General features: G+C 32.9%; 2 protein-coding genes and 1 long non-coding RNA gene across 3 annotated transcripts; all 3 read right to left on the bottom strand.

Annotated features, from left to right (window-relative positions):
* Positions 1–1097: 1097 nt before the first annotated feature.
* On the bottom strand, positions 1098–34140 carry LOC124540432 (apolipophorins). Its single transcript, XM_047117987.1, has 59 exons — positions 33950–34140; positions 26861–26887; positions 26219–26415; positions 25575–25739; positions 25008–25157; positions 24483–24672; positions 24047–24210; positions 23615–23685; positions 23245–23410; positions 22951–23133; positions 22711–22863; positions 22133–22280; positions 21384–21504; positions 21132–21294; positions 20725–20919; positions 20342–20521; positions 19373–19910; positions 19088–19261; positions 18310–18653; positions 18006–18221; positions 17677–17809; positions 17193–17568; positions 16821–17046; positions 16360–16514; positions 15818–15977; positions 15282–15506; positions 14667–14842; positions 14229–14337; positions 13687–13843; positions 13096–13265; positions 12859–13004; positions 12489–12743; positions 12211–12352; positions 11763–11907; positions 11263–11454; positions 10814–11052; positions 10437–10535; positions 10217–10270; positions 9971–10136; positions 9615–9796; positions 9036–9235; positions 8743–8872; positions 8266–8437; positions 7980–8098; positions 7686–7814; positions 7115–7255; positions 6510–6675; positions 5982–6187; positions 5595–5726; positions 5332–5436; positions 5054–5238; positions 4542–4773; positions 4115–4262; positions 3542–3682; positions 3064–3179; positions 2479–2602; positions 2234–2349; positions 1747–1941; positions 1098–1407 (listed from the first exon to the last, which is right to left on the bottom strand). The coding sequence occupies exons 1-59, from the start codon at positions 34029–34031 to the stop codon at positions 1390–1392; spliced, it is 9909 nt and encodes a 3302-aa protein (XP_046973943.1). The 5' UTR covers positions 34032–34140; the 3' UTR covers positions 1098–1389.
* Positions 34141–52152: 18012 nt separating this feature from the next.
* Positions 52153–68194, bottom strand: LOC124540438. The gene is made up of 3 exons (XR_006967142.1): positions 68079–68194; positions 65963–66011; positions 52153–52383 (listed from the first exon to the last, which is right to left on the bottom strand). It is a non-coding gene; the product is annotated as an uncharacterized LOC124540438 (long non-coding RNA).
* A 2830-nt stretch (positions 68195–71024) lies between these two features.
* LOC124540388 lies at positions 71025–73410 on the bottom strand. Its single transcript, XM_047117890.1, has 2 exons — positions 73212–73410; positions 71025–71189 (listed from the first exon to the last, which is right to left on the bottom strand). The coding sequence occupies exons 1-2, from the start codon at positions 73353–73355 to the stop codon at positions 71025–71027; spliced, it is 309 nt and encodes a 102-aa protein (XP_046973846.1). The 5' UTR covers positions 73356–73410.
* Positions 73411–139776: the final 66366 nt, after the last annotated feature.

Below are 139776 nucleotides of genomic sequence, written 5' to 3' on the forward strand. Positions count from 1 at the left end.
TCAGAGGTATTATAATAAAAATCCAAAAAAGTTTGTTTTTTAAAAAAACCTATTTTATTAAGTCATTGATTAAGTTTATTTAATGTGTTCGTTGATTATTAAAAAAAACAGATATACATAGTAAAGTAACAGCCTGTAAATTTCCCACTGCTGAGACAAGGCCTCCTCTTCCATTAAGAAGATTTCTGGAACATATTCCACCATCCTGTTCCAATGCGGGTTTGTGGAATGCACATGTGGCAGAATTTCCATGAAATTATACACATGCAGGTTTCCTCATGATTTTTCCTTCACCGCTGAGCACGAGATGAATTATAAACACAAAATAAGCACATATATATATATAGCGGTGCTTGACTGGGTTTGAAGCCGAAATCATCGATTAAGATGCACGCGTTCTAGCCACTGGGCCATCTCAGCTTTTTGACAAGCAATCTCCACTGTGTTAATTTTCATAATCATAAATTTGTTTCATGATTAAACAGTCTATATTAATATCATAAATGCGAAAGTAAGTCTGTCTGTCTATTGCTCTTTCACAGCCAAACCGCTGAACCAAATTTGATGAATTTTTAGTACGAAGCTAACTTGAACTCCAATAAACCATATTTCTGACTAACACATGACAACCAAGAAACGCGAACGAAGCCGAAGGCGACTACTAATTTAAATATAAATAATAAACAAACATATACATATGTATATAGTCGAGATGGCCCAGTGGTTAGAACGCGTGCATCTTAATCGATGATTTCGGCTTCAAACCCAGTCAAGCACCGCTATATATATATGTGCTTAATTTGTGTTTATAATTCATCTCGTGCTCTGCGGTGAAGGAAAACAACGTGAGGAAACCTGCATGTGTCTAATTTCATCGAAATTCTGCCAAATGTGCATTCCACCAACCCGCATTGGAACAGCGTGGTGGCGCGTCTTCCTTGATGGAAGAGGAGGCCTTAGGCCAGCAGTAGGTAATTTACAGGCTGTTTTGTTGTATAATGATGTTTTAATATTTATTCTATAAGATGCTGATGATTTTTTAATAATAAAAATGAATCATATGCTGTTGAAAATAGTATTACAATAAAACCAATTAGTAAATAATATATCTTTATTAGTGTTAACGTTTTAATACAGCGATTGATTAAAACCTTTATGGTCGGCGTCTCATAAATAAACTATTAATAAAACAGAAAGTCTAAAATTGACAACAGGCTCATTCCACTAGGCTGCAAACTTGGACACAATTGTTATCTTAAATATCCCAGTTTGTTCGCCTAAAATTATCTTTAAATTATTTAATCATTTTACTGAGTCTGTTAATGTAAAACTAAGAGTATTTGGTTGATGTGGCACGAAGGATCACAGATGGGTGGTGGATTCGATGGCTTACTTTCGTCTGCGAGCCTGGAATTAACAAAATATGGTATCATCAGTAAAATCTCTTGAAATTTTGATTTAGCTATTTGTAACCAATTTTCCCTCTGAATAGAATTTATGGATATGTTTCGAAGATAGTGACGTCAAATCTAAGAAACTTTCACTGAGTTTTTAAATTATCCAAAGTGAAGAGACTTTATAGGTTTTGAAAGTGTCAAGTTTCAACGTTCAAGACAAGAAAAGGCTTTCTAGCTATATGACATTAGTAAAGTAGCAATAGCAGGAGTAGCTAGATGTAATTTTGATCTGGATTTTAAGAATGCATCAGAAATTTTGATTCTGATGAATATTCGCTGATAAACTTACAGTTTCCTTCCTGTCCTTTGTGACGCACACGGAGCGGACCCTGAAGGGATCGACGTAAGTGCACGTGCATTCCTGGACGATGCTCTCGTGTAAGAGTCTGCCAGTGATGGAAGCGGCAGCAGTCTGGATGAACTGCTTCTGCTGAGCTGGATTCATTTCATGGAAGTTGCTGGCTGACATTGTGTAACCATCCATCTGGAAATGAAAAATTGGTTTAATTACACAAAATTTGTAAGATTTATGTACTTTTGAGTTGTTGGGTGTTTAGGAAAATATTGATCCTCAATCAACATAGGCCAGTGTACAATAATAATATTGTACCTTTTTTTTGTATTTCATCAAATTTAAAAATTTGAGAGTAAATTGGAAAGTCAGTTAAAAACACATATTGCTATTGAAAGTAATAAATATTTGTTAGAATTTATCTTTGGCATAAGTATAGGTCACTGAAATTAATGATCTGATAATTGACTATAGTTTTTCTTACTTCTTGAGAGAATTCAATGCATCCGTCATCATGTCCGACCACCAGTGACGCTCTCAGAGATTCAGTGTCCTTCGGTTTCTTGTCTCCCAGCATCAGCACTCCGTTGCTTGAGAAGCCTGGTGAAATAAAATTATCGTCAATAAAATTAAAGATCATTTCAAGATTTAATTTAAATTTTAGTCAATTTTAGCTGAGTCTAATATTCTCTTTTTCTAGTATGGTTATTATTTTTTCCGTAAACTTACCAACAACTTGGTTGACTTGTTTGCCTCCGCCAATCTTGAGATCAGGTGTGTTGGCGATGAGAGTGTGAGTTAGTCCGATGTTCTTGAACATTTCGCTGTACACTACTGAACGCAGTGTGCTTATCTGTAATACAATATATTTCGTCAGGTTTACTGTTGATTGTATTAATAGTGTTCGTAATTTCCGGATTCAAAAATTCAAAAATCGAAAAGTAATAATGTTTTTATTACCCATAAAATACTTAAATCAACAGTTAAATGGAAAATGTGATGTGATCGAATTTCTTTACTGAAGAAAATGTTCTCAAAGAGTACCCATATACGGTGTACCAAGTAGGTTCACCATTGCTTTCGGTTTTCATTAGGCATCATATAAATATATTTATAACTTTCCTACAATTTATCAAATAGATGTTACGGCCCCTGCAAGACAGAGAAATGTATGTCTTTTTAGCCACACCGCAAGGAGACAAATGAGGCACATTAGACCTCGTTCTGCATTGAATTTGTTAAGAGATGTCGGTCTATTATTTGGTGAATAAAATGTTGAAGTATTGAACAAGTTCGATTATCCTTAATACTTACGAAGAAGGCTTGAGGTTCGCATCTGCTGCCGATGGAGCTGATGTAGTGCTTGACTGCACCTGGTCTCAGGGGCAGGTCGAAGATGGACTGGTATGTGACCATCACATTGTGGAGACCTATTGTTTCGAGTAAAATAGTTACAATTTAGTTTGGATATTTCAAAATTAATTATAATAGATATACAAGATCAAGTAAGAGATTATATTAAATCAAAAAAGGAGAAAATTAATTCAAAACTAATGTTGACTTTTGGAGTGATTTTGGTCACGATGGCGATTCTCAAGCTATCTACTTAAAACATATCAAAAAAGTAATAAGTATGTCTATAAACGCACGCATTCAAACTTGTAGGATGGTTAATCTGACACCATTGGAAAGTGCTCAGGGGCAGATCTAACGGCTTCATATACTTGGTGTTGGTTTTGATAGTCTTAGGTGATTTTTACATATAATAAATGATTTGTAGAGAGTAACTTACCGAGCTGGGTCTTGATGGTGTTCAAGACTTCCACGATACGTTGTTCATAGGTATTGGCTTGGGGATTGCGTAAGTCGATTGGGCTGATTTTGTTGTATCGGCTAGCGTCATCAAATTGTACTTTAGCGCTCTTAAGCCTCACTGTAGGATAAAGAAAATCGGTGTTAATTCTGAATAAATGTTATTTTTATTGATATTCCTAATACTAATATGGTGTAATAAACTAAAAATTGCAATTATAGTTCAACTCGATGATACTGATAACAGGATGATAGTTTGTATTTTTGTACTTCAGGTTTGCCACGATTTCATTCAATTCGTCATTATTAATAAAGATCACAATTTTAGTAAGCCATTTGTACATACTATTATCATAATTTAATAATTTTAATATTTTATTAACAAGGGGTTATTATAACAAATATATTTACTATAAATTATAATAAAACGACTTCTGGGGAGACTTTTTACCGATGCAAAGTTGAACGAATTAGTTATTTACCAGCGAGATAATAATAAAGAAGGCATATAACCCTTATTTTGCCAGTGGAAACAATTTGCCTGTGTACTTACAGTCAGTGTCGTAGAGGATGGGGTACGGGAATTTGGAGGTGACTCCAACGAGGAACACTTTGACGTCGGTGATGCGCTTGGCCTTCAATGAGTCGATCAGCTGAGATACCAATGGTACAACTATGTCCTTGTAGTTCTTCTCGTTATCCTGGGTTAAAATAGGTATTTTTTTATGTTAATTACCATGATTATTTTTATGGTATGTGGGGGTATTATAAGAAAATTACACCCTAAGTTTTTTAAAGTACAAATCAGTTACTGATACAATTTTAAAGGCTTTCACTATATGTTTCTTGTTCAATGCAAATATAAGGAACACTGTTAGGAAATCAACAATCATCGGAAAAAGTAGCAAATTTCACCTAGTTCGTGTTGGGTGAAATAAATCTTAGAGATTGATGATGAGACAGTTATCAAAAACACTCACAGCGGTGACTTCAACGGAGATGACGATGTCGGCCTGTTTGCCGGGCAGCTTGACCTCGTAGATGTCGCCAACCTCGCGTGGAGCGTCGGTGTCGCTGCAGCGCACGCACTGCGGCGGCAGCGCGGCCGGCAGCGCGCCCGACAGCGCCAGCGCCGCGTAACCGCGGGCCAGGTCGCACGCCTGTTGCAGCGCCGCCGCGTCTGAGCCTGAGCACGCGTGCACGCACGCTTGTCTGAGGGGGGGGGGGGGTACATCGTTAATAACTATACGCTGAATTATATGAACTTACTGAATACATAATCCTCTGTCCACACTTTGTTACGAGTACGGTATCAAGGGACATCGTTAATAACTATACGCTGAATTATATTAACTCACTGAATACACAATCCTCTGTCCACAGTTCTGTTACGAGTTCAGTATCAAAATCAAAATATTCTTCATCGAAGTAGATGTATAAAAGCACAAGAATTTTCAAAATACAGTGTTGAATGAGATGTAACGCTAAATACCTGAATGGCATCATATCCAGGAAGAGCGCCAGTGGCCTAAGCGGTGACATGCCTCCGAAGACTGTCTCGCATGCTGGTGGCAGCGCCTGGTGCATCTGGTGGTGAGAGTGTTCTGGGGCCTTGACTTGAGGGCAGCTGCTGGCTAGCCTGTATGCATTTCCGAAGTCGCTCTCTGATGTTGTAATCTGTGGGAATTGATATATTTATCGTGAGTTATAAGTGCCGTTAAAAACCATCAATCAAGTTACTTTGACAAGATATTATTATTATTATTATACCTTTCCGTTGGGCATTCTGAAATCGTCGAAAGGTTCGTTGTTGCCGTCTCCGAGAAGACCGCGGAGTTTGCCGAGGTAGAAACCAGATACTTCAATGTAGCACACCTATTAATCAAATTAAATATGTTACAAATCAGAATTATATTGTAAAAATTTTGCACGTCATCAATAAAATACATCTGCTCTTTTAGTCACTGAACTGTATAGTATCAAATAGTCTTGGTAAAATCTTATATTCATGTTATGTTCATGTTGGCACTCACCTCAAGTTTAGATGTACAGTAGGCCATGAGTCCGTACAGCGAGCCAAGTCCAACACGACCGTTGGCCTGACGGAACGCAAACACGTCCTTTTCCATAACTGGGTAACCGTGAGCACCGCCATTGAGAGCAACCTGCCAAGAAAATTTAGTCTTAATAAAAATGCTTCAAATAATTCCATACTTAAATGTTTATTAAGTAAAATTAAAATTTTCCAATCAGAAAGAATATCTTTAGATAACTCGTTTATTAAGAAAACTTATATTGGATTCGATTTCATAAATCATGTGATCTGATAAAGGTTTTGCATCAACATTGTGATTAGATTTGAAACCATGAGATTTAGTAGCATTTCACTAAGTACATTTAGTTATATAAATGTGACAAACCTGTCCGTTTTCTTTCAGCTCGATTGTGACACCACTCTTGTCTTCCAGGATGAGAGACTTGGGGCTGCCGTTGGCGAGTTGCATCATGAGCGTGAAGTTACGGTCGACGTGATCGTGGACGAGCACGTAGCGGCAGGTGCCCGGGAACGTGAGGTGGCGGCCGTCGAATGTGAAGATGTGCTGACCGTTGACGATCACGGCTCTCACTGCAAGAAATTACATACAGTTATGGAAGATCTGTGACGTTGAAACCAAATCGTCTTTGTAAATTTGACTGTTTTGGGTACATGAAACAGTGAAATGTCTGTCAGAGTTGTTACTCTTTAAAATGAATCTTAAAAATTATAAGATGTCATAATAACTTAATGTAGACCTTTATTTAGACAAAAACTACTATTTTGATATTCTAATAGCTGTTTGTCCCTTTTGACAATTGAATAATTTTTCAAGTCTAGTAAACATTCTCGGGAAATTATATTTTTAAAATCCAAAAATAAAACTTTTTTGGTTTTTGGTTAGTTTACTTACGTTTAGCGGGTATTTCATCAAGTGGGTTCAAGCTACGTGGTCTGTAGGTCTTGAAAACGGTCAATGGATCTGGGAAGTCGCCGTGGATCAGCTGAGTGATGAAGCTCCATGCTGCTGAACCTCTGAATGATGGGATTGAAATTGGCGACAGTCCTGGTAATCTAGCCTGTTGAATAGAAAAAAATTATCAATATGAATTCTAAGAAAACTAAAGATGTTAGAAATACTTTATTTAGTTACGTAAATAAATTTAATGTCAATAACCTTTTGGGAATCATATGATCTCTTGGTTTGATCTTTTACCATGAATCTATAAAGTTAAGTGAACCTAAATATCCAATAACTATCATACTAAAAAATATGGCATTAAATTCTTCAAAATTTTAATATAAGTATGTTTTAATAACTGTATTCTACGATCCTGTATTCTATGACCCATTTCTAGGTGAAGGCCTGTTTTTGTCTGTATTGCAGATTATTTCAATATACTTAAAAAAAGTCCTCCATAGTTCCAAGATGACTTAAATATACACAATTTCCAATCAAGATCCACGTGTTCTAGCTATTTTATGGCTGGAAATATTTATGTTTGTTTGATTACTTACGTCAGTGATGACTGGGTAAGTCACGCCAAACTGTCCGAGGTGTGTGCGCACGAACTGTACCATTGACGAAACAGCCGATATCAGCTTCTCGTAAACAACCTTCAACTCTGCCTTGTCATCGCATTTCTCTTGTCTTATTTTCTGTAAAAAAAAATTGGTCTTATAATATTTGATTCAAATTGAAGAATTACTAATATTAAATTTATGGTACCGTCGTTATATTAATATTAATTTAAATAATTGTATTCAATTAACATGACTTTGTATTTTTTAAATGTTAAAAAAGAGTAACTACTGAGTTTCTTGCCGGTTCTTCTCGGTAGAATCTACTTTCCGAACCGGTGGTAGCTTCACTTAATTGTAAAATGACGATTCAAAAGTGCTTGTAAAGCCTACTTGAATAAAGTTTATTTTGATTTGATTTGATTTGTTACTTCTGATTTCCATAACACAAGTGCTTCAGCTACTTACATTGGGATCAGAGTAATGTATGTGATATTGTCTCATATTTATTTATTTATTTTATATTTATTTCAAAAATGTATGCACAATTTTTATAAAGGTATATTACCTTGTTCATGTAGTTGGTAAGTGCATCCAAGAACTGCTTGGCCTCTTCAGTCGGGAGTACGGAGCGGAGTGCACGTGTAGCTTCCTGAATAAGTCCTAAGAACTGCTCAGGAACTGCTAGCTCTTGCCACTGTAGAGAGATGTGGAAATATGACGATGCTAATTATTTAATACACAAATTAAAATTTTATCAGACTGGAGATGAATTATTGCTATCTCATTCCAACATATTGGTTGGCAATATTTTCGTCTCAAACTGAAATGTATGAATTTTAAGGCTTATAAGAAAATTTACCTTCTCTTTGATAAGTGTAATGATTGGCATTTCCTTGATCTGTGTCGTTAAGTCAGTGAAGAATTGCGCAGATTTCGCGCGCCATTCCTTGAGCTGAGCAACGATGATGCGAGTCAAGTCTGAAATAATAAGAGTATTATTAACAAGGATACTTAATAATTGAATAATAAAATGTGAATGACTACACCAATACATTTTCTTTGTGTAAGGTAACTAGTTTATAACTGCTAAAAAGAATTTTGGTAAACACATTTTGTTTTTATTATCTTTCTATTGATTATGTTACCTTTGAAGATCGAGGTGAATATTTCAGCAAGCTCTTGTAATTCAGGCTTATGGCGTTCGAAGAAGTCGAGGATGATGGCGGAGAAGTGAGCAGCCGCGTCAATGAGGCCGTCGGTGTATTCGCGCACTACAGCACCAAGGTTCGACCAGATCTGCTTGAATTGAGGCTCCAACTACGAATACAAGAATCGAATTTAGTTTAAAGAGAATAGTATTTTAACTGATATGACTCACACATAGATAAAATAATGTAAAAAATCACTGAAGCTAAAACACATAGAAGAGAAGAGCATATTATATCCACTAATAAAAAAGCTTTATCAATGTCTTCTGAAATTAGTTTTGTGTGACGTTTATGTATGTTTTTTATTTAGTATAATGATGATACTAAGTTACGACGTTTTAATAATTAGTTCCTACTAGTAGTTTGCTATGTTTTTAAAGGTGATACTTATGAATCAAAATGTTCGATACAGACCTCTTTCTCGTACATTTCAACGATCTTCTTGGAAAGGTCAGTGATGGTTTCAACGATCTTATCAGCGAAGGGTTTGAACACATGGATAACATCATCGATCATCTTGGCAACGATTTTAACGAGAGTGTGCCTGAAAATGGAAAATCATAAATCAATCTATTTAACTAAAGAATATTTACTCTAGTCTAATCTATATTGTTTAGACTGATCTATTATACGTTATGGTATTAAGAATTGTATAAAGTATATCTTTGTGTTTAGGAAATGCAATGCAAATATAACTGTTGACTTACAGAGTTTCAGAAATTTCCTTCAGAGACTTGTCGTTTGCAATTTCATTCATGAGTTTCTCGAGGTCCTCTTTGTATGCTTGTTCAATCTTCTTGTAGGTAGGCTCGACGCGCTTCATGATCTGTTTGAAGTCGGCGCTTGTTTTCTCACCGAGCTCGTTGATACGGGTTTGTAGTGTACTGATGTCCTTTCTAAGTGCGTTCTGTAAAATAATAGTGATTACTTTTACTGGTAATATTAACGATCTATATGTGAATTTTAATTTTATTGAACTGCTTCTAATGAAATGGGCACATAAATAATGCGCTGAAGATATTATAATCCTTATCCTCATGATCATTTCAATTGTGCAACAGAGTAAAAATCGAAGAGTTATCAAAGGTAGGAACAATGGTTTTACTTGTGCACCAAAATGTAGCACTTACTATTTCCTATTTCTTGTACTTGTAGTCTTGTTAAGATTTTGACATGAAAACATACATATTTATATGGTCTGACTTAGGATTTATACCTGAGACCACAAGAATCAAAACATTAATTGGCTAGGAGAGGCTATCATAAATTCTAACAAGGATTCTTACCACGAAGTAATTGAAGTTATCCTTGGATACACCATAATCGGTCTTAACGACGTTATTTTCAAGGAAGATAGCTCCATGTCCGATGTTCTTCTTTTGTCCCGCTAGAGAAATGTCCACTGAGATGTCAACACGCTTCTCCGGGTTGAGGTGACCGATGACGGATAATTTACGTTCAGATTCATCTGAAGAAAACAAATGCAGATGGCCGTTAGTTATTTGTGAAGAACAGTTGCGATAAATAATCTGTTATAAAATATTTATATTGGGCTTTGTCATCAGACTCTTATCACTAAGGTCCAAAGAGTAATTCAGTATGTTTTTTTCTCAATCTGGTGAAGTGTGTAAATAATTCTTACCACTGTAGCCAGTTGTGAATTCGTAGTATTGGAAGTCCTTGACAACTGCGTATACTTGGACAGGTTTGCCCTGGAGTAAGCTGAATTTCAAGTCTCCTTGTTGGAGGTTATCTTTCATGGTCGCTGAACCTTCCAAGTCGATGACCTTTACAACTGGGGTGTCGATCTGTATGGAATAAATACTATTATAATGTTGTTTAGGCAGAATTATGTATCAAAAATTATTAAGTACTGAAGTTTACTAACCATTAATTTGATGTGCACAGGGTTGACTTCCAAGAGGAATTTTGATTCACGGTCCTAAAAGGAATACAAATCAGTATTAAGAAAAAGGCAAACAACAAGAAGATATATTTTAAAGTGTATTTAAATTTATCTCATAAAAGAAAATTGGAATCGTTCTTAGTCTAATCCAAGCTCGTATGGGAATTTCATTGATAGGATATGTCGAATAAGTGGTAAGTACCTTTCCAAGACAGGAGTGTGAGATGACGCTGGAGGTTTCAATCTTGATGGTGTTGCTGTTGGGCCTCTTCATGGATCCTTGGAATTTAACGAGCGCTTCCTGTTAAAACAACACAGTTTGAAATACAATGTTTTATAATAAACATATAACGCTTTGGTATTTATTAAGAATCTTATTGCTTCATTATTATGAAAATATATTATTATTATTTTCAACAATCTTTATTTTTTCTGCAAGTAGTATTATAAAAAGCTTGAACAAATTATAGTTATCAATCAAACTATTCACTACATCTTGCATCAATTGCAGGAGGTATTGATCGCTCTAATTTTGCATTAGTTGCATAATAAATATTTTCAAAGTGATTTGGAACTAACCTTGCCAATCTTAGGGTGGCTGAAGCCGATCAAACCGGAGGCTTCTCCTTGCTGCTCATTTCCAGAAGCATCGAAGTTGAATCTGAAGCCAGTCTTGGTCTGGGGGCGGTTCTTGTCAGGGTACATGTTGATTTCACCACGAACGGGGAATGGTAGAGTTTTGTCAGTGGGGTACTGAACAAGGGATTCCACGGCGATAACTCTTTGTGGGAACGAGAGCACGATACCCGCTGGGAATTCTGGGGAAACATGGGAGAATTTACCTTTCATAGTCCTAGGCATAACAGGTATAAAATTTTATTAAAATTAGTATGGTAATAACCATTATGAAAAAATATTATAATAGTTAAACAAATTTCAATTGAGACAGTTGGAATGCATACTAAATAAGGTCGAAATTAGCGTATCAAATTTTAAGCTGGAAATAAAAAAATCACTGTAATACTTACTGCCATGCTCTGGCTGACTGTACACGTGGAAGTGGATCTTCTCGCTCTCCCGGTTGACGTGTAAGTTCATGTCGTATTGAGGGAAGTTCTTGTCAGAGAATTCGTTGGCGATTTGCAGACCGAATTCTGTAGCGAGGCCGAGTTTGCGGAGATCCAGACCCATGTTAAACTGGTGTTGCAATACTCCGGGTTCTAGAAACAAAGGTTTATTATTAGTTTACGTTTAGAAAACATATTTGTAGGAGATTCAGTGTGTGGCAATGTTATCGTTTCGTTGCTTCCTAACATTGTCGAATAAGGTATAAGACTAGAGACTGAAATTTACTACCAAAACTATATGTCAGATGACCTTCAAAATCACGAGCGTCAAAATCAAAATATATATAATTTTATGCTGTAACACATTGAGTTACAATTACACGAAATTACGAAGATCGAGTGTTTCTATTCTGACATTTGTAATTTTGAAATGATATATGGATATAGTAGACTCTACTCACTGTTGGTAACAAACTTCGCGTTGAGTTCAGCGTGCGCGCATTGCTTTTTCTCTTCACAGTACACGTATGATGTCTTGTATTCGAGGTTGGTGATGCGTGACTCAGCCACGTGGTTGCGTTCTCCGAATGCCACGTTGATGAAAGTCTAAGGATTTCAAAAAGTCTTTAGATCTGTTATGTTATAGGTTGTAATAATTACATTGGCAGTTCGGTGACTATTGCACTGCTGGTCAAAATTTTGGTCATTTCAGGAGAATGTTCGAAGTATATCCTTATGGATACACACACACCTGGTATACGACACAAGCAGCTATTTTAATAAAGTTTTATTTCAAACACAAGCTATTCAAATTAAATTCACAATTTTGAGGTGTTTATTATTGGATTTGAGGCCAAATATTTGGATCCAAGTGTAAAATTAAGAGTAGAGAGTTGGTTGCGGACTTACCTCTACACCTTGTTCGTTGCCTTCAGTGAGCACAGTGCGGATATACTTGAAGTTAGCGGGTTTCTGCTCTTCCTTGATCTTCAATGTTCCAGAACCTTCGATGATGGTTTTTGGTCCTTCTTGTTTGCTGATAAACGATGTGCTGTAGAACAAAGGTTATTGTAGACATTGTGACGTAATTGAAATGGATATATACTAGACAATATATATTTAAATTAACAAAATGTTTGTTAAATCTAATATATTTTTTACAAGTTATATAAGAGTCCTATGCGCACCTGCCACTAAGTACGTTCTTGCCATCGTTAACGGCATGGAATTCAAGTCGCTTGCCGCTTCCGGCGTCCTTGCTCGAGATGTCAATCTGGTAGTTCTTCAAGCCGAGGCTCTCAGCGTTGGCCTGGTACTTGACAATCAAGTCCTTATCAAAGTTGGCCTCAAATGTCGAGTCAAGGTCGAAGTTCCTGAAGTTCTCCACCTTCATTTCCATACGGCCTTGGGTCGTGCGGAGTGATGTACCCTTGAAGAATAGCCTGAAATCAAAGGTACATTATATAAATGTTAACATTGTAACAATGTAACCAAAATAATACAAATCTTCAAATAGAAGGATACAATGTACATACATATCTGATTGCTTTATCATACCTGGTGGGTTTGGGCGTGGAAGGACTGGTGTACTTCAAGTCCAGTAATGGTTGAGAGGCAGACTGTACCACGAGTGCGTCAGCACGGTATGTGCGTGAGTCCGCAGCAATGGTCAGGACTGCGTTGTATGTGTCGGGTGATGGGTTCTGGAAAATCATAGATATTGGCATGATTAAAACGTTGACACAGAAACAGGCTTAGAATAGCAATTATATGTTACTTTCTTCTTAATATTACCTTAGCGTTAAGGTCGAGTTCAAATTTCTTAATGTTTTCAATATGCGGGCAGTTCGCAAGTATCTTGAATTCAACCTCCTTCTCCGACGAAACTCCTTGGACTGAGACGGTTGTCACTTTTCCTTTGCCATACTGAGTCTTTACATCGAAGACACCAGACGATTTCTCTTCTATTAAAAATATATATTTGTAAGTAAACAATTTTCTTTACTTTGGTTGCATTAATTCTCAATGTACATTCGGGGTAAGAAAAGGTTCGTCACCTTAAGGTCTATTTTCGCGTGCTCAGTATGAGGGATAATCTGCTTTACCGATCGAAAATGACATATTGCGTCGCAATGATTTGATGTTTAGATCCAAAAGGTACTAAGAGTTTAAGACTTGATAAAGGAATGAATTTGAAACCAGACGAAGGTTTTCTTACTCTGACTGTACAATATCGAATTTGATCGAGGGATTATTAATTTTGTATCAATATTTAGATGTTATTGTTTATTATTCAAAATGAAATAGATTATTCGATAACATGTAGAACTCATGCTTGTGAGAATTAAAACCAGAAAGGGTGTAATAGGAATTTATTTTACTTACTTGACAGATCAACCTTGTAACTGGAGTCAATGATGATGGGGTCGACGTGGGGAACAATGACCTTCAGTTTGGTGTTACCGTTCTTCTCATCGTACTTGCCGTTTGATTCGAATTTGTAAAGGTCGGCGTTGATTTGAACAGATTCGATTACTGTGATCTATGAAATGAATAAGAATATATTAGAATACTTTCGTATTAACGAAGCATCTTTACTTGATCTATTTTTGCTGACAATATTCCAAATAAGGTTAATAATATTGTTTTTATTTTAAAATATTGGATAACATCGCATACATTACTCTAATCCCAATGTAAGTAGCTAAAGCACTCGTGTTATGGAAAATCAGAAGTAATGACGGTAGCACAAATACCTAGGTTTTTATGTTGTCTTGGCAAAATAGAAAACTAATGAACTTCTTCTGTATCGACTCGGCCGGGAATGGAACCTCGGACTGTATACCTATGAAACCCGGTGCACACAATTCGACCACGGAGGTCGACAATAGGTTTATATTAAAAGATGAAAGAAAAAATAATATTACCTCAGCTGCCTTATTCTCAGGCTGGAGGAACAATAATTTCGATATCCATTTGATATCGTGGGCTTTTTCGAAGGGCAGACGTACTGATAGTGTGTAATCGTCCATAATTCTGGAAACAAATGAAATTTCACATTAGATGTCGTTGGTAGGAATAATTATTGACTTAAAAATAATTATGAGTTTCAATAATTTTATGTTGCTGTTATGTAGAAATGATTATTGACTTTAAAATGATTATGAGTTTCAAACGATTCATATTGCTGTTATTCAGGTAACTTTGTATTAAACTCTTAAAATGATTTGTTACTTTTATGCTTGTATCCTTTAATATATCAAAATCAAAGCTTGATTTATCAGTTTTCTTCTCACAGAATAAGCATTTCAAACAAATTTCTAAATCTCTGTACTATCCATATTTTTGTTCAATATAAAACTTACTTCTTTTCTCCCTTCTCAGGCCATTGCATTTGGTAGCCGCCTACGAGTTCCATTGCAAGGTCATCTCCGTAGCTGGCTTTGACTCTGTACTTATCGTCTAATTGCTTCACATCAGTGTAAGATGAAGTTGCTTCCACAATGGCTTTCTTTGGCAACATGTTACCACTGATTTCACCCTGAAATATGCATATAAGATTAGATAAAGCTAAATTAAAAAGAAAAAAATAAACTTAAATGAAATAGATGAAGAACACTGATCGTTGTCTTCAATAGTAATAAGATTGTGATGATTTTTATTTATGTTATTCTGATTAGATGGTGATGTCTATGGCATCGTGGTTGGCTGGTTGAGAAAGCCTACTTAGCTCAGCTGACCAGTTGGATGACTGAATACATTATGACGTGACAGGATGACAAAAAGAAGAAAACAGAAGAGCTGTCGGTGGTCAAAATCCAAGTTTCGTTGGTTATCTTAAAAATTAAGGGTGATTGATTGTACAACTTGTAATTGTGCCGATTGAACCTATTATGTTAAAATAAAAGTATTTATATCTAGTCGAACTGAGTTTGGATTTATATAAAGATGTTATTTGATTTTCTAAAAAAAGTATTTACCTTGAAGGCCATGTCTGACTTGTCTCCTTTAGGAGTGTTCTTGAAAGAGATGGTGTTGAGCAGGTTCTTGCCATCCTTGAGACGCATCTCGATTTGAGCATCGAAATCGATGATCTCGTCGTTTATGTTGGTCTTCGTTACTTTGGCCTTGTAAGAGATGGTCGAGGCAGGTCCTCCGCGTTTCGGCGCATCAGAGAACACAGCTTCGGCGTGGCCGTTGTAAATCTAAAATTATGCCAAGTTATTAAATTTTATACATACCATACAAAACGATGGACATATTTTATTAAATTATGATATCCAAGAAGAAAATATTTTGGGAATTAAACAATTTATCACATATTTTTTGAGACGCTGATGATGACCTTTGCTCAGATACTGGATGTTGGTTACGTCATCATTAATGTACTTCTTGAGATATTAGCTGTTTAATTTCTTGTATCTTTAATAGGCCCACAAGGGTTGTCTTCAAATAGAGAAATAACCAAACATGGATCATCATCAATTGGTATTATTTAGCTGTTTTTTAAACTTACGTTATCCTTAACAGACAGTTCTCTATCAACGTTGAAGCTGAGGCAGCGCTCGTCAGGTAGAACAAGCTCCGCGCTGTACTGACCACGTCCTGTGTCTACTGCGTTACCTTCCTTGTGCATGTTGAATTCAACGTTTTTACCGGCATATTGCATCTTGTTTCTGAAAATATAACGACATAAATTGTAGAAACGAGTTGTCTTTTTTATGCTATTGGGTGGTGGATCATATAGGCCACCTGATGGTAAGTGGTCACCACCGCCCAAGACAATGGCGCTGTAGAAACATTCCTTTCATCGCCAATGCGCCCCTAACCTTGGGAACTAAGATGTTATGTCCCTTGTGCCTGTTATTACACTGGCTCATTCACACTTCAAACCGAAATACAACTATACCAAGAAATGTTGTTTGGCGGTAGAATATCTATACCACCCAGGAAGTACCTGTGTCTATTAAATATTTTATAATGCAAAAGTAAAAACTTCTTTCTGGACGTAATTATAATCATTTCATTTAAAAATTCAAATAATATCAAAATACTAACTTGCTGTCGATCAGTTTGTCGGTTTTTTTGTTTGTTGTGCTGAAGTGTACTTTGTCATTTTTGTCTTTTTCAAAGTTCAGGTAGATGTCGGCTTCAGCGTTGTAAACTGGTTCCTTGACAACAAACTTCACGTCACCCTTGATGACGCGTTCCACCTGGATAATTAAAACATAAAAAATATTAACAAAGGTAAAATTAAAATGAATAAGCTTAGACATTTCACATCAATCTATACTAATATTGTAATTGTGAAATTATTTCAGTCTGTCTCTCTGTCTATCGCTCTTTTACGACCATACTATTGAACCGAATTTGATGAAATTTTTCGTGAAGCAAATTTGAACTCCAATGACAAGACAAGACAAGCAAATAGGTAACTTTTGCCTAACATATACAACACCCTAAAACGGAAGCGAAGCTGAAAGGTAAGATTCATATCAAAATAGAACTACTGATAGTACCTTTTTGAAGTTAATCATTATGTTTCCGTTTCCTTTGCCATCATTGTCAGTGACTTGGAATTGACCGTTGGCAGCGATAGCGTCTTTCAAGTTGAACTTGAGCTGACCGTTAGGGTTGTTTCCAGTGTTTATCTTCAGCAAGTAATCCAAGATCTCTCCCTTTGTGTTGGAGATGGTGGCGTGCGAGGAGTAAAGGTTTGCGTTTTCGATGGCTCCGACGTCGAATCTGGTGAAAATTTAGACACATAAAATTGTAATCTAATTCAAATTCAAATCAAGTAAAATTACCAATGACAATATTCGTTTGCAATAATTTGGGATTATTCATGGTCGAACCTGATAAGATTATCATACGAACTATATAGTACTTACTTAATGTCTTCGTCTTTTCCAGTACCACTGATTTTCAAGTGACCAACCGCACCGATGTTCTTGTCGTGTTCCTTCATTCTGTGGAGCACTACTCCCGAGAGTTCGAATTTACCGACGTTCTTGAAGTCAATGTAGTTTTCCAAGTTAGATTTGTCAGCGGATACGATATCCCTCTTTATCAATGACTCAATCGTATGCTTATCAAGATTTAACGACCATTTGATCTTGTAGTCGCCGACTTTCTTGATTTGTGTACGAGCTTCAAGATCGAAGCTAGCTTTTTTGTCCAAGTAAACACCTCCGATGTCAAGATCTAATTTTTTGGGATCAGTTTCCAATTCCAATTTGATTTTCAATGGCAAAGCGTAGATTTCAACTGAAAGAAAAGAAAGTATAATATAACAGTGCTCATTCTACTTGTTCAGCCTCATAGCTTTTGTTAGTTAGCGAGGCTAAAATAAAATCAAGTGTTAAGATAACTTACATTTGTTCTTGGTAATGATATTAAAGTCTTCTGGTGAAGCGTAGTGGCGCTTGTACAACTGGTTGAAAGTGACGCGGTTTTGTGGGTTGTGGCAATCTCCTCCGTAGTACAAATCGATGTCATTGTGCATTATCTAATGTAAGAAAAACATTTTACTTAATTTAATATATTGAGTATTATTACCATGACATAGAAAACTATTTAGATTAAAGAACATACTTATGGTAAGGCAACTACAAAATGCAAAAGTTATATCCATATTAAATGATAAAAAAACTAGTTGGACAATATTATTGTAAAGAAGATGCTCAAATTTATATATGACTTACGTTTTGATTGTTTTCAACGTGTCCATTGACTCTGAAGTTGACGTACGGGTTCAATGTGTTCATGAATTCAGCTTTGAAGTCACTGCCCTTTAGGGAGCCACTGAACAATACGTTCTGTTGACCCTTCTTTACTTTAATGTCGGTTTCGACCGCCTTTGGCTCGTGTTTGAAGTGACCCTCAATGTTGACCGGTTCGTTGGAGTTTGGAATGTTGAACTGGAATTAAATATTTTTAGTATTAAATGTAGAAATTTCTGATAATTAAGGCATTAACAAATTTGAATAAATTTAGTTTGATTTTTACCTTGACACCTTCAAGAGTGTATTTGGATGCTGGTCCGTTAATCTCCTTGATTATCTGTCCATCTACTTTGATGCTCTTCTTTCCATCGCCTGGAAGTTCGTATTCGAGTACTGGTTTCCAGACTGACCGTTTGTCATTACCTTCAATGGTAACACCAGCTCGTCCATAATACTGGGCATCGTCCATCTTTGCTTTCATCAGTAAAGAGTATTCAGATGGCCTTGTGTTAACGGCGAATTGACCGAATAAGTTCTTGATGGGTGACTCAAGATTGACCTTCAAAGATTTTTCCTCTGCGGTGTTAATTACTTCACCAGTCAGTTGGGTTCTACGGTTTTTGGATCCTGAAAATTATGATTTTTTTTACTAATTTGAAATGAATGGTCGGGTTTCATACTTAGTGTACCAAATCCCTTTCCTTTAATCATGATGAATATCAATTATGACAGTGTCCTCTTTTTGATCGATATCGAACATATTAGCTATTCATAAAAGAGATTAATTACTCATTTAAAGAGTACAAGTTAATGTGTTAACATATGTGAAATCCTTAAGTATTATCTTTATTTAATAACCTTATAGGACATCAAGATTTTTCACGCAATAACAGAGCAAGGAATCAATGAGATCCCATTTTTATTATTAATAGAAATTGTCTATATTTAACTAATGACACAGATTATGTATACGTTTGTTTATTGTATAGAAATAGGCTAATACTTATTTTCTATATTTCTCGATTTTAATAACAAGTAATAGTAATAATTATATGAATTACCTTCCGCCTCGAATAGCAGTTCCATTCCATATTTGCCGTTGTGGTCGTTTTGTACGAGTCCTTTAATGTGGTAGCCACGAAGGTCGTTCTTCTCCAGGACTAAATTAACTTTAGATGATCCGATGAGAGGATAACGTGCCAAATACTGGGAGATCGAATTTTGTGACTTTTGACCTGTTGAATACAATAAATAAGTTTCAGTAGAAATTTTATGGCACTTCTTTGATGTTGACTTTGATAAAAAATAATAATAAAGTTAATGCAAGTTTTTTAGAATGATCTTACCAGAGAATGAGAATGGTAGTGACACTTTTCCGCAAAGAGTCAATCCTAATACTCCAGATAGCTGATCAAAACAGCCAGAGTATTCGTTCTTTTCAGAACCTGTCTTGATTGGAATGTGCTTCTCCAGTTGACCCTTTTCAGCGGTGAAGAATACCAAGTCGTTTGAGGCAGTTAAGATTTCCTGTTTGTCAATCGGAAGACCCCATTGTAGGTCGAATCCTTGACCGTTTCCAATAACTTTCGCGATGATTTGTCCACCAGTGGACGAATGTAGGTTTGTAACGACCTTAAGACCAGTGGAAAGGCAGTCAGCATCTATCAACATGACCAGAGATATTTCGACGTCCGAGCTTGGTACAAGCTTAATGTCCACTTTAGCTGATTGAGGGTTTTTGAGGATCTGGCGGATATCCATGCTAGAAGCAACATCGACGCGAGCAGTTGCTGCACCCACAGCGTTCAGCTTGAGTGGCAGACCAGTAGATGTAGGGTAGGCCAGCTCGGCGTCCATGAAGAGAATGTGTCCACGAAGCTCTTGCTGTTGGTGGAAAAATATATTTTTATTATATTTCAATTATTTTCCGATGATGGGAACGTTGACTGCGAGATTATTTACATAGTAAATATTTTTTACTTTTATTTGTATGGAGATTTTGATATTAGTAATTATTATTTAATATTAAAATAGTTATAACAGTAACTCTTATATCAGAAAAAAGTAATCGTGTTTGAGTAATAATAAGACGATCAATGCAAGACTAGCTTTTCGTATTTGGCAATACTAATCAATTAGCATTCTTAGTTATTTTTAAGACAAACAAGTTTTTAACAGTAAAAGTTCTAATTAAAATTAAACAAGGGCGCCATTATTTAAAAGTCATTTGTAACGCTTGTAAGGTTTACAGTTCTAAATTTTACTGGTATCAAATTCTAAGCATTAAATAAGGATATAATTTAAATGCCAATTACCTGGAAGTTCTTCATTTTATTGAAGCCGTCGTTTACGCCCTTCAAAGCCTGGTCGAGGAAGGTGTTGAAGTCGAAGCCTTTGTCATCCCCAAGGGATAGGAACACAGCGTCAGTGCCGAATAGCTTGACGTATACGTCCAAATCCAACTCATTGTTGTAAGGAGCGGATTCAGCCTTTACCTAAAACGAATGTATAATTTATAATGGCCAAAATATTGGTAATATAGTTCTTATTTCATTTGTTGTGCTAGTTACACTCGGACCCTCCGTGTGTAACTAGCACAAGCAGTTTAAAAGAAAAATGATCTAAGTGCCATTAACAATGCTGCACTGGACTTTAAACTATATTTAATCAATAATATAGATTTCAATTTTGTACTAACTTGCTTGTCGAAGTTGTCCACTTCACTCTTGATTGAGCGACGTCCTCTGACGTTGGAATCAACCTTCTTGTAGGACTCCTCAAACTTATTGTACAAGTTGTCGTAAATTTCTTGGGGTTTCTGGGTACGGAGGAAACTTTTAGGTCCGAGGAAGTGTTCCACCACACGGTCTAAGTTGCCTTGACGTCCTCCAACCTGTAAAAAGTTATTTATGATTATTCAATTATTTTGGCAAATTTGAATACTCAAACTCAATGATTGGAATCAAAACGCAACTCTATAGCAAATTGCAAGTGAATGAATGATATTAATGTCCTATAAACAGCTCTAAATGAAAGCAAACAGTTTAAACATATATGGTCTTAATATCTTAATAAAATATATAAGATTGATCTGATGAAACTGACCTCGAGAATGTTAACATTGTGTCCAAAGACTTCGGCGGTGAGATTCAAGGTAACAGATCTCGGTAAGAAAGAGTCCTGTGAGAAGATAACAGCTTGTTCCATGTTACCACCAGCTCCAAGTACATCCACATTGTAGCTCATCTCTCGGTAGAAGGAGTATTTCCTAAAATAGAAAAAAAATAGTATGGTATTCGATTTTTAAATTTAGTTACCAGGATTTTTCTGTCCAGTCCAGTCTCTTATTTCCCTTACCTGTCATCGATGTTGTATTTGTTAGGGATTCCAATGAGTCCGTAGTGTTGGCGTGCGAGCTGTTTGTCAGGGTTAGCGGAGGAGCGGATGTGACGTAGAGAAGTCGTGATGAAACGACCCACTGTAAAGAAGGATCATGATTAGTACAAACAGAAAACACTGACCAAATCAATTGAGTGTTGATTGTCATGTTTTAGGCAAAAAAGTAGCCTATGTACTTTCTTGGACTAACTAATTTGAGGATAAAATAAGGGATCATATTAGCTCCAATTTTTAATTTCAGGTTAATCAGTTGTAAGATTTATACAAAATTTCATCCCCTATTTTATCCCAGTGGTTTGGGCTGTGCGTTGGTAGATCTGTATCAGTCAAAATCAAAATCAAAATAAACTTTATTCAAGTAGGCTTTTACAAGCACTTTTGAATCGTCATTTAACAATTAAGTGAAGCTACCACTGGTTCGGAAAGTAGATTCTACTGAGAAGAACCGGCAAGAAACTCAGTAGTTACTCTTTTTCAACATTTAAAAAAATACAGTCATATTAGTTAAATACTATTATATATGTATGTAATATATCCTGCATGGAAGTCAACAGATATTAATTCCACGCTTTTTTATCATCTACAAAATCTTGTATCGAATAATATGTCTTTTTACCAATGTATTTTTTACAAAAGATTTGAAATAACGAAACGGTCAGTTAGTCGCCTTTGAGTTATACATATTTAGATTAACTTTGATATCATACCTTGGTGAACAGGTTCAGATTCAATCAAATTCTTGATTTCGTTTGCTGACTTTCCGCAAGGACACTGAATGACAGCGAGGTAACCCTTGATACGGATTTCGGAATCCAATTGACGGTTCTTCATTATGTCCAGACCAGCTTTCTTTATCTGTGAATATATTAACAAATTACTTTGTGTATTATTGTGGAAATTTATATGTGTACCATTTGATTTAATTTAAATAATCTTCTAGAGTAGTATTTATGAGGGGGTGATAATGTCAGTAAATGGTGATTTAACAAAAATCTTTAAATTTCAGAAGTTTAATCACTACATATTATAAAACAAAGTCCCCCTGCGTCTGTTTGTCTGGGTGCTCGCGATAAACTCCAAAACTAAACAGATTTTCAAGCGGTTTTCATTAATAGACAGAGGCATTCGTAAGGACTGTTCAGGTAGATAATTTATTGAGATTTTTCTGTAAATAAGTTAAAATAGGACGACAATTAAACATGTCGGAAAAATATAAAAAAAAATAAACTTATGTCCACCCATGCGGAGCCGGGTCCAGTTGCTAGTTTAACAATAATTAACGAACCTTAGCAGCACAGGGATCTGCTTGGAAGGCTTCGAGGGCGGCCACGCGGACGCGAGCCTTGATGTTGTTGTCGATTGCGCAGTGCACCAACTTGTCGATCAGACTGTCTTCCAAGTGCCGGATGTTACGAATACCCTTCAAGACTGCTACGACCTGGTGTAGAAATTTTAATGTTAAGCTAAACGTTCTTTTAGAAGTACTTCAATTATTCATTAAAAATATTTCACCGTTTTGACTTACATTGTCTTCCTCGACTTTGGTCTTAGGCTTGCAGTTCTGGAGCTTGGCGGCTAACTTCTTACTAACAGCGGTGATACCCTCGCTGTGTTCATCGTGGCAGCGGTGGTCACGGCAGTATGTACCGGCGAGCGCGCCCACACCCAGGTATACGTTTTTAGGTAGATTGGGAAGATCCAAAAGACCCTGAGAATAAAAATATGGAAATTATTAAATTTTTTTGGATAGTTCATTCTAAATTTTTATATTGCAATAAGCTGTTGTTTAGAATTATACCGATAATAATATTATACTCACAGCAGCAGCCTTAATAGCTTCGCTTGTTACGTGTCTGGCGTTGCCCAAAGATAGGAATACAACTTTCTCCTCAAGAGGAGTCAGCTCCTTGCTCTTAAGGATTTGGATGGAGGCTTCGATGCTGTGGCCTGTGCCTGCACGGAGGAGACCGTCGAGGAACACGCGCCTAAATAACAAATAAGTTCAAAATAAGTTTTAGGGACAATCTTAATTTTTGTCTTTATGTTAAATTTAAAAATAATCTTATCCAAATAGATTGATACACTTTTCATTTGTCAAATGGTACAGCTGCTTCTTTGGTGAAAATGTTGTTTTTTTCTAAATCTTCAGTGCATAATTAAAAAGTAATAATTAATGAATAGATAATTACTTTTCCAAGCTATTTCCTTTGATTTGTCCGAATGCTTTCATCAAGTCCTCTTTGTTGGCGGTGCGGAAAATCTAGAGAAAAAGACAATGAGGTTAAAAATTAAACAGCTAACACTACAATGAAATAACATTAAATGGTAAATAGTGTGATTAAATTGTAATCAAACACAAATGTGTAAACAATAAATATCACCAGATCAAAATTAGATCTGAGATGGCCAATGATTGATCAAGCGAATTTTAATTCCATGCGTTTAATTTTAGTTCATAATTTATCTCAATTTTGGCGGTGAAGGAAATCTGCATGTGTCAAAAAACGCCTACCAAGATGTGTATTGTCCGATTGACATTGGATCATTGTGGTGCTATATTTTTTAATTGGGCGATTGAGAAATATGACAGATATTTATTTTTTAATAAATATAATTCTCACCCTGACGAGCTGGGCAAAGGTACCAGCAGATTTGAAGCTGGCTTCATTGGTGAGAGTTTTGCAAGTCTCCTTGATGGCTTTGAAAACGTTTTCGTAGCTGCTGTGACTCGCTTCTGACTCGTGTGGGTTCTCGAAGATGATGCTTCGGCTTACGGGGCAGTTGCCTACATAAAACACGTTTTTTTTTAAGAATCATTTGTGACATCGGCATCGGCGAAGTGAGATACAATATTTAGGAAATTAGATCGAAACAATCTCAAATAGTTTGGGCAACATTTAAAAAAATAGTGCAAGATATTTTTCGACATCATCTAAGTTTTTATCCCAATTACTACTACATACACTTCATATGAAATTTAACTACTATGTTTTATAAATTTTTTATTTTTTTTTAAATACGAAGTTATAATGGAAAAGTGGTAAACGATGAGATTACCTTCAGCAGCGCCTTGAGCAGTTCCGGTGAGAGTAAGCTTGGTGTTAACTTCAGCTCTGGCGCCGTTCTCTCCAATAGAGAAGGGTCTGTATAAGTACTGTTCGACCGCGGAGATCTTTTCTGGTACTCCATTGTTGACTTTAGATTCAATGTTTAGAATGGACTGCAGGAGTTGTGTGCTCTTGATTTGCTGTAAAATGGTTAATGCTTTTAAAATGTTCTAAAATAAGATCAATAATAATATCAATAAGATCAATCTCGTGGAGAATGTAGTGGCGTAACACCGCGTAGGTGCCATTAATTGTTTTTTTTTAGCAAAAAGCAGTCTCATGTTTTGAGGGGCGAAAACGACCTAACATATGACATGACATAACTCAAGAAAAATACCAATGAATTTTATAGTACCAGATTAAGATTTGTTAAGAACCTTATTTTCTAGGTACAATCAATCATATCCTTTTTAGTTATGATCTTGACATATGTTAAGAGAAATCTTTGTCCAGCTGGGTATTTCGTTATGCTTACAGCGTTAGGGTTGTAGACAGCGGTAATCAACTCGTTCTTGGTCTGTTCTCGGTGGGCACATCTGCTGAGGTCGCGACTCCTGTGGACCAATAACGCTGCCCCTTCTTGCGATGCTGAGACTTCAGTAGGACACGAGCCAAAGACATCAGTCTAAAAAGCAAACAATTATTATAGAAAACTTATATAGCATATATATTAACAATTTCTTCTATAAAATATTAATTATTGAAAGCAGTGTTATTCTCTAAGAACTTGTTTGTATTTCATTTGTGAAATATTGAATACCGAATCAAGGTTGATGTGTCCTTAAATGCAATAGTTATGTATGACAATTTTGCAATTTACTTTCCTAAATCATTATTTTTATATGCAGATATTTAGAGTACTTTATAAGAAGATTATATCCAATTCTTTTCTCATAATAAATAATTAATTTCCTTTGAAAACAAGATTATTACAATTGAAAATGCTATTTACACATATAACATAAAAATCTAATTGTGTTTGACTTCCATGAACATCTTATCAGTCATCTTATTTGAACGTCTTCAAATATCATTATCATACCTGAGTTGAAGGTTTTTGTTCCGTTTGCAGCATGGATATGATGGCTCTCTTTATGTTAAGAGACGCGCGTGAGTCGTCCTGCTCAGCGCAGATCTCAGGACCAACTCGGCCATCTTGAAGGCTGAATCGGACAGGCTTGTCAATGCCTTTCGGTGCTGAGTATTTCTGTAAATAAATTAACAAATTCAATTTTGATATTCGTTTTGTTTTTTACCATGAGATGTGTTAAAGATTTTATGTCCATTAGATGGAAGAGTTGCTCTGAAATATATTTTCAAGATTTTACGCTTTGATATGGTATGTCTTAAACTGAGATCAATTTATACTTTGTTTAATGTCTCAAGAAATTCTGAATTATTTTTGTTGTTGAAAATGTAAACCTACCCTTCCTTTCTAATTTAGACATTAAATATTAGTAAAGTATTCCAATATTTATTAGTAAGTCCAAATTTATAAGATTACTGTGTTTATTAGTTACTTTGAAATTTGGTAACGATAAAGCTTTGGTTCTGAATATTTTTAAATCTTATCGTACATATTCAGCCATCACTCAATTATATATAACAGAATTACTTCTTTTCATGTCTTCTCTTATCATGAATATTTACAAGTGAACACTTAAGTGTTCATACATATATGTTTACCTTTCCATCAGGTCCAGAGATCGCCAACGAATTGACCTTCAGAGACAAAACGCAGTTACCAGCAGCGGTAACCGACACCTGACCGAAGATCTTGACGCTCGTCTCCTGTTTCTCTGCTCCGGTCAGATAAACCGAGACTGATCCTTCAACTCCGTAAGTGTATTTGTGTCCATTTAGAAAAGTTGGTGCTGATGACGCTGTGGAATCAAGATTGATTTGAGAAAGAGTTGATTATCAAGAATATTTGATACGTTAATTTTTTAATTAGATGTAGCATCGGAAAATGCAATGAAATGAAAATAAAACCGATTACTGCCGATTTACATAACCAATAGAAATAGCTCACTATCGCGCCATTCGACGCTTTTCGTCGCTATAGATTCTCGCGTCAAAGAAAACAAGTGCATGTAAATCGACGTGTCAAATTGACGAATATATTAGGTCATATGATATTACAACTTAATACATAATATATTGATAATTTAGGATAGCATACTCAATTCGGATGTGATCGGTTTTACGAATTTGCCGATGCGACATCTAAGTTGTGTCGTACTATATTTCGTTTTATGTTTAAAAAAATGATCATTATGAGGCCTTAATTGAGAGTAGTATATAATAATATTATCCCTATTTACTTACACCCTTGGCAGGACAAATTACATTGACCTGAAACAAACAAAGAAATGCCAATTAAAATAAATAAACAAGATTAAAGTACAATCGCTAATGAGATAATTTGTATATAAATAAATAAAGGAGTTAATTATGTAATGACAGTGCTAACTTACATTAATGATAATTAATGTATAAATAACACAAATTATGTTAATAAATTATTTATAATCACAAAAATATATGTGGTTGCCAAAAAATGTTTTTGATCGATTTTGATCTATATTAATATTTTGGATGAGGAAGTCTGTGTGTTACGCTTTTGCGGACAAAATCCTGAACCGAATGTGATGACATTTGGTATGAATCAAGTGTGGACCTCAAGGATATATGTATATGTTACAAATAAAACCTACAACGAGAGAAATGGCAACTCAGAAGTTAGTCTTTGCAATACTTAAAATAAAAAGTTATATTAGTCAAATACAAATACTATATTATTTAAATACAAATATAATATACATATCCTGAAAATCAACATTTATTAGCTCCACGCTATTCTATCGTCTATAAAATCCAGTATTGAATTATATACTTTTTTATTAACGTTTATCTTTTAAACAAATAATTTGAATTTATGAATCGGTAAGGTTAAAATTATCTCATCATCCTCCTGCATTTATCCCGATTTTATTTGGGGTCGGCGCAGCATGTCTTCTCCTTCCATACATCTCTATCAGACGTCATCTTACAAGTAACATTCTTTCCAACCATATCATCTTTCACACAATCCATCCATCGTTTCCTTGATCGTCCTCTACCTCTATATCCACCTACATCCATGCTCAAGACCTTCCTCACAATATGTCCCTCATTCCTCCGCATTACATGCCCATACCATGATAGCCGCCTTCCACATAACTTCTCGGCTATCGGTGTCACTTTCAAACTTCCTCTTATGTACTCATTCCTTACTCTATCCATTTGCGTAACACCACAAATTCCTCTTAGCATTCTCATCTCCGCAACATGCAACTGTCTTTCAGTCATGCCTTTTGTAGCCCAACACTCTAATCCAAATAGAACAGCAGGTCTGATCATGGTCTTAAAGATCTTCCCTTTAAGTTAAAATTAAAATTATCTGTGGAATTTGAATATACAAATGACTAAAGAAATGCTCCTAGTTAGATATCCGATGTTAACGCATATTTACTTGATATAAATAAAACACTCAATTCAATATTAATTAGAATAATAAATAATATCTTATGTAAATATTTACTCTAAAGGTTCAAGGTACATTAGGAATATTACAACATAGTATTGATACACGTTCGGATCATTTCGAGCTACATATATGAAAATATGAATCATCATTATCATAGTGGCAAAGTTCAGATTGTATTTGTGGAAGATTAACTCTATTTCATTTATCGTGTACATGTGACATAATATTTCTATTGCTTTATTGGTTTAGTAGCTAAATAATTATGCTGCAAATTTTAAGGCCCCCTGTTTAAGTCCAAGGATTTTTGAAAATGTGCGAATTGCTGCTGGTTGGTTCTGTAGGAAATAAACATTGCCAACTTCACTAATATCCTACTAAACTTGGGATCAGAGATGTTATGTTCCTTATGCCTGTTACTTACTTTTCAGACTGTAATAACAATAGTATCCATTGCTGTTTGGAGTGATGACCTTGTGTGTGGATAGTACCCAATCAGGCGAGCTTGCACAAACTACCAATACAATATTTTTCATCGTTGCTCTATTTTCACCAATTGCAATTTTTATCATTGTTTAAAGTTTACCAATAGAAAATAATCAAGTATTTTATTAACATTTGTCATTCAAAAATTTCCAGTACAAGAAGCTTTTCTTTTAATTCTGGAGAGTTCTATTCCAAAAAGTATATCAGTTGATATGAAGCTTGATTTACAGTGTCTCTACATCTAATATTCTAGATCTAGCAAAAAAGTAAGGTCCAAATGTATCTCATATGTTTATCACGTGATCCCTCAGTACAACATTGAGGTCTGATTACCCAATTTATTTAAATTGTAGGGGACCCGATTGTCTTTATCGTTGTATTCGGGCCCCTCTCGATTTATCGACTATAATTTTATAAATCAAGAACATAAGACTCGTCTACACGTTTGTATTGCAATACAAAATTTAATTCGTGTATTGATTTTTCAACTGGGATTAAAAATATTTTTTACTATAGAAACTAAATTACTTTAAGTCGCTAAGCAACTTGGATTTATACGGTACGTCAAACTTAAAGCATATTAAATTCAGATACGTCTATAATATGTTACATTTCTTGGTATAAGTTTTATGTATATTGATTTAGTACATTTTTTTTAATTAAAAGTCCTTTATATTAAATTATTTTTACTTTTAAAAGAACGCATAACCCTTTCGCTAGTAACAAATCCTTACATACTTTAGTCAGTAAAAACTTCCCCTTACCAATAAACATGCTTTAATAAAGACATACAAAAAATTACTATAAAATGTCCAAATGTCCTTTAAGATTCTGTGCCCTGGTGTCAAAAGTGTCAAAGTGTATTTATTTTCAAGAAAATATCGTCCACATTAACATGTTATTTAAAATAATTAACTTAAATTATGCTAAAACGATGTAAGTTTAACACATCATATTTTTGATCTGATTATCGAAAGTAAGGGTTATGACTCTATATATGATATTGGCTCTTTTAGAACTAGACAACATAATTTTATTTTGAATGGATCAAAATATGTAAGACTAGCTTTATTCCGCGGCTTAGCTCTCGTATTAGGGATTAGGTTTCATGTATTATTCACAGAATCTTTATAAATTATAACCTATGTGTTATTCTGATGTATAAGCTATATTATTGTAAAGTGTCATCAAAACCCAAGCAGCAGTTTCAGTGTAAAGAATAACAAACAACCATACATACTAGAGAGATAATAATATTTATATTAGTAAGGAAGTATGAAACACTTACTGATATTCTTAATATCAAATTACAGTCATTAATTTTTTTTTATGAAATTGCATACTCAATAAAGTTTTATTTACAAGCAATTGTATACGGATGCACCCGTTTAGTAGATTAGATCATTGACAAATTAACTGACATACTCGTTGTCGTCCGTCGCTCGACATTATCGGACGTGGGAAATTGTACACGACGTACTATCATTTGCATACAACAAACAACAACAACAACAACAGCCTGTAACTTTCCCACTATTGGGCTAAAGTCTCCTCTCGCTTTGAGGCGAAGGTTAGAAATATATTCTACCACGCTGCTTCAATGGGGGTTAGAATACGTAATTAGACACATGCAGGTTTCCTCACGATGTTTTCCTTCACCATCAAGCATGAGATGAATTATAAAAACAAATTAAGCACATGAATATTCAGTGGTGCTTGCCTGGGTTTGACCTCGCAATCATCGGTTAAGATGCACGCGTTCTAACCTCTGGGCCACCTCGGCATTTTGCTTAGCATGTAAAATAATAATTATTGGACTAAGTTGCTAGCTTTATATTGAGGTCCAGGATTCAAAGTACACTCTGTTCTCGGAGTAAATTAATATAAAGTTTTAAATACAAATTATGAGCGCGTGGCTCATGTCAGTCCGTCGACATATGCCATAAAAAGGGGGGAATTTGGACATCCAGTTGGGCTTAAGTTGATTTCGATATATGTATAGTAAGTATTAAATAACATACACAATGAAATAAGTTAACCAAATTGTTACTAACAATTTCGTGAATTTAAACATTAAAAAAAGGTTCCAATAATATTATGTTCAACTGTATAAAAGGAAAAGAGAGTGCAAGAGAAAGAAAGAGAAAGGTTGCTTAGATAACGCTTTTCCTTACATGTGGGTTCCGTCAGTTAAAAAATTTAAAAATATTTGCGTGTTAGTTAATATTATATATACAACACTCACTAATTATATACTTTAAAGTATTATTTATCTTGTTTTGTGTAATTTGATATACAATGAAGAGCTTATAACAAAGACACTCAAGATAAAACGGTCAGAGGTGACAGCGCTTCGGCGTTATCAGTAATTGCGAATATTCACTGTCAAGGAGATTCTTTAATATTCTAATCATACATTTGTGTAATGAACTTGCCTCGTTCAAGGTCAAAGTTTTTGAGATCATTTTTTACACAAATTTGATGTCATTTCATACGAAATTCATACATCTGAAATGGTTAGTCCATATACGGTTTTCATGTATGTCAATTTGTGTTTATATTTTGGCATCATTATTTGACGGACAACGTGGTCCAAGTATCAATTCTATCCAATTTTACATTTTGATCATAGGAAAGGTTTAACCCTACCTACCTACAGAATACATTATTTTTTTATTATAAACTTAAAGTGATCGAGATTTACGTGTCCAATATTGGACTAAGGATCGAATTTTAAAGGAAACGATTTGATTTCTCTCTTTTTTTATCAACGTCTTACAAGTTGACAAATTTTAAGCAGTTCACATAAGATGAACAATAGAGGAATATTCGAGTCTATAATCTTCGTTTGAAATCTATCTATCTATTAATCTATTTGTCTCTGTTTATGCCGCATTTAATCAGCATCAAATCAAATCAGCAGTTACCTATTTTATTAATAACGTAAGTTTTTTTGTCAGTGTTTATGGACGATGGCGGAACATGAAAAATTTGGCTGTGGTCTTATTTTAAAGAATTTCAGCGGTAGATGAGCACAAAATTAAAGAGGGTTCTTGATTTATCAAAGAATTAAAGATGGCGGGATAAAGAACGGCGCTATAGCTGTGTTAAGTAAGACAAATGTCAAATATACGAACAGACGTAACAATGACATTAAATCAAAACAAAACCTATCATAGTTTTGGAAATTCGAAAAATCTGTTGAATAAACGAAAAATTCCTGAAGTGGTTATAAGTGTCGTTACCAATAAAATAAAATATGATTAAAATACATATTTTCCATTGAAGTGATATTATTGTTACCAATAAGATGATAATTTCACATACCTAATTGGCAATACGAGATAAACCATAACTCTGACCTCAGATACCGTTATCGTTCTAGGTACCTTGAGCGCTTTTATAACGGACTTTTTCCTTTAGAATTATTTGCTAAGTATTGTATGAAATTTTACCAACTTTCATGGTTTAGTATCTGCAAATCTCAGCAGTTAATCCGAAAGATTATATCGCTTATTTATATTAAATTTACATTATTAATAAGCGATGTAGCTCAGGTGCTTATAAAGTGTACTATTAAACTAACATTTTTAAACTTGACTGTCCTGTTAGAAGAAAATATTTTCTTTGTTTAAATTTGTCCAATGGAGTCCTAATTAATTTGTACTGAAAATAGTTTAAGATATACTTTAAAATATTATCTATCTAACAGGGAATGTTTGGTCAAAATCGGTTCAGCCATATCGGTTAGAATTTTTTTTTTTTAATTTTCTTTTTTTTTTTAGAATCATTTACTCATTCATTGAATTTACTTAAAGGTAAATGTAGTTGATTTTATCCAATAGGTTTCTTCACTTTTCTTGAGTCATATTGAACCCACGACCGATATGTTCTAACAACTGAACCGCATCGGGCTTTATCTAGATTTAAGAATAATACATTTAAGATTGTAAGCAGGATCTTGCTACGGGAACAAATATTTACAAGAACAATTGACCTAAGAACTCTATATCTACGTGATTATTATTGTGTTATATGTATGTATGTATCGTATATGATAACCTTAACCAAGAATAACTCATGAACTTAAAGGTAAAATAATATCAAAGATCCCTCGTGTTTGCAATAATGTATATGGTTTAAATTCGACCAAAATGAATCCTGACAACTATTATATACAATAACTGTACTGCTTCTATCATCTACCACCAGAATTAAGGCAAAAAAAGAAAGGCAAATAAAGAAGAGCAGAGAAGATACTGATATCTGTGCTCATATATAAAAACAAGGATGGTTGTACTGCCCCATTTTAGGAATGTAACTAACTACTATGTAATCCTTAATTAAACTGGTTCTCGTCCATATTCTTGGTCAGGTTCGAACCTGCGAATTTACATCGCCAAGCACGTTAGCCATTGCGCCACACACTTAAGTTACAATAGTTCTTTGTATCTATATGATAAGTGTGAATAAGATCCGGTGTTTGTTTCTTTATAAACATATCTGAATACATATTTTATGAGCGCCATCTTAAACCAGCGGTTCGAACGTGCACATTAAAATTCTGTCATGTCTCGAAATTCTGTCTAAAATACATTTCGTATAACCAGAAAACCTACATGTCATAAACTACGATCTACCATCATTTACCACGAAGGCATAGCGACAACTTTTAAAAACCTGTACTTTAAATTATTCTTAATTTAAAAAAAAGTATTTTTTTATTTGTTAATTGAACTTCTTGCTGCTCTTCTGTAGAATATCCGTTGTCATTGCTTGATCTTATAAAATAACATTTCAAAAGTAATAAATTGTTAATTGAATAGTGTTAATTTCTAGAGTTAAGTTGATATACTCAGATTTAATCTTTGATCTTGATAGTTTCTAAAGCAATTTTATTCAGTAAAATAATCAATTAGGTTTCATTAAATGACAAAAGAATAAAATTTCAAAGACATTGGAACTATACATCTATAATTTCATATTTTAAATTATATCTAAACATGCTTTTATATTATATAAATAAAATTGCGATGCCTAAGTTCGATCTGGGTTCTTTTTTCCGTTTGTCTTTATTTTATACTTAATTATACAACAAAAAAATAAACAAAAACCAAAACCACTAATTAATTTGTGATCCAAGAAGTCTGAAAGAGGCTGAAAGAGCTTTGGTCCAGACAAAGAGTATTTTCAAGAAAAATTTTGCTTTATATGAATAAAGTCATATGTAGTTGAAAATTGAATTTAAAGTAGAATTAAAGTTTTCTAATTTATAACGTTTTCATACAGAAATATGTTATTAATATACAATATCAATGATATATTAAATAATATATAATTATATGAATCGAGTATAAATGTTTTAATCGATTTTTAAATAAATATAAACAAAGGGTAAAACTTACCGTTGGAGTGAGCTGGGGTCCACAAAACTGTTAGTAGTAATATAACACTAAAAATGCTAAAACTTATACTAGAGGTCCCCATTGTCGCGGGGTTAAAAATTCACTAATATTTTTATCAGTCTATCAATTAACTTATACTAAAATACTTTGAAGACGTCGATATACCACCACGTCTGGATGGCAAATGCATTCCTGAGCGTTCCTCTCACGCTTTTATAGATGCAGCGCCATCTATTGACCAATCAGCGTTTGAAATTCGAATTATCTACACAAAACCGAACAACATGTAATCTTCCAGTTTAAAATTGGAATAATATACAACGAAAAGAACGGATATACCTAGCAATATTGTCTTAGTATGAAAAAAATAAATAAAAAAATACAATAGTGATTTCAATCACAAAACGAATTAACTATCGATATAATTCTTTCCCGGACATATTGATTATTTATCTAATTAACACAACTGATATATATTTCAACAAACGGACGTACAATTGATTGTCTTATTAAATATTCTCGAATTATCAGTAAAATTATTAGTTATGTTTATTTTTCTTTGTGATAGAAAACCAGTTCAAGTTTAAAGTTTAAAAATTCTGACATTTTAAATGGAGATTGACAACAATTTAAATGATATAGATTTTAGCCACTTATATTGGTAGTTTCTTGCTTTCTCTATCAACAATTAAGTGTAAAGTAAAAAAAATATTTATATCATTTACTTGGCAGGGTTATATGCAAGCCTTTATGGCATGGCAGATATCGCTCATCATTATTTTGGTCCATTTTACTTAGTAATTATGTGTTTTGATTTGAAGGGTGATTGAGGCAGTATAATTTCGTTGGCGCATGTTTACAGGTTGCGTTCTTTTCGTTCGGCCTTTCCCAGTCCAAGAACTTAGAAAAAATAAAAATAATATAGATTTTTGTTGTTATCTGTGGTTTTAATTTGACATCAATCTTCTACCAAACAAAATTATTATGATGTAGTGTTCCTACTAGTGCCTTATTACATACTTTGAAACGTTACATGTAAAAACGTTGCAGTAAATTATGACCTTGACATTTTATACCTCAAGAAGTATTTCTTGTAACATATAGTTTTCTTATAAAACTTGTATATTGTTTATTGAAGATAACGATTGAGTCAGAGGTCGATCATAGAATTGTATTACGTTCATAGTTACAAAAATATTATCATAATATATCATAGCTATGTATTTATTTAATTTGGAATTCGAACAGCTTTTAAAATCATTAAAGAGATATGAAAATCTATGCTAGTATTTTTATACACCTACATTATATAATATCGAGTAAGTTAACTTCGTGGAAGGGCTTTGTGCAAGCGCATCTAGGTAGGTATCTTCCATTAATCAAATATTCTAATTCTGTACATACTATGTTAGGATTGTTATGTAGTGGCTTGAAGAGATTAAGTCCATGTAACTATAGTTAAGGTTTTTTTTGTTTTTTGGTATAGGTTGGCGGACGAGCATATGGGCCACCTGATGGTAAGTGGTCACCATCACGTATATACAATGACGCTGTAAGAAATATTAACTATTCCTTACATCGTCAATGTGCTACCAACCTTGGGAACTAAGATGTTATGTTCCTTGTACCTGTAGTTACACTGGCTCCCTCACCCTTCAAACCGGAACACAACAATACTGAGTACTGTTATTTGGCGGTAGAAAAACTGATGAGTGGGTGGTACCTACTCAGACGGGCTTGCACAGAGCCCTACCACCAAGTAAAAGGAACAAATTATGTTAAAAAATAGCTGGTTGTGTGTTCAAGACTTAAGGCTCGATTGCTTCTTAACGCTCGGTAACAGTCGGTCTTTGGCAGCCCTTCGGACATGGGATTGCCTGTTCGGGAGTGAAACATCATGCCAGTGCAGTGTAATAAAACGTATTGATTTAAAAACGTGAAATTAACAGGCTGTAACTTATTTCCACTTCAAAATATATTCACGCTTTCTTAAGCCATATGAAACATACCAGTCGATACTCTACTTCTTCCAGGCAAGATACATTACATACATAAATAATTGTATCTAACAAGACTGTATTTTTAAACGTTGAAAAAAGTAATTAATAAGTTCCTTGCTAGCTCTTCTGTGTAGAATCTACATACCGAAACAGTGGTAACTTCATTTAATATAGTACTTGTAAAAGCCTACTTGAATGAAGTATATTTTGATTTTAACTATTGATCCATAAAGCTTGCTCTGAGCGTGACTGGAGTCACGTACAAAAATATTATTCTTCTTAAGTTCAGATGTACGACTCATTCATAGCAAGGAACTTACCTGAAAAATCTAATCTTTATTGTTCTCTTTAAAAAATATTATACCTCTTTTGTTGTGGTAAACCGGTCATTACTGTAATTAACTATTGTTTATAGTAATAAATTGTTCTTTAATCTGTTTCTTAACCCAAAATTGTTAAAGATTTGTTTCTCATTTGGGTATGTTTCCTTTATATATCCTTTTATTATCAAGGGTTTTGTATCAGTATCACAACTGCTCATTAGAATTAATACCGCCAAACAGCAATTCTTATTATTATTGTAATCCGGTTTGAAGGTGATACAGGGTAACTATGGGCACTAAGGACAATATCATAATTACCTAGGTTTGTGAAGCATTGGGGATGGAAAGAAAATCCATAGGCAGACCATTTACAATGTTGGCAGAACGGCTAGTCCACTTTCCTGATTGCTAAAAAAACTAAACTTGTAAAAATTAAATAAAGTATGTATAAGCCAATGAACATCTGCTGATGTTAGGTAAAAATATAAAACGCCAAAATGTATAAATGTAAAAAAGGCACGGGCAACTGTGAGCGCGTGGATGTTGTCAATTAAATTAAAAAAGAAGATATACTTCATAACCAATGTGTTCGTAGTTTTTAAGGCTATATATGCTGAGGATATAAGTTGATGATCGAACCTGACTACCCAAAAGTGAGGTTTTTTGTCGATAGATTTTCAGGGCTGATACTGATACCTGACTGTACAAGTTGATTGCCCTTAGGCCCTTCCATCTTGAAGTATAAAAAGCTGTAGGTCTTGTGTCTGAAATCCGTCGAGTGCAGATTTGCTGTCCTTTTCTATTTAGCGATAAGACTACTACTACCAGTAATAATAGATTGTTTTTATAAATCATCCCTTATTTTCAATTTTGTTTTTATAAAACAAATACTTTTTTTAATGGTTTTAGAAGTAATCCCATTAGTTAATTATTATCTTAATCTTTAATCTCCTCGATAATAGATCATTAGCATCATAAATCATGACGTATTTACTCGTTCTACGTAAGGGCTTAAGACCAAGCAATAAATGTTCTTGGTCAGTACTGTACTATTGTTTATTTGTAATCTATATTAATATTACAAACACGAAAGTAACTTTGGCTGTCTATTATTTCTGTCTGTCTGTTTGTTATTTTTGATACTATATACGACAAAAAGCGTAGAATTAGTACTTGTTGACTTCCAGGGAGGATATAATACATACATATATAAATGTATTTAACTAACATGACTATATTTTTAATTGTTGAAAAAGAGTAACTACTGAGTTTCTTTTTCTTCTCGGTAGTATCTACTTTCCTTTACTTCATATAGTTGATAAATGACGCTTTGAACGAGCTTGAAAAGCCTACTTCATTAAAGTATATTTTGATTTTATCGGATTTATACTATCTTCTTTTTGAAATTTAGTTTTATATGTTTTATAGTGAAATAAACTAGTGGAAACCGTCGTTGATTTTGATGGCTAAACCACTGACCCGTTTTTTAATGTATATAAAAAAGTGTGGTGGATGAAGCTTCTAAAAGGAAGAAGAGATTTGACCTTCAGAGGGACATTTACCTTACGTAACACGTCTCAGAGACGCTAAGAGACCGTCCAAATTAGACAATCATACTGTCGATTATAAATACCTAATATCCACATGTTGCTAACAAGAAATACTTTCAATTAGGTATACATTTCGTGCTTAACTTTAGATAACTTTATCATTGAAGTTCAGAAACCAAAAATTATTCACCGTTACATCACTACTGATAGAGATTATCATGGCAATGTGATGTCTATTAATATATAATTAAAGGTGATTATTGCGTGAATTAAATAGAGTTATAATGTTGTATGATAATATTGTTTATTTTAAAAGCGCGTTGAACTTAAGATGCTTTTGTTCGAAGCGAGGGATATGAAAATTATTTATATCGGCACTACTTATATATACTTTGTTTAGGTGTTTAGTTAAACACTTATTCCTCCCTTCTTTATTTTAAAAAAGGGGCAAGTGGAGGGGCTTATGGATCATCTGATGGTAAGAAGTAATTGCTTCTAGACATTGACAAAACAAAAAATGCCTTACGACACCAATGCCAAACTATGTTTGGGAACTAAGATGGTTGCCCCTTGTGCCTGTAGATTACTGACTCATTCACCCTTTAAAGTGAGATATAACAATATTATTTGGGCATAGAATATGGTATTTACCAGTGGGTCTCATAGAATGAAATTTTTCACAGGAATTATTTATAAAGCGTAGAGAATATTTCAAAAATAATCTTCTAAAGGAGATAAATAAGTTAGTAAGGTTTTAGACGTTAGAAATATGGGATTTGGTTTTAAGGCTTTTATTTATGAGTAAAAGGCAAAGGTGTTTTTGAAAATTCATCACTAATAGGGTAAAATTATTAATGTATTTTTGTTTGAATGTTTTATATTAGAGACATTGGAATCGGTATTTATGCTTCTGTTTAATGTAAAATATATTTATTAAATGTAAAAATTAACATAAAAATAATTCAAAATTGTAACTGTATAAAACTTGACCGCGTGGCACGAGAGGAAAATTGTCAGCATCAATTCAATTTCTCTGGGCAATAAACTGATGTTACACTTTTAAGGAAGATTTTTGAATAACTATCCCAACATAAATGGGAAAATATACGTTTTCATAACTAGAAATTCTAGAACGTTTCCTCTTTCTTCTTATATTAGTATTGATTTACAGTTACAACACACATGTGTCCACTGTGCTCGCTCGGGGTTATCGCTATTTAGATAAAATCTTTTAAGAAAACAATGGTAGTTTCAGGAACTATATTCTGCATAAACAAATTATTGTGCATTATCATTTATTATAAATAGTTCATACAAATTAACAATCTGTACCTGAGCTATAGAGTATATTTAAGAAATAAAGAAATAACAATAATGACAGACGCTTCTTGATGTTTGTTCATTACGTATAAGTACGTAGAAAGGTAAATACGCCTGATATTAAAACTGCTGAAAGAAAGACCACAGTGGCGTACATTAGGAGAGGTCTATGTCTAGCAGTGGACAAACATGGACTGCTGCTGATGATGATGATGATGATAATGATGATTTTAAGGTGTCACCACCGCCCACAGATATTTATGTTACATGTAATATTAACCATACCTTTCATCACCAATACGCCGCCAACATTGGGAACTAAGATGTTATGTCCTTTGTACCTGTAGTTACGAACCGGAACACACTAATACAAAATTCCTATTTGGCGACAGAATACCTATCGAGTGGGTAATCAGACGATCATGCACAAAAGCCCAACATCAAGAAAGATATGGTGTATATCGGGAATATTTTGAATGAAAAAAAATTGCAAAGAAAAAATGCCAATATTGAACTGGAAAAATTATTCCATAACTATGCTTCTAATGAAACCATTACAAATTCCTTCAACACACTAATAGAAATGTCCCGTAAAATTGAGGTTCGATTTCTTTAAGCTTTAATCGACCACACAATACAAAAAAGATTATGATCGCTCTATAAAAAAATCTGTTGTAATACTTTTTTTTCTTTTTTTTTATGGTATAGGTTGACGAACGAGCATATGGGCCACCTGATGGTAAGTGGTCACCATCACCCATAGACAATGACGCTGTAAGAAATATTAACTATTCCTTACATCGTCAATGTGCTACCAACCTTGGGAACTAAGATATTATGTCCATTGTGCCTGTAGTTACACTGGTTCACTTACCCTTCAAACCGGAACACAACAATACTGAGTACTGTTATTTGGCGGTAGAAAGGCGGTAACCGATGAGTGGGTGGTACCTACCCAGACGGGCTTACACAAAGCGCTACCACCAAATAAAATACATAATATACAGACAAAAATAACACTTATTTTAAACACGGTAGAAGCTAAATAAGTAAAAAACGATCCAGAAAAGTAACTTTTCAATAAAATAGTTTGATTTGTTAGTGAATCATTCTCAATTGGAAGCCAATTCCACGTGCACGATAGCTAGCATCCGCTATTATTGATAATTTAATGCAAGTTAGCAAACTACAATGTTGACTTTGGCCTTTTACATTGATAAAGTTTATTTGCAAGAGGTTAAGAAAATGTTGGCATGTGGAACGAATGTCCTTGAAGTGGAAACTATTTATTATTCTGAGTTTCTATCACCGGTTATTCTGGAATTTGAGGTGTTTGTTTCAAAACTAGTGGACATTTTGACACTTAATTGTAATGTTGCTACGTTGAATAAAGATTTTTGACTTTTAACTTAGATTTCTTTAAGTTGATTTCAAATTTTAAATAGTCTAATAAATATGCTTAGACAGGATGAAACATGTATCATTAATAAAGGTCGCAGACAATCCGAGCTCTTTTATGTTTGAGATTATGGTTAAATGTACTCGTACTAACTTTTTGGATTTTTAATCACTATTTATAATTATTAGGGTGGGAATATCCGATCAATGTAGTAAGGTCAAAGCCTGCAAAAGTCATAATTCTAGACTAAAGTCTTTTCTCCATTTAGGAATTGGTTTTGTGCTTATGCCCACATGCATAGATATACACATAGTAGATAACAAACAACCTTAAATAATAATTGTATGATCCAGGAATTCTTTCTTTTGCCTAGTAATAGCGTTATTAGAGAGAACAATAAAATGATTAATTATGTGATCATATTTGTAGAGATAATCTTCGATCTTTGTTTAATAAAACTGGACAGTCAGAATGTTTTCTAAGAATTATTAGAAAAGTTTTGAGAGACAAAATATGATATGAATATACAGAGAAAATAAAAGAGGGTCCAAAAAGCTATCTCGAGGAACGACCGTAGAGTGTGTAAGTATATAGTATCGAATGCATTACTAGAATCAAGTCAACCTCTCTCTGTGAACTCTGTGTTAGTTGATTATATATACATTACATTGAAGATACCATAGGGAATTTAAAATTAGGTAGTAAATACGAAAATAAAGACGATTATTGTGCAATGACTTTGCTTGTACAATCATTTGGATTTCAATTATTACGAGAACATAATGTCTTCCCATGTCAATTGTCTGAATTTAAATGTGGTAAAACTGCGCTATGCAGTTTATATATAAATATAAATATGAGACAACATCACATACATTATCCTGATCCCAATGAAAGTAGTTATAGCACTTGTGTTATGGAAAATCAGAAGTAACGACCATAAATACCCAGACCTAAGATAACATAGAAAACTTATGGTAATCTCTGAGTTGCGTACCCATGAAAACCGATGTACACTCGATCATGGAGGTCGTCATATGTACTTAAACCTTCTCTGATTGTCCTTATATACAGTTTTATATACTAAACCGTTTGCCTTTATAAGTATATATGCTCTTTCCATGTAATTCCTTCAAACAAGTGTCATGTCAGTTCGACGTGCAGTTATCTCTGGCTGAAATGTAATTTCTGTTGACCTTTGATATTGCTTACGCATTTTTATTTATAATAATAAAATTAACATAATTATGCTACACATTTAACATAAATCAAAAATATTTATAGTAACTTTATTTAAATTTAGTAACTTCCTATAAAATAATCAGATAGTAGCTATACAATGTGCATGTAAGTGCGAAGTGGTTTAATATTGTTTCATATGTTTAATTGAAAATAATTAATTTATTTAGAAGTTAAACTTCCATGCTTCTCGTAGAAGAATAATTTTACTGCTTACTTTGTGCAGGCTTAGATCTAAAACTACATGCTTATGAAGATCATTAAATACCTGTAAGATAAGATATTTCAGATTATAAAAAAGTCAATTGTTGAAAGCCGAATATTAAAGTGCAGCTACAAAAGCAAATACAAAATTAAACGAAAAATAATTCTCCGGGTTTATATTTTTCTGTGAAATGAGTGTAAGCCAGTGTAGCGACTATCTAGTGTATCGTTGTAGAAGTTGATCTATAGGTACCAATTATAGCTGATTGTAAGTAGATTGTAATACCTTAGTTGGATAAAAAATATTTTGATTTAGTCATTTTATTTTAATACAGGACGAGCGAATGGGCCGCCTGGTGGTAAGCGGTTACCACAACACTTAGACATTGATACTGTAAGAAATACCTTTCAGCACAAGAATACTAAGTACTGCTACCTGGCGGTAGGATATCTGATAAATGGAGGGTACTGACGCTTGCACAAAGGCCTTCTACGATGTTTTAGGTTTTTATATCTTCAATTTCTATGTAGTAGTTTTTACATTAAGACTTATTTATTGAAGTGCTTGATAAACTAAATTTTGGTATTAAAATTTTAATTACATCTTTCATAATTGTTTTTTTCTTATTGCCATTCTGTTTTATTAGGCCTATTCTCTATTTTGGATCGTTAGTTTTGAGTTATATTTCGATTCCTTTGGTCTCTTTTTATTAGAAGGTTGTTATGACGTCATTGTTATGATCAATCCCATGATCGAGTAATGTGTGCTCATTCAGCACTATGTGTGTTTCATGGGTATGCCCGAAATTCCGGCCACGATTCTCGGCCGAGTCGATTGAGGAAAAGTTCATTAGTTTTCTATGTTGCGTGGGTGTTTGTGGTACCGTCGTTACTTCTGATTTTCCATAACACAAGCGCTTTAGGTAATTACTTTGGGATCAGAGTAATGTATGTGATGTTGTCTCATATTTATTTATTTATTATTAATGTACATTGAATGATGATAATGATTTAATTTGAAAATAGAATCTACCAATATTTATTACATTATTATTAATACTATTTTTCTTATTATAATACAACAAATAGGTATTGTTTATACCGTGTACTCGTATTTGAGTTTTACATTATGAATATTGTATATTTAATATAATGAGTGTTTGAACTTTCTTATCTTTTTATAAATAGGTACTCATTTGTACATGTAGTCGGAGTAGTGCGGAGAACTCGTAGATCGTAATTACAGGTTATAAGTTCAAATCCGGCATGACAGACAATTTAAAAAAAAACTTATTTATTTAAATATATTTTTTTTTGAATATGAGAATATATACGTACACGCATTTATAGTATATTACTTAAAAGGCTCGCACAAATCTTCTTAAACATGATTTTTTTTGGGTTTGTATGTTTCATTGAGAAAATTGTATGTGGCTACTAAAAAGTCTAAAAACTTCACTGTTTAGTGCATGCAACATTGTAATCACATTAACTGTAAAAAAAAGCCAAGCCTCTCGCTGCAGTCTTTCCATCGTAAAAAGTTTTGAGATCTCATAGAAGTCAAGTCCTATTCAAATTATTATGTAGTTATAAATCAACATTTAGTATTTGTATCAATAGTTTTCTTTAAGTAGACAATTTAAGCATACACGATTTTAGTGATTAAACCTGAGTCTTCGGAACTAATGATCAAAATCTACATTTTTTCCTCAGTAGAAAGATTCAATAATCGAAATTTACCTTTTCTCCACTGGTACATTATTTCTAATTGTGAGATATAAATTATAATTACCAGCGTACTTGCCAAGCTGGGATGGGTAAGTTGTTTTATATAATTTTCATTTGAAAATTATAAAAATAGATTTTATATGGAACTGTTAGTAGCTTTATATTAAAAATAAATTTTAATAGGCAAGAATTATACTTGTTAGTCTTTTCATATTTATGTATCTTATGTGTGTTAATATACTACATATATTATATATGTGTTGTCACTTCAACGTATATTCAAGTCTCTTCTTATATAAAATTTTCACCATACTACAGAAAAGCCATAACATAATTGTATGACTTACTATACTTACTTGATTCAGAGATATGAAAAATTTCTTTTGAAAAAAAAAATCATAAGAAAAGTTTTTATGTAAAAAGACTCATGTTTATTGCCTTGACCGATGAACTACGTCGCTTGGAGCAAATATTGAATGTAGGATCAGGTCATGTTTGTCAACAAAATGTAACGTTCTCGGAACTGAGAATAAATAATTTCAAATCCGTGAGATAAGAAAGACTGACTCCAATTCCTTATAAGATTTGATCCATTTTAAGAATCAATTCTCGTTAAATGTCACAACAACAAACAACAACAACAGCCTGTAAATTTCCCACTGCTGTGCTAAGACCTCCTCTTCCTTTGAGAAGGTTTGGAACATATTCCAGCACGCTTTTCCAATGCGGTTAGGTGGAATACACATGTTGCAGAATTTCTATGAAATTAGACACATGCAAGTTTCCTCGCGATGTTTTCCTTCACCGCCAAGCATTAAATGAATTATAAACACAAATTAAGCACGTGAATATTCAGTGGTGCTTGCTTGGGTTTGAACCCGTAATCATTGGTTAAATATATAGTAATGCACGCGTTCTAACCACTGGGCCATCACTGCTAAAAGTCAGCATATAATAATTCGAATAATGAAATAATTTTAAAAGTATGTATTATTAGTTAAAGATGTTTTCCTGCGACAAAGATCATTTACCTTACTATCTCTCGGTAAACTTTGACCATTGTTTACCCGTCACACGATAATTTCCGTGACAACGCTGATTATTATTATTATTGTATATTTGTAATTTGTAATGTTAATTGATATTATTATAGTCAAGTATTTATACTGTTTCAAGGGAAAGTAGCATCTATGATGTACGTCGGGTTTTTCCTAAAATTTTTGGTAACAAATCCCGAATAGTCTGAGTTGAGAAAACTAGAAACCTAAACTGAGATTTCAGGTTGAAGATTGCGGAAGATTCCCTAATATCATATGTTTAATTTAAATTTGTACTACATTTTGACGACACCAGTGGACTAGTACTGTGTACGCCCGTTTTTATGGGTACGCCACTCAAGGTAATCAACCACTCAAGTCAATGTAGAAAAAGTTAATGAAAATATACCACGTGCGTTTTTAACAATCTGCTTTGTGGGGAAATAAACTCCGAATCTCTTGAACCATGACCCAGCAGTGGAATATTTACATTTTACTTTTGTACGTATACTTTTAGCTTATTATTAATTTAGCCTTTTTATTCCATGCATATCTCAACAACAAAAACAGCAAAAACAGCCTGTAAATTTCCCACTGCTAGGCTATGACCTTTTAAGGAGAAGGTTTTTGGAAAAAAAATCACCACCCGTTTCCAATGGAGCTTAATGAAATACACATGTGGCTGAATTTCTATGAAATTAGACATGCAAGTTTCCTTACGAAGTCTTCCTTGCACTAGATGAATTATAAACACAAATTAAGCACATGAAATTTCGTTAGTGCTTGCCTGGGTTTGAACCCGCAACCATCGGTAAAGATGGATGGAATCTGTCTTTATTTTACAAAAGAGAGCAATTCGGTTTATTTATAATCTTGGAGCTAGAGACTCTCTTCGGGATGTTTTTGATGATCCTTCTTGGGGCAAGGTATCCGTTTCTATAATAAAATTCCGCAGAAATTTTTAACTTTGCCGTTTAGTAAATTCAAATCGTTTGTTAAAAATACAGTGGTAGAAAAAGCATACTATTCGATACAAGATTTTGTAGATGATAAAAAAGCGTGGAGTTAATACCTGTTGACTTCCAAGCAGGATACATTAATTGAAATAATTGTATTTAATTAACATGACGTTGTATTTTTTAAATGTTAAAAAAGAGTAACTACTGAGTTTCTTGCCGGTTCTTCTCGGTAGAATCTACTTTCCGAACCGGTGGTAGCTTCACTTAATTGTAAAATGACGATTTAAAAGTGCTTATAAAAGCCTACTTGAATAAAGTTTATTTTGATTTTGATTTTGATGCACACGTTCCAACTACTAGGCGTACATCTGTATCGCGTACAGTTAATTTTCCATTTATAATATTACTATAAACTAAACTTACAAAGATTTTACAAAATGCATAGAGATACAAAGATTTCTTGGTGGTAGGGCTTTGTGCAAGCCCAGCTAGGAAGGTAACACCCACTCATCAGATATTTTACCACTAAACAACTGTACGCAGTATTGTTGTGTTCCGGTTTGATGGGTGAGTGAGTCAGTGTAACTACAGGAACAAGGGACATACCATCTTAGTTCCCAAGGTTGGTGGCGAATTGACGATGTAAGGAATAGTTAATATTTCTTACAACGTCATTGTCTATGAGTGATGGTGACCACTTACCATCAGGTGGCCCATATGCTCCGCCAAGCTATTCCATAAAAAAAGATAGTAGAAGTCGTCCGTTATTAAAAAACTAACTAAGAAATTAACAGTCATTCAATATAATAATTTCATTGTGAAGTACAGAGGTCCTTGCGTTGCACCGAAAGGGTTATTCTGATAAATATGTTAATTGAGGCTAATTAATGTGTTACTTTTAATATTCATATCCTTATTAATTGACTTGTTGTTCTTTTAAATAGGTTTTTGTTGATATAATAAACACTTGTAAGGCGCAGATTGATGTTGTTTTTATTTGTTGCTTTATTATATACATATATGATTAATATAGTTATATGTATCCAATATATACTTGTACTATCTATAATAAATGACAAAGTTATTTTGTGTGTCTGTATGTTAAGATCTTATGGCTGAGCTCCTGAACTAATTTGAATGAAAAACTCGCAATTTGCAGTTATGTTATAATGAAATATGATACAGACAAAAAGACTTTCAACTTTCATAAATATCTCGTATTTTTCCATACAAAGCTCAGACAATTGAAATACATCGATTTTTATCTGCGCTGCTAAGTTGCAGGGACAAAATTTAGTACAATTTCTTGCAGTAATCATTTTTTTTATTTAATAAATAATTTATATAAATGAAATTAAATAAAAGTTTACAAATAATTTAAAGTTACATATTCTATTGCGATATTTTGAATATTTACTATTCTGTATTAATTACATAATTATTCGCTAAACAATTAATAATAATAGTATCTCTATCTGCAAATATTGTACTCGTTTTCGCTGACGGTACCTCTATAATGAATAAATACATTTTGTTATTATTGACAAAATTATGTAACAAGTTGAGAAGAACTGGTGAAAAAAATTTAGATATTACAAGCAGTAATAGTTTAGCTTAAGTGTAGGTCACAGGAAGGTAGAGTTACTTTTTGATTGATTTTTTTGACTGACATAAATAAAAGAAACAATTTTTCATTTGTCTTATATTTTTTTATAATTTATATTTGAAATTACATTCATTTTAATTCTTATTCACTTTATAATTATTAATTATTCATATAAAATTCTACTATATTTATTCATTGTCAAATGAAAAACTACCATAGGATCTGAAAAGAAATACCCTGACTTGAGAAAATCTGTTAAACAGGAAGAGCTATTTTTTTCTCAAATTATTATGATTTACATAAATTCGAAAACTAAAAATAATTCGCCAAGAAAAAGTTCCAAGACGAACTCACTAATTGTAAAATAATCGTTGTACACAAGAAGTCTTTAACAATTTCTTCTAAATTTATTAACATACATTTTATTATTTATTATTACAGCCCTTTATTCCGAACAATTAAGTTATTTGTATGTATATAATTGTGTTGTTGTTATAAAATGTCCCTCAGTTCGGTGTGTCTTTTGACATAGGCCTCCTCAAACTGCTTCCATTGTTCTCTGCCTGTCGCTACTCTGGTCCAGTAAGGTCGCAATGCTAAGCGAAAATTAATTAACTAACCTACATTACTCTACATCAAAATTAATTAAATTACCATAAGAATTATTAACATTAAGCCCATATTGTTTATGCAGTGACTGACTTGATTGTAGAATGGCAAGTTGAATCACAATTCCAAGAAATGAATTAGACCTCCTGTCACCAGATAGGTGAGAGGGTAATATTACTCCAAATATTATCTGTACATATAATAAAATTGGAGTGTACATATGTATATACACGGCACATATACAAAAGTAACATTTGTCTGTCTGTCTGTTTGTTCTGGTGAATCCCTGGAATAGCCGAAACAATTTTGACGTGACTTTTACTGGCAGAAAACAGTTCTTATAAAGAGTAACATTTATTATTATTTATAGATAGTTATTCAAATTGTTAGTTAGTAAATGATTCAATTAATTTTGGATTAAATGATTTTTCATTAAACCTGGTGTTAAAAACTGAATTAAAAGTGGTAACTATCATAGCGTCTTAACCCTTTTAATCTTTACATTTTAGTAACAGGTCTGCATGAAAAACAATTTCCAATTCCCAGTTACAAATAAATATCATATGACATACCATACATACTTTTTTAAACCTTAAATATTATATTAAATAATCATTTATATAATAATAACTCTTTATCATTATACACATACACAAAAGATGCATTATTCTTTATTTTCTGTTTAATCTTATTATTCTTTTTGTTTCTCACTCTTTTTAATTCTTCTTTAAACCTCCTTCATCGTAATCAACTGCCAGATCTTCATAAAAATTCAATCAGGAGCTTGTTTTGTGCCTCGAATAACACTAATTCTTGATTATTCGTTCTCGTGAAATGCTGACGAAAATTGACAACGAACGTACATACGTACAAACTCCGATGTACATATGTACGTTAGCTGTTAATTGCCATCACATTTAGAACACTTGTCTTCAAACCGTAGAGCTGTCTCAAATTGTAATCATTACCTTTCTTCCTAGAATTTCTCAGTACTAAGTTTTAATCCAAATTAAGTACAATATAAATTTGTATCATTAATTAATTAATACGTTTTTTTGTTGTTATATTTATGGATATATAACAATTAATAGTAGCAAATCATTTGATATATTATTAGTCGATTCTAATTTTTGAATTAATTAATTAAATAAAACAAATATTTCTATACTGTAAGCTTAAAATGTATACCAATACATAAGTTATATTAAGATGTTTTATCTTGAAGTATTATTTTAAAACAATGCTTTGTTCCAACGGAAAACTAAGTTGCTTACTGTGGGTTTGTTACAAAGTAACATGATCTGAAGAAATCACTATTATCTAATCAGTTTTACAGAGAAATTGTTTCAGGTTAAACGAGTATCTTGAGATACAACCATTTGGAACAAAATTATTTTTACCGTACAATATATTTCTTAAGGCAATACTCGTATCACCAATGTCTATATAGCACCATTAGTTAGTACATTTATCCGTCCAAGTCTTTTATATATAACATATACAAATATATTGTAATGAACACAATGAGTTACTATTTTTTAATCTTCAGAGAATTTTGCGTTTACTTATACTGGTCCGCGTAGGGTTGCAAATGCAAAAGTCATAGTAAGCCGGCTGATATTAACGTCGATAGTTGATCTTACATGACTAATATCTGAACCGACCGTCAGCTGCTCAAGTAGTGGGGGTTGCGGATGTAGGAGGCTGCGAAAGAGGTAAAAAAAAATTAAGTAATAGTACGCTGGCTGGAACTTTTTCCATAAATAGTTGATGTACTGAGCAAAAAAAATTCGTCAGCTGCATCGTGGAGGGGGATTATGCGTCAGCTGGCTGCATGAATTGTAAGAAAAAAACCTAAAATAACGTTATAATACACCGAATGACATAATATAGTAGGATAGTACCACAAATATCCGGACCCAAGACTACATAGAAAATTAATTATAATCTACATCAGTGGCGTACTTATGAAAACCGGTGTACAAAATTTAACTACATGATCTTCAAAAAATTTTGAGTACTAAAACAACAATCAGCTGATTGTGTAGCGAAGGAAAGACCGTCGGCTGACAAAGTCAAGATTTAAAATTTTGGAGTATTGCTGTGAGGCTGTTTGCTTTCAAGCACATATTTTGCGATACATTCTGGCCTTGCTTGAATCCATAACACGAACGTCCGGCCACCTAAGCCTCTTCTCCTAAAATTTTAGAGCAGCATCTGCCTGTCCGTGTGGATCTTTGTCGTACATAATCAGTTTCGGTTCTCATTGTCGAACGAACGGACGCACTCATACGTAGCCCACCTTTGGAGCCATGCTCACCTTCAAGATCCTTCACAATTGACACTTACGGACTGGAAATGGGAAGAAAACGACGCCAATATGTCTTAAAATGGCTCGAAGGAGATCAAGTACCCCTATCAGTAGTCACCAGTATACCGGATAGCAAGGAAAATATTGGCGGTATGGAATTTTGGTCGGTGACACTGTTTTTCAGCTTTCTAGTAGCCTAATTTTGATCATTCACATGCTCAGCTTAACCAAGACGAGGAAAACGATTTTCTGCAGGACAGTTCAGTTCGTCAAAATTCCTCTGTTGCCAAATTAAAAAAAAATATATTAAGGAACGCTTGTGTGCAAAAGGTTATTATACAATTAATGAGTTTATGATTGATAGCATACCTTGGGAATGAAACTATCGCCTTCTGGCTATTTTATTTCTTTTAAATTGTTTATATAATACATGAGACAAAAAAAACCCGCTGAGTTTATTTCACCGGTTCCTCTCAGGTCAGGGTATTTTCTTTTCCGAACCGGTGGTACTGTTTCAATTGACTATCAATAAGAAAGTTAAATACTTCTATATTGAATAAAGCAATTTGAGTTTGAGTTTGAGTTTCGAGAACGATGACGATAGTGAATTGACAACGAATAACTTTTGCGATCTTTTTATTTCTATATTTCGATTTCTTTATATTACCTTTCATTTTACTTTGGGTTCATTTTATTTTACACTCGATTTTATTTCATATCGTCCATTTTGTTACAAATGAAACGAAACAAAAATTTATCGAGAAAGATTCTGTCCATTGCTAGAATAATCTTTACCTTTACTTACAGCTGATTGTTATTTTTATACTTTTAATTATTTCAACAATCACGTAGTTCAATTTCATCCGGCGTACTATGACTTTATTTTTTTTTATTACAAGTTCATTCGACCATCTGACGCATAACCCCCCCTCTACGATGCAGCTGACGATTTTTTTTCAACAACAACAGCCTGTAAATTCCCACTGTTGGGCTAAAGGCCTCCTCTCCCTTTGAGGAGAAGGTTTGGAACATATTCCACCACGCTGTTCCAATACGGGTTGGTGGAATACACATGTGGCAGAATTTCTATGAAATTTGTCACATGCAGGTTTCCTCACGATGTTTTCCTTCACCGCTGAGCACGAGATGAATTATAGAGACAAATTAAGCACATGAAGCAGCGGTGCTTGCATGGGTTTGAACCCGTAATCATCGGTTAAGATGCACGCGTTCTAACCACTGGGCCATCTCGATTTTTTTTTCAGCTCAGTATAATGTTGATGGTGGTTGATTGGAATGATTAATGGAAAAAGTTTGAGCTGGCGTACTATTACTTAATTATTATTATTTTTTCACCTGCCAATTCCACACCCACCGTGGGTTCACCAGCTGACGTTTCATTCAGTTATAAATATTTCGAGATAAATAGAAAAAGAAGGCAAGCAGTCAGCGTAAAATCACTGCCCAAAATGCAACGCTACCCTGGACCATAAGTAGCTTATCGTTTACTTATAAAAGTATTTTATTTATTTTCTGTTCATTTTCAGCCCATTTTTGTCCACTGCTGGACAAAGGCCTCTCCCAGTGCGCGCCACTGTGGTCTTTCTCCGGCTACTCGCATCCATCTCCTGCCCGCCTTGCGTATATCGTCACTCTACCGTGCCTGAGGACGTCCTACACTACGTTTGCCAATTTTCTGTTGTAATTGTCAAATTATAAATTCTATTCGCTTTTTTGTATTACACGAATCATTTGTTAAATAAAATAGTTGCAAGTCAATATATAACTGTATATTTATGTATATATTACGGCACGTGTATATGTAACTAAACTCTAAACTGGAGGGATTTCAATTTACTTTTGTGTCTGTTTAGTGAATCTCGCGTTGCTTGATAAGCCCATTAGATGGCGGTGTGATCGGGCAGTAAATGAACTTATAATTTCACCCGGGCGAAGTCAGAAAGCAAATAAATAAACATCGCCTTAGTATTTTACGATTTTGTTACGGTTATAGTTTTATATGAATGTCGTAAGATGTCGCTACATCCATGGATAGAAATAAATTGATTCCTAGCGAAGAGAGATGTCAGCTAGTTATTTCGTCTGAAGTTTTCTTAGATGAAGCTCTTCAAATCCACGCCTTGTTGCTCTGAAATTAAAAAAAAAAAAGAAATTAATAATCTCAATAAAGTCATGTATGTTTATTTCTAGTACGGTTCATGAAAATAATTATTTTAATGAAATCAGTGAATCAAAAAAAAATATTTTTATTTGTCACAAATCTGAAATATTAAATCAAATCAAATCAAATCAAAATAAACTTTATTCAAGTAGGCTTTTACAAGCACTTTTGAATCGTCATTTAACAATTAAGTAAAGTCACCACCTGCTCGGTAACTAGATTCTACCGAGAACAACCGGCAAGAAACTCAGTAGTTACTTAAAAATTATTCCAAAACAGTTTCAATTATTTAAGATGAGATTTTGTGTCTTGTCGATATTTTATCGATAAAAACTGTCATCTGCACGTGTCGCTAACAAATTAAGATTGTGTTTGCAATTTGTAATATGTTACAAACTCGTAATCATGTAATTAAGCTAATTAATAATTAGTTATCAATTCATGTGTTATTTATTAATTATTCAAGCACGTTCGGTTAATGTGATCGAAATGACTAAAAATTATTTTAAATAATAAAGTAAGAGCCCGTAAATTTCCCACTGCTGGGATAAGACCTCCTCTTCCATTAAGGAGAGGGTTTGGAACATATTCCATCACGCTGTTCCAATGCGGGTTGGTGGAATGCACATGTGGTAGAATTCCGATGAAATTAGACACATGCAGGTTTCCTCACGATGTTTTCCTTCACCGCCGAGCACGAGATGAATTATAAAGACAAATTAAGCACATATACATACATAGTGGTGCTTGCCTGGGTTTGAACCCGAAATCATCGGTTAAGATGCACGCGTTCTAACCACTGGGCCATCTCGGCATTATTTTTTTTAAATGATAATAATTTAAAAATCTAAACACGCTTTTAGCACACACTAAAACAAATGCACACTCCAAGGTAATTTCAAATAGCCTGTCAGCCATATTGGATTTAAGTCACGTGACTTTTCTTTGCGTATTCCTGTCAGTAAACCCTTTCGATTGATATCTATATGATGGGGATGGATTTCAAAGAGCTAGTCCGCCATCTTGGGGAGGCCGCCATATTGGATTTATAATGACGTTTCTTAGTCATGTATTGTCATCAAAATTCATAACGTGTGCAAAATTTCATCCTAATCGAAGATCAAAGTGAGTCAAAATAAGATTCCAAGATTTTTTTGCATACATAGTCAGGCAGTCCATACGTTTACAAAAATATTGCACAATGTTATTAGCTGTGTAGGGATTATATTGAAAAATTGCGAAATGATTGATCAGATCATGAGCGAGCGTAAGTTTTAATGCGCAATATGTATTTTTTCTACTATATAGGGTTAGTATTGCGCAATCATTATCATTCGTTATTAGTATTCGTCGGGCCATATACGTTTTCTTTTTTTTTTTAAATCACTATCATGACTGCACCCATAACTTCGTCGTCAGACGTGTTTCCCTCATGAAAATATTGACGAGAATGTTTGAATCTTATTGCTAAATATTAATGATTACTTGGTGGTAGGGCTTTGTGCAAGCCCGTCTCGGTAGGTACCACCCACTCATCAGTTATTCTACCGCCAAATAATAGTACTCAGTATTGTTGTGTTCCGGTCTGAAGGGTGAATGAGCTAGTGTAACTACAGGCACAAGGGACATAATATCTTTGTTCCCATGGTTGGTGGCGCATTGACGATTTAAGGAATACTTAATATTTCTTACAGCGTCATTGTCTATGGGCGATGGTGACCACTTACCATCAGGTGGCCCATATGCTCGTCCGTCAAACTATACCATAAAAAAAAATTGTGCAAAATTTTTGTAAATACCTTGGTTACAAGTGAAGTTAATAAAAGCGTGTTATAAAAAAATAAATTAAAAATTTCAAAAACCCCGCCACAAAAAACATAAGCTACCTTTAAAAAGAAAAAATAATAAAAGAAAATTAATCCTAAAGTACCTATATGTATAAGTATGTATTAATATTAAAAAAAAACTTCGCGTTGGGGGACCGAGCGCTATTGTACAAAATAATAATAAGTGTTAGATAAAAGATGAGATAGGTAAGCATGTGACACTAATTAATTAGGAGCGGTCCCCCAACGCGAAGTTTTTTTTTAATATTAATACATACTTATACATATAGGTACTTTAGGATTAATTTTCTTTTATTATTTTTTCTTTTTAAAGGTAGCTTATGTTTTTAGTGGCGGGGGTTTTTGAATTTTTTCATTTAATTTTTTATTTTATACTTTTTAAAGGTAAACATCCTTAAAATACGTCTGGTTAAGTTGTAAATACGTAGGTTCTTGTCGATTTAAAACACATAAGTTAAAATTACATTATAAGATCAATCTTGTTCTTTTTTTTATTTTACCTACTAATTAATATTTTTTGTTTCTTAATTCATTTTTTTTTTAATAATTTTATTTAATTACTAATGCTTTTTGTAATGTACAAGTCATAACCTTTCATTTGATACCCCACTTGAGCATATTTGCAGACATTCGGTTTTTCTTCCCCACTTTAACCCCCCATAACTTTTAAACGGCTAAACCGATTTTCATCAAAAATGTCTAAGAACACTCGCCCGTAAAACACCTATAATACAAAAAAACTAAATTGAAATCGGTTCATTCGTTCGGGAGCTATGATGCCACAGACAGACAGACACACAGACAGACAGACAGACAGACACGTCAAACTTATAACACCCCTCTTTTAGCGTCGGGTGTTAAAAATGTTATATAAAACGAAAAGGCTCGTCTGATAGAAAGCGTCTGCCAACGCCCATGGACATTTGCATCATGAGAGCTCCCTCGTGTTGCAGATGCAAATGGAGGCGTGTTTGTCGGCCTTTGAGAAATGAATATTCAAAGGTTCCAAAGTAATACGGTTCGGAAAGACCGCTGACGAAAGTTGGTTCTACAAAAGGGTTTTAGATATTGAAAAATTGATCATTGAAACATTAAAATATATTTTTACAATTTTAATGTATTAATAATTATCTTAATAGGTAAATCCAAAGGAATTTATGTCGTTTACTATTTTGCGTTGGTAACTCCATTTTTTCGTTTGAGCAATTTCTTATAACTAAAATTTTAAAATAAATTGCATTTGTTTTAAAGGTTCAGAGATAATATAATTTGTAGACGTTTTGACTATAAATGTTTTCGTTTACAAATTGTAATGTTTATTGTAATTGATTAATTTAGTGTTAAAATTTCATTTTATAATTTAAATTATAATTCCTTATTATTCTACCGAGAAGAACTGGCAAGAAACTCAGTAGCTACACTTTTTCAATATTTAAAAAAACGAAGTTTCAATATTTGTAAAACATAATTTTATATGTATAGACATACATATCAAATTATGTTTTACAAACATATCAACAAATATTTATTTGTAGTCTAATGTCCAGAAATTCGATCCAAATAATATATATCTATATATTATTTTTATTAATATAAGAATTAACAACATTAAATGCTTAAATATTCGTGTATTATATCTAATTACTTTTTTGTTCCATTTGCTGTCGAAACATTTGGCCCTTGGAGTAGGGGTGCAAAAAGCTTCATCAAAAGTATAACACCTCGCCTCATTGCCTCCACTGGTGACAGGAGGGCTGGTAATTGCGATTCAACGGGGAAATGCTGCTAGCATTCTTGCCACCATTCCACGCGGTCAAGATTTATACAGTAACTAGTTTTAGTTCATATTTGTATATATATATATAATATATATTATTTGGTTCGAATATCGAATATCGAATATCGAAATATTATTGATAGTTGTATTCGTTCCTTCCGAGGTCGAGTTGTGTGTAAAACGGTTTTCATGGGTACGCCATTCCGAGGTCTCGAGTTCGATTCCGAGTGCCGAGTCGATATAGATAATCATTAGTTTTCTATGTTGTCTTGGGTCTGGTTGTTTGTGATAACGTCGCGTCGCTACATCTGATTTTCCATAACACAAGTACTTCATCTACTTACATTGGGATCAGAGTAATGTAAGTGATGTCTCATATTCATTATTTATCAAATAATTTTCTTTCAAATTTAATCATCCATGGAAAACCGGGGCGTCCTAGTCTCTGATAGTTCATTACCACTCTCAACCCCCATTCGCCATCTCTGGGGTGGTATTTAAAAGTTCGAATTTACGACTTACACCCGACGCATTCGTCTAGGAGACTCTATTTATGTTTCCGCGTGAAGTTCGCTTTATGTGTTCCTTGTTTCAGTAGTTAAAACGTGGTTTAGAGGTGGAGTAAAAGATTTTAAATATTTTTACACGGTTTTATTTACACCAGCATGTAATAAATATATCTTGCTTTATATTACACCCAACCGTGATGTGTAGCTTTGGACACTTTCTCGTTGTCTTTGTAACTTGTGTATTATATGTAATTTGTATTTCTAAAGCCGAGAGTCGAGATGGCCTCGTGATAAGAACACATAAAAATCGATGATTGTGGGATCATATCCAGACAAGTAATACTGAATTTTCCTGTGCTTAACTTGTGTAAATCATCTCGTGCAAAAGTGAAGGAAACATCGTAAGGAAACCTGCATGTGTATAATTGATTTTATTTGTTGTTGTGCGATTCTATCCGGATAAATAAATAATTATTTAAGACTAGTAAATTATTATTATTGGACCTCCCTCGAAATGTCCGTTTATTCAAAAAAAGTTTCATGATAAGAATTTTCTTTAAAATTGCGTTTTTTTTTTTTAATAGAGTCGTATTATCGTTCTCTAATCAGTCAGTGACTTTTTCCACTCTTTATTATAGTAAATTGTAATCAAGAATCTTTATATTTCATCTTTGGCTAGACCTCTACAAAATGAGACCATAGCCAATTCTCTATGTGTAGCTATCGTCTTGTAATCATTGGGATAAAAATCGCCTTACGCCGTTATTATACACGATTATTGAGCCACCTTGCTGTGCTGGAATTCATATTCGTTTAAAAAATGTAGAAAACGCCTTGGTGGTATGGCATAATCTTTGGGATTACCAACTAATAACCAAGATTCGAAAACGATAATTTAAACACGTTCGAAAATAAAAAAAAAAATCGAATATTTCAAATTGATATTCGAATGCGTTCCAAAAAAGAATTAATTCAAAAAATTCTGTAATAGACGACTAGAATTCTTGTAACGATATTTCTTCCCGGCAACAACATACATAGTCGTGCAATTTAGCTCCTGATTTATGCTTTAATCTACGATTCTAAATAGCGGAGACTTTATTCGCATTAAATTCGAACGATTTCAAATTAATTCGCGCAGTCTCGAAGTCGGCACACTTAATTTTACTTTAAAATGTAATTGTTTATGTAGCATAATTATTTTGACATATACATATACTATATTAAAAAAAAGATATACTTAGAAATCCTTACTAATATAATAGAGGCAAAAGTTTATAAGTATGTTTGTTACTTTGGTGGTAAGGCTTTGTGCAAGCCCGTCTGGGTAGGTACCACCCACTCATCAGTTATTCTACCGCCAAATAACAGTACTCGGTATTGTTGTGTTCCGGTTTGAAGGGTGAGTGAGCCAGTGTAACTACAGGCACAAGGGACATAACATCTTAGTTACCAAAATTGGTGGCACATGACGATGTAAGGTAATATTTCTTACAGCGTCATTGTCTATGGGTGATTGTGACCACTTTCCATCAGGTGGCCCATATGCTCGTCCGCCAACCTATACCATAAAAACAAAAAAAAAACTTCTTATGTAATAAATCACCGTAAAATTGCAAATGCCGTTAAATTATAAGATCGTAAGAGTTAAGTCAATTTATAATTAAACGCATTCAGTGAGTATATTTTTTTGGATAGCTTCGATTATTAATAATGAAATTGAAATTCAATTGAAAATGTATTCAGTTTATATTAAAAAAAAAAAAAAAACATTGAGTCACAACATGATGTAAATTCTAATTAAAAATATTTTGTTTCTATGCAAAGTAAAAGTTATTTTTTAAATTTTATTAAATTTTTTATTAAGTAAGTTGCGTAGTAAATTTTGGTTTAAGAAATATAACGGTCCATTTTGTCCACAAATGAGATAGTTATAAGTATTGAAAAATAAATCTAGACTCAATCAGTAATCCGTTTAAAAATCGAAACGACAAACGAATCTAATTTAAAAAAAAAAATAAGCCCAAAGCATTAAAACATAAGTCCAAAAAAAAAAACAAAAACCATTCACAAGACAACACTATAAAAGTAAACTCATTCAAAGTTCATTGCCCTCGAGTCATTAACCAGTATTTTATACACATTATTCAGCCTATGAACATTAAATTCGAGTGCATTCTGTCGAGCGGGAATAAATTCGACATCGTAAATCTAGAATTTTCTAGAATTTTAAGTCTTGGCTTGTGTCAGTGAGGATGAATGTTCGAAAAAAATATGTCACAAATTATAAACGCGTGTAATAAACTAAGAAATGATTGCCAAGTGGAATATGTATGTGGGAACAATGAAAATTCATTCTTTGGGCGTTTTATACGAGTACATTTTAGTTAAACTTGGCCGCAGTAATAACTCGTGGAAAATCGTGATGTTCAAATAAATTGCAAAGTACGTAATGTAGAGAATACAATCGTTTGTAAACTTAAGATATATTTTATATTATATTCGTATAGAAATTGAGGTTATTTTATTCATATTACTAGCAACCCGCCTCAACTATTCATGGGTGCAATACTGATACTATAAATATACTACATAATTTGTTCATATACGACATATCCTTTAGAATATAGAATTTAGTTCCTTAGCAACGTATTATTTGTTATGTCATTACAAATATGTATATATATGGAATAAAATGCGTTATAAAATTACGAATTATTATTTTATTTACTAAAACATATAAAATTGGCGATGAGGATGTCAGCGGAGGGCTGTCATTAGAAACTTCTAAAATTGTCTGTGATTCTTAACTATATTGTGCAGTCAGAGTAGGAAAACCTTCGTCAGTTTTCAAATTCATTCCTTTATAAAGTATTAAACACTTAGTACCTTTTGAATTTAAACATGAAATCATTACGACACAATATGTCATTTCTCGATTGGTAAAGCAGATTATCGCTCATACTGAGCACACGAAAATAGATCTTAAAATGACGAACCTTTTCTTACCCCGATTGTACATGTATTATATACAAAAACGTTCCTCTTAAATCACTCTATCTATTAAAAACAACTGCATCAAAATCCATTGCGTATTTTAAAGATCTAAGCATATATAGGGACAGATAGATAAGCGACTTTGTTTTATACTATGCTATGATATTAATAGACAATAGGGATTGAATGAAAAAGACACAAATTATTAAACGGCTTAATCTGAATCGTAATTGGTCAATGGTAGTTTTTGACGTATAAATGACCAATGAGCGTTGAGTATCTAGATTAGTAAATCTGCCATTGGTAAGTTTAGGGGCCTGGAGATTAGTATTGTCTAATTTATATAAACTCATATCGTTATCTTCTACCTTTGGACGTATGTTAATTATTACTAATATTGAATAATTTAGTTACGTATAAAATTGGTGTGATTCAAACGTAATCGCGATTTAATTTATATCTTTCATACTAGTAGTTGCTCGCAGTTCTGCTCGCGTTTTAGGATGTTGATTGTCATGTGTTTGACAAAAAAGTAGCCTATGTCCTTTCTTGCAGTTCGGGTTTGCCACATTTCATCAAATTTGGTTCAAGGGTTTGGTTGTTCAAGGGGGACAGACAGACATATAATACTTTCACATTAATTATAATATTAATATAGGTTTTGTAACTTAACTTATAAATATCTTTGAATAAATAATTAGTATAGGAATAAAACACTATGTATCCTTTTTGTAGCAAATCGCGAAGTAAGTTTGTATAAATTTGGAGTACAGGAAGTAAAAATATTGATCATAATCAATACTCATATTATTGGCTGTTACCTCTTCATGCTAATACTGTGAACCCATTTAGATAAAATTTGGTACAGAAGTAGTCAGTTCTGTGGAAAGATGTAGGTTTACTATTTTTAATTCACCCCTTTAAAAGTAAATTATTTACAGTCAACAAAAAGAGATTTTTTTTCAAAAAAATAACACCGACTTCAGAGTGATAACTATCGCCGATCGTATGTAAATATTTTTTCATTTTGTTTTTCACTCAAAATCGTCCGACTTCAATAATACGTGTTTCAATCAAATTATTTAATTACTTTTTAGCTATCACTTTGAAGTCGGTGTTATTTTTTTGAAAAAATATTTTATAATAATCTTTACAAGAGACAATAAACCTTTTTTGTGGCTCTCATTTGTGCTGAAAGGACACAGATTATTACGTCAATGTCTAGTGAAACACACGTCTTGTCAAATTTATTTTGACGTTTGATTTTTTTTTTTAATTTTAGTAATGAAAGAGCCTTATTCCTTTCCTCTTTTTAATCAATATTTGGTATTTTATTAGCAATGAGTTACGGCTGAGTTTTGACTATTAGATCTAATATATATAATAATAGTAAATAGAGAGGTACCATATCGGGCATGTATACGACATGATTAAAAGTCTAGAAATCGAATTGTATTGATTCTTCAATATCACAAAATGTATACGTAACTGCAATGCTATTCTGTTCGAACTCACTTCGAATCTCACTTGCGAAGGATTAATACCGACTTATTTGATACTGCTATCACTACTATAAACGTGTATCTGTAATATGATTATATCTGTAATATGATGATATAATTATTATAGTCAATTTTCATATCATTTTTCGGGATTCCACGAGTGTATTCTGTGATGATTTTCGAGTTAATTTTCACAGATAATCTCAATTCCAAAATGAGGCAATTTAAAAATGAAATTATTCGAAATGTATTCCAAATTTAAAACTCATTCTTACAACAGATAAAGTAACGAACCGAATTTAACTATATTTTCGAACAATACAAAAGTAATTCCTTCTCGAAATGAATTCGTTAATATTATTCATAACTTCCTGAGAGCAAAGACTAATGAAAGTGGCGAGTGTACTTTGAGCGCGCTTCAAGTACACCTAGTGGGTTTAATTTTTTAAATTTAATTCCGTGGCAATTCATAAATGGTCATTTTTAATATGTTACGACTATAACAATGTTTTTTTTTCAGTTTACAAAGGTATTTAATTAATTTATTCAAACAGGAAATATATATCAACAATTTTATTAATTATGAATTGAAAATATATTTTCCAATTTTTGCTTTAATAGCCCCCCTAGCGGATTCCAGGTCCTTACATGTACCTACTTGGATAATTCCGCCCTGAAAATGACGGAAAAAAGAATATTGACAATATAGAGATTGTGTTGTCTTAAATTTTTGCGTTTATTACACATTGGAATAAAACTAGTTTAAACCCGACGTTTCGAGCACTTTACACTACACTACAATAATTAATATACATGATTAAAATCCGTTTAAACTAGTTTTATTTCAATATAGAGATTGGTTTATACCCGTATAGTTGTTTATAGTATTATTAACAATAAAATAAATTGTAAAATTATTATTTAACTTTTCTTGTTTCTCTCGTGTTTTAGTGTTGGTTGTCACGTTGGTTTGGGCAAAAAAGTACCCTATGCCCTTTCTTTAAGTTTAAGTTTGTTTCGTACCGTAATTTAACAAAATTCGGTTCAGTGGTTTGATCGTGAAAGAGCGTCAGACAAGCAGACAGTCTGAATTACTTTCACATTTATAATGTTAATATAGATTAATCAAACGTAATCACTTTCTCCACTTGAGTTTCATACTATGTCACGACTATAGTAGCTGCTGTCTCGTTGGTCTAAGGGTCAGTTTCAAGTGCATTGTGGAATCGAGGTCCTAGGTCCAGTCATTATAATATTTTGGCTTTCCTTTGAAGACAGTTTTAGTAGCACGGTTAGAAAGTTTAGCGTTTTAAAAAGCGAATTCCGCGTATTTCTTTCCTGTATAATTCTGATAACAAGAAATACAGAGTGCATTTGGGTCTGTGTATGCGTCCTGTGCACTATATATGTAAAATCGGTTACGTCTGTATTATTGAAACGATTATACCTATAAGCTGCAATATTTCAGTTACTAAGAGCGCCTGATAAATTTTAACACTAATTTAGAAGAATCAGGATTCAACCTTGCTGTTATTGTGCAGTGTTATAATCAATCTTTAATTTAGGCTTGAGATGTTACTAATTAGAATTTTTCATTAGATAAACTGAACAAAATAAAGTATGAAAAAATAATCGTTCCAGAATTTTCCAATTTAATGATTAGTGCTTGAATGTGTTGATGAATCTTTATTGTGTGTTTGTTTGTGTGTTACGAGCAGGTTTTAAAGGCTCACATAGGATACTGCCATAACATCGAACAGCCCGGATCCCATGTTGGTCATTGGCAATGGAGGGAATATTTCACCAATCCAAGACCAATTATGGCCATTGGCAAACCACCTTTGGCAAACTGTGCAGTGGTGTCTGCATATCTTCCAATGTAATTACATTGATAACGCTATTTGTATATTAATTATACCGCCAACTGTAAAAGGATAATTTTATAGTCGTAATTAGTACAATTATCGGAATTTTGTATTGTATGTTATTGATTACCTTCTTAAATTAAGGGAAGATGGATTCGATTACCGCGACGGCAAACAGCATAACGCTCTCTTATCAAACATCAAAATAAACTTTATTCAACTAGGCTTTTACAAGCACTTTTGAATCGTCATTTTACAATTAAGTAAAGCTACCACCGGTTCGGAAAGTCGATTCTACCGAGAAGAACCGGTAAGAAACTTAGTAGTTATACTTTTAAAAAAATACAAAGTCAAGTTAGTTAAATACAATTATTTAAATTGCTTGGAAGTCAGCAGGTATTAACTCCACGCTTTTTTTATCATCTTTAAAATTTTGTATCGAATAATATGCCTTTTTTACCAATGTATTTTTTATAAACGATTTGAATTTACGAAACTGCAAAGTTAAAAATGTCTGTCTTAAGTGGTCACACGCCCTCTCCGATCTTGACTTCCACGTGGGTGTATGATGTTTATTTATTTATTTATTTTAATGCTTTATAGTACAATACAAAAGTATTAACAAAAGGCGGGCTTAATGCTACTGCATTCTCTACCAGCCAACCTTAATATATATACTAAACCTTTATATACTTTATTATTGTACATTATGCTATATTTATTCATTGTTTTTCTTGAATTTCAAACTATATAAACATGTATTAACTTCGACCAATATCAAAATGACTCATGACGTCTTTTTTAAAATTTTCAATATTCATTTCACTATAAGAAATATTATATAATAATTAAATATTTTTCCATTTATATATTCGTTTATGTTTTTTTGTTATGTACCTGCAATACTTATGTCATTTGTAGTTTTTAAATACATCATATGATATAGTGTAGAAATGTATATATATCTATAACCTATCTAAGACATCTTTTTCTTTAGGGTAATTTTAATTTTAGGGACAGCGTGGCGTTTTCTATGCGTCAATGTGTTCCTATATTAAATAAGTAGTACCTAATCTCTATGTACAAGGAAATTTCGTCATTACCATCAAAATAATTGGACTAAGAAATTTTCATACCATTTCTTTCGTTCCATATTCTGTGGCTTTCTCGGTTTTTTTGCGGAATAATCCAAGATATACAGCGCAGCGTAGCCGTTCGGACTACTCTCGCTGGAAACCCGCCAAATGTTCCCGGTTGCATAACCAGTTGTATTTAAGGATATTACACACACATATACAGATGATCGCTGCAATGTAGCCAACAGTATTGTCCCGTATCCTGTATGTATGCCGTTATACAAAATCACTGAATAAAAATGTCTATGTGTTTTTTATAGGGGACAGCTAGCTATTAAGCCATCTTTGTCTATTTTCTAGTAAAATAAATGTCGGCCATTTTTCGTCTTATTACTTATCTTATATATGTATCGTTATATTATGACCAAATCACATATAATCATTATAAATTTTAGTCTATATGTTGTTCTGATGTATAACTTATATTACTCTAACATTTCATCCAAATCCGTTCATTAAATTTTTCGTGAAAGAGTAACAAACACATACATACATCCTCACAAATTTTCGCCTTCATAATATTATAGATTAGATTCGATTTTCGAAATTCAAAATTGCTAAATAGTCCACAGATAAAAGTTCCAGTAGAAGTATTCTGTGAGAAGAAATTTGAAACTCACCGATGCGAGCGTCAAATGCCAGAATGTCATATGCGACATTGACTATAAGAATTAGACAATTTGTAGCATGTTATTGTAAATCGATAGGGCTATTTTAATAAAAGAGTAACTACTGAGTTTCTTACCGGTTCTTCTCTGTAGAATCATCTTTACAAAACGGTAGTAGCTTCTTCTAACTGTCAAATGACGATTCAAAAGTGCTTGTAAAAGCCCACTTGATAATTTTAATTTTTATACAGACACTCCAATTTTATTGCATAAGTTAAAACAAATTAATTTGATAGACTGCAAATTGTAACAAGGATGTTTAATCTGCTAAACAAAAATCCTTTTCATTTCAGTATTTCATCTGACTCATACCCAGTGTCGGCTGTACGAGATTGGAATAAATTATCAGCAATATTAGCTTTATGTAGAGCTTCATATGACGCCTTCAAATGACAAGATACGAAATTGTTTTATATGGTATATTTCATTTCATATGCAATATTTTTAATTGAATTGACATGTGTATATATGTCTGGGTAGTACACACTCATAATATATACTACTACTAAGCAGCAATATTTGGCAATATTGCATTTGAAGGATGAGTGAGCCAGTGTAATGCGAACAGAGGTCATAATAATTTAGTTGCCATTTTCAAGTCAGGACATGTTAATTTATATATACACTTTCTAAGAGAAGTGATAATTGAATTATTATATTATTAATATTGTATGAGCTGCGATGGCTCAGTGGTTAGAAAGCGTGCATCTTAACCGATGATTGCGGGTTCAAACCCAGGCAAGCACCACTATATGTGCTTAATTTGTGTTTATAATTCATCTCGTGCTCGGCGGTGTAGGAAAATATCGTGAGGATACCTGCATGTGCCTAATTTTATCAAAATTCTGCCACATGTGCATTCCACCAACCCGCATTGGAACAGCGTGGTGGAATATGTTCCAAACCCTTTCCTTAATGGAAGAGGAGGTCTTATCTCAGCAGTGGGAAATGTACAGGCTGTTACTTTAATTTTTTTTATATTGTATTATTCATTTTGTACAATATTTGTAGTGAAGATTTTAATTCAATGTAATACAGTCTAATTAGTATTAAGATCTTCAAGGGATGAATAAAGAATTATTCTAATATTACCAAAACGTAACACCTTTTCATTAACGGGTGACGCGGTTTCTGCGGCGTATTCTTTATGTGATATCATGCGCTCATCTTTACATTATAAATATAGCTGTTTATATACTTATTTATTTAAATATTTGAATGTCTATATAAATATTATATACTTACATTTGCCTTTAAAATTTCACTTTCGTTTCTGATCCCAGCTAAAAGTCACCTGAAAAATAAATTATACTTATGTAGCGAGTTTGTTTGTATACTATATATGATAGAATAAATATGTTTATGTATAATTATGAATAAATATACATAGCTTGTGCCTATTATTGAATGAATTAATAATATTTCTATTTAATCTTCCAAATAAGTCTAAAGCTTAGCCTAAACTTTGTGCTACGGGGGACTTCTTGAGTGAATAAGCTCACTCGAATTATTTAGATAAAATCAAACAGGAATCCTATTTGGACCATAGTTATATAAGGCAAGGGAACTGACCCACTTAGTGTCAACGATTACATTTCGATATAATTTCGATTAAGTGTCAATTTTTCTAAAATCCTCCAGCCATTTTTAACTTTGCCGTTACGAAAATTCAAATCGTCTGTAAAAATACATTGATAAAGAAGCATATTATTTCCATTCAAGATTTTATATATGATAAAAAAGCGTGGAGTTAATACCCGTTGACTTCCACGCAGGATATATTAATTTAAATAACTGTATTTAACTAACATGACTGTATTTTTTAAATGTCGAAAAAGAGTAACTTTAGTAGTTTCTTGTCGGTTCTTCTCGGTAGACGATTCAAAAGTGCTTGTAAAAGCCTACTCGAATAAAGTTTGTTTTGATTTGATTTGATTTTTATAATAATTTCTTAAATAAACAAAAATATTATTCATAGGAGCCGAGATGGTCCAGTGGTTATAATTGTTACATCTTAACCAATGATTGTGGGTTCAAACCCAGTCGAATATCTATATTTTTTTATTTTATAGTTTATTTCTTTTATAATGCACTCCATGCTCAATGGCGAAGAACACATGTCAATGAAAGACAAATTTCAATGAAATTCTGCCACATATGTAATCAATAATATAAATACAAGCGCCTAACCTTCTAAACGAGAGAAGGGCTGTACCCTTTATTTTAGCTTCTTTTATTTGTGAGCTTTCACACTAACGAACACAACATAATAACTAAATCAAATAAACAAACAGTCAACAAATTATTTTAATATTATCTTCGACTCTCGAGCGTGTGGGTTAGGTGTTTATAAAAGCAAAAATCTTACATAACAAGACAGTATTTCGTACAGAAATAAGTGAAGCGATAAGTAATTGTTATCTTATAATATTTCCATACAGAGGAAAAAAATAAGTATCACGTGGATTTTTATATAAAACGCGGAATCAGGATACGATATAAATCATGATACACACAGACGTAAAAAATATACATTTAAAGGTATATTACTAGTAGTCGCCCTCGACTTTGCTTGCGTTTTAAGGTGTTGGTCATGTGTCAGGCCAAAAAAATAGCCTATGTCCTTCCTTGGAGATCAAATCAGTTTTTAATAAATTCGGTTTAGCGGTTTGTTCGTGAAGGAGCGACAGACAAACAGATAGATTTACTTTCACATTTTTAAATATTAATATAGATTATACCTTATACGAGTGCATTGTGGTCAAGATAAATTAAAATATATATACTTAATTGACTTTAAAATAGCTCTTCGATTGTAATCTTTAATGTTACTTCAGAACTCCTAAATTTATGAACTGGAAAGCAGGACCCATTAAAAAGGGTGAAAAATACGGGACAAAAATCTTGTATCCGCTCAAATTTTATTAGTCTATTATATGATGTCGATTTTTTTGTTAATATTATATTTAAGAAAAAAATCGCGTATACATTTTCGTGAGAGAAGTTCTACTTCTTTGGTGTCCGTAAAAATAAAATAGATAAACTGAGAAATTCTGAATTTCGGGCGAGATTATTACTCTTTTGTGTTATAAGCTCTTTTATTCTACATACAAATAACCGCTTTTTACTAAATGGATATGTATGTGTTAATTTTTTCCGTTTTTTCCGGCTATTCTCTGGATCGGTTATGATGAGACTTTCAATCACAGATAGCTGATGTAATAAGGAATAACTTAGGCTACAACAATAGCTATTTGTTAAAATTGCGGTCACAGCTAAAATTATAAAAAACTGCTTATACTAAAATAATTTATATAAACATTTACATGCATAATATTGTTATAAACATTACAATACTTACATTATATTCATCCAATTCCTCTTAACCTAAAAACACCATCTGAAAACATACTCGTTACGGATTATTAAAAGAACAAAATATAATTAATACATGTCCATAGATCACATAATACTAAAATAGAGGTGACATCTGGAATAAAAAATTAAAAGTTTAATATCTGACAAAATATTATTTATTTTGAATTATAAATATAAGGGTTTACCTTTAAAATTATTTACTTAAATTTTAATGGCATTTTGAGTCATTTCGCCTTATAGTGTACGCTTAAAATATTATGATTATAATAAACAGGTATAACAAAAATTGATCGCTTTGTTTGATGACTTCTAATACCATTTTATTGTGATCGACTAGAGTTAATTTAATGGTAATTAAATATCAGTTTGTGTAAATATTAAGATTGTTTAGTTAAACAATTAACTGTCGTTTAGACATTAGAAAAAAACCTTAATTAATGACCCCTATAAGTATACTCCATGTAAAAGTAAAGTTAAATATAATTTAAATAAAACAAATAAATTAAATTAAATAATAATAGTAATAAAAGCCCTTTTTTCTAAACCTGTGTTTGCAAGAAGTCCCTAAGTTCTGTGTGCCTTTTGGTGTAGGGCTCCTCCAATTCCTTCAAATAGGTATAACTTAATTATATATAAAGAGAAAAATAAATGTGAAAAATATGATACCCAATGAATTAGCAGCCAATAATTCAATGGGCATCGAAACGTAAAAAAACTGTTTTAAATTATAATAAATAATAATAATAAAAAAAATATAGCGTTCACACATAATATATATATTACCTAAATGATATTTTTATATGACAAATTGTAATCATCTGCAGTTCAGTTAGAACTAACTTTGTAACTCATTTTCGAAACGTTGTAAGTTTACTAACGTTGATGCTCAATATTGATCTGTGTATCCTTTAAGTGTTATAATGATTATATTAAAGTCGCATGTTGGTTTCATTAATTTCAGCAGTTAGTTTTAATAAAAGTGTCAATGGCGAAAAGTTACATGGATGAAATTGTACCACATAGATAACAAATCAAATTGAATCATATTGGAATGTGCTTCAAAGATTCTTCTGAAATGAATAGGAGACCAATACATACTATCCAGCAAAACAATAAAAAATATCTGCTTTAAATAGTCAATTTATTGAGAAATGTGGATAGAAAGACGTAAAATAAAAGTGTACAGTTCTAAAACATACTTTATCTTCATAACATTTAAGGTATCAATTTGATTGATGTATAACTATTAACATTTTTTACAAATACATAAAATAAATTAGTATCATTTTTGAGACTAGACTATGATCGAGCAGATTCTAAGCTATTAACTGACATACGGTTTATGATAATCATAATATAAGGTCAATAAACTCGGCTCGTCTGACGGGAGGTCAATGTACTGCCTTATCCTCGTATAACGTCCAAATCAGGCTTTCTACTGAAATTATTGAAATAATAACGTTTTTTTAGGGGCTGGCTGTCTGGATTGATAATCGTGTTTTTCTAGCTTTCATTTGAAGATATAAAAAGGTTTTAATTATACAGTTTAAATTTAATTAAATGTTTCTATGAAATTGAAATAATCCTTTATAGGCAATACTTTATAATTTATAGTCTGGAAAATTACAATTTTAATTTTTTTTAAGAAAAAATAATGTCTTAAAAAATATTAATTTGGTTCGATGATAATATCACCAAAAAAGTAATGTAAAAATTGTTGATTTGTATTAAAACCTTATTACAAATAGATCCTCTTTAGATACCACTAAAATATAATTACGTGCGTAATCTTTTGTAATTTAAGTAAGACAGTTACGTTATATAAGTATACGTTTTTTCAATTCATACTTACAACTATTTAAAAATAGAATAGCATTAATAATGAGTTAGTTTGTATTAGTTTAGTTTATATTTATAGAGGTCCTATGTTTAACAAATGTATTGAATATATAACCAAAGTAATCGATCGTTTATGAGTTACGAGTAAAGAGCTGTTCAAGTCATCCCTGTAAGCCTGATTCAATACTTACGGAACACTTTTAAATCACGTGTAAAGCCTACATACACAGATTTTGGTAGATACGATACATTGGAAAGGTTAGGTTAGGTTTTTTTTAAGTATAAAACTTATCTAACCTTTATTATACCTAAGTATAATACGACATATCTTAGAAGTAGCATCGGAAAAATTCGGGAAACCGATCGCATCGCAATTAAGTGCGTCTTCAAAATCGTTAATCTGTATTAATTTCTCATTTGAAAATGGTCTTAACCTACTCGTAAACGTAATAAATTGTATTGTCTTATAATAAAATACTTTCCCCAAACTGACATTTTTTTTATTTGTCTGCGTTGCATTTCAGTTGTATCATACTATACTTTTATTAATGTTTTAAGATATTTTTTCAACGATCAATTTTTGTTATAATATTATTAATATTAGGTTTGCAGATTTCGATCAGGTCATCGAGGAATGCTCGACATGTTTCAGAATATTATCAAGAATGTGACGATAAATTATACTGAAATAGCACGAGTGTTCCGTCACATACTATCTAGCCGATGTATATTTGAAACATGTAAAGTATTCTTCGATAAAATATATAATTTCACGCCTTAGATTAAACCAAAAGAGGTATTTACTTTGCGACCCAACACAATGCATCTTTTTTATTGTAACTTTGTAACCTCACAAACATTTTGTAGTAAAAATTACTGCATAAACACACACATGTACAGAAAACGATATATTCCACACACACACATACAAATCCTTGTAAAGGAATAATTTTTTTAAGATAAATAATTACTATCAATTTACAGTGCATTGAACTTTAATTTGAGCAACTGAATTATTGACTCAATTCTCTTTTGGTTTAAGCTAAGGTTTTTTTTCTTAGTCATGAATTAGCTGAATGATTAATATATGTTATTCTGTGACGTCACCTCTATGTGCTATAGCAATGATCTCTCTCATGCTGTGTTCTGTTTCCGGGCGGCGCTCGGGGCGCGGGTCGGCCGCGCGCGCCAGTATTTGCCTCACAACGTCACGTGGGGGCGCTCCAAGCGGCGTGGGCCGTGACGATAAACCCAGCTGTAAAACAAACGAATTATTTAATTAACTGTATATAAGAGATGTTAACTATTATTACGAAATCAGTCACAGATTACGTAAAGAAAAAGTAAAAAGTAAAGTAATGTAATAGCCTGTAAATTTCCGCTGGGATAAGGCCTCCTCTTCCATTAACATATTTGGAACATATTCCACCACGCTGTTCCAATGCGGGTTGGTGGAATACTCATGTGGCAGAATTTCTATGAAATTAGACACATGCAGGTTTCCTCATACTTTCCTTCACCGCTGAGTACGAGATGAATTATAATCACAAATGACGCACATATATGTATATATAGCGTTGCTTGCTTGGGTTTGAACCCGCAATCATCGGTTAAGATGCTCGCGTTCTAACCACTGGGCCATCTCAGCTCGCGAATAAGTATGTATGTAAATCACTCTTTTATATCTAAACACTCCTTAGGCTGTGATTGTACCGTCAACCACGGGATTTAAGGTAATTGTGTCTGTAGTTACGTTGTTTCATCTAAAGATGACAGTGGGATAATTTGAAATGAGTCAAAAACCAATGAAGAGTTAAGGAAAGACTATAAGAGCGTTTGTGTGCTACACTAATTACTTCTAAGTTGATTGCACCCTTGGATATGAGACTTAGACTTTAGGGTATTTGGAGCAACGCAAATTTATTTATTGTTTTTGGAAGAAAACAATATTTGTAAAAAATTAATTTAAAAAAATTATCCCACAGATCTCCTTCGGGTATGGTTACTCTTCTCTACTTTACTTCTTCTTCTTCTCTGTACTCTTCGCTTCGTGAATGTAGAATACCTAATATTTTTGTTGTAGTCTGATTTCAATTTTCAGCGTTTTAAAAAAAAAAATGCCATAAATTTCTGGGAAATGTTAGCACCATAGCTTGTGTTTAAAAGTACCAGCTATTCATCTTACGAGAAGTTTGGGCTAATATCAGAGTTTCACAGCTCGGGCGGTTGATTGATTGTGAACATAATCAGGCTCGTATACATTCATTTTATCTTCACATAGAAATTTAAATTAAATCTTTAAGGTCATGGACTTTTACTAAATGTTTTTTTTTATAAATATTTTTTGTCGTTTTGTTAAAATATTCTATTTTTATATATAGATAAACCAAGTACAGGTTCTTTGTGATTCAGGTATGCAGATGAGGAAATGGTAAATTACAATACAATTACACTGCATAGATGTTGATCTTTGCATCTCTAATGTGCCACGAACCTTGGAAACTTGGGTGTTATGTCACTTGCAAAGTATATCTTACATTGTGTATGGTTTTGATCAATCAGGTGAATTTGACACTTGATAACAGGTTTGAATTCCCAAATTCTGTTATGGTAAGCGGTATAAGTGACGCCGAGTGCGGAGGCTGCACGCGATTGGTCCGTTAGTCAATGCTTCACGTCTATTGGACACACTTGTCATTCGGCTCGTGTCATTTGCCCGAAAGAGTACATGCGTGAACTTAGCAACTACTGGCCTTCAATGATCTTTTTATTAAAGTGCCTTTTCATTCAAGTAAATATTAACAACAAAACAGTTATAAATCTTGGATATTTCCACACTTTCACTGTTTCGGAAAGCAACCTCCGGCGTACAAACGGCAAGAAAGTCGCATAGCTCTTTACGTTCTAGTTAAGTTTGTCGTACCCGCTTAAACATGCTATATATCACATGTACATTCTGGAATGCGTTACATTGGTAGTAGGGTTTTACTTGGTGGTAGGGTTCTGTGCAAGCCCGTCTGGGTAGGTACACTATCAGATATTCTACCACCAAACAACAGTACTTGGTATTCTTGTGTTCCGGTTTTAAAGATCAGTAAGCCAGTGTAACTACAGGCACAAGGGACAAAACATCTTAGTTCCGAAGGTTGGTGGTGCATTGGCGATGAAAGGAATGGTTAGTGTTTCTTACAGTGACAAGGTTTATGAGTGGTGGTGACCACTTACCATCACTTGCATAAAAAAAAACACAAATATAAATAGAACGATGAAGCAATACCTTGGCGAGTATCTGTGTTTTTATGTGTTCGAGTCTGGCCGGCTCGGGCGTTGGGACGTGAGGGTGCTTGTGGGAGGCGGCGGCGGCGCGCGGCCGGCTCGGCGCTAGCGCGAGCGCCGCACACAGTAGGAGGCAGGCGCGCATGGGCGCCTAGCCGAGCGCGCTCAGCCCGCGCCATCGGCACCTCGCCCTCGCGACATCTCCGCGCCTGCAATCACACATTCGTTAAAGCTACTAGCTCCGTGATAGAGGAAGTTCCCTGAGAATCATCTGTATACTATTTTGAAAATATTGTTTCGTTACTATAACTTTAACAAGCCAAGATTTCTAATACTAAACTACATATATAATCTTACACAAACTTAAATGTCAAAAAAATAATTTTAGTCTTAGAACTAGCGCGCACTGGTAACTTTTGTCACGGTGACAGTTTCAACACTCTTGTCAAGTCCGTAAATATGTACAGATGTCACAAATGTCACGTCGTAACGCGCGCGCACCTCCATACATATTCATGGACTCGATACGAGTGACGAAACAGTCACCGTGACAAAAGTTACCAGTGCGTGCTAGTTCTAAGACTAAAATTATTTTTTAATTATTTTTTAATAGAAAAAAGTAACTACGAAATATAAAAAAAGTAATATATACAAAATTAACTTATGACGTTTATTCCACTTTGCTCGGATACATGTATACACGATTGCTTTCACGGTTTATGAGTAGTTTATTATATAATGAAAACGAAGCTTTAGTTAAAATAACCATTCTTGAAACTTGCTTTAAATTAAAGCAATGAAATAATTAATTAAAGATCTCAACAGTAGACATTGTAACGTCGAGTCTCGTATAGTTTTTTTAAAGTCATTTTATAGTAGTCATGAAATGCTATCCCGGTCAGAGTCATTAAAGTGACTTCAATGAAGTAATTGGAAACTTTAGAATTTAATACTAGAATGAATCTGTTTACTTCAACTTTGTAACGACCTAAGATTAGTATAAACTTTATATCTGACCTCAGTTCTATCCGATATTGGTTTTTCAAGGTATAAAAACTTACTTATAAATCTTATATGATCAGTGTTGACAAGAAGACAAAATATAGTCTTATTCTATTGAATGACAAGTGACTGGTGAAAGAAAGAGATATACAAAGAAACAAATAATTCGTAATAAAAAAACACAATTTCCCGTCACATGAGGATTCTTGGAACTCCTGAAACAGTTTTCACAATCCCCCTATATCGAATAAAATAAAAAAGCCGTCTGTGTTAACGCTACTTGAGGGCGAAATTAGCCCCTAAAATGACATGTGGTCCAAATTAAGAGCGGATCATAAAACTAATATTTAATGTTTATACAGTAAGTATACGCGATATTATATAAAAAAACAGTAATATATTGTATGTAAGTGTTGTTTTTGTTGAAAAAAACATGCAGAATAATGTTGTTTATTATGTATAGATTACTAGTGTTCCGTCCCGGCTTTTTTCCGGTTGCCGGTTCCGTTATAATTTTAAAGCAGTGGTTAGAACGCGTGCATCTTTACCGATGATTGCGGGTTCAAACCCAGGCAAACACCGCTGATTCATATGCTTAATTTGTCTTTATAATTCATCTCGTGCTCAACGGTGAAGGAAAACATCGTGAGGAAACCTGCATGTGACAAATTTCATAGAAATTCTGCCACATGTGCATTCCATCAACCCACATTGGAAAGGCGTGGTGAAATATGTTCCAAGCCCTCTGCTTAATGGGAGAGGAGGCCATTAGCCCAGCAGTGATAAATTTACAAGTTTTTACTTTACAATAGAATATTTTTGAACGTTTGCCTACTACTTGGCGTAATATTGGGTACTTGGCGTAACAAGTCTTTTCTTGTTCCTAGTATTAATAGAATTAAGGTAACAATTTCTGCAAAAATTATATATCTTTATGCGTACATACTCGTACGTAGTAAAGTAACAGCTTGTAAATTACCCACTACTGGGCTAAGGCCTCCTCTTCCATTAAGGAGAAGGTTTGGTTATTCCACCACGCTGTTCCAATGCGGGTTGGTGGAATGCATATTTGGCAGAATTTCGATGAAATCAGACACATGCAGGTTTCCTCACGATGTTTTCCTTCACCGCCGAGCACGAGATGAATTATAAACATACGTACATAACATTATCAAAAGCAAATTGAGAACCGGTCATTATTTATCATAGATATAGATTTTAGATTGGCCACATTCACGGAGACTTCGGCTTACGCGACACAAACAAGCAATAAATCGCTGGCCGCTCATAACATGCTATCGATTTCGCATCTAAGTTCTGGGTCACAGGTCAGGTCGAGGCAGTGAATTACCGTGTATCGGAACTTTCACCTGTTCAATAGGGACAATACCCCTATTTATAATTATGCCATGTGTTTCATTCGTTGTCTGTTTTTTTTTAAATCTGCGTTCTTTTTTAAAAATATGTATAACGTATGGCCTCAACCTGCCACTCTGCTCTAATTGGTTGGATACACCTGTGGCGAAAATTCGTTGACATATTTCACATATTTTCTCACGAGTATGTAACCGCAATCATTTTTTTAAGGAATAGGTTTGCGGACAACCATATGGGCCAACTGATGGTAAGTGGTCACTATCACCCATAGACAATGACGCTGTAAGAAATGTTAACTATTCCTTACATCGTCAATGCGCCACTAACCTTGAGAACTAAGATGCTACGAGTATGTCCCTTGTGCCTGTAGTAACACTGGCTCACTCATCATTAAAACCGGAACACAATACTGCGTACTGTTGTTTAGCGGTAGAATGTCTGATGATTGTTAATACACAGCAAAAGAAACATCTAATATATAAGTAGTGTAAGCAGATTTTTGACACTGATTATGAGACGATGGCTGCTTGTAAAAACTCGGTTATGATCTCACTTTGAAGAACCCCAATAGATGTGTAGAAAAATAAAGAGGATTCTTGATTACAATTTTTTAAATTGTTACAAATTAACAAGGAATTACTTTAAGATAGCGGAAGAAAGTTGCAGGCCAGTTAGAGAGCGATACTTTGTCTGTATAAAAAAATTAAGTAAGTTATCATGGACAAACTCCAATTCTAATTAAACTAATGTATACTATATGACGTTAAAATTTTCATTTCAAATTGTAGACGAATGACTTGCACTATATAATTATTAAAATATCAGTTGAAAGTTTGAATAGAAGTCATTGATTTATTAATTTTAGAATTTAAAAAGTAACGTTAATCAAATTTGTTTCAAATTATTCTGTTATATCATAAATTTCCCTGCGAGCAAAGCTGCGGGCAACAACAGTAATAAATTGTCATAAATACACATACATATTTGAATTTAAAAATATAATATCAGGCATGATGTATTATTTTATTTTATTAAATTTGATTGATATACCACTGTAGTTCAGGAGTTGCAAAAGACAAACTACTGAGTTTCTTCTCAATATATTAATAAAGTTAATATAGTTACAATTTACATGTGACACAATTTCCCAAAGGATCGGATTTGCGATTCAACGGGGAAATGCTGCTAGCATTCTTGCCACCATTCCACGCGGTCAAGATTTATACAGTAACTAGTTTTAGTTCATATTTGTATATATTTAAGCATTTAATGTTGTTAATTCTTGTGTTAATAAAATTAGTCATTATAATTTTTAAAATGTATATGTAATATGTAATCATTATAAAGTATATAATGATGTTTTCGTTGACCGCTTACATCTGAGTTTTTTACTGGAAGACCTCTGTGCAAATTCGCCCATATAGACTACCTCTGTCTTGCTGAAGCAGTAATTACAATCAAATTAATTCCCTAGGTTGGTAGCAATGGTGATTATATTTTTTATAATTACCAGTTGTCAGATTATTGTTACTTATTTCAATTTAACGATAGACTTCGTACTAATTTTATTGTATTTGCAGTAAAATCATTACGAATTGTAATCAAATGACATTTGATTGAATGGTTAATTCAATAAAGTACGGTCTCCTGCCAAAACAAGCGTTTATTAAGCATTATTTTTTGGAATTTAGAAACCTATGACTGGTTTTGTTGACTGTTCGCACTTTTTAAGTTTTAATTACATCATAACAATTTATGACATTGTAATCAATAATCTCTTTAAATTTCTGTACATTTATGGCTGGAGTTCTTCAAAATGATACCATCAGATACAAAAGATTTTGTATGTGCAGCTATCATTTCAAAATAAAAATTGGCTTGCACTATTAATTTTAATAAAAATGATTGTATTTTTTTAATGTTGAAAAAGAGTAACAACTGAGTTTCACGCCGGTTCTCCTCGGTAGAATCTACTTTCCGAACCGGTGGTAGCTTCACTTAATTGTTAAATATTCAAAAGTGCTTGTAAAAGCCCACTTGAATAAAGTTTATTTTGATTTAATAAATAAGACATATTAATATTAAAAAGAACTGACGTTAATAATTCCACAACGCTTTTTAACATCATTAAAAAATCTTACCTTTTTAACTGAGGGATGATTCTTTAACTTTATCAACAATATTATTCGAACTTCGGTTAGAAAGAATGAATGTATATTTGAGATCAATCTTTCGCGGAGATGAGGACAGTACTGTTTGTTATCAGGCGGATCATTCAATATATACCGCGGTGTACCCACACGCTATGTACTCCAGTAAATAAAGTATCGTTACAATCAATAACGGTAAATTCTGTTACCGTTGAACTAAGTTATCTGGAAGTGGCGACTATCATATGTGAAATTACACACTGAATCGAAATATCATTAAAATTAAGGACACAAATGTCAGATTAATGCGACATTGATTAAAATATGTATGACATTAAAGGAAATAATTAAAAGGGATATATTAATTAAATAAGGCTTAATTATTATTTATGCTCCAAGAAAAATATTTACTGCAGTTTTAATTATAATTTTTTTGTAAATAGTTTGGTATATGGTTTATCGATATTAATATTATAAATGTGAAAGTAACTCTATCTGTCTGTCTGTCTGTCGCTCTTATAACAGCCAAACATGACAACCAAACTCCTATCGTGAGCGAAGCCGTGTGCTACAATACTGCAACAACCCTTGTTTATAAATGTTTTATTTTCTTACATATAAATTTATGAATTGTCAAATTCAGCAAATAAAACTATTTAGTAGTATTGGAATATAAATTAAAAGAAAATATAAAGTACGCTAAAATACTATACCTTATTAAATCTCTAGTCACATCTAGTGTATATTTAATTCCGTAATAATGCGTGGGCGTACTCATTACGTATATTATCATTATATACATTTAGTTTAAGAGATTTACTATGTGAAATATAATCTCTCGTTATGAGAGGACGAGGCATATAATATAGTACTTATATCTCTGAAATATTTTATTTTCATATATATTTTTTATTCGGTGAACTGGTAATGTACCGGCCGATGGTATGTGGTCATCACTGTGCAGACACAATATCAGTGGTAGTAAAAGTACAAGTATTAACCTGTAAATTTCCCACAGCTGGGCTAAGGCCTGCTCTCCCATTAAGGATAGGGTTTGGAACGTATTCCACCACGCTGTTCCAATGCGGGTTGCTGGAATGCACATGTGGCAGAATTTCGATGAAATCAGACACAAGCAGGTTTCCACACGCTGATTTCCTTCATCGGCGAGTGCGGGATGAATTATAAACACAAATTAAACACATATATATAAAGTGGTGCTTGCCTGGGTTTGAACCCGAAATCATCGGTTAAGATGCACGTATTCTAACCACTGGGCCATCTCAGCTCATCATCATTCCTTATATAACCAATCGAATCATCTCGGTGTATCAGTAATTACAACCACAACGAACGTTACATAGTTCCCAAGGTTGGTGGCGAATTAGCGTATGTATAATTAGTACTAGCTGTGCCCGCGACTTCGTTTCAGAATTTAACAAAAAATGTAAATTGTTGTAGCCTAAGTTACTCCTTATTACATCAGCTATCTGCCAGTGAAAGTATCATCAAAATCGGTGCAGCCGTTTCAGAGATTATTTGGAATAAACAGATAGACCGAACTAAATTAAACAAAAATGTTATGTCGATACATGTATGCATTATGCACAAATAGACAATCTAATTTTATTATATGCATAGCTTGTAGCGCCAACTTCTACGAAAAATGGTGACCAAATGCTATTGAGTCCGGGTATCAAAATTAAATAGCTTTATAGTTTTACTAAATTTAAATTAATTTAATACCACAAATCACAACCACTGTGCCATAAGTGTATTTATATAAGTTGAGGACAGAAACTAACCGGTTATATAAACTCACTATGTATCCAATGAATGGTCGCCCACGTCACTAATATAATAAGATATAATTAAAATAGATGGAAAATTCTCGAACTATTTTCGGATCAATAGAAGAACAGAATCGGATCACGAGAATAGAACATTGTGATATTTATAAATATTATTAACAAGCGACCGGCCCCGGCTTCACACGGACACTAAATATTCTACAGAATTTATTTACAATATCACATTAGAAACACCTAAAATGATCAGTGTTTCTTTACTATATTGTCCGTGTATTATATACGAAAACCTTCCTCTTGAATCAAACTATCTATTACAAAAAACCGCATCAAAATCCGTTGCGTAATTTTAAAGATCTAAGCATACATAGGAGCAGATAGTGGTAAGCGACTTTGTTTTATACTATGTAATGATTACCTGTAAATATCATGGTCCCATATTAAGGAAACTGTGTTAGGTGTCGCGAATAGCTGAAGTGAACAAAAAATACAAATTTTCCCCTCTAATGCCCAAATATTGTACCTTGGATTACTAGTTAAAAGACCTTCATATAATTCTTCGGTATAATTTTAACTATACCTCGCTTTAATGCCTCAGTAACAGGAGAGCTGGTTCCTGTTTTATCCAGAGGATCGGAGGAATATTGTAAATATGAGATAACATCACATACATGACTCTGATCCCAATGTATGTAGCTAAAGCACTTGTGTTATGGAAAATCCGAAGGAACGACGGCACCACAAACAAGACCAAGACAACATAGAAAACTAATGACATAGATTATCATTGACTCGGCCGGGAATCGAACCGGGGACCTCGGAGTGGCGTACCCATGAAAACTGGTGTACACGCCACTCGGCCACGGAGTTTGTCAAATTTTTTAAATAAAAATTATCATAGTATTCTTGCCATCATCCCATGATGTGTGTGTATGTGATACGTATAATTGTTCCAGCCGTTATGTATAATGTAACGATTATTGTTATGTATTATTCATTCATATAATAAAATTGGAGTGTCTGTATGTAACATAACCGCTTTTTACTAAATTCATATGTATATACACGGTACCTACATATAACAAAATAACATTTTATTCCATTTTAGTCTCTTTCTTCCAGCTAATCTCTGGATCGGCTGGACCGATTTTTCGATTTTTAATGGCAGATAGCTGATTTAATAAGTAACATAGGGAACAACAATCACTTTTTCACAACAAAGAGACAACAGGTTTTTGAGGTAAGAATGTAGAAATATTAAAGCTCGGAGTTATTAATCGTTAAATTCTAAATTGTATAAATTTGATTATATATGGTGATTTTATTTGACGACGAAAAAGTAACTGAATTTTACCAGTTCCTCTCTGTGGATGTATCAATGTATTGTTGAAGAGTAATGCCCAGTTAATTTTTTTGAATGAATACTATCATTTAACCTGGAAAATCTATAGAGTTCTGGTATAATTTGCATTTCATTGGTAATCAATTAATTAATGATAAACAAGTATATAACTTATTTTATACTGGTTTTTGTCCACGGTTCTACACGTCCATACGGTCGCGTTTATGGGATCGTAATCACGTGATAGGCTTTATAAAGTAGCCTATGCATTTGAATACAAGTTTGCTTCGAATCATATTTCATCAGATTCAGTGATTTGGGCCTGAAAAGTAATATATCTATATTAATATTATAAATGTGGAAGTAACTCTGCCTGTCTGTTTGTCGCTCTATCACGACCAAACCAATGAATTGAATTTGATAAAATTTGGCGTAAAGCAAACTTGAACTCATTACCACCAACCCCCTAAAACGTGATACAACATTATGTGCAAGGAAATTTTGTTATTACAATATTAACAAAATTTTACAGATTATGTTCGAACGGATTAATATGGACTGACGTCACTCACTTATAACCCAAGATTAATATAATAATAACCCTTTTGTAAAACTACAAACAACAACAACAACAACAACAACAGCCCGTAAATTACCACTGCTGGGCTAAAGTCCTCCTCTCCCTTTGAGGAGAAGGTTTTTGGAACATATTCCACCACGCTGTTCCAATGCGGATTGGTGGAATACACATATGGCAAAATTTCTATGAAATTTCTCACATGCAGGTTTCCTCACGATGTTTTCCTTCAACACTGAGCACGAGATGAATTATAAAGACATATTAAGCACATTAATGTTTAGTAGTGCTTGTCTGGGTTTGAACCCGCAATCATCGGTTAAGATGCACGCGTTCTAACTACTGGGCCATCTCGACTCTTGACCAAACTACAAACATTATTTTCCAAATATTATTCCCCTATGAAAAGAAGTACATCAATATAACCCGTGTAAATCCGGATGTCGCCAATAAAACGTACTTTAAATTGTACAGAAAGACAATGCCATAACTCAGAGTTAATGTATTTAAAACAAGCAACCATTTCTCCAATACATCTCAACTTAAAATGAGAACAAAAGTTCGCACATTATTTACGGAGTGATAAGTTTTGTTCGAAACTGGGACAGCGGGGATGAAATAAAAACAACAAGAGAGGTTGAAATAACGAATTAAAAAAATGTATATCGGAAGGCACTGTGACACTTTTTATCGATCGAACTCTCATATAAATATATCATAACTGTATAAGTAAAGGCTGGTCTGATGATGAGAACAAATTATGTAATAGACTTCACAATTTGGAAGGTATATTTGTTATATGTGGTCATAACTTCGCGACAAATAGAGAACTAACTTCTGGTTATTCGCAGTGAAATAAAAATTTAATTTTCAGTCATAAAGCAGTAAAGTAACAACCTGTAAATTTCCCACTGCTGGGCTAAGGCCTCCTCTCCCATTAAGGAGAGGGTTTGTAACATATTCCACCACGCTGTTCCAATGCGGGTTGGTAGAATGCACATGTGGCAGAATTTCGATGAAATAAGACACATGCAGATTTTCTCATGATGTTTTACTTCAACGCCGAGCACGAGATGAATTATAAATACAAATTAAGCACATATATATAGTGGTGCTTGTCTGGGTTTTGAACTCGCAATCATCGGTTAGGATGCACGCGTTCTAACTACTACATCTCAGCTCGATCATTTTTTACTTCTTTTTTTTACTTACAACTACTTTCATGTAAATTATCATTGAGAACATACAAAGATTCTATAGATCACTAATGTCAAATCGTGGCAACTAATTTTATATCGCTTGGCTCACTCAACCTTCAAACCAGAACCCATTAATACCGAACATTATTGTTTAGCGGAACATTTAATAATAAACCGGTACTACCTACCCAAAGGAACTTTCGGAAAGTTCAGACCGATCGTTACTTTACCGATTTTTAGGTCTGGTAATGCTACATTCATAAATTACTCGTTGTTGCCAACAGGTCTCCTGGAGTTTTAGGGGTATTTTAAATGTTGAAATAGAGTAACTACTGAGTTTCTTGCGGGTTCTTCTCGGTAGAATCTACTTCCCGAACCGGTGGTAGCTTTACTTCATTGTAAAATGACGGTTCAAAAGTACTTGTAAAAGCCTAGTTTATTTTGATTTTGTTTTGTTGATTTTGCTAGGAGGGTACGCCACGCTAATTCAATGCGGGTTGGTGGAATACACATTTCTTGTCACATGCTGATTTCTCATGATGATTTCCTTCACCGCTGAGCACGACATGAATTATAAAGACAAATTAAGCACATTAATGTTTAGTAGTGCTTGTCTGGGTTTGAACCCGCAATCATCGCTTAAGATGCACGCGTGCTAACCACTGGGTCATCTCGGTTCTAATACTACTTTTACAGTCGGAATAAGAAACGGTTCCTCACCACCAAGCGACAGTCTGCTTTACCGATTGAAAATGACATAGTGCGTCGCAATTTTTTGATTCAATAGGTATTAAGAGTTTAAGACTTGATAAAGGAGTCAATTTGAAAACTGACGAAGGTTTTCTTACTCTGAGTGTACATAGGTAATTCAATCTGTACGGCTTTTTCAATATCGCCCACGTTGTAATTATATCCGATTAGAAGGTCGTAGTCTTGAAGCGTCTTACACCGTACGATACGATATCGAAAGGCTAAAATTATTATATTTAATTTGAGTCATTTTTTTTTTTTGATAATGTATAAATTTGCGATATGATAATCGATATTTGGGCTAGAATTCAGTATATTTTAAGGATACATTATGTTAAGGCATGTTTCGTTTTGTGAGAGCGACAGGATACGACGCAGAGAGAAAGAGAAAGAAAAACGCAGCTATAAAGATAAACTTAGTTTCGCTTTTATAACGTTTATGATGCTGCATGCGTCATAATTTTTTGTATATTTGATAATTGCAATTTTGAGATACGTTGTTCCTTAATTACTTTTTATTTACTTCAAATACTATGTAGATATAGTGATGTACCAGAAGTAAGACTTGAACCTTAACCGATGATTTCGAGCTCAAAGTAGAGCATTTCTTGTATTTTATTTGTTTTTATAATTCATCTCGGCGTCCACAGATGGTCACGTATATCTACCAAACAAGTCGCTTTGGAGCAGTGCAGTGAAATATGTTCCAAAACTTTTGAAAAGAGGAAGCCCTAGCCCAGCAATGGGACGTTTAAATGCTTTTACTTCCCTGTTGATAAAATTAACAAAAATACCAACAATAATAATGTGTAAATAATTAACGGTAATGAAATATACGTATTCTATTTACAGTTATTGATACGTTATATTTCTGAAGACTTTTATAAATTGTTGTCAGATCATCAATTATTATTTCATTAATAATATAATTTTATAGATTAGATAAAGGAATACTTTGCGTTAATAAAAAGTTAAAGCTCGCTCCGGCACGGTTCTGTTTGGCATGTTGGGTACATACGGCTACGGTTGGGTTGGTACACATTTGACGAAATTACATCAAACCGTTGATGAATTATAAAAAAAGGTAATGTGGTGATCGGAACTTTAAGCAATTAAAATTAAGAAGGTTATCAAATTGTTTGTATTTTTAGTTTGAATTTTTGTTATTCACTGTTTGGAATATTTTTTTAGAATATAATTATACTGCTCTTTGATCCCATTTAAATTTGAAGGAAAACAGTTTTTTTTTTTTATTTTATAATATATTATGACAGATAGAGAAGATTAGTATTAATATTTTCTAAGTGCGATTATCGTATCGTGTCTTAAAAAAGGAATGTCGTACATTATAAAACTGATATGGTTGCTATAAGTAATGGAATTTCTATATAATGTACATTGTTATACGATATTGATAATGTTCTCATTTAGGTACCGACATTATATTCGAACCGAATTAGAAAAGCTAATTGAAGTATATTAAGTAATATTTAGATATATAAATTATTATTTATTATATTTCATTTTTATTTTGGAATAGGTTGGCGGAGGAGCGTATGAGCCACCTGATGGTAAGTGGTCACCATCACCCATAAACAATGTCGCTATAAGAAATATTAACTATTCCTTACATCGTCAATGTACCACCAACCTTGGGAACTAAGATGCCATGTCCCTTGTTCCTGTAGTTACACTGGTTCACTCAACCTTCAAACCGGAACACTACAATACTGCGTACTGTTGTTTAGCGGTAGAATATCTGATGAGTGGGTGGTACCTACCCAGGCGGGCTTGCACAAAGGCCTACCACCAAGTGTTAGTTAATTTAATAATAAGTGTAATAACTTACGTAATAATAATAACTTTGTACATTTAAATAAGATACTTAAATTAATTCTCAACTAACTGATAATGTTTCTTTTTATTAATAGATACGTCAATAATAATTTACTAATTAAAGCAACAAATTAAAATGTATTTGCTTATGTTGCGTGTAATATGTTTGGCTAAACAGTTTTTGAAAACAAATGAAACTTTCTTTTACTATCAACGCTACGCCGTAGCACAGAGCTACGCTTATTAAAATATGATCGTACATTGAAACATATTTCGTGGCATAACTACATCACTATCATTACTTAGATTACATATATACTTAGATAGAGTGTCGTACTACAAAATAACTAAAATAAACGGGTCAAGTTTATTGGTGTGCGTGGCTATGCTTGTCACGTCATAGTACTTTAGTAGTGTGCGAATACTTAGTGGTCAACGATTGACCATAATTCATAGTCTACCTATACATATATCAAAGCATTATTATATATACAGTGTTGTATATAATAATAGACTTATGTAATCTTTGTTTAGACTTAAGTTCAGAATATATCAGTATTAAGCACTTCATTTACAACAACAACAGCCTGTAAATTCCCACTGCTGGGCTAAAGGCCTCCTCTCCCTTTGAGGAGAAGGTTTGGAACATATTACATCACGCTGTTCCAATGCGGGTTGGTGGAATACACATGTGGCAGAATTTCTATGAAATTTCTCACATGCAGGTTTCCTCACGATGTTTTCCTTCACCGCTGAGCAAGAGATGAATTATAAAGACAAATTAAGCACATGAATCGGCGGTGCTTGCCTGGGTTTGAACCCGCAATCATTGGTTAAGATGCACGCGTTCTAACTACTGGGCCATCTCGACTGATATAATCACATCATCATACAATCACATCACATGATAACCGATCACTAAAACGGCTGAAAACTAGTATACATAATTTTAGTTGTTGTATCATGTGTCAGGCAAAAAAAGTCTATATCCTTTACTTGAGTTCAAGTTTGCTTCGTAACAAATTTCATTAAATTCGGTTCACTGGTTTGGTTGGACAGACACACAGAGATACTTTCGCATTTATAATATTAATATAGATTTTTTATCATAAATAGCCAAAAAAATACCCTGTATTTAATCCCTAAGATAAATATTCTCATCGCTTAATCCTTATATTGTATTAGAACAAAAAGCTCCACAGCGCTCTTGTTTTAATGCTGTATCGTGTTACAAGTTAATTACGAAGTTTCGTCCAAACTTGCCGAATTGTTTGCACGTGTCTTATTTATACAGTAGGGTGGCCATTATATGAGACTGCAGACAAGGATAAAAAACAGCCATCGGTTTTTTGTACTACCATTAAAGGGACAGTGGTAAGATCATCTTAACTAAAGATATTTGGTTCAAATGCTTTTAAATAAATAAATATTTGACAACATCACATACATTAATCTGATCCCAATGTAAGTAGCTAAACCACTGGAAAACCAAGAGAACATAGTAAAACTTTGACTTCGCCAGAATTCGAAGCCGGGACCTCAGAGCGGTGTACTAATGAAACTCGACCAAGATGATCATCATATTTGATTATATATTCATGTGCTTTATAATTAATTTTATGCTTGATTATCTCAAACCCACTGTAAAAATGCAAATGCATTTCTGCCACATATGTGCCTTGTGTGATAGAGTGTGGTGAATATGTGATAAATTTTCTCCTCAAGAGAATATTGTAGATCTGAAGAGGTTTCACTGTTAAGCTAATCTTGACAAGTTATACAGAATATAATTCAATGCATGTAGCCTTAGGCTTATTTTTGAACGTAATAAGATTTAAGATGCTTTCGATCTCAATTAATTAATTCAATCATAATTACATAATATAAACAAAGTCGCTTACCGTCTGTCCCTATGTATGCTGAGGTCTTTGAAAATACACAACGGATTTTGATGCGATTTTTTTAATAGATAGATTGATTAAAGTTGAAGGTTTATATGTATAATACATGCACAATATAGTAAAGAAACAAGGATAATTTGAGTTTCTAAATGTAAATAATAGTCTCATGACTGAAAAACTGTAAACCTTGTAGTAGGTATATTTATTCTGTCATATATTTTAGTATCGACAGTAATTGTATATATAGAATATCAATTTCATATGTATTACAAATAGTTTAAGAACTATTATTATTTACGGAAAGTAGACCCTTTGGATAAAGTTTCTAAAGCCAATAACTTTAAGGTTCCGTATGTGGGGTTCAAGGTTATGAAGTGTAATATTTGTTTACGGAGTTCCAAAGCTTACGTAACGTGTGACTCACACTTATAGAAACTTTAATACGGATAAGTCTGATTAGAAAAAGAAGAGTCAGTTAGAGTGAGAGAGAACATGGCGATAGAGTGATCATCAATATATAATTTCATGTCTTTGATTTGATTATATCATCAATATTAATCTACCATATCATTGATATTCCTTCAATCCTTTCTTCTAACCTAACCTAACTAATGAAGCACTGTCAAAATTGATTCAGACTTTTTAAAGATTCGTTATAATAATATATTTAGGTAATTTTACTTACAATATTATAAATGTAAAGTAGATATTTGTTTGTTACTCAAAAACAGAAAAATGATTGAACGGTTAAACTGGTTGACTTTGTACAACCAACCAACCCGCATTGGAACAGTGTGGTGGAATATGTTCCAAACCTTCTCCTCAAAGACAGAGGCCTTAGCCCAGCAGTGGGAAATTTACAGGCTGTTATTACTGTTGTTGATTTTAAAGATCAAATTGTGATCCATATGTCATACTCGTAACTATATAGAGAGATTTTAGTTAACAAATATAGATTCATGTTTTATAGTCATTCAACGAAATTATCTAAGTTAACTAATTTTAGAAACCGTCTTCCAATAATGTCTAATTTTAAAACGATAGATCGAACGATAAACAGTAATTTTAGTATCCGCCAACTCAACAAATACTATGCAGACTACTAAGAAATTGCGTTGGGGTTAAGCCTTGGTTCATCATGGTTACGAAAACAGCGCTACAAAACCTTATCTTGATCAGTTGAACACGTGAACCTGACCGTACAATATTGAACTTTTATTGACTTGCAAGCCCGTCTGGGTAGGTACCACCCACTTATCAGATATTTAACCACCAAGCAGTAGTACTGAGTATTGTTGTGTTTCGGTTTAGAAGGTGAGTAAGCCAGTGTAACTACAGGCACAAGGAATATAAAGTCTTAGTTATCAATTCGGTGGTGTATGGGTAATGTAAGATGTGTTGACTATATCTTAAAGCACCATCAGATAGCTTACCTGTCCAATATCATAAATAAATATAAATAATGTAAATATAAAATGTCATAAATTGACAACAGCCAATAAAAATGCCTATAAATTCTATTCTATTTTAACACTACCACGTCTCCCAAGAAGATGAATGAAATCCAGTGAAGATCTGCTGATGTTTAGTTTTAAATAAAACGCCAAAATGTTTAAAATAGAATGTAAAAAAAGGCACGGGCATCTGCGAGCCTGTGTGTTGTAAAATAAATAAAAAAATATATACATATATCACTACATAATATAAAACAAAGTCCGGAAACCGCGTCTGTCTGTATGTTTGCAATAAACTCCAAAACTACTGAGCGGATTTTCATGAGGTTTTCACTAATAGACAAAGAGATTTAGGTTTAGAATTTATTAAGGTTTTTGGATAAATAAGTTGAAATAGAACGATAATTGTGAAACGTGTTCAAAAAAAGCAACAGAAAATATATAAATAAAAAGCTTATGTCCACCTATGTTAGCCGGGATGATCCACTAGTATACTAATAAACTATAAAATAACCACAGTCTCTTAACTACTAGTGGACTTGGAATAGTTTCATATAAATGGTATATTTATGATTTTATTCTTAATAAGAACGAATAATGGTAATTGCTTTGGGAAGCCATATTAAGATAAATCCTATAACTTAGTCTAGACTTCTTCGATAGTCGAAGTTTAAGTATTTTGTTCTAAGGCATCCCGTTGATAGTTCTTACTAACTTTAGTTTAATATGAATAGTTTTAGTTCGTACCTACTTTATAGGCGTATTTTTTTTTCAATTATTGTCATTAACCAAGCTTGTATGAAGGCTGGGAGGCGTTTGACAAAATCCATCCAGTATTGGGTTTATAGGGTGTATCAATAAGGGACCAGCTTAATCAAATCAAAACAAAATAAACTTTATGCAAGTAGGCTCTTACAAGCACTTTTGAATCGTCATTTTACAATTAAATAAAGCTACCACCGGTTCGGAAAGTAGATTCTACCGAGAAGAACCGGCAAGAAACTCAGTAGTTACTCTTTTTTAACAATTAAAAAATACAAAGTCATGTTAGTTAAATACAATTATTTAAATTAATAATTAATTTAAATAAATGTATTGTATTGCTTAAATAAACAAGCATCATAATCTTAGTGCACATTCTTGGTGGTGCGTTAAAGCTGATGGAAATGTAAGTGGGATGACCTCTCACCACAGCGTGAACTACATCACAATCAGCCATCTGTTTTTCCAATTTAAATATAAATATAGCACATTCGCAAGACTGCTTATAAAAAATTCCTGAGGCTTTTACTGATGTGGATTTTGAAAACTATTTCGTGATGGAATTTGAAGAATACATTGTCTAGAAAAATCAGAAACAAATTTTGGTTTAAGGTTATAGTCACTAAATGTCATACACTGGTAAAATACGGCACCACATTGGCCCAATGTTTGTGGTTGGATATTCATTCATATGGCAGATTTCCACATAATATCTGCAAGTTGGAATAGTCAGATATGAAATAATTAAGCATATAACAATTCAAAAGTTGATAAGGAGCCCTCAACCTTAATTAAGTATTCACATTTCCTTACTACTAGTAAAGGTTATTGCATACATTTGTATGCTATGTTTTCTAATCACATAAAAAAACTGATTTGTCATGACGTCAACAAGTACTTCTCATCTTGTGTAGTACAAATCATCTCTGCGCAATGATTTGAAGTCTTTCCCTTAAAAACTGTCACCCATGTTAGCTCGAGTTTAACAATCGCTTGAATACCAAAGAAGCATTCAGGCACCCAACGTTAATGCTTTATTAGCACATTTCTATCAAAATCAAAATCTACTTTATTCAAGTAGGCCTTTACAAGCACTTTTGATCGTCATTTAACAACTTTATTAAGTGAAGCTGCCACCGTTTCTGAAAGAAAATTCCACCGAGAAGAACCGGCAAGAAACTCAATAGTTACTCTTTTTAAACATTTAAAAATACAATCATGTTAGTTAATTATATATGTATGTAATATATCCTAACTGGAAGTCAACAAATATTAATTACATGATAATATGAATAATCTTGTACTGAATAATATGCCCTCTTTACCAATGTATTTTTTACATATGATTTATATTTATGAGGTGGCAAAGCCGGGAAACCAAGAACTTGGACCACGAGATACCAGTTAAGATACTGAGCTATCGGGTAATAAATACTAATACTAGAAAAGGTTATGACGTCACATTTACTAACAGATAATATAAGCGAAAATAATGCTAGTCTATATCATTAGTGATAAGCATTTCTAAAAAAAAAAAAATCAGATAAAAACATGCAGAACCAAAAGGGATTAACAGTAGATAGAAAAAACTTCCAGTCCTTAACCTCTGTTTCTAGACAACCTTGGGAGGCGCCGGACTGTCTGGAGGGGTGGGGGGACGCGTGTTTGGGTGAGACGTGTGATGTATGTAGTTTTATAGTAAAATGTGGACTGACACATGGATTCGTCGACTATTTATAAGGCAGTTAGGATATTTATTAGGTTATAATAATTCGACCTAATTCGATCACAACGAAACGCCCAAGTTTTAGACATTGTACGTACCATTTAATTCGAGTATCCTCTTTTTATTTCTTATTTATTCCTTATTATTAATTCAATACTTAATTAAAACAGAGTTACTTTCGGTTTGTGTCAGTATCTGTTTTTTTTTTATCCGTTTAAAGTTATGTTTAATGATTCATTTTTTTGATAAAATTTTAACGTCCTGAAAAAAATTATCGAGACTGCATTTTTCTAACAAAAATCTAATACAGGCACTCGTACCAAATCTATTTGAGTAGTATGATGAAATAATTGGCAAATATTCCTCTCAAAAGGCATTAGCTCTTGCTAAAGTTTGTAATGCAGTTTTTTACTGTTTTATTTTACTTACACCAAAATATTAAGAATGTCTTAGTTGTCTTAAGTTAAAAAATAATAATGAAGCGAAAAAAAAATATTAAAATTAAAACGTAAGTTAATAAAATAATATTATTTATTACATTCGAATTTATATATAATAAATGACTACTAATAATTAAAATTAACCAAAATGTATAACAAATAATAATGTAATCTAAAATAATCACTAAAATTTATAGATCAATATTTAATATAAGATAATATTCGTAATTTATATTATAGTATATAATGAATTAATGACCGGATAGACGTAAAGATCTTTTGAAATTATTAGTTTATGCGTATAAATAACACAATAATACTTGATTATATTTTTTCATATTCCACGTAAGACATATAATAATAAACAGTTTATAAAAGTTACGACATTTTTTTGTTAACCGTACTTGTTTATTAATGATAGAATTTTCGAATTATTTTGTCGACCGTGAATAAAATTAACTAACATTCTTAAAAGTGTTAATCGATCAAATCGTCTGATAACCCATCGCTCATCCGTTAAACTGGCAGCCTGTCTTAATTACTTCCAAAACTATTACTCAGACCATAAGTTCCAATTACTTCCAAATCTATTTTTTCAACGTCAAAATATCAAATTCCAAATTTATTCAACAAAGTTAATAAATATAATCTTACTAATAATATTTTTAAGCTGTCTAGAAATCTCTTTGACCTAAATATTCCGTTATGAGCTTAATTTCAACGATATTTTAGTGCTGCGGCTAGACACTCGGTTGACCTAGTTGGTACGTCTGCCTGATGTTGGTAATAAATCACCTAATTAGGCTATATTATGTATATAAATGATACTAAGCTAACAGAAGGGTGATGGTGTTTTTATTGACATATTCGATCAAGTTTTACGTTAAAACTCTTGTCTGGGTCCGATTTTATTACACATAACGTATAACATTTGAAGCTCTAGTAGAATATGCTTTGAATTTTTTTATCATATTAATAAATATATTTTTAAGTGTTTTCTAGACACTTTTTGAAGCTTTAGGAATGTTTCTTGGTGGTAGGGATTCGTGCAAGACTGTCTGTGTAGATACCACCCACTCATCAGATATTCTACCGCCAAACAACAGTACTCAGTATTGTTGTATTCCGTATTTAAAGGTAAGGTTGTGGTCCTAACAACTTAGTTCCCAAGGTTGGTGGCGCATTGGTGATGTAAGAAATGGTTAATATTTCTTATAGCGCCAATCTCTATGAGTGGTGATGATCACTTACCATCAGGTGGCCCATATGGCATAAAAAATCTTTTAACAGGAAATTTTAAATCTTCATTTTACAGAATTACATATGTTACATATATTAAAAATAAAACGTCTACTAATATGGAAAGTAGTTTCCACAAAGTAAAACCAGCAACAATCTCACTCGTTAATCTTTTCCAACATTTCGAATACAAAGAGTTATGGTAATTTTAGTTACGTCAATATCTAAATAATCTTGTGTTGAATAATATGCCTTATTACGTGGCGTTAAAAGCTTATCCTTACGTCACTCATTCAAATAATTTTCAGACAAGTTCTTCTTTGTAGAATCTTTACACATGAATAGAAATTAAAAGTGTAAATATTAATGAACCGGTTAAATCAGGTTTTTTTGCGGTTCATGTTATCATTTTAAGTAAGGAGACTACTCCTTACTAACTACTTGATAACTATATCAAAATCAGTATGTTTTAACAACTGGAGATGAAATAATCTATCTATTATATATGTGATGAATATAAATAATCAATTTCTTTTCATTGTTAAACATTTCAGGCTTAGAGAATAATCTAGAATCCCAGAAGAGCCAATACATATATAATAATACTCTTCAACGAACCTCCTTCAAACATGTTAGATAAAAATTTCAAATAAATTTAAAGTATTTTTTTTAATTCGTTCAAAAATATCATCGTAGTTACAAAAATTGAATGAGATGAGATTTTTACTTTAAAATAAGCCATTACCGGTTTAAAAACTCTCGTGACGGAAGCACAAAACAAGCAGTGGCAGACTAACAATCTAAAATCTAGATATTTACGATCGTAATTGGTAGAAAAACACTCTTTTATACAATTCGGCTCATTATTCAGACTGTATAAAGTGTGCTTTTAGTAGCGAGCTATATGGGCTACCCGATGGTTAGCTACTGCCAAGGCTTGTGCCTGTAGCTACATTCACCCTTCAATCAAAATAAACTTTATTCAAGTAGATCTTTACAAGCACTTTTGAATCGTCATTTTACAATTAAGTGAAGCTACCACCGGTTCAGAAAGTAGATTCTACCGAGAAGAACGGGCAAGAAACTCAGTAGTTACTCTATTTTAACATTTAAAAAATACAAAGTCATGTTAGTTAAATACAATTATTTAAATTGATATATCCTGCTTGCAAGTCAACACGTACAAAGCACACAGTTAAAAGCCCTACTATCTATTTTGCAAGAACTTAATTTATAAGTTAATATTCTCACTCATGTTGTCAGAATGTAAGCACTAATCCACCAACCACCAACTCTCCTTAATGGGAGAGGAGGCCTTAGCTCAGTAGTGGGAAATTTACAGGCTTTTACTTAAACACTAATCATTATATAAAATACTCATAAAATTAAGTCGCTTACCGCTGTCTGTCCCTATATATCTTTAAATTTACCTAATGGATTTTGATGATCTTAATAGATAAAGTGATTCGAGAGGAAGGTTTTTATATATACATGGACAATATAGTAAAGAAACACTGATAATTTTAGAAGTTTCTACTGTGGTGCAGCAACTTCTAATATTTTCGCACCCGTGCGAAACCGGGGCAGGTCGTAGTTATAAAACTTATAGTACGACACAACTTAGATGTCGCATCGGCAAAATTCGTAAAACCGATCGCATCAGAATTGAGTACGCTATACCAAATTATCAATATTTATTTCTCATGCGAATATGATCTTTGCACAAACGTAATAAGTTGTAATATCATATGACCTAATATTCGTCAATTTGACACGTGAATTTACATGCACTTGCTTTCTCAAATGGCGCGATAGGGAGCTATTTCTATTGGTTGTATAAATCGGCAGTAATCGGTTTTAATTTCATTCCATTGCATTTTCTGATGCTACATCTAATTTGTGTCCTACTATACACATATCAAATAGACGTAATGATCTGTCAAATTTAATCGATTGAGATGCGAGGGCGTGTCTTTCAGAATCGCATTGCTTAATCTATTTCTCATGTGAAAACTCAACGCGTTACGTTACGTAGCGTAAGCGTGCATATTGACGTCGATTACGAACCCTCCATCATTACTCCGGTTATGGTTTTGGAGATAAATAAAAATATCGTAAAAAAAACTCGTAAATACGATCGACACTAAATTCTGTTCGACAAAAAAGTCTACTAATGGCTGGGATTTGTTTATTATTTATCGATTTTGAATTTGATGGAATTTTATTGGAATATTCTTTGAGTTGAATATAAAATTGAGCTGAGATGGCTCAGTGGTTAGGTTAGGCAGGCAAGCACCACCATATATATGTGCTTAATTTGTGTTTATAATTCATCTCGTGCTCGGCGGTGAAGGAACACATCGTGAGCAAACCTTTTTTTTTTTCTCGCTGGAAAAACGCTTTACGCGCTTCCCCCACGTGATGGAAAGTGGACGCCTAGTGCGCCCAAGTACGCCGGGTTTACCCACTAAAAAACCAGCGGTACCCTCTCCGTCTTTCGGCGGACGCCACGGGATCGCTTACGCATGCTACCGTGACGAAAATGCTATGCCTAGCGCAAGTCAGCTCTAGAGATAGCAGCAAAAATTCTCAAAAACTACTGAACCGATTTTGATCGTGAGCAAACCTACATGTGTCTAATTTCATCTAAATTCTGCCACATGTGCATTCCACCAACCCGCATTGGAACAGCGTGGTGGAATATGTTCCAAATCCTCTCCTTAATGGAAGAGGAGGCCTTAGCCCAGTAGTGGGAAATTTACAGGCTGTTACTTTATTACTTTACTTATATTGTTTCAACCAAAGATTATAAATTTGAAAGCGAGTTAGTTTGTTAAGTTCTCACTTGTTACCAAGGAAACAGACAAGGATATGATATGGTACCTAACACACATTTTTAATCAGACACGGGCGATACCACTGGCGTGTTCTAGTTTCAAATGACAGTAAAAGTATCCACAATACATGCATCAATATCATATAATAATTATATCCAATAAAAATACAATAATATATATATATATATATATTTACTTGGTAGTAGGGCTTTGTGCTAGCCCGTCTGGGTAGGTACCAGCCACTCATCATCTATTCTTCCGCCAAATAACAGTACTCAGTATTGTTGTGTTCCGGTTTGAAGGGTGAGTGAGCCAGTGTAACTACAGGCACAAGGGACGTAACATCTTAGTTCCCAAGGTTGGTGGCACATTGATAATATAAAGAATAGTTAATATTTCTTACAGCGTCATTGTCTATGGGTGATGGTGACCACTTACCATCAGGTGGCCCATATGCTCGTCCGCTAACCTATACCATAAAAAAATCCTATAATATATACTTAATTATGTAATAATGGTATTAGCATAATAATATATGCAGTTTGAATATTGTAATATATGAAAATAAATTTACCAACTAAATTTTGACATGCCTAGCGCACTTCGTATTATTTTTCAATAAATCGCTGACGTTTGCATCGTCGTTAGTAGTTATATAATAAATATATAATACCTGAGATACGTCGGTTGCAAAAATGGCGACATTCAATCCGGCATTGCAATAAAACAATTTATAACATGGTCGTTAATATTGATATAGCGCCGAGTCAACAGATTTCCCGGTACCAAACATTTTTCGGATGTTTTGTACCAAATATTCAAAGACAAACTCACATATTGATGAGTACCACTGCTCAACTAATTATAAGAACTACGGTACAATTACACTGTATCACTGATATATCGATATAAATAATTATATATTATTTGGTATTAACTAAAGTAAATAACAATATATTAAGCAAATGAGAGCTGAGATGGCCCATGTTTACATCTTAACTGATGATCAAGAATTCAAACCTAGGCAAAGGCCACTGAATTTTTATGTGTTTATTTTTTATTTATAAATCTTGTTATCAGTGAGATAAAACATCGTGAATCGATGTGAAATCAACATGTGCATAATTTCAACTATATTCTGCCCTAAGCCATCCACTAACTATTGGAGTAGTGTAGCAAAATAACTTTCAAACTTTCCAAAAACTCCTTCTCCCTTTGAAAAGATTTGAAGCTAATCTTAGCTTAACAGTGACATTAACGGGCTACTTTAGTTAACTTAAAGGTAAGTTCAAATAAAAATACATACACGTAAAGTTATAAATACAAAGGAAAATACAGGGAAATAAGTCATAGTACGACACAACTTAGATGCCGATTTATACAACCAAATAGAAATAGCTCCAATCAATGCTATACGTCGCTATAGATTCCCGCGTCAGTTATACCCGAGAAAGCAAGTGTAATGTAAATCGACTTGTCAAATTGACGAATATATTAGTTCATATGATATTACAAGTCATTACGTTTGTGTAAAGATCATATTCGCATAAGAAATAAATATTGATAATTTGAGAGAGTGTTCATAATTCGGATGTGATCGGTTTTACGAATTTTGCCGATGCTTCGTCTAAGATTTGTCGTACGATAATTGATTCAATGATCACCGCTGTCAAAGAACTAATGCGTTTATTTCAAGTGTAAGAAGACGTCAGCGTAAGACTTGTTTAGATCTCAACCTTTTTTAGTATAAATTAATATAGATGTGGACCGATAGACATGCAATATGTTAGTGGTCACATTATTCATTCATCAGACCACCAACTTTTGGCATTTATCATTAAGAATCTGCCTCATAAATTCAAATAATTTATAAAAAATACATCAATAAAATAATTAATTAACAAGTTGACATAGATTATAGAAAAGCGTAGAGCTACCACTTGTTATTACCAGGCAGAATGTATAATGTGAATATGTAATTGTATTTAACTAACATTATTTTGTATTTTAAATGTTGAAAAAGAATAACTACTGAATTTCTTATCGGCTATTCGATAGAAAGTACAGTACGAATGGTAAGTTTGTAACGTCATGATTTAATATTGCTTGTAATAGTCTACTTGTATTGAGTATATTTTGAAAGCCTTTTTCGATATAAAGGGCTGTCTATCGACAATTCATCGATATAAACCAGTAGTTATTGAGATTACAGCTATCAATCGAACAAACTATTCAGATTCAAATATCAGTACGGATTTCTAGCAAAAATAGAGCACTAGATTATATTACCTCTTTTCTTTCAAGTTCAATAAATTGAAAACTACTTTTCATATTTAAAAAAAATCCGGAAATTTAAGTATTCCATTATACCTCGTATCTATGTATTAAAATTTGCATAATATAATTTGACTTTTGAAACTAAAACTTTCATTCTATAATTTGAATTGAGGTCACTAAGTTGCGTCGAATTAAGAATATTTTTCAGTTATTTTTATATCACAGTTAAAGAAGGAATATCATTCAATACAAGACCCTACTGACTTCTCTCTTGCACTATTCTGGGTTGGCTGGCAGAAAATGCTGTAATAGCGTTAAGTCCGCCCTTTGTACATGTTTGATCTGTGCAATAAAGAATAATAATAATAAAAAAAAAAGATTATACAGACGATAAAAAGACGTGGAATTAATACTCGTTGACTTCCAAAAAGGAAATATTACATACATATATAATTGTAATTAACTAACATGACTGTATTTTTAAACATTGAAAAAGTCTAACTACTGAGTTTTTTACCGGTTCTGCTCGGTAGAAACTACTCTTCGAACCGGTGATAGCTTCACTTAATATAGTTGTTAAATGACGATTCAAAAGAGCGTGTAAAAGCCAACTTGAATCAATATATATATAACTCTATCGTTACTGAGTGACTGACAGACAACGCACAGCCTAAACCGCTGGACCTAGAGACTTGAAATTTAGCAAACGTTTGCCTAGCTCTATCTCTGTAACTATAATTATTAAGGGTTTCAAATTTAGCATGGAAGTAGGTTATAACAACGACTAAAAACTATTTTTAGGATAATTCAGAATTCCGGATCGCTTGTAAAATATATTTCGATTTTGATTTTTGTAGTATAAATATTAGAAATACCAATTAGATGTGGTATGAAGGGTTTTGTAAAATATCAAGCAATTAATTGTCGAATACCAATAAAAAGAGAAAAGAAAAAAAATCAATTGTTTTTCCTTTTTCATTAATAAGAATACAAGGAACTTAGGTAAGCTAGCAATAATTGTTCATAAACCACTATTTGTTCAAGGTATGGTACCAGAATAGAATAATTGATGCGTGGGTGGTATCCACCCGACAGCGCCACAAGGCCCGATTGTTTATGAATCTTTATAGAAATATAATCTACATTTCTATATTCATATAAATATGAAAGTAGCTCTGTCTGTGTTGCTCTTTCACGATCAAACCGCTGAATCGAATTTGATGAAATTTGATATGAAGCCAAAATCAAAATCCAAATAAACTTTATTCAAGTGGGCTTTTACAAGCATTTTGTATTGTCAATTAACAATTAAGTGAAGTTACCACCGATTCGGAAAGTAGATTCTACCGCGAAGAACCGGCAAGAAACTCAGTAGTTACTCTTTTTCAACATTTAAAAAATACAAAGTTATGTTAGTTAATAAAATTATTTAAATTAATATATCCTGCGTGGAAGTCAACAGGTATTAATTCCACGCCTTTTCATCATCTAGAAATGTTTTTATCGAGTAATACGCCTTTTTTACCAATGTATTTTTTACAAACGATTTGAATTTACGAAACGGCAAAGTTAAAAATGTCCAAACTTGAACACCAAGATAGGACATAGGCTTTTTTTGCCTAAAACATGACAACCAATACCCTAAAACGCGGGAGAAGTCACAGGCGACTCGACGTCTTTAATAAATCTTCTATTTTACAAAAATCTTCTAGAAGGATTTTAGTCACACACACACACATATGTAGCTGAACTGTTTCTTAACGGTTATGATTTTTTACGTTTATTTGGATGCTGTAAGAGAATGTCACTAAATCCAATTCACATATCAGCTAAACGTAGTCGGGACAGATAGCTAGTTATTAAAAATATATAATGTGACATTTAAATCAATAAAATTAATTGCGTTATTTAGCATATAGAGTTGGAAGTATAGCAAAACTTCCCATAGACTTAAACACGTATAGAGCTGAAGTCTTAAAAATAATTAAATTGTTACACAGGGATAAATTAGGCTAGAGTTCCCTAATGCTTGAATGGACTAAATCTATTAGGGTTCTAAGCCTTATTTAATGGCTATTTAGTCTAAAGGGCTTCAGTGTAATTCGACCTTTGACCTAGGGAACGTTTTATTTAGTACATTTTTAAACCTTATCAATCCTAAGTTGGGGTTTCTTTACTTGGTGGTAGGGCCGTGTAAGTCCTACACTGGTAGGTAACTGGGTAGTTACCTAAACATTTCATTGAGAGAAGGTTAGGAGCATATTCCACCACGCCGCTCCTTCGGGGATGGTGGATTCAATGTGGCAGAATTTCATTGAAATTTGACAAATGCAAGTTTCCTCATGATGTTTTACTTCACCGCCGAATACGAGATAAATTATAAATACAAATTAAGCACATGAAAATTCAGTGGCTCTCGCCTAGATTTGAACCCACAATCATCAGTTATAAATGTGAGTACGGGTTCGAATCGCTGGGCGAACTCGGCTTACGATGCGAATAAATAAATAATATTACAATCTTATTTCACCCGTGAGAAATTCACCGGCTAATTGACTATATAATATCCAACTATGACCAACGGGGGTGGAACATGAGACGCTTATTTTAAAAAGGATATATTACATACTATATCCATATCATATAATAAAATTGGAATGTCTATTTGTAATATAAAATAGCCCTTTTTTACTCAATGCACATGTATTTATATATGGTACATATACCAACATAACATTCTTTACAAAATAAGATTTTAAATTAACATGGTTATTTTTGTAACTAAGTTTTTAATTGCGTGTTACGCGGTAAATATTTGTCGGTCTCTCTGTCTGCCTGTTTGTTCCCCCTAATCTCTGGAACGGCTGGACCGATTTTGAGGGGACTTTCACTGAAAGATAACTGTTATAATAGGGATTAACTTAGACTACAATAATATTTCTTTTTTGTAAGTTTTTGTAAATTCAAATTGATTTTTTTGCTAACCCTACTATGATCTGGAGTAGTCTCTACTATTTTAGTTCCGAACGAATCAAATTAACCAGAATTACAATTGCGAAAACGTAGTTGTTTTTTTGCACTTTCACAATATAACTACTCAAGATCATCATTAAATATTGCAGTCACGTCCCCCCCCAAAGGACAGCGGGGGGGCGGGGGTCGAAGAAGGACAAGGGGGAAGACAGTCCCCCCACATCCAATAAATAAATAATTATTCCCTCAGTAAGAATGACCATGGATACTGATTGATTAATTGCTCATTTAGTCAAAAGCATTCCCTGAGTTTCTGATGTAATAACTTACGTGTGAATAATTATGGAGGTCGAATTATAATAATATGATCTCGAGTAGTGTGTTGTCCAAGGTCCCTGGTTCGATTTCAGCCAAGTCGATGGAGAAAAAGTTTTTATTTTCTATGCGGTCTTGAGTCTGGGAGTTTGTGGCAACGTTACTTCTGATTTTCCATAACACAGATGCTTTAGCTATTTACATTGGCATCAGAGTAATGTATGTGATGTTGTCCAATATTTACCATTATCATGTATTACATAGTATAAAACAAAGACGCTTTCTCTGTCCCTATATCCCTATAAATCTTTAAACCTGCGCAACGGATTTTGATGCGGTTTTTTTTTAATAGATAGAGTGATTCAAGAGGAAGGTTTTTGTATGTAATACGTGTACAATCTGTACTATACAGAAACACTGATAATTTTAGAAGTTTGTAGTGTGAAGTCGTAAATAACCAAATTCTGTAGTATAATTAGCATCAGTATTGCACCCGTGCGAAGCCGGGGCGGGTTGCTAATTTATCGATTTAAAATACCTACTACCCGGTGTGAACCGTAATAAAGTAAAGAGCTCGTTAATGATCTAATTCTAAACCATTTCTCTTCTTTAAGGGATGATTTGATGTTTAATCACTGGTTCAAAGTACATCAGTGTACACTGGGGTTATATTTAACCGGCTTTAATGAATATTTCTCCATTTTCTTGCGTAAATTATTTTGTAGATAAAATAATCTATTGATAAAACTTTTTCCTCTGTGCATATTAAAAAGGTCATTTTTATTTTAGCCATACAACACAGTATTCATTTGAATGGATATATAATATGTGCATATATGAAAACAAATATGCAATGACTTATAATAGTCGCCCTAAGCTTCTCGCGTTTTAGTGTGTTATAGTCGTCATGTGTTAGGCAAAAATTTAGCCAAATGTCATCATATTCGCTTTAGCGGTTTGGCCAGAAAAGAGCGATATAGACTGACAAAATAATACTATAAATACTTTCACATTTATAATATTAATATAGATGTATATATTTCATAATATATGTTTAAAAAGATGTAATATATCCGTGATATCATACCACCCTAGTTTTATGTAACATTTTACGTGTATAATGTTGAAAGAACTTTCTTGATCTAGTTCCACGTTTGTGGGCTAAGTGGTTACAGAGGGCACACTAATATAATGCTAAATTGCACACATGTATACATATATATATTTATATATATGAAATAATAAATCAAATACCACTCAACGCTCAGCATTATGCCAAATCGGTCAACGCGTTTTAAGTTTTTGGTAAAAATAAACGATTCCAACCCTACATTGTATATATAAGTCGGCGAGCGTGCCAAGGGGGTGGCTGAAGCACTATCATTTTATAACTACTCACACAGACGCAGACCAATAGGGTTACCACTTACAGCTAATATTATTTTTTAAACAAGATCCTTCTACATGTTTTGGAGACAGTTTAAATGAAATTTGACGTCATAAGAATGCCTATTTGGATAATCACCAAACGTACGGAACCTACAAGGCCGTTTCGTTGAAATATTTAAATAATTTAATTTTAAATTTTCGTCTTTTTCTTAGTTTCCGTTAAAACAGTTTTATAGAAACATTTATCTCGATGTTCAATTTAAATTATTTATCGCCAGTCAGCAATTTTGGCATCGGATTTTAGAACGTTGCAATCATAAATAACATTTGCTATTTCCATGGGACGAAACTGTATAAATATGCAAATTGACGTTACATTTATAAAAAAAATATATATTTATATCAACTCGCTAGATTTATCAGGGTTGTATTAAACGCATGTCAGGTCGTAAACTTTTGCATGCAAAAAATATTAATTTTTCCCATTTTTTTTTAATTTTTCTCCCATCGTGCCAACCCTAGCTGGTACGCGTTACGGCTTGTGCAATATTATTGTGAATTTAATGGGCTACCGAACAAACTATGTAGAGTCGGCTACAGCATCGCTGGTAATAATTTGGATTGTGTTGCAACGAAACGCGATTTAAGTCTTTATACTTATTGTCGTTGTAAGTTATGTCCAAAAATTTTAGCTAATGTCCGTAGTTTTAGGTTCTATGACATGAAACTATCAACATTGAGTCGTTAAGGATTTATTGTACTGTAGTGGAAATGGTTGACTCAGAATCGAACTCGTTGCAATAACTTTGTTTGCAATCGAGGCTTTGGTTCAATGTAGTCTTAAAGTCACCTGTCACAAATGTATGAATCAAATTATATTGTACAGGAATCTGTCATTGGATCTATCTTTTATAGATAAAGAAAAATAACTATTTTATCTTTAAAAAATAAGATAACAGCCGTTAAACTCGAAACTCACCGTAGAACAATGAAAAGTACTTTAGAAATTGGTATGCGATATCTTTAATAATATTACAAAATAACTCTATAAGTTTGTAACGCTTACGCGATTAAACTGATCCGTATTTAAGGAATATGTTGTAACCTCAAGTAAGAACTTATTCTACTACTAGTAGCACGGGTGCAATACTGATACTAAATATACTACAGAATTTGTTTATTTACGACATCACATTAGAAACTTGTAAAATTACCAGTGTTTCTTTCCAATAATGTACATATATTATATACAAAAACCTTCCTCTCAAATCACTCTATCCGTTAAAAAAAACCGCATCAAAATCCGTTGCGTAGTTTTAAAGATTTAAGCATACATATGGATATAGGGACAGAGAAAGCGACTTTGTTTTATACTATGTAGTGATATTTTATACAGAACTTGACACCCAAACCCCAAGCAAACTTATAATTAGTTAACTATAATTATTATAACATTACGATCATAAGTTCAGAACAAAACACAATTAAGTGGTTAACTTCCTTCAGTGTTCATCTCGTGCTAAGCGTTTGAGGAAAACATCGTGAGAAAACTTGCACGCGTTGCATGTAATCATAGACGTCAAATAAACCGAATTAGAGCACGGATTATGCTCTAAGCCTTATTGTTGACATATATTAAGTGCTAATAATTAATTAACAATGTTACTTAACATTACGAAAAGTTTAATTGCGGTTTTAAGTCTAAAGCCCAATTATTATGTCTTAGACTAAATATGTCATGTTATTTCTAAAAGGCATTATAAGGCTTAGAGAACCAAGATGCTTAGTGGTAAGAACGCGTACATCTTAATCGATGATTAGGGATTCAAATCCAGGCAAACACATCATGAAGAAAAACACCGCGATCAAACCTACATGTGACTAATTTCAACGAAATTGTGTTGAATGTGAATTCACTGAGTTTCTTGCCAGTTCAAGAAAATCTACATTCCGAACCGGTGATTACTTTATCATATTAATTGATTACTTGTATAAACATATTTAAATAAAAATATATTTAGCTTTTAGCGTGAAATAAAACTAGTTATAACGGATTGGAATCGCGTATATTAATCATTGACCCGTGACCACGGACGCTGTAAAGTGCTCGAAACGTCGGGATGACAAAAATAATTAATATACGCGATTCAAATCCGTTATAACAACTTTTATTTCAAATTCAATATACTTATTATTACACACAACCAACTTGGAAGCTGAATGGTGAACCTTTAGGACACGTTACGTATCATTGTGTTTGTTTTTTTTTTTTTTTGTATATTAAGTTATAAAGTTAGTGAGTAGTTGTAGTTGATTAATATGTTTTTATTTTTGTTGTTTATCTTTTAAATTTTTTGTACTTATAATACTGTGTCCTAATAGACATTTCTTTCTTTCTTTCTATTGATTAAGTTAAAACATACTTAGAAATAAAAATCGTATCATTCCATTTACGTTCAAGAATTACAATTTTATTAACAGTTTGTGATTGTCTTTACAAGCGAGTACAAACAGACGGTATATCATTTTAAACTGTGATAAGTTCAAATGAGATCATTAAGTATCCTTTGACAAGCATAATGGGTTTTAAATCTTCCGAATGCGACCGAACTATCAGGCTTTTAAAATATGAGAATGGTGATTTAGAATTTCAAATGGTTATTGTTTTAACTATTTTATAATACTATGTGCTGTCTCTTTCACTCGTAATATTAATGTATCTCTACAGATATGTAAAAGTAGGAAGGAAAATTTAAGACTTATGTTTAATTATTGTAATGGGAAATGAGTAAGAAATATTTTAATTATTTGCAAACGTGTCTTAGTAAGTTACACCTATAAGATTGTCTAATACGAAACAGAAAAGTAAGTATTGTTTTGTCACGGATTGAAAGGTGAGTGAGCCAGTGTAATTCTGCGCTCAAGGGACATAACATCTTAGATCCCAAGGTTGTATGGGCGATGTAAGGAATGGTTAATGATTCTAACACCGCTCTTGCCTATAGCCATTTGCTCGTCTACCTGACTATATCATAAACTATATTTATATTTGAATCGATCTCGATGAAAAGATTTCTACAAATATGTTAAACTATCGACCAGATTTAACCTTGCGCGGCTGCAATTTATGCGTAAGGAAATTGATGTGATGAAAATATAATGAATAACCAATAAGTCTCGAGAAAATAAAAATTATTTAAAAAGAAACGTTTATAATTTTTTTACTTTTAAGTATTACGGCTCATGATCACTAAAGTTGATCTAGTTGTAAGACACAGTGCTCGCATTAAAAAAGCCTGGTCTTCCCTGGACTTGCTTAGCAAATTTCAATGAATTCCGATATTCAAGTATATCAGACAGACAGACACATTTATAGAATGAGTATAGGTTATACAATCTCATTGCTTGTAATATTCCGTCTATCAAACCCTTTTTTTTGTTATTCATATCAAAGGGGAAGAAAATGACAATTCGTTATTTAACGGCGCCATATTAGATTATAAACATTATTTTATTCAACGCTGTTATAGACATAAAATAGGACATGATAATCATTATTATTTCTATTACTTCATAAGCTTAAACCACTTATAAAAATACATTGGTAAAGACGGCGTATTATTCGTTACAAGATTATACAGACGATAAAAAAGCGTGGAGTTAATACTTGCTGAATTCCAGGCAGGATATATTACATACATATATAATTATATTTAACTAACATGACTTTGTTCTTTTTTTTTAATATTGAAAATAGTAACTACAAAATTTGTTTAAGTAACATGACTTTTTTTGTAATACTGTAAAGATTAACTACTGTGTTTCTTGTCGGTTATTCTCGGTAGAATCTACATTCTGAACCGATGGTAGCTCCACTTAATAAAGTTAAATGTCGATTCAAAAGTGTTTATAAAAGCCTACTTGAATAAAGTATATTCTGACTTTGATTAATATAGTTACATTGCAATTTATTTTTAACAATATTTCGTTGCGGACAAAGCTATAACATACGAGTATTAAATAGATCAGTAACATTTAACCGTTGGGCGAAGGCCTAACTGTTAATAGAAGTTTGATCTATCCAATACAAGCCAAGTTTCCCCACGATGCCTTTTCCTTACCATTGAATTCGAGATTAATTATAAATACGATTTATGGTTGGTTATTCTCTTGTTTCAAAAGCGTAATAAAATAAATCATTTCCGTAATTATAATATTATGATTATTATGATAGTTGATGTTAAAACATTTAATTCAAATTAACTTGGAAGCTAAATGGTACGCCTATTTAGGATATAATTGGTGTCTTTGCTTTTCAATTTTTTTTAGTTCTTTTTTTTTTAGATATTTGTCAAGTTTTTTTATAGATTTTTTTAATTATTATGTTATTTTTTTATTTTTTTTAGACTAATCGGTGTACTAAATCAATAAAAAAAATAACAAGTATTTATTACTAAATAAGAAACATTAGGTTTAAATGTAAGATAAAACTTTAGAAAATGATTATTTGTAATGACGTCATAAATCAGAGCTATTCTTTAAATATATTTTTTTAAATTTCTACCAAAAATTCTATTATGTATAATGAGCTAGACATATACATATAAAAAATAACAATCTAATTTACTGTATCAACGAAAATATATGACTGGGTTTGTTTTCGTCGTGCCGTCCAAAAACCCAATGTCAGAAAGGTGACCTGCCTGACCTAGCCAAATTAACTCGGCTTGATCCTCTTGTAAATAAAGCTAGAAAATAATTTTTAATAAGAAACAGTAAAATGTAGGTCAATTACTGAGATTTTGGCATTCCAACAGACATTCAGAGGAGAACAGTCGTTATCAACCCAGTTTCAGGATATAAGGATTTGACTTATGAATTTAGATTCCTATGATAATTCTTGATATCTTTGTATAAAGTTGTATTATAATGCTTATAAAAACTATTATTGAGATATTAATGCCCTATTTATTTAATGTTTAAAACTTCAAGAGAGTCAATGAGTTTAATCAATCTTCGGAAAACTGTTTTTAAAGAAACTACACTTGAGAAAAATTTTGATCAAACCAAATGACTAATTATTAAATATAGAATATATAAATGGTTACGAATTCCTGTTCAATAATGACACCGTAAGATATTTACTCAATTAAGATGTTGAAACCCGAGTTTCCCACTGGTTAGAAAGCATGCATGCAGTAACCAATGATTGCAGGTTCAAACCTAGATAAGAGCGTATGAATTTTATATGTTCAATTGGCATTTGTTATTCATTCTATGCTCGGCATATCATCGTGAGATAACCTGCACATCTGTATCCACGAACCTATTTTAATAAGCTTCAAAAACGTATCCGTATTTGGAAGCCTTAGCCCAGCCGTGGGATATTTACTTTACATTACAATGTCTTCTACCTTATGACCACTGTGCAGTGCTCACTCATCCTTCAAACCGGAATACAACAATACTAAGTATGATATAACTGTTAGAATAATAAGTGTTTGGTACCTACCCAATATTACACATAGTCGTACCATCAAAGTCCATTAATTATGTTGAATTGATTATATATTCCTGGATGTTACAAATTCTCATAATACAATCGAAATTTGATTCGACAAAAACATAATTCTTTCAAGAATTTTCTTTTGTTAGTCCAAGGTCTGATTGGTGTTTCATTGCCAGATATGTATAAGTAAATTCATGTTGGAAATTCCACGATATCCCAGTGGTTAGAAGACGTGAATTATAACCGATGATTCTAATTTTAAAGCTGGGCAAGCAATGAATTTAATATAAATCTCGTGCTCGGTGGTGAAGGAAATAATCTTAAGAAGACTTGCATGCTGTACATGATAATCTTTCACGTGTATCAAGCAATCAAAGCAGCAGTACAGCTTGGTGAAGTAATCTTGAGTGTTGGGACGTTCATCGGTTGTTGCTTTACTTTTCATACTTTATGTTTGAAATTAGTGCATAATTTTTTTTCTATAGAGATTGTTGCGGTAACAATACCGGTGTAAGAAATGTTTGAAAATGGAATTTCAGTTAGGTAAATCAACTTAGCCATTAATTTAGCTTAATAATAAAATTGTGCACACTCACGTGGTTTAGTTACATGCAGGGTTCCTCACGATGTTTTCCTACACCGCCGAGCACAAGATGAAATATAAACTCAAATTAAGCACATATATATATATAGTGGTGCTTGCCTGGGTTTGAACTCGAAATCATCGGAGATTAAGATGATCGCGTTCTAACCACTGGGCCATCTTAGCTCCGTCACAATCGTTGTTTTTTATTGAAAATCTAAGCATACATAGAAACTGACGGACAGACGGGGGAAGCAATTTTGTTTTATGCTAAGTATCATATAGATGTACGGACGTGCAAATGGGCCACTTAACAGTAATGGACTATATACATTAATGTAAATCGTTATTCAATCAAGATTAAACAAATCGGATGGTTTCTGACTCAAGTATTTTGGTTCAATCGAGATTTACATCAACCAGTATTGCCTGCGTGGTGGAATATGCTCCAAACCTTTTCCTCAAAGTGAAAAGAGGCCTTAGCTAACCAGTGGAAAATTTACAGGCGTTAGTGCGTTAATTTTATTGCAATTAACAATTAAGACATTATATCTGTTTGTATTTAAAATAAAAGAAATTAAAACCTATAAAATAAGTATGTTAGAGAAAATATCCTTAATAGTCCGACGATGTCATTAATGTACGCAAAACCTTAATATATTTATCAATAAAATAATGGCACGCAGACAATTATAGTTCAGATTTCTTAAACTATAAGGTAGAAAATTGCATGTCGTAAATTCAATCCCTAAGGGCGAATTTGTTTTGATAAATTGTAACTTTTAAAGAGCAAGGTTTATGTACCACTTATCTTATCGTTCCTTGAATTGTAAAAGCAAAATCAATTGAGATTGTTGGTTCTGATTTATCAAATTTTTACTTATGTACAAAATCTATCTATTTGTATTAAGGTAAATACGGTTGGCAAACAGCTTATAGTAAGGGCGTAAGTAATATTAGCCATCCCTCAAATCGTCAATGTTCTACCAACCTTAACAAGTCAAATGGTATGTCACCGGCGATTTCCTTCCGAACCGGAACACAACTATACTAATGATTTCTATTTGGTGGTAGAATACGAGATGTGGCAAAGTCGGATTTCCCTAGTTTTACCGAGTCCATCTTATGAGCTGGCAGAATTTGTTTGGTGAGCTTTTATTAATAGTATTCAGCAGTCGTTAATAAATCTGAAGACATGCTTATATTTAAAAAAATCAGGTTTTTTTTAAAGGAGGTATAAATTGATTGTAAAAGTTTATTTTGATTTGATTTGATTTGCTACACAAACGGACTTACGCAAAATATATGTCCTGTATCACTCACAGTACATTGTCAAGGCTTGTCAAATGGAAGGAAAATGTGTCTCGTGCCTGGAGGGCGATGGAATATCACGCGATGATTGGTACCTATCCACTAATATTAGTATTTATAGTAATCGCTTTGATACTAATAATAGTGGAAAGGTACCAGACAGTTAGACAGACGCTTATGGAACTGTATTTCGTATCGTACTAATTGTCACATAAGCCTGATGGTTTTAGGAAGCCTTCTTCCTTCCTCAATGTTCAAGATTACTCAGTATAAAATTTCATCGTTTACAGTTTAGATGTTTCCCAATTATAATATTAGTATAGATGTAAAACTACCACCGACTCTTAAATTTTTTTTTATGGAATAGGTTGGCGGACGTGCAAATGGGCCACCTGATGGTAAGTGGTCACCATTACCCATAGACAATGACGCTGTAAGAAATAATAACTATTCCTTAAATCGTCAATGCGCCACTAACCTTGGGAACTAAGATATTATGTCCCTTGTGTCTGTAGTTACACTGGCTCACTCACCCTTCAAACCGGAACACAACAATACTGAGTACTGTTATTTGGCGGTAAAATAACTGATGAGTGGGTGGTACCTACCCAGACGGTCTTGCACAAAGCCCTACCACCAAGTAATAGTCTGAATAAGCTAATGTAGGTAGATTATAGAAGAATTGAATTGAAAATTAATGATAACAAAGTTAAATACAATTATATTTGTAGATATTTATCTACTCCACGATTTTCTTATCATCTACTTATTATTGGACCTGGTATCGCACTCTATCCGCCGATGATGTTCGTAGTCAGACGTATAGTTTCGCGGCCATATGTAAATAATGTGCCTCCTTAACAGTCAGGAGATTACATTAATTTAGGTAGTTATAACAACAACCGCCTGTAAATTCCCACTGCTGGGCTAAAGGCCTCCTCTCCCTTAGAGGAGAAGATTTGGTTGGTGGAATACACATGTGGCAGAATTTTTATGAAATTTGTCACATGCAGGTTTCCTCACAATGTTTTCCTTCACCGCCGAGTACGAGATGAATTATAAAGACAAATTAAGTACATGAATCAGCGGTGCTTGCCTGGGTTTGAACCACGCGTTCTAACCACTGGGCCATCTCGACTCTAGTTATAATAAAAATATTATATGTACATTGTCTAAGATTAGCATTTACTTGAACTAACACTACAGAGGTTTGGCTTGAAATAAATGATTATTAATAATATTGTCTTTGAGTTAGACATATACGAGTATACCTACATATATTTAATAATATTTCTTAAACTTAATAATTGACAAAGATAAGAATGTCAGCAGTATTTTATTATAGAAACGAATACCTTGTCCCGGGAAGGATATATGGACGTCGCGGAATCGTAAACATAGCGTTATAACTTTATCATTACTTGTGTTTATAAGATTATCAGTGATTCTACCATAATAAACAACGTTATTGAAAATATATGTGATACTATTTGTCGCAGGCGGCTTCATTCTCATTAAATGTTGGTTGTCATTTATTAACAATATTTTTGGTGGTAATATAATATCACCATTTATACTACAGAGCTGAGATGGCCAAGTGGCTGGAAGGCATGCATCTTAACCGATGATTGCGGGCTCAAACCCAGGCAAGCACCACTTCACATACGTGCTTAATTTGTGTTATAATTCATCTCGTGCTCGGTGGTGAAGGAAAACATCGTAGAAAACCTGCATGTGTCTAATTTCATCGAAATTCTGCCACATGTGAATTCCACCAACCCGCATTGGAACAGCGTGGTGAAATATGTTCCAAGCCCTCTCCTAAATGGAAGAGGAGGCCTTATCTCAGCAGTGGGAAATTTACAGGCTGTTACTTTACTAACTTACTTATTTATTTTACGTTCAAACAGCTGTCATTTATATTATAATACCTTTCTATTCGAAATTCAAAAATGTTGTTTATCACAAAAGCAATTGCAAATTATTAATTTATTGAATTGAAATTCCGCTTACAAACAGTATATATGTCAGTCCCAATCTTCGAATCAGAGATAGACTGCATAGATTAATTCTATTTTTTCTGTAGGTATATTGACTCACGAAGTTATCCTACTAATCCTATTAATATTATAAATACGAAAGTTTGTGAGGTGGGTTGTATGTATGTATGGATTTGGATGAAATTTTATAGTAATATAGATTAGACGTCAGAATAGTACATAGGCTACAATTTATAATAATATTACGAAATTTGGTCATAATATAGCGATACATACCCTAGTGAAGCCAAGGCGGGTCGCTAGTAGTATATAATGTGTATATATTTATTACACTTTAGCTAATGTTAGGACATAATTTGTCGATTAAGTTGGCAAAGTCATGTCTTCAAAATACTTCCGTCGCGTGCGTATAAATCAATAAAGTGTGCTGTGCTTGGAGTTCCTTATTAACAGACAGCAAATTGTATCGTGTTTTATATATACTGATATTATAAACGCTCTGTCTGTGTGTAGCTCTTTCTGTTACCTCTTTACGATGAAATCGCTGAACCGATTTAGTTGAATTTTCGCGTGGACTTTGAGTTATAAGGACATGCTATATCAAATTATCCCTCTGGGTGGTAAAATGGTAAATTTGACAGTACGGTAAAATTCGAGCGGGTAAAGTCTCAGATGTAGCTAGTATATATATAATAATAACTGGTGGTAGTGTTTCAATTGACCACTAATGAGAAAGTGTAATGATTCTATATTGAATAAAGTTATTTGAGTTTGAGTTTGAATATAATACAATATAACTTCATTTATGACACACATAGCTAATATGCACGTGAAATATCAAATGAAATAAACTAGCTAACTAAACGAGAAATACACACACATATACATAAATTTGTGTGCGGACACAAGGGAGTTTGATCAGAAAATCATAGGTTCATGAGGAGAAGGTTTGTAACATATTCCACCACGCCGTTCCAATGCGGGTAGGTGGAATACACATGTTACAGAATTTCTATGAAATTAGACACATGCAAGTTTCTTCACTATATTTTCGAAAGCGAGATGAATAAGGGACACAAATTACCACATGAATATTCGTTTGTAATAGTGACGTTTGCCTGGGTTTGAACCCGCAATCGTCGGGTAAGATACACGCGTTCTAATCACTGGGCCATCTCGGTTCTATCGTTTATATATTAAAAACAAATAAACGCGCTTGAAAATTATCCACAGAAGTCGTTACTTCCAATCGTTAAGTACATACAACTTTACATACAACAGTTACATGAGAATCTCGACGTAAAATATTCAGAACTTTATCAAATTCAATAAATGCTCGCAGAAGTTTTTTACGATTCGTCCTTGTATGTAATGGTCTTTTTGTAACCTTTTTATACAAAAAAAAAAACAATATAAGAATATAATTCTGTGAGACCTAGGAAATATATTTTTCGAAATCAAATTTCGAATTTCTAAATAAACGAAAGACAAACGTTTTAATTATTTTATTAATATGATGAATTGGGGAGATATAAATTAAAGTCTTGTAAAGTTTATGCTTAAGTACGAATAGATGAGGAGTTTAATTAACTATACTGCAGATTTTAATAATTAATGACGTAGGTTTTCTACCACTGACTAATGAAATATAAATATATAATCAATATTGGACAACATCACATACATTCGTCTGATCCGAATGTAAGTAGTTAAAGCACTTGTGTTAGGAAAAATCAGAAGTAAAAAGTAAGTGACGGTACCAAAGTTTAGAAACCAAAATTATCTGTGTTTCTACTATATTGTGCATGTATTACGAATATAAAATTTCCTCCAGAATTATCTTATCTATATATCTATTAAAAACACCGCATCAAAATTTGTTGTGGATATTCAAAGATCTAAGTATACATAGGGACGACAGCGGTAAGCGACTTTTTATACTATGGAATGATAATGATGTAGTTTTATAAAGCCTCTTTTAACCATGACGTACAGTGAAATTCTGTAAGAGTTCATTTTGTATGCCACTCGCGAAATGCGGACAATTGTCTCACAGTGATACGCTATTTTCATACTTGTATCCAATAAATTTTATAATTATTAGAATCAATATTGCTTAACACGTTCTGTAATTTTACGCTCGTGTTCTTTGATATGTTTTGAATTTCTTCGTACGGAATAACTCAGCGGAATTAAATGTATCCGAACAGAAATGATTCTATTTTTTAACGTTATATGTTAAATAGCCATAATATAGCAATGATTACTTATAATAAAGTAATAATAAAGTATTTTCTTGTATTAGTATATATCAATATAAATTGACATATTTATTTCATAACCAAATGTATTTATTTATTTTGGAGTTGATTTGTTAAAACATAATAAATATATTAAATCCACTATCAAGTTAAAACTTTATTTTTAAAAATAAAGAATATTATGGTTAGAAAAGTCTTAAAAATTATCTATAAAAGTGGCTTAATATGACTAGCAATCAATTTCGGATAAGCTTCGGACGATTGGCTTAGCAATATATTTTATTATTTTCATGTACAACTTTGATATAAAATGAAAATCTTAATGAAAGCAAGATGCGTTTTGAAAAATAAATTAATTACTCATGATAATTTTATTCAACGATTACTTAAATAGTGGTAATTATACTAATTCCAGCTATTACAAATACGAACGGCAAATAAACATAATATTCATCCCCTAAAATTAGTGATTCTTGTTCCGGAAGGGTGCAGCCATCAAATCGAATTGTACAAGTGTTGAGGAAAAGGGGTGAATAGACGGGAAATTGTACATTTTTTAGGAGATTAGGCTACAGCGTGGACCCGACAAGGATGAATTGAAGTAAAGATGGAATTATTACGTTAACATGACATGATTTTAAATGGCATGGTTAATTTTTTTGACAAGAGAATCGGAATTGCGGGGCAATGCTGCTAATATTTGTACAGTAACTATTTTTTATTTTTTATAGTAGAGGCATAAACGTTAATACTTTTTTTGTATAATATACTCTAGACAACTTTTATTTAAATTCTTTTTAATACATAAATTAAATGGGACAAAAAGCGGATTTAATGCTTGAAAGCATTCTGTGCCAGTCAACCTTTAGGTCAAATAGAATTTTATATTTATATTAATAAAATAAATCGTTAATCAGTTATATTGATTTTTGTGTAATTTAGATTGTCTTACTGCAAAAGATCCCGCATGTAAGATTAATTAGAAGTCATATTTTTTACTATAAATATTATTTTGATTAGTTATAAATGTAATGTTAATGAATCGAAAACGTTTTTAATTACTCTGTGTTCTTTGGTCGACACGTAACGGTACATATCTCAAACTCAAACTCAAATAACTTTATTCAATATAGAAGTATTACACTTTCTTATTATTGGTCAATTGAAACAGTACCACCGATTCGGAAAAGAAAATACCCTGATCTGAGAAGAACCGGCGAATCGTTTCATTCCCAATATCTATATAACTAACATACTCTGTAATTGAAATGGTGGAAATGAGTAAATACTGAGTTTTTTGTCAGTTCTACACAGTATTTTCCAAATCAGTGATAGTAAAATTACGATTCAAAAGAGCTTTTACGAATGTACTTGAAAAAAAAATTGGTTTGATTTTGATTAAGATTAATACATAAACAAACTCTACAGCTTATATACTATAGAGATATAAAATTTTATTAATGAACAAACATAAGGTTTGACGCGTCGTCTGGTTGTACTAAAACGTTATGATATATAAAGCCGTAACGATGTAGAGATAGAAACCACTTCTATGATGGGAAAAAAACCTATGATCAAGACGATTTTATGGGAAACTATCTTGTATTACAATCGCCTGAAGGATTATTTTTCCGATATTATTAATTTGTTTTTATATTAAAATATATTTTGAATGATAAGTTTATATTTTTGCTTTTTAAGGATATTATCTGCCTTTTTTGTACCAGAGCCTTTGCTAGGGTAAGTAGAACACTTCGCTATATTTTAATTACAGTGCGCTGTATATTAATACTCTAGGGAAAAATACAAACATTTTATAGTAGTATTTTGTATATGAAATTTGTTGTTATCCACTAATTAAATATATTTTACTATTTACAGAAAACATAAGCAAAAGTTATCAAGACGATTACTCTTTGCCTATCAGATAATTTACCAACGTTTTTGAGCATTTACGTTGCTCATTACTAATATTCTTTTATCATCTGACTGAAAGTATTTTATATAAAATAATCATGTAAATAACGTCCGTTATCCAGACAATTACATAACCCAAAAACGTTACCCATGTGACAGGCATGCCTTACGAAACCGACAACAACCGTTGAATGTAGTGTCAGTAGTTGCCTATATCCAGTCAGGTCGTGGGGGCTGCGGGGTGAAGGGTCGCACGCAAATGATACGCGGGCGACGGCGCATCGATCGCCATGTGCCTGCCCCCCCACCCCGCGCTCCCAGACCACCACGTACACGCACACAGCCGATATCATCTAATGTGTTCTGCTAAATGATCCGTTACGGTTATCAAGCCGTCTGTATTCTTAAAAACCGATAATCATCGAAAATAATCAACGAACTTTAAATTATAAAAAAATCCAATTAAAAAAAGACTATATAATTCATATATTACCCAATGAACACGATCTAGTATATGAAGCATAAATTTGTGTCATGTAATAAACTCGGCGAAACAATTTGTACATGACATTAATAACAGCTGTTGTGCAGGTCTGCGATTACCGGAAGCGAGCGATCAACCCCTAAAGGGGGAAGTTAAGTGAACTCTGAACCACGTGGTATCAATTATTTACCTTATTTACCTTTAGTCACACGTGGATATCACGCCCTTCATAATACATCACAATGTCATTCGATTGAAGCGAATCTACGCGATATACATCTAGATACAAAAGTCATACAATTCCTACAAAAGTCTAGACCAAATGTAACATCTAACTGTCTACGAAAAAGTATAGCGACTGGCGAAGCATTGCAGAGGAGCTAACTAAAAATGAAGAAATAAGACCGTAAATTTACAGACATACCGCTTTAATGTTTCTACACGGAATGTACATTCAAAAAGCTACTCTAAAACTAGAATGAGACGGTCTAAAATGCATCAAACTAAATTGTGTGATATGTACGACGGGTGCGACAGTAGACTCTATGCGGTTCCGTTAAAACGTCTATGGATTTTAAGGTTATTGCTTAAATGTAAATGTCAATTGGATGATTTATTGATACAGAGCACTCACTCACTTAATGATTGCTACTTCAACGTTACATAAAACTAAACACACATTGATTTGCCTCACGTATGTATTATGTATGTATGTATATGTATAATGCCTTGCCAGTCGCATGCAGTAAATAGAGCATTGAACATAAATTATCATAAAGTAAAGATAATTTACTAATCGCTATTAATAAAAAAAAATATATACATTATCATATTTACACTTTATTTCTAAAACGAATATTCTACATTAAACTATATCTACGTGAAACAAATTAAAGAAGCATTAACTAGTTTTAAATTAATGTAAAAATGTAGCATTCGAGCGGTCCAGTGACGACACCCAAATCTAGGGCACGTGTTTTGCAGACGATCGCTGCAAAGATCTCAACTCACATTAGCCACAAACCGGTACAGTCCTAAAGAGTCTTATCCTAGAAGTTATTTATATACACAGTCAACAGAAACCGGCGATTTTTACTTTACGAATGTAAGTCGATCGCGAATTTTGACTCCGCGAAGACTTCATTTGGTAACACTTAAGTAACAATGCGTGCGTACAGCGCTACGACTGCGGCTCGACTGAGGCGCCGCGAGGCCTCACCCTTCGCGCCCCCCGACTGCATCCTTCAAACGCTCCCTGATAATCGGGAGAAAATACAACACACAGTTGCAATTGGAACTCCGCATAGCATTCTTTTTTGGCCATGATTCAGCCGGTAATTGCGCGGGTCTTCATTGGCCGGTTCCTTGAACCCGGCGAATGCGTCCGTGCAATGAGTGTACCATTATAAAGGACTAGTTAATTTTGAGTCCTTTTGTAGGCGTGTACCGAGTACTTCAGCCTCGTTTTAGCAGACTGTCACTATGAATATAGATGTTTCATTTTGTAGGACGATGTTTTGTTGTAAATTACGATCGTTTGACGACCAGCCTGTTATTAGATCAGTTTCGTTCGTTCTGATATAGAATTCGTATCGTGAATAATTTACTAATATAAATAATATATATTGCTGGAACGCTAATTTTGTTTGTTTTCTCATTTCACTTGAATAAGTAATTTCAATACTTATATAAAATTTGTATAAAATATCAAAGAAACAAATAGTTAATAATTAAAATTATTAATATAATATGGTTGGCTATCGCAAATAAAAGTTGTTAATACAATACAATAAAAGCAGACTTATAATTATACGATTTAAATAAAAAACAATTCGTTATTCCTATAAAATTCTTGGACGTTTAAAACCGAGCTTCTACTGCAAAAGTACGCAGTGTAGTTATATTGTAAGCCATAAAACTATTCAACGTTCCCACTTACATATGAAGTAATAGCAATTGTCGTATTTCTTATAAATACTTTTACATAAAAAAAAAACTATTTCGAACTAAAAAGTTAACAGGATCCTATAAAAATAATAAAACGAGCGAAATAATATTATTAAGTTTAAAAATCTTGCTCTACATATGCTACGCGTCCGTAGCCATCGTAGCACGTAGCTCACCGCTACGATGCTTGTAAAAGGCATGTAGCTTTTTTAAAAGTATGTCAATTATAATGAAATAGCTATTTTATTTAGTTTTAAGTTTTGGAATTTCAATTCATAATATCCTAAATGTGTATTTAGGTAAATAATAGCCTGTTAATGATTTATAAAATTATAGTATCTAATCTCTATTCTAATATTCAGTAATTTAACGATCATTAAATATCATGTATGAAAAAGTGATTAAAAATTATTTGTAAGTTCAAACTTAAATAAATTTGGAGATTTCACATTTATTTTTATTACATTTTATTTAATGTTATGTTACACATTGGTTCTCTTTTAATGGGGCCAAGTAAATAGCCTATCGCCAAATATAATACTATTTTAAAATTGTTATATTTGTATATGTACAGACATATTATTCTGGACACGTACGTTTGTACTTTTTAAAGAGGCTGCATATTTTTATTACCAGGGAGTAACTTAACTATTAGGATTACATTTTATTAATTTTCTTCTAAACATAGTAATATGTAATATGGTGGTATGGCTTTGTGCAAGCCCGTCTGTGTAGATACCACACACTCATCAGTTATTCTACAGCCAAAAAACAGTACTCGGTATTGTTGTGTTCTGGTTTGAAGGGTGAGTAAGCCAGTGTAACTAAAGGCAAAGGGACATAACATTTCAGTTCCCAAAATTGGTAGCACATTCAAGATGTAGGGATAGTTACATATAACAAAATTGAGGTCAGATACCTAGATAGATTTGTAATATTAAAATAGCCCTTTTTTACTCAATGGATATGTATTTATACACTGTACATATACCAAAATAACATTTTTTACATTTTTGTCGGTCTGTCTGTCTACCTGCCAGTTTGTTCCGGCTAATCTCTGGAATGGCTGTACCGATTTTGACGGGACTTTCACTGGCAGATAACTAATATAAAGGGAGCGACTTAGGATAATTTTTTTTTTCTTATAATCAAAGGCGTACAAGGTTGCGGGCACAGATATAAGTATAATTACAAGCATATAAAAAGCCTCACAAATTGTTTTTTCCAACGCATCGATGGCTTATTGGTTTTTACTTCATACGACGTCAACATATAAAGCATTATGTCTTATAAGTTTATAGCTATTTTTTTAAAACACATACATAATTCTCGCCCAGCAGAAATATATCGTAACATTGTATTCTGGTTTGAAGTTTAGATTGGATGTGAGAAAGTATAATTACAGACACAAGATACATAGTATCTTAGTTCCCAGTATTTAAAAACAAGACTATCTATCTATCTATCAATTGCTGAAAGTTTAATGTTTAAAATAAATCAAATTCAAATAACAATCTCAAAAGTCTGGACACTTATTCTCACAAAGCAATTAGCAATAATATAAACTAAAAAGCCTTTATTTATTGCATTTAATAATTCATAAAAAGCAATTATTCTCAACGTTAATAAAAACCGTATACTTTAATCCAGTTCTTTTTCTGGTCTAAAAATTTTATCTGATTAATTTCTGAATTCTAAATGGCTTTCGTTTCGTGGGATATTAAGCCTTAATGAAGGGGAATAGGATGGAAAATCGGTTCTCATATCACGTCATAACTCACATGAAGGACGTCGCGTTACATTATGTTTTGTGCATCCCCGCTGGAGACGACACGTACATATACGTAGACAAGTGCTTATGAAAAAAGGGGGAAAATATTTTATTTTTAATTCAACTTCGCTTGAGAACAATATGGTCTTGATTTATAAAAGAGTATGCTGCGTATACCAGTACGAAATACCTATACAAACAATAATGTCAATGCTTTGTCCCGTTTGACCATGTTATATATGCTAAAACCTTGTAAAAGGAAGATAAAAGATTTTTCCAGAAAAATAATCTTCACATTCATTAATTTTTTTTAATAACTAATAAGCACCATTAGTTATAAAAAAAACGCGAGGTATGAAGTAAAACTACTTTACTTTCACCAACTCGTGCTTTTCGGCTAAATGTATACCTATGTTTATAGCATTAGCTATGTCTCTTTAAATATTTTCATAGATATATATTTATAAGTCTACTACTACCACTGGTCTGAAATGTAAATACACCGATTACACTTCCATCATAATATTTCTGTTTTCAGATTTCTTTACTTGACATTTATGATAATTCTAATTTGTAAGATGAGTAAATAATTGAGAAAATAATTAAATGACTAAAGAGATGGTTGCCTGCATGTGCCAAGGCATAACACAGTTTAGTTTTTTTAGTATTAATATTTAAATCCAGTATTCATATTAAATATAAATATAAGAGTTCGTTAATAATAGAAGTATTAAGGAAATAAATAATATAACTTTTACTATTACAAGTTATATTATTTATTATATACATTATTTATATATGTATCTATATACATAATCAATTAATTATAATCAAATTAATTATAAAAAATTTAACAAATTTTTGTAGTAAATTTGCAGCTTAATAAGCTAAGCCAAGAAATGTATATCAGTAAAATGTCATAATGACCTCGTCTAGCACTTTTTATGAGACTTGTACGAGTCGTGTTAGGCGACATCGTTCAATTCCGGAGCGACACGCACTAAAACACCCACTAATGTTCACACATTCTCATACATAACTGTTTCGAAATGTATTTGAATCCATATTACATCAACAACAGCCTGTAAATTTCCCACTGCTGGGCTAAGGCCTCCTCTACTTTTAAAAGAACGTTTGCAACATATTCCACCACGCTGTTCCAAAACGGAATACACATGTGAAAACATTTTGAAGAAATTAGACACATGTATCTCTATGTTATCCTTCAACACCGCATGAGGCCGAATATCACTCTTATTTCCCACTGCTGGGCGAAAGCTTCATTTCTAATTAAAGAAAAGGCTGGGTACGTTTCACTGCTTTGCTAAAGGGCAAAACATTTAGGTGTCTTTTTCGTATTTTATTTCAACGATGTGGGCGATAAAGAAATATACCAAGAATTAAGTTATCTCGCTAGGATTTGTTTGTAAAATAGGTAGGCGGACTGGCAAAAGGGTTCATCTGATATTATTTTTAGACATTTTTCTTTTATTTTTCGGTTTTTCCGAACCGATACGACTTGGGAACCTTCAAGAAAAGAGCGTACTCATATCTTAAAGGCCGGCAACGTACCTGCAAGCCCCCTGATGTTGCAGATGTCCATGGGCGGTGGTAGTCACTTTTCATCAGGTGAAGCTCCTGCTCGTTTGTACCTATGTCATAAAAAAAAATTCATACGTGGTTTAGTTATGGTTATAGTAATATTTCCTTTCTTATCCTAATAAATTGAACCCTTTCAGAGCCGGGAGGGTCACAAGACACTCTTAGACCTAAATATAGAAGACATATCAATAGAAAATCCGAAAAAATAATTATATATATTGTATATACTTGTAGACATCCAGGTAGGATAAATGATGTCCCTATATAATTGTAATTAACTAACATGACTGTATTTTTAAATGTTTATAAAGAGTAACTACTGAGTTTCTTGCCGGTTCGTCTAGGTAGAATCTACTTTAGTTTCACATAAAATAGTTGTTGAAAGGCGATTCAAAAGGGCTTGTAAAAGCCCACTTGAATCAAGTATATTTTGATTTGATTTAATACTGGGTCCGCGAGCTATGCGGTACAGAGATACACTCATCAGAGAGCACAAAAACTATACCAAACAACGTAGTCATATTTATGTATCGTTCTTTTCATTGAAACCGTGATGCGTGACAAGAGATAAAGTTCTTTTTTAAAATACATTTTGGTCTACAAATCAGCAATAATAGCCTTCGCTAACGATCAATCTTTAAAAAAAAAATAGGCTACTGACACGGCCTTGCCATTTCGATATGTATAGTATTATTTATCCTGGCATATTTTTTTTCTGGCAACAATCACTTTCTTTACCGTACTTTTGATAAGTTTCCAATTTCATGCAGAGCGATTGCCATCTGACCTTCGGTGAGATCCGAGCCACGTGCTCCATTTCAAAAGAAACGTTACCTAATTCCATCAATAATAGTTTAGATTTCCTTAAAGATATCTTTAAGAGATTTATGTCGATATAATATAACTGTAAAGTGCAATTTTTATCACCGAAATATCGATGGGTCCTATGTACAACGGCCAATATGAAAATTGATAACTTTTCAGTAGACGCTCTCAAAGTTTCAATTATATATCATTTTTACATGCTTCAACTTATGTTGCTGAAATTTTGCACACATATTAGGACACCGATTGTTAACTGTTTTACCTAGTTTGATTTATTTATATATTATTAGTTTTTTAGTTAATGTAGATATGACTATATACGTGACTTTTTTGTTTAGTAATACACTGTAAAAATAATAATAAAAAGGCCAATGAGTCACTTTGGTCGATTTACTTGCCAAACAAATTTTTAAAAGAACGCGTATTTTAAATGTTTTAATGTATTCAAATTTATAAAAATATATTTAAAATAAATAGACAACTTATATTGATAATAATTTTGTAATAACTTTATGATATAATTCACATTGACACTTATACGTTATTTCATTCAGTGTTGTAAAATTATTAACCCTCAGTTAGACCACAAAAATAAAAAAAATTAACAGCTCTCTATACATTTTTTAAACGACACTAAATGTAAAAATCTTTTCAAAATCAAGTTGGAATCAAAAAACTTATATAATTTTTTTTTATATATTAATTAAAGGTTGCACGGCCTGAGGAAAAAATAATAAAGTCTTAATTAAAAAAATCCCTAAATGCAGAAAATAAACCTTTAAAAACAAAACAAAATCACTCATTGTCATCATTATCAGTAATAATCAACATTGAATTAACATTAAGAGTCGAGATGGCCCAGTGGTTAGAACGCTCGCATCTTAACCGATGATTGCGGTTTCAAACCCAGGCAAGCACCGCTGATTCATGTGCTTAATTTGTCTTTATAATTCATCTCGTGCTCAGCGGTGAAGGAAAACATCGTGAGGAAACCTGCATGTGACAAATTTCATAGAAATTCTGCCACATGTGTATTCCACCAACCCGCATTGGAAAAGCGTAGGGGAATATGTTCCAAAACCTTCTCCTCTAAGGGAGAGGAGGCCTTTAGCCCAGCAGTGGGAATTTACAGGCTGTTGTTGTTGTTGTTGTTGAATTAACATTAGATGAAACCAAATTTTCATAATACGCACGATAAATTGGTGGAATAATATTTTTGCGACATGAATCAATTACATATTTTTTTTTGGATGGAAGGATTGGTAATAACTGATCATAACATAATTTTAAAGGTATTTCCGATCTGTTGTTCTTCTGAATTTTTAGTCCAATTAAAACAAACACTAGCTTGCATCTTTTTAAAGTCAAAAATCATGTTTTGAGATACATCTATAACATTATAAGGAATTCCTTTCACTTTAGCCCATCTTATTAATGGACTCCACTCAGATGGTGTATAAATATTCTTATACCTTGAAGCTTTCTCAATTGTGGCATGTATGGAATCACCCTCGTTCTGTGTATGTCCTTTTTCAAGAAAAGTATGTTTAATATTGATACTAAGATGTTTAGCTGCGTAGAGATACATAAAAAACATTATCCTATTTCTATTTTGATTAATACAATTATCTGACCAAAATCTAAAGTCATCACAGCGTACAATATGTACAATATACACACATGTACAATAATAACCTATTAATTACATAAAAATAAATATTATTAACACATGATAATACTATAAAACAATAAAATAATTACAAAGATCAGTGTGTTTATTTTCATCGTTTTTATAACCTAGTTGCTCACTCGAGTCACTATTCTTTACATTACCAATAGCTAAATTTACTAAACTCCTACTTATACTGTACTTAGAATAATTTTTGGACGTCATGTTATACTGAATTATATCTTATAAAACATAATATTCACTAAAACATTGGTAAATTATTATTACAGCACGACATCGTTCCGTGTGTCGTAGAAGCGCTTAAGTGACTGATCGGCCGTTGAAGTAAACTAACACGCGGGATTTCCCCGCGTACAAGTCTCAAATTATCGTTTTGCCTTTATACGTTTAAAATTATGTCACATAGGCTCTTTTACAGCAACAAAAAATAGCATTTGCGCCTATAAATATGTATTTTGTGTTAATGCAACTTGTTAAATAGACTAAAAGGAAGCATTTGAGACAAAAAAGTGAAAATGCTAAAATTGTTGCATTGGCCCATGTACGTAGGACCCATCGATATATGATTCCAATTTTTGACGCAATAATGCAAGTCTGTTTAGGTAGGTATCACGACTTGGTGATACCAACTGGTGATTATACATTATACGTTCTACTGCTAAGTAGAAAAATAAATAAGCTTAACTACCAGTATGTGGAAGATAACTTAAACTAAATTATAATTATCATAGTCAATTTTACGTCTTATTTTCTGTCGTTTTACGATCATGTTCGTTTATGAGTTACAATTTTTTAAACGATTTCTCGGCTTACATTATAGAGGCAGATCATGTTAGAAAAAAGCCTTATGCCCCTCCAGGTCACCTTCTATTTCTGTGTCTTTTTTATTGTATCCACTTAATATAAAGTTAATTAAAGATATTTTTGTTACTGTTTAAATTCATATAATAATAAATAAAAACATATGTTTTAGTGTTGTCTTAAACTTGGGATGCCAAAAATAATTAATAAACGCGATTCAAATCCGTTATAACTAGTTTTATTTAAAAACATATATTTTAGTCATTTAATTATTTTCAAACGCAGTAATTTTAGTTTCATTTGCTTTATACTTATATTATAGCTCCATAGCTCTTAAATATCTTGATCCATAGCTTCTCCTTATCCCACTGCCTGACAGTAAATCGACTAGTCTTTTAAATTTTAAATTATAATAAGGTTCAATTAAAAAAATCATATATCATATGATAAACTCTTATGTATATATCATTCTTCTAATCTTTATTACTCGTGATATATCATTCAATTTTTTTAATGATATTGTTATAAATTTACCGAAATACCTATTTTATTTAAAATATATCGCACTGAGTTCCCAGCTTCAAATTATCCATTACAAATAGTCCGAACAACTGGTTTGAAGAATTCATGTATAAATCCATGTGTAATGTCTGAGGCGGTGCCCCAAAGTATTATACTTTACCATCAGTAAATATACCATTTGATAAATGATTGATGTTCTACTCATTTTTGAGATATGCTGTGAATCTGGATGAAAGATAATGGGTCCATCAATAGCACCATGGATTAAGTGCCATGATTTAAATCTTTACTTGGTGGTAGAGTTTTTGCAAGCCCTTCTGGTTAGACACCATCCACTCATCATAAAGTATACCAATCAATTTTAGTACTTAGTATAGTTATGTTCCGGTTTAAAGGATGAGTGAGCTAGTGTAAAAACAGGATCTATGGACATAACATGTCAGTTCTCAAAGTTAATGGCGCATCAGTTATGCAAAAAATTACTACCAATTCACAAAGCATTACAAGGGGGGCTACCATTTTAACATCACTAAAATGGACAAATCAAAGGTAGATATAAAAACACAAGTGTGAATAAAAAACAAACATTTCATTTATATCAATTCTATTTGAAGAAATAGCCAATTAAACTTACCAATAGTTCCTACTCCAAAACTGCATTTTCTGATTTTAGACAAGGAACTATTACTAGCTTGTAAGGTTATTAGCTTCCTCAGTTAGACATTCCGAAAAAAGAAATCCTCCATTATTAGCATAGAGATAATGTATTCAAACAATATACGATGGCAGTTTCATTATATGCAGAGGTTTTTATGACTCCACGATGTTATATAATTAGCAATAGATCCTGTTTAAAAAACCATTTAGCAAGTCCAGTAGACAATTCGTTGAGCGTAAATGTACATTCGTCGTTCTTAGTTTATTTGAATTTGTTCCAAAAATCCGTCGTATTTTTTTTTAAAGTGTATTTCGATAATAAAGTATTACTTGAGTTGCCTAATCTAGCATTTTTATTGCCTTGACCCAGTTCACTTACTACGTTCTGAAATGCATGAAGTTATAAATGACGCAATAAGTTACTATGGTTTGCATCGAGCTTAAGTTGTTCTCCGTCTACAAATTGGGATACTTATATTTATTTTGTGAAATCAAAGGCATTTTTATCGATATAAATTTTATATTTATTTATTGTTACATTATTGAGTAAATTTTTCATCTATATTTGAGAAATCCATGGACTCTAATCCATCTCAACATCTACAAATGCTGAGCAGGAATTCTGTATGTACCTGCTTTTCTCACCACCGAGCGTGAGTCAAATTCACCTTTCATAATTATGAACTCAAACTAAATACAGGTAAGCCAAGATACATATCTAAACTTGAATCCGCAGTATCCACAACCAGTGTGAGCTGAGATCGCCCAGTGGTTAGAATGCACTCACTTAATATGTCACGTGCATTATAACCGATGATTGCGGGTCCAAACCCAGGCAAGCACCACTATATATATGTGCATAATTTGTGTTTATAATTCACCTCGTGCTCGGTGGTGAAGGAAAACATCGTGAGGAAAAGCTGCATGTGTCTAATTTCATTGAAATTCACATGTGCATTCCACCGCATTGAAATATGGAATATGTTCCAAACCCTTTCCTAAATGGAAGAAGAGGCCTTATCCCAGCAGTGGGAAATTTACAGACTTTACTTTTTTATTAGTATCCACAAATCTAACATGTTTTATCCATTGAGCTGCTTACATCGTTTTTTATCGAATGCTATTTCGTAGCAGTCGAAATAAGTCAGTGTAATTTACACGCAGAAAGCTTAAGAAATTCTCACAGAATACTTTAAGAACTCACTTGGGATCTCACTCGTATAATATTGTAAATCGACTTACGATGACATGAGATTTGAAATAAGAATAACAAATTTATTTTGGGGTATGTATAAAGCAAAGACAAAAAAATACAAAACAAAATGAGACAAATATATATCGATATGTCCCAAAAGTTAGACTCAGATGTCGGAATCGGCAAAATTTTGAATATGGAATCCGACCGCTAATTGCAGCTTGCTTTAAATTTTATCATTTTTATATTCAATGCCACATAGCGTCTTATATTTCACTATAGTTTTCTGCTGTAATATTCGATTTTTCTCTAACAGAATGGCTCCATTGGATCTAGTAGGTTCTTTTGAATTTATTATAATAATAGAATATTAGGCCTATTTCTAATTTTATTAAAAACATTTAGTTTAAGTATGTTTTGTAATATTCTTAATTTTTATAATTATTATTTTAGTTTAGGGTAAAATAAGAGAGAGCTGGGTTCAAATTGAAATTATTTCACCTATTCGGTGAAATAATTTTAATGTTAATACTTTAAGAGACCGTTAAAGGAAATATTTAAATTGACAATAATCTGAAATAAGTGTTAGTGTCCAGTAGCAGGCAACTCTTTTAGAGTCAAAGACATATAATACTATTTACAAGAGATTAAGATTTGCTCATAAATACCATTTGAAAATCCCTCTTCAATCCTATATTTTACAAGCGTGTACTAAGTATGGTACCAAAAATAATTAGATCGAAAATGTGATATTACATATAGTAGTACTCAGATCACGCATTTTAAAATCATGAGACGTGACATCTTACTGTAAAAGTTGGTGGCGCATTAGCGATGTAAGGCATGGTTAATATTTCTCATAGCACCAATTTACATGACAATGGTGACCACTTACCATCAGGTGACATACAAAACAATTTACACGCTGATAATAATGGATACATATACATACAAATAATAGTCTATTTTAGGACGTTTTAACTATGAACAAGCGATTCTCTAACGATAATTCTTCTTTCCCTATTTAACAAGAGGACATTTTGTGGAATTCCAAGATATCACAGGATTTGATATAGAATTTCCGAGTCAACATATAAGATTATACAAGGACTTATTAGTGAATTGAGGGAATGAAAATTCAATGCTCTTTTCAAACTGCCGCAGTCGGGTGAGAATTCAATTTTCCCAACTTTCGCCGAATCGGAGCTGAGCTGTCAAAATGTCATCTGACGGGACTGAATGACCTTGAACATCCTACGAAACCGGGTGAAGAATATCTAGCCTTAAATTAAGTGCTGGGCTTCGTTCGTCTGCCCGCGCCGTCGGGTCTCGTCTTCATGTGGACTAAAACGTCTTAAGCCCTAAGAAAATTCACACAAATTTGAGCTATATTTAATTGCGATTGGGTTGATTATGGTTTGGACGTTTTTTCGCCGAAGGGGTGTGTAGCGGGCTCGGTCGGTGCGTCCTCTAAGAAAATGGAGACAATATGATTATAGTATCGTAGTATAGGGAAAAATACGATGCTATACAGATGTATTGGAATTATTGGTTTGTCAGCGGCTTAAGGAATTCTTAATAAATGGGTGTATTGTGTCAGATATTTGATCTGGTCTTGAAGTCTAAGTCAATCCAAAATCATGGCAAAAATCCATTTATTTTAAAATAAATATTTTTGTATTAGGATCTTTATTAAATAGTCCATGGAATGGAGTAAGTATTTGGATACCAAAAACTTACTCAGTGTTAGATATACATAAATAAGGTAAAGAGTATTTGAAGCTAAAAGTACAAAGACCATTTTGTATGAAGATCTAGGCTATTTTTTATGTATTCTATTAATTTCTTTAAGTTATACATTTCCTTTTATAATAATAACTTTGTAGCATTGCTTTGCTGACTAAACAGAACCTTACCTTATCGAGTAACTGGTCGCTTCATCTCAATATTTTCTACATACATCAAATCCTCCAAATAATATTATGTATAATATAATAATTTAGACGATCATCTTTTTTCTTCTTTTATCTTAACGAATTGATATCTTGCGTCCCGTTCTGACCAGTCTGTGTGGCTCGCGGTTTTTTTATTTTTCACATCTACACTGCTGATTGACGGAGACCTTAGTTTAGTTGCAACGAGATCCGCTAGATGTCTCTGTTAAGTGACTTTTAAGGACGGACATTAAATATTATAGATTTTTATACGGTGGCAAGTTGAAAGCTATACATCTTAGCCTTATTTGTACTTACTGTACTTTTTTATGGTATAGGTTGGCGGACGAGCATATGGGCCACCTGATGGTAAGTGGTCTCCATCACCCATTGACAATGAAGCTGTAAGAAATATTAACTATTCCTTAGATCGTCAATGTGCCACCAACTTTGGGAACTAAGATGTTATGTCCCTTGTGCCTGTAGTTAAACTGGCTCACTCACCCTTCGAACCGGAACACAACAATACTGAGTACGGTAGAATAACTGATGAGTGGATGGTACCTACCCAGACGGGCTTGCACAAAGCCCTACCACCAAGAAACTACTATTACTTGTTGTTGTTCAGGAAGGTTTAGTTAACGACTGTTTTCTTCCATCAATGATTCGACACTCGAAATGAAACATCGTTTAAATATTCATCCCTTTAAAAACATTTATAAATATGACGAATATTTTTTGTGTTGAGGAAAATAGAGCCTAGATGAAGTGGCTAGAAAATTTTAACCGTAGACGTTGAGTTCGAGCCTAAGGCGTCATTGATTTATCACATATCACATTTCTGTTAACGATTTCGGCCAATCCACATTGATGGGAAGGATCAAGCTCCTAATCTTATTTATAAACAGCGAAGCCTTAGCCCAACAGTACTTTACTTTGACTGTAAGATGTTATTAAATAAAAATTAAGTATATCATTAAGAAATATTGACATCGACACATGTAATAAAATTGGAGTGTCTGTTTCTAATATTATAATAGCATTTTTTTACTCAATGCATATGTATGTATAAATACATACATAAATGCTACATATACTAAAATATTTTTTTCGGTCGGTCTGTCTGTCTGTTTGTTCCGGCTTATCTTTGGAACAGCTGGATCGATTTTTACGGGACTTTCACTGGCAGATAACTGATATAATAGGAAATAACTTAGGCTACAATAATTTATTTCTTATCTTTTTGTTGTTATATTCAAAGGGGTACAAAGTCGCGGGCACAGCATGCCTCTCATAAGATACCGCGTCAGTGATCCAGATGTCTAAAGAATTGGGATACCAAGTGCAAAAAAATCAGTTTAATTCCGTTTTTCAACATAATTTTATTTATATCTTTAATTACGTTTCAGTTATAAGATTACCATTTATTATTATTTTTTTTTTATTTTATTAAAAAAATAGGCACGTACACCACCTGTAGTGTTCAACCTTCATCGAAACAGTGTCACGGTGAAAAGTTTAAGTTATTCCTGACACCATCAATGCGCTGCCAACCGTGAAGTCTACAATTACACTGAGTAACCCTTTAAAACAACCGTAATAGCTCAGTGGTGACTTGTGAATCTTAATCGAAGATCTCCGGTTCACATCCTTTTAGAACAGGAAATATTCTCAAATTTAATATTACATTTCGTTTATTTATTTTCACTATTAATCATATAAATTAACATCATTAACGACTTTTCTTAACCACATGATCGGAAGTTATTAAGGGCCAGTAGTCGTACGTGGCATCTCTCGCATTTTTTGGTATTGGTTGTCATGCGTTAAGCAAAAAAAGTCTGTGTCCTTTCTTGGAGCTCAAGTTTGTTTCATACCAAATTTCATCAAAATCGGTTCAGCGGTTTGGCCGTGAAAGAGACAGAATAAGAAATACAGACAAACAGAATTGCTTTTACATTTATATCATAATATTAAATAAAGATTTCGTGATCAAAGAACTGAATAATATTTAAATTAGGCTGAATTTGATTTCATACCAGGATCGAAGGACCAGCGGCCGGATAAAATAATAATAATAGACTAATGAATCTGAAAATAAAGAGCTGAGATGGCCCAGTGGTTAGAACGCGTGCATCTTAACCGATGATTGCGGGTTCAAACCCAGGCAAGCACCGCTGATTCATGTGCTTAATTTGTCTTTATAATTCATCTCGTGCACAGCGGTGAAGGAAAACATCATGAGGAAACCTGCATGTGACAAATTTCATAGAAATTCTGCCACATGTGCATTCCACCAACCCGCATTGGAACAGCGTGGTGGAATATGTTCCAAACCCTCTCCTTAATGGGAGAGGAGGCCTTATCTCAGCAGTGGGAAATTTACAGGCTGTTATTTTACTTTACTTTTACTTTAATGAATCAATGGGTACCTCTAAAATGCGAATAAAAACAACCTCGTTTTCATAAGATTTGTTTGTTTAAATGAATATTTTCTTTGAAGGCGAACATTCCATTACTACAAAAGGATATTTTATTAAAACATCATTAATAAATTACTTAGAGCTGAAATGGCCCAGTGGTTAGAACGCGTGCATCTTAATCGATGATTTCGGGTTCAAACCCAGGCAAGCACCACTATATATATGTGCTTAATTGGTGTTTATAATTCATCTCGTGCTCGGCGGTGAAGGAAAACATCGTGAGAAAACCTGCATGTGTCTAATTTTATCGAAACTCTGCCACATGTGCATTCCACCAACCCGCATTGGAACAACATGGTAGAACATGTTCCAAACCCTCTCCTTAATGGAAGAGGTAGCCTTAGCCCAGCAGTGGGTAATTTACAGACTGTTACTTTATCCACAAATCTAACATGTTTTATCCTACGCATATACTGCCACATATTTTTATTATATATTATTTATTATAGATTATGTATATATTATGTTAAAATATTTAAAAAAAAGTCAGTGTGGGCCACGTCCCCCAAGAAGTCGCATGAAATCTAGCGAAGATCTTTCTTTTTATAACTTAACCTTAGACCTTAGACACTTGAACTAGAAAGGTTTGTTCTGATAATAATAATAATTTATGTTGAATTAATATTGATCTATTTGAGAAAGATTTATAATTAATTATAACAGTATAAGAAGAAATACACGTACTTATTATCACGGAATTATGACAGCTGATGAGGGAGTGATACAGTTCATTCAAAACAAATACTAAGCCTTTGATTCTCGTATAGGTAAAGCAATGATAATTGTGTAGTGTAGGCCAGGTCTTTCAAGAAGCAGACAGACAATATGTTTAGTAAAGATATTAAATATAAAACGACAAAATGTAAAATGTAATAAGAGCTCGTGGATTTTGTAAATTAAATAAAAAAAAACAACCTTATTATCAGTTTACAAAGACACGGTTAATAGCTTACACACACATAAAAACGAGACGGTTAATATCTTATACACACATATAAAAAAACCGCCTTTTCTATTTAGTTGGATAATAACCACTCGGCTGTTGTCCCAACATTACTCGTAATAATTCACGTGGCGGTTAAGATTGGGGTTAATTAAGTAAGACATAGCTAATGTGTCATCTGCGGGCAATGCATCAGATAACCGGAGCCAGTACTGGTGGCAAGTTATCAGCGCTGCAACTTGCCCATTCATTGGCTTAACGCCAAGTTACAATGATGTCCGTGGATTTGATATTTGGATGCGGTTGTTTTTATTTTTATTTTCGAAGTCAGACGAGAAATAACTCCCCTATGATTATCACCTTTGGTTAAAAAATTCTCTTTAAATATATTTTTTTCAGTAAATATGTAAAATTCAATCAAATTGTTCTGGGTTACCTTATCAAGATAATGAAATATTTTAATAAAAAATTGTAGAATATATTCAATTATAAATTAAAAACCCTTTAAAAATCATTTGTGTGCTAAATATTACAAGACGAACGACTTTTTAAATCACTAATTGTATGTCTTGGGAATGAGATGCACCAGGCATCATTGTATAACAGTTAAAATTGTTAAATGTCAAACATCAAATTCTTCAAGTTTGACAATCAATATAGAAGCGTTTTACTTGTATATTGATTGTCAAAATTCTACCACCGGTTCGAAAATAAACACAATGGACTAGAAATCAAAAAATCAAAATCAAAATAAACTTTATTCAAGTAGGCTTTTACAAGCCCTTTCGAATCGTCATTTTACAATTAAGTGAAGCTACCGCCGCTACGAAAAGTAGATTCTACCGAGAAGAACCGGCAAGAAACTCAGTAGTTACTCTTTTTTAGAAAAAAAAACCAAGAAACCTCCACTGAGTTTCTGGACATTCTGTTTTATAATTGACAAAATATTTGAGTAACTCTTCTAATCACTTGGCTGTATATATTTATGCAAAAGCAGCAATCAAAGAACTTTAATTAATTATTGAATACCGCATCCACGTAACATAATCGTGGTCCATAGATCGTCTCAAGCCAGTCTCAGAAATTATTATAAGAACAGGGTCGGGCAGCAATGTAAATTGTCAAAAATAATGTTTTTAATTTACGACGGTGACCAGCCTGACTTATGCCCGGTTTTATGATCCACGCGAAGTACTCGGAAGCAGAGTGTCGGGTTTTTAAGGATTTTACACTCGTTACACTCAGGGCTTAGTGACGTTATATGTTTTAGATGCTAATTTATAACGCTTCTATATTTTTGTATTGCATGTGCCTGAGGTCGTTTGTGTTGGGATTGAAAGATTGATTAATTTTTTATGTGGTTTTAATGTAACAAAGCAAGGGTACAAATTGGCTACTGAAAAAATGGCATGTAAGATTTATATGAATAATATTTTGTTCACATTTGTGGGGAAAATAAATAGCAATTATCGCAGAGAGACTAGAATCGCTATTTCGAATTGCATCGAAATAATTCCAGCCGTATTTATCAATAGAGTAAAAAACGTCAAATCATACAAATTTACCAATTTTAATATTAAGAGCCGGTGCCACTGTGGAAAAAGCTTAAGCAAAAAAAAATAACTAAATATTCGTGTATTATATCAGATTACTTTTTTTCTTCCATTTGCTGTCGAAATGCTTGGCCATTGGGGTGGTGGTGCAAAAAGCTTCATCAAAAGTATAATACCTGGCCTCATTACCGCCACTGGTGACAGGAGGGCTGGTTCGTTTTTTGCCCAGAGGATCGGAATTGTGATTCAACGGGGAAATGCTGCTGGCATTCTTGCCACCATTCCACGCAGTCATGATTTATATAATAACTAGTTTTAGTTCATATTTGTATATATTGAAGCATTTAATGTTATTAATGCTTATGTTAATAAATATTGCATTTTAATATAAATAACAATAAGAGAAACAGTATCCCGTACGTAAGTTATTACACAAATAAACAATAGCAAGGAAAAACTAATGATTATCAATATCTACAAGTTAATTTCAAATATATTTTAATAATAAATATAATGTATTCAATTCAGTGTCAGAAAACCTTCTAAAAGCTGCTTTGGTGGTAGGGCTTTGTGCAAGCTCATCTGCGATTTGACTTCTTGATCTTTTAAATTACGCAACGGGTTTTAGATTGATTCAAGGGGAAGGTTTATATGTATATATGCACAATATCGTAGATAATGGCTGAAAAACAGGGAACATCGTGAGACAATTTGCAGTATATTTAGTTAAAGCATTGCGAGTATTTGTCCTATATCCCTCATTTGTTAAATACTCGGATTTGCTTATAGTAAACCGAAACAGCTTCAGAGGTTGTATTGTAACAAAAAGTCTAGCAAAAGGTTTTTAAATTAAAACTAACATTGTTCATAATTAAGCAAAGTGAGTATAGATTATTATCAGGTGGCTAAAACTTTGTTCGTCAACGAATGCACTTATTAAATATCGCGTGCTGTACTTTTAACCGAGCTTTGAATATGCAAGCATAATTGACCAGTTCGCGCTCTTGTAAACTCGGTGTCAACATGACATTTGTGGCGTTATAATTGCTTAACGGTAACAATTAACAACTTGTAATTATATGCAGAATATGAACGTGTTGATTTATTTATGATAATCAAATGCATAGCTGCGTATATCTTAACCGTTGATTGGTTCAAACTCAGGCAAGCACCACTGAAGTTTAATGTATTTCATTTGTATTTATCACATCACATCTTGAGTTTGGCAATGAAGGGAAACGTCGTGAGGAAACCTGCATATGTGTAATTTGATCGAAATTGTGCCACATGTGAGTCCAGCACTGGACATTTAAAATGGATGAAACGAAGAGAACTTATATAACACTAGCGACCCGACTTTTTTTGTGGTTGGTTATAGGTTGGCGGACGAGAATATAGGCCACCTGATGGTAAGTGGTCACCATCACCCATAGACAATGAAGCTGTAAGAAATATTAACTATTCCTGACATCGTCAATGTGCCACCAACCTTGGGAACTAAGAATAACTGATGGGTGGGTGGTACCTACCCAGACGGGCTTGCACAAAGCCCTGCCACGAAGTAATAGCTTTGAATCTTGAAGTCTAGTCTATTTGATTATTCTTTGTATCATTTCTAGAACCGATTTGACCTCTAATTGTATTTAATAGACTGCATGTGATCAATTTTGATCAGAGCTCTTACTAAGTTAGACTTTATTGTAAAAATCGACAATGGCAGCTTAAAATTGACCTGCATTAATACTAATATACTATAGCACGATATAATTAAAGGTAAATAAATAATAAATCACAATGAATATCAGATATTGTGACTATATTGAAAATGTATACAAATTTAAAATGAAAATTACTACAGTATAAATCGAGCATCCGTGAGGAACAGTTGCAAGAATATGAGCAAAATTTCTCAAGGGAGATCCGTTGCACTGCAATTTTACTCCCACAAAATTGGACCGGCATTAGCCAGTGGAAGCAATGAGACGGGTAGTTTTGTTATTATCGCTAAAAGGTATGGATATTTCAATTGCGATTGGCACAAATATATTATTGGAATCAGAAAGACAGAAAGAAAAATACGCTTCTGAATGTAACATAGGTAATATTACCTGCAATATAACACAGCGGTAATTGTAAATACATACAATGAAAAAAAAAAAGAATTATTCATACAATTTTCGGAATTCAAATTTTACCTAGAAGAACCGGCAAAATACTCTTTTTAAGGATTCAAAATACACAGTGATATAAGTTAAATACTACCCTACCTGCTGTGCTCAACTTTTTACAAATGATTTAAATATGTGAAACTATGTTTGTTACACTCTACCAAACTACTGAAGTAAATTTGAGGAAATTCTCGTTTTATCTACTTTAATTTTATTTCATTATTGTCAATATTAAATTGAGAAATGAAAGGAAGGAAAGGTTTGTAACAAATCATATGTATTTCATTCAAGTAATCTTTACAGAATCTTTATTTCAACTTTACCATGGTAAAGCCCCCAGCGAAAAGAAACTCTCATAGTTGCTCTTTTAAATAACCAGATTTACAATGAGCTTCGTATTCAACATTATCATCTGTTGTATTTGAATCCGAACTTAATTTAGCCGCCGTTTATCTTAGAAGTATTTATTTTAATTATTATCTATAACATAAAAATTAATCTATGAATTTATTGCTAAAGATCAATCTCGAGAACAGTTGAACTGATTTCGTTAATATGTTTTTTAGAATATTCTTCCAAGTACGAGGAAGATATATAGTATCTCCGATACGTTAAAAAAAAACTGAAAAAGTCCAAATCATCACTTTTCTATAAAACCATACAAACGATTCGTAATAAAACTTAAAACTCAATTTGAACTTTAATAATATACCATGAAGTTCGAGCGTTAGTGGAAAGGTTCCAGGAAGGCAAAACAATTGAGTGACGTTAGTATCAAATGAATAGATCAATGGCCCTTTGCAGCAGGTAATGTAAATGATCTTACTGTGTTTATATCATGCAGGGATATAGCGGTTTGTATTGTCTGATGAAAAAAAAGCTGTGAATGTTGTAAGACATTTTGTTGTATATTTAGTGTCAGAATTGCACGGGGCGGGTCACTAGTTAGGGATATAAATAAAATACGATTATTAAGTTATAATTAATTTATTATATACTTATTAATAATTAATCTGTTATTGCTTCATTATTTATTGTTCTTATTTCTATAAATAGGGGATTTGATTTTGGTATATTGGAATATTATGGACCAACGCCGTGTTGAATAAAAAAAAGTGACATACTATGTATGTATCAACATAATATATATCTAATTATATATATATCTATTAGGTAATAAGTTTTATGATCACATGTATGTAGTTTATTGCATTTTTTCTAAATTATATATTAAACATTTTCTGACTTTAATACCATTTCCCAACACGAGTACTTTTTATATTAACTATGAATTATTTCGTTCATACACATAACTTAATTAATTGCTGTATATTAATAACAATAATTATATAATTTATGATCGCGTACAAGTTATATATGCTAGTAATACAGAAGTATTGGTTACGGTAAGTCAACATATGACTCGTGAAATGTTAAAAAATAACAATGAAACGCTATTTCTATGTTATCATAATAATACTCATAGTGTTGGTTTTTAACCCTTAATCGGGCAGAAACAAAAAAAAAGGTTGTGATAGCTTAAGTTTATGTTATTAGATCATGACTTTAATGTTGACATTTGGCATTTAAAAGCTGTATACCAGTAAGATAATTCTATATTTATTTAAAGATTATTTTTGTGCAAATAATACAACCTAAAGGTTGATAGGAGAGTGGGAAAATAGTTTCCTGTGCCCGACTAAGGTTTAACATTTCACGATCGTATTCACTTTGAGTTAGAAGTTTTATCTCACAGAATATTTTACAATGTTTAGTGAAATACATTCTACTCGATTCGAAGTTATTTTTATCGACTTTTACATTATAATCATTCGAATTATCACTTCTATACATTCTGATATCTGCTACAAACTATTGATACTATGATTGATTACTTTCCTTTCTACGATATATGTATATCATATTATAATTGGATAAATCTATATATTTGTTTAACTCAGGTTTAAAATAAAATTAATGTTATCAACTTTGTAATTGATTGACTGTAACATCTATCAATCATTGATCGATCAAATTATATTCATATAACACATCGCACTTCAGTATACGCCTTAATGCCTTATATTAATTTTGCAAGTACATAAGACTTTCATGCAATTGAAAGTCTATACTCAATATATTTGAATACGGTTTTATTATTAGATATATTAATTAAAGATAACACATAATAATCATACTCTGTTACTATCATACATATAACATTAATAGTAGGCAAGAGAGAGACGGGATAAACATAAAAATGTATGTCTAGTTTAGTTTCGATGTATTTGTATTGTTGGTTAATTGGTTTCTGCTATTGGAGATTGCATGTGTCTATTTAGTGTAACGCTACTACCACACATTCGCTAACAATGAGTTAAATAATAGTAATTGCAATCGTTTCAAATCAAGTGTGGCAGTTCTTTTAGTCTTGTGAATTTCTTCAACAAAACATTAGTCACATTTTCTTATTCAACAGGAGTTTAATTTTCTTTTATTTATCGAAAGAGATCTATATCTACAAAAATAGCTTAGAAAAGGAAAAAATCGTTACAAATCACAAAAGCTTTTTGATTATATTTTATAATGAAAATCTTTTCTTATTTATTGCTGATAGATTTTATAAGGTAAAGGTATTTAATGTTTTCAACAGAATTGTAGCTGGAGTCTGAACATTTAACTGAATATTTTTAAGAAGCTATTAATTGTATCGCTATGTTTAAATGTAAAACAAATATTTTAAATATTGTATTGAAAGATAATGAGAAATTAGGTGAAGAAATTAACAAAACAGATGAAGATGATAAAGAAAATAACCCAGGCAAAATAAATGATCCAACGACTCTAGCTACGATACTGCAAACAAAGTACCTATTAAAATTAACACACATATACATACGTACTAATCACCTAAACTATATACCTAACGCGCAACACATCACATAACATCCTTAAAATCTCTTAATGATAATCTTAATACAATTTATGCTAATACACAAAAGTCAACAGGAAGAATATAGAAGTTATTATTTAAGTTAGCGTTTAAAATATCTATT

Source organism: Vanessa cardui, chromosome 25, assembly GCF_905220365.1.
Source record: "Vanessa cardui chromosome 25, ilVanCard2.1, whole genome shotgun sequence".
NCBI classification, from domain to species: domain Eukaryota; kingdom Metazoa; phylum Arthropoda; class Insecta; order Lepidoptera; family Nymphalidae; genus Vanessa; species Vanessa cardui.

Excerpts from the sequence above, each read along its gene's own strand:
- LOC124540432 (XM_047117987.1), bottom strand. The coding sequence starts at position 34,031 with ATGGGGACCTCTAGTATAAGTTTTAGCATTTTTAGTGTTATATTACTA. Across the intron at positions 21,295-21,383 it reads AAATACAACATCGATGACAG|GAAATACTCCTTCTACCGAG; the intron begins GTAAGGGAAATA and ends TTTCTATTTTAG. Across the intron at positions 16,515-16,820 it reads TAATGATTAACTTCAAAAAG|GTGGAACGCGTCATCAAGGG; the intron begins GTACTATCAGTA and ends TTAATTATCCAG.
- LOC124540388 (XM_047117890.1), bottom strand. The coding sequence starts at position 73,355 with ATGCGCGCCTGCCTCCTACTGTGTGCGGCGCTCGCGCTAGCGCCGAGC. Across the intron at positions 71,190-73,211 it reads AAACACAGATACTCGCCAAG|CTGGGTTTATCGTCACGGCC; the intron begins GTATTGCTTCAT and ends TTTGTTTTACAG.